The sequence below is a fragment of the Natrix helvetica genome (assembly GCF_964273705.1).
Source record: "Natrix helvetica genome assembly, chromosome: 5".
Taxonomy (NCBI): Eukaryota; Metazoa; Chordata; class Lepidosauria; order Squamata; family Natricidae; genus Natrix; species Natrix helvetica.
Window position 1 is genome coordinate 130,109,511 of NC_138551.1, and position 144,179 is coordinate 130,253,689.

The following is a 144,179-nucleotide window of genomic DNA, read 5'->3' on the forward strand; positions in this document are numbered from 1 at the left end:
GGGAATTATGTGAGTTGCAGTCCACAAGTCTTAAAGTTGCCAAGTTTGGGGACCCCTAAATTAAAGGAAAGACCCAAAATATTGGTGGCAATTTTGAGCTGACTCGGCTATAGTCTACCCTTAGAGCCACAATTCCCTAATTTCCCTATGTATATAATATGTATTTCTGGAGTACAAGATGCACTTTTCCCGCCCTAAAAGAGGGTGAAAATTTGGGTGCATCTTATACACCAAATGTAGCCCTGCCCACCTCCATGCAAAGGCCGAAAATGGGGTGTGAGGCAGCAGCAATAGGCTATGGCAATCCCTGAAGCCTGAAATAGCTGCTGTCCAGAGGCCCAACAATCAGCTACTTGTGCTAATCAGGCTATGCTTGAAAATGAAACTGAAATGGGCTGTTTGCTGCAAGGAGGCAAATTGCTGATTTTTTTTCTTGTGCTACTCAGGCTGTACTGAAACTGAAACAGATTGTTTGCTGTTTGCTGCAAGGGGGCAAGTCAATAACTATAAATGCCTATAGAATGTTCAAATAATTAGACTTATTTTTTAAAGACTGCTTTATTATTGTTCTAGACAACTTAACAAAATAAGAAGCTTTTAAAAATAAATCTTGACTTGAAGAGGCCCAGTGCTATTGTATCTTCTTTTAAATAGCAAAGAATAATGTATACTTCCAGAAAGCCACATCAATTTTAACAGCATCTGTACAAGTATAGTCTGAAATGTAACAGTATCCTGTTATATTATTAAGATAAGGTAGCTGAGTTAAACCCCGACTTAGTCATGTTTGGAGTAGATCTATTTAAATAATTGGGAGGAGTTAGGGTTATGGCATTCTGGCATTGATATAGTACATAATGTACATTTCTCCAATTCTTTGCTATTTCTATGGGTCAGGCACACATACACAGAAATACATTGCAAACAGTGTATATCGTCTGTATTGTTTGCTTTTTGCTGCAAGGAGGCAAATTGCTGGGAGGCAGAGGCAGATTTTTTTTCTTGTTTTCCTCCCCAAAAGTGTCTTCAGAGGTGGCTTGCTCCCGAACTGCTAATAGCGGCAGTGGGAGGCTCCGTCCACCCGTCTGCATGAGCAGAAGCATCACGCACACGCGCGAGAGCACATGAGAGTGCCCTGAACCGTTAGTAAAAAAAAATTGGCAACCCACCTCTGTGCATCTTATACTTCGGAGCTCTTATACTCCAAAAAATATGTTATATGTACATATACATATACCTATTAATCACAGATAAGAGTCTTATCAAACAGGAAAACGTTGACTTGGCCATGCCCACCCACCCAGTCACATCACCAACTTAGTAACACAGTTGTTAAGTGAATCTGGCTTCCCTCTTGATTTTGCTAGTCAGGAGTCTCAAAAGGAGATCAGGTGATCCTAAAACTCTCTAATCATAAGTGGATGCCAAGAATTCAGATTCTGATCCCCTAGAGACCCTGGAGATGTTGCCATGATCGTGGGAAAAACTATCCTGTCACTTTTTTCAGTGCCCTTGTAACTTTGAATGGTCACTAAATGAATCAACCTGAAGTTTCCAGGTGTCTATGAATAATCTTTTTTTCCTATGATTCATTATATTTGTCACCTGTTCTAGAATGTTCCCTATAACTTACCAATTGCAACAATTATATATTGTTACTATATATTTTGCCAATGTATGGTTGAGAAATCTTGCTGAACCTTTCTTTTTTAATTATGAAGATAGCAGCAACACCTGTTTTTCTAAATAAGCATATTTTGATATTAGACAAATGCAGAAGAAAGATTCAAATGTGTAAAGGCTAAAAGGACTTTTTTAAAAAGAGCTTTCAGATTTTAAAATTCCTGGATGTTCCTCTTCTAGTTCCATCCTTTCCTGCAGAAGAATGAGTTTTGCAATATTTCTGATAAGGATCTGTACTTGGATCAAAATGGAGACGTAGCAGCAGATCTGGGAATTGCCAGCTCTTTGATTCTCCCCCAGGAGGATCCCATTCGTCTGCGAATGGGGACTTTGGAAAGACAGAAAGTTACTATCTACCAAAGAGCTCTTTCACGGCTAAAGTCACTCAACAAGGTGGGATAAATTTTGGTGTCTTTCCTCTTTTTTACAAAGATTTAGGACCCATTTCATGTGGACTAAGCCCAGTTTCCAGGGTCCATGACCTTCACTGAGAATTGAACATGGGGGATAGAAACCTTATAGTCTTCTTTCTATAGACCACTTGGGAGGCTTCAGTACTGTTGACCAAGGTCTTCTTCGGATGCTGTAATTTTTTAGCGGATTCAGCCATGTCCAACCTGAGATGAGAAACTCTCAAGTGCTGGAGGTTGTGTTGTTAAGAGCCTCCAGTTCACTTATTCCTTGTCCTGAAATAGCAAAGCAAAAGGGAATTCGGTTGAACAGTCCCTGAATTGAGGTTTGGACTGAATGAGATGAAATTGGATCATGACTGGATGGAGCTCCTGGTGGTCCCATTGGGAGAGAAGCTTCCTCTTGTCCTGCTTAGGGAAAAGCCATTGGGAAATGGTTCCCTGAAAGGGCAGGTCCATAGTCTGTGATAGTTTTAAGTAGTCCAGATCGGGTCAAAGTTAGCCACATCTGTCTTTCACCCAACTGGAGGAACAATTGACATTCTGCCCCTAGGAAGGAGGTCCAAGACTTTCAGTTCCCATAAAATGACAGTGATCGGTGAGATAATCCCCAGAAACCTGAAACACAACTTTGATTCAAGGAAAAGCCCGGCCTGATATCAGAAGTAATGAGAGAGATTGTGCCAGGAAATGCTACTTAGATTTGGCTTTTGGCTCTTAAGATGGCTCTTCATTTGAAAATCCCTTGAATGGCCTTGTTTACCCTGAGTGTTAGCTACCTTCAGTCCCTCTAGGCAAAAAGGAGTCCCCCAATTTAACTAATATGAAATCTGGGCCTGTCTTTCCATGCCAGTTGGAGTCTCCTAATTGCTGGAGGCTGGCAAAACTGGATGGGCCTTAGAAATATCTCCTTCTGACACAGGACTCACATTCATCTCCCATCTGTAACAGCCAAAGATTTGCGCCTTAATCTTTTTCAGGGACACATTCTCATGATCTCCCCTCCATCTCACCACAGTTCTAGAAACTATGCAGAACTCTTTAGTCTTAATAAAGGAGAGTATTTGTAGCTCAGAGTACCCTTTGGTGCTGTCTGGGCTTGCTCATTTTCTGCAGACATTTCATTACCAAATAGGTAAAATTATTAGCTATAATTTATGAGAAATGTTTTCCTTTATCTCTTAACTGGGAGACTGTTTTGAACTAGTGTTAATGGGAAACAGCTTTGCAAGGCTTTCTGTAGTCTGGAAGAAACCTTTCCAGATCTTACTGGTTAGAACTTTCCTTTTCAATCACATTTTATTCTGCTTAAATAAATCTAATAACAATATCATACATCTTTGACAACAAATGTATTTTTAAATTTAAAACGAATAGTTCATTATAAACATGGATAGATGAAGAGTGGACAAACGCATTTTAATTCAGCCGTGAGGAGGAACCGATTGTTTGTCACTTAATACTTAAATCTTTTCTCAATTCCATCATTCCAGACTTTATTAAGTAGAAAAGTCTTGTCTTGCAATGTGTTATGTGAGAAGCAAAAGGAAGGAACTAAAGAAAGAACCTGCCAGGGTCACATCTCCTACACCTGTTTGGGAGGAGTCAGAGATTTCATATTTACCTTTGTGAAGCCCAGAATCTATTTGTTTAATGTCCATTTCTCCCCCCATTTTCCATTGATAGTGAGTTTTAACATATTTTCCTTGGCATTCCTTGTTTTTCTGCTCAGTCCCTGCCTCAGTCAAAATGTGTGGAAAGTTGTCATCCTGGATTTGTCACGAGGGCTCGAGAAGGAGAGCCAGTTTGCTGCTATGACTGTGTTCCTTGTCCGGAGGGGACCATCTCCACTCAGGAAGGTGGGTGACACCAGAGGAAAGGAAGGCTTTATGGAAATGGATTTATCCAGAGCATTTTGATAGAAAGTGGGAATTAAAACATACATTGAAGCTCATCCCTTTTTTTATTTCTTCAAAATGCACAAGAGATCCTCCAATTTCATCTTCGTAGTTATATAGATACTGGAAAATTAGAAAATTATGTTATTTTTTTTCCCTGTGAAATGATTAAGCAACACAAATTGGAAAATGTTCCTGGAGTCAGGCATTATCCAAAAAAGGTATTTCTTGAAATGTAAAAAAAAAAAAACCCAGAATAATAAAGAAATATTGCTTTTTGGCTTTCTCAGATACAAAAAAATGCACCAAGTGTCCAGATGATAAATATCCAAATGAGGTCAGAGTCCAATGTATCCCTAAAGTTATAACCTTCCTGTCTTATGAAGAACATCTGGGCATCATCCTGGTCTCTTTTGCCCTACTCTTGTTCCTAACTACAGGCCTTGTTTTAATCGTCTTCATTAAATACCGAGAAACTCCCATTGTCAAAGCCAACAACCGGGACCTCTCCTACATCCTCCTGGTCTCCCTCCTGCTTTGTTTCTTATCTCTTTTTCTCTTCATTGGTCAGCCAAAAAAAGCCACCTGCCTTCTCCGACAGGCAGTTTTCAGCATCATCTTCTCAGTTGCCATTTCTTCTCTCTTGGCCAAAACCATCACGGTGGTGCTGGCTTTCCTGGCAACAAAACCAGGAAATCGGGTGAAGAGATGGTTGGGGAAGAGCTTGGCCAACTCCATCATCCTTTCATCGTCTGCAGTCCAAATTATCATCTGCTCCATCTGGTTGGGAATTTCTCCTCCCTTCCCTGACTCTGACCTCCACTCTCAGCCTGGAGAGATCATCCTGCAATGCAACGAAGGGGCCGTTGTTATGTTCTACGTCACCCTCAGCTACATGGGCTTCCTGGCTGCCATCTGCTTCACGGTGGCTTTCCTGGCCAGGAATCTGCCCGGGGCCTTCAACGAAGCCAAGCTGATCACCTTCAGCATGCTGGTCTTCTGCAGTGTCTGGGTGACTTTTGTGCCCACCTACCTGAGCACCAAAGGGAAATACATGGTGGCTGTGCAGGTCTTCTCCATCCTGGCCTCCAGTGCTGGTCTGCTGGTCTGCATCTTCATCCCCAAGTGCTACATTATCCTTCTGAGGCCAGGCCTGAACACAAAGGAGCATCTCACAGCCAGAACAAATGTAAAAACATGAGACATAACACCATAATATTGAAAGAATTGTAAAATTTCCTTTTCTTTGAAAGAACACATTAATTATTTCCACTTAGATAGTATGCAGGAGTCAAAGAAAATCATATCAACAAGTTTGGAAATGGGAAATGGTTGAATGAGTGTAATTCTTGTAACTCCCTTCCCTTCCAGCTCAATAAATCTTGAAAGTCATTCAGAGGCATCTTCCTTCTCCAATGACTTCGCTTGTCAAAAGGTGAGAAAAGGTGATCACATGACCCAGGGACTCTGCAACCATCATAATTACATGCCAGTTGCCAAGCATCAAGATTTTTGATCATGTGACCATGGGGATGCTGCAATGGTCATAAGAGAAAAAAATGGTTATAAATCAATTTTCTCAGTGCCATTATAACTTCCAGTGGTCAATAGAGAAACGGTTGTAAGTTAAAGACTCCTTTTACCATTGCTAGGAGTTGGTCCTGGATGATTTGGGTGCAGGGATGCTTTAAACTCCTGAGCTGCCTCTGACTTCTCACCTAGGGATGGCTGCCTGGAGCTCCCAGCACCATAAGCCCAGGGGACTCCACTGCCCGCCCAGCCCCAGAGCCCCAGAGGTCAGGCAGGGAGTCTGGTGCAAGAACAACAGTCCTCACTGACCCCTCCTAGTGCCCAACAGAAGAGACAGCCTCTCTCATCTGGCCATCTGTGGGGCAACGGCCCTACATGTCCCCTAAGCATCCCCCCTCCCCTCCCCTCTCCTCCCCTGGAGTCTCAGCTGGTGCCAAACCCAGAAACTGTCCAGGCAGAGCTCAGTGAGCAGAATCGCTCCCTCCGGTCCCAGTGACCCACACCAGAGCAGCAGTTTCCTCCACCATGAAGTCCTGGATGAAGGGAGCTTTATTGCAGACTGGCCTGGCATTCCCCAACCTGCAGAACCTGCCATCCAGGACTTGGGTTTGAGTCCGAGAGGCTGGACGGAGTCACAGGAACGAGATCCCTGTGACTTGGTCCCCATGAGTGACCCATTTCACAACTCTCTCCGTGTTTTCCTCTCTCCCCATCACTATTGGGATCTTCTTTACTTTACTTTATTTGCACTTATAGACCGCCCCCTCTCCCAAAAGGGACTCGGGGCGGTGTACAGTCAATACATAAAAGATACATAACATAAATAATTAAATAGATAGTTATGGAGGAGGTTAAAAAAGAACTGTACATTAAAGTAAAGTATTTAAAATATAATTTAAAAAAACCCTAAAAAATACCCCATAAGTTAAATTTAAAAATGGATCCCCTAAAATACCAGTTAAAATATATCTGCCAGTGTACAGTCATATTAAAATAAATGAACAATGAATATACATGGTATAAATACAAAATAAATAAATTAAATATATTAAATATAGGACTGGAGGAGGTAATAATGATTCACTGTACAATTTAGTTAAGTTAGGTTAAAATTTTAAAAAATTGTAAAAACATTTACCCTAAAAACTATCCCAAATAAAATATCCGCCAGGAGGTAAGAGTAGAACTATAAGTGGGCCAGGCCGGCTAATCGGAACAGGTGAGTCTTCAGTTTTTGTCGGAAGGAGCGGAAGTCGGTGGTGGTTCTAATGTTGGGGGGGAGGTCATTCCAGAGGGTTGGGCCCATCACAGAGAAGGCCCTACTCCTAGGCGTCGCCTGTTGGCATTGCCTGGTGGACGGCACCAGGAGAAGTCCCTCCCTATGAGAGCGGATTGGTCGCAGGGATGTGTGTGGCAGGATGCGATCCCGCAGGTAGCTAGGTCCTGTGCCATGGAGCGCTTTGAAGATGGTAATCAAAACCTTGAAACGCACCCGAAAAAGCACAGGCAGCCAGTGCAGCTCGCGCAGGAGAGGTGTTACATGGGAGTACCTAGTACTCCCCATGACAGCCCGCGCGGCTGCGTTCTGGTCTAGCTGTAGTCTTCGGGCGCATCCCAAGGGAAGCCCCATGTAGAGAGCATTGCAGTAGTCCAGGCGAGACGTCACCAGCGCGTGAGTGACCGTGCGTAGGGCATCCCGGTCCAGTAGGGGGCGCAATTGGTGCACCAGGTGAACCTGGTGGAACGCCCCCCTTGCCACGGCTGCCACATGGTCGTCCATCGACAGCCGGGCATCTAGGAGGACGCCCAAATTGCGCGCCCGTTCCACAGGAGGCAATTGTTCGCCCCCTATGGCCAGTGATGGAGTCAAATGGCTGAACCGAGGTGCCGGTAACCACAGCCACTCAGTCTTGGAGGGGTTGAGTTTGAGTCTGTTGTCCCCCATCCAGACCCCTGCTCAAACTCTTTGGAGCCCTCTCCCCTTCCCAGTTCATGGCCATATGGATCCCGGTCTCTGGCTCTCAATTCCATCACTCAGTCGGGGGAAGGGGATATAAGGGGAGGAAGCCCTGGGGTTCTTCCATGTTAGCCTCAGTACCAGAAGGAGCTCCTACCCCCCATCTCTCCCACTCCAGAGGGGGTCTCTCCCACTGGCCAGTTGGGGGCAAGTGGGGAAGGCAGCCAGCATTCACACACATACATAAATACAAACACACACACACTGTCTCTGTCTCTGTCTCTGTTTCTGTGTCTGACCAGTGAGAGTTGTGTATTCTGGGGGATGGTGCATTGCTCTGGGGCCATGAGATGTGCCTGAATTGCACGGGGGGTTCAGCCTGATCCCTGCAGAAAGAAATGGCCCCTCCTTGAGGTTGGAGTCTACAGGTATCCAGAAAATGTTTTCCTGAATTAAAAACTCTGCTGTCCCCTTTAAAGGCTCTCTACCTCCCAGCCTTTGTCACATAAGCAAAGATCAAAGTTGTGTTCAAGAATTACAGTGGTGACATCCTCACATACATTTCCTCAAACATCTTTCTGCCAAAGGAAGGGGGGGCTGTAAGGGTCATAATCTTAATACTGAGGACTAGAAACATGGGAGAGCACTCATTCCCATGCCCTCTTTGCTATCACAATAGCAGAAGGCTGCATTTCCGAGACTACAGGCAATGTAAATAAAAACACTCAGAGGTAGCAACCACAAACAAGGTGTTTTGGGCATAAATAAATCCCGTGTTCTTTTCTTGACAGCCTGGTTGAGAAGGAGCCAAAACCTGAGATGTCGCTTCATTCTCAACCCAGATTGCAGAAGGTTTAGCTCTTGTCTTGTGAATGTCACCATGGACCCCAAACTCAAAAGCAGATCCTATAAAAAGTTTTCCATCCTGTGTGCAGACAGACTCCCTTGGCCAGCACATCACTGATTGGGGGTAAATCTAGGTGAGTTCACAGGACATGCTTAACCCAGGTTAATGGGAGGGAACTGCTGTGCCCAATGGGGCATGCCGTGCTTAGTGTGATGCTTCCCACGTTTACATAGTAAAGAGGAAAGTTCCACCAGATGGACAGAATGTGTCAAATGGGGTAAAAAGATATGAAAATCTCAGTCAATATTTTCAGAGGCTCTCTGGGTGACCCAGGATGAGACTCCTGCTTTTTAGAGGTTCCTTTTGGAATAGAAGGGAGAAAGATTGGTTCCTTCTAAAGCCCTTGCGCGCGCACACACACACACACACACACACTCAGGACCAATCATGGGCAGTGCCAGGCCGAGATGAGCCCAACTTGCTAAAACAGCCATCGAAATGCCTGAAAAAAGCTGGGTGCCCTTAACATCAGCTGTGAACTTGGCTCATTCAGTCTGTTGATGAAGCCATACAACCCGGGAAGAAGGGTTTCTTCCCAGAATAACAGTAATTCCAAGCTCAATTTCACACATAAGTGGAGGACTACCTGTATGTACTTTTCACAAGTGAATGGAAAGTAGCAGACTTTGCAAATTCAGACAAGGAGCCGAGGGATGGATCTGATTGTCTGAAAGGTCCGTTTCTCTTTTCCAGCCGATCAGCTTCTGAGTGTCAGAATCTTTTTTGAAAATATCAAATATGAAGATGCCCTTAAGATTCTACAGTGTTCTGAGCCACACAGAGGACGGCTTGTTCTTAAAAGAACTCTGGTTGGGAAAGATGAGCCGGAAGGAGGATATTTGGCAACACAGTCTAAAAAGGGGGAATTAAGTCAGGTAATGTATTGTTCTTGAATTATACTATGGATTAAGGTGGGCATCAGGAAAATCTACCTGTAAGTGAAGTAATTTTAGGACTTAAAAAAAAAGTTTCCCCATCCTACCCAAAGGGAAATAAAACTATGAGGACAGGTGGCTTGCTAAGGTCCTGGTTCTTCCCTAGGAAACATACAGTGAAAATACAGCGTCTTCCAAAGTCAGGCTGCATGGAAAAATTCTTATATAAATTGTTTGAATTGAATAAGAACAGCATACAAAAGTTAGAACATTTGGAAAAAGAGAAGGATGATAAAGCATTTTTAAAATTAATTAAAAGGTGAAAAAAACCATACTGATACTGATATCGCCATCCCGATTGCCTGTTGGCTTCCAGATGCAATTCAAGTTTCTGGTTGTCACCTTTCATGCTTCAGGGCCTGGATGATGTCACCTTTCATGGTTCAGGGCCCAGATGAGGTCACCTTCCATGGTTCAAGGCCTGGATGAGGTCACCTTTCATGGTTCAGGGCCTGGATGATGTCACCTTTCATGGTTCAGGGCCTGGATGATGTCACCTTCTGTGCTTCAGGGCCTGGATGATGTCACCTTTCATGGTTCAAGGCCTGGATGAGGTCACCTTTCATGGTTCAAGGCCTGGATGAGGTCACCTTTCATGGTTCAGGGCCTGGGTAATGTTACCTGCCCACCTGGGAACGTCTATCAGAGAGGTCTGGTATCCTCTTGAACAGGAATCACCACATACGGAGGCCACAGAAGCCTCCCTTAGCCGTCAGTCAGGGGCCTTTCTCTGGAACAGCATCCTACCAGGCATATGGATGGGCCTTTCCATTGGGATCTTCAGAAAGACAGGAGTTGGGAGTATCTCACCAACCTCAGATGAAAGATCTCTCTGGATAAGCAAATTTTTATATTGTGGTTTTTAAATATTTTATTCCTGATAATTCTTTGCACAAATGGTATTTATTTTAATTCAAATTACATATTTGAGGAGTTGATTATAATTGTCCTATAATCCTTGTAATTTTTAAAAAATGATTATAAATGGTACTCCATATGCATTATTTTTCATAAACAAACATTTTCCTTTTTAGAATTTTTCTCCCCAGGGAATGGATCCAATGGAAAGACCTGAAAAGAGAATCTCAGAGGAAGATAAAGCAAACTTAATTGTAAAACAGAGAATGGGAAGACAAAAGAAGAACCGGAAAAGAGACTGTAGCAGCCTCTGAAGTCTTCCTTTGCTGGGACTGTTCCTTGCCAAGGGGAAAAGGGCTACACGCTCAGTCTTCACGCCTTTAAAGGGAAACAGAAGTGTTCAAAGCAGCTGTTGATTGCAATGCTGATTTCATGTTATTAATCTCATAGTATATGTTTGTATGTATGTATGTATGTATGTATGTATGTATGTATGTATGAATATATATATTCATGCTGGATTCTAACATAGAAAATAATTCTAGATCATTAGAGAAATTGTAAGAAATGTAATAAATTTTTCAATCCTGAGTCTATTATTTATTCTTTTGCAACATTTTCTTCCTACAAAACGGAAAGCAAATTACATGAGTGTGTGTATGTGAGAGAGAGACCTTTATCTGTCTCACTCAGATGAAGGTCTCTCGTGCAGCCACACCAGCCTTCCTCTCAGCCTAGCATGCATTGTTGTCAGGGGCAGAAATGTGGGCAAAAGTGTGGAAATTTGTCAGAAACCTCTTTTTTCACTACCATTTATTAGGATACCATAAATCATTGTATTTGCAAAGAGTTTTTAAGTGGGGCCATTGCTAAATGAGGCCCGTATTTAGTATTTGTTTAGAATTCCAGTCTCACTTAGTAATACAGGAGCAATTACTCCTGTATTATTAGATTTCTCTTTGAAGAATCTGTTTTGTAGTAAGTCCCATGCCTGCACTGAGGGTGAAGTATTCCTCAGACCAGACTTTGAAGTGCCTAGAAATTATATAAAATAAAAGAGAACAACGTTGTAGTATGCATTTAAATACCCACCCCCAAAGGCAAAGTCCACAGCTTCTTTATATTAACAATTGTCCTTAAAAAAAAGTCTTTTCACAACTTTCTTTTTTAAAAAAATATTTTTTTATTTTTGAATAAACACAAACAGACAAAACACAACAAACACCACAAAAATATCTTCCATTACAAATTATAAAGAGTGTGTCAATTAGTTACAAAGAGCTTTCGTGCATCCCTTCCACAGTCATCACCTACAATTCATATCAAGTTCTATGTTTTAAATCAAATATATTTATATATATTACTATCATCATACCTCAATCTTCATATGAGTATGATTGTTTTTCCGTACCTTTATATAAAATATTCCAAAATTTAAAGCAAAACCACATGATGGCATTCTGTTATCTATTCTCAACATCATCCAGCAACATTACATCTTTATGATGCTTTCTAAATAAATAATAATAATAATGTTTAATAACAAAGTTTCTAGACCTCCTTTATTAATCACTGTTTACAATTTATATCCAATTTCTCTTTTATCATGTCAATACAAATATTACATTATTATCATTATCAATCATTTATTTAACAACATCCATCATCATTTCATTTTTATTTTTTATTTTTTGGTCTTAGTTTAACTAAATTTGACTCACTCTTTTTTTTAATATTATAAGCTTTTATACATAACAGTGTTTCTAAACTTCCTTTCATGATCACCATTTAGAATTTATACCAAATTTCCTCTTATCAAACCAATACATATGTGTACATGGTTATCATTATCAATTATTTATCTAACTATATCCATTATCACTTCATTTTTAACATAATGCTTTAATTTTAACTAAATTTGACTAGTATTTTGTTATTAGTTTTCATATCTCAACCTGTGTCTTTCCAGTAATAGTGCAGTGTTATGTCTTTTGCCATTTGTGGAATTGGTCTTCTGGTTATTTCTTGAATCAAATTTGTGTGGACTTCTCTTCGCAACTTGTTGCTTTTTGCATATCTTGTACAATCTCCAGACCCTCCATCCGCTTCTTTAATCAGCTTATCTTTCGTTATCAGTAGTGTTTTTGTCAAAGTTTCCCTCCTTGGATCCATCAATTATTCTCTTTTTTCTTCTTCTAAACCTTGGGGTCAAGCTCCTTTCCATCTATCTTCCCTTTCCATTTTCCACTCTTTCCATCTCCAACCACACTCAGTTCACTGTCAGTATACACAATTATCTTGCCTCTTTGTTCATTTTTCCCTTGGGCTTTTAGGACTGTAACCTCCAGTTTTTCTATTTGCTGGATATTTTCAATTTTTCCATCAAATTTTACTGCATTACAATCTATATTTTCCAATCTATTCTCAATTCTCTCTAATAATTTTCTAATAATTTTCTAATAATGTTTCTAATAATTTTTGAATTTCAAACATAATCTGTTGTAATGTTATGGTTTCTTTTTGTTATGCCATACTTCCAACTAGTAAACACTGCCACTCTAGTTTCAAAATAAGATTTTGTTTTCACTTCACTGCAGCAGCCAAAGAAGCATCCAAAGAGCACCTGTGTAAACAACCCATGCTCTTCTTCCTATCTCTTCTGTAAACAAGCTGAAGCCTTTGAAGTGCAAAGTCAAAATAATCAAAGAGAAAAAATGGAAAGCAATATTCCCAGGACTCAGCCTCCAACCTCCAAGTGGCAGTGTAACTACTTTTCCCTCTGATGTTACTACCCTCTTTATATTCCTTTTATATCTTCTTTATAATCCAGGCTTAAAAGAAACAAAATTCTTAAATGGAGCAAAAGAAAAAGAAAAAAACCCTCCAAACCAATATTATAAAAATAAAGGAAAAGATTTAATCCATAGGTAAAAAAAGAAATAGAAGAAGAAAAACCAATATTTTCACTTTAAAAAGTAGGGAATACTTGCAAAACTTCCATCCATAAAAAATAATTTTAAAAAAGGGATAACACACTGTCCAATATAGCTTAATTTTGCCGCTTATTTTTATTTTCTTTGTAAATTTAATTTAGCTTTGATTTGGGGGGGGGGCAGTCTCTTTTGTAACAATAAAATTTCCTCACCAGATGGACACACTTTCTCTTTCCGCTTTCCTCCCGTTGTGGAGCTGTCCCAACTTCAGCAGCTTTTGGCTGCGCTTCTGTTGCCAGCAAGAAGAGATTCTCTTGGATCAATCAGGGACTTTGCCATGTTCCTGAGATCAGCAAGATGTACTCTTCCCTATCACCGTCTCTTCAGGACGGTTTAGGTCCAAAAGGACCGTCCAGCGGCAAAGGTATCGACTGCGATCTCGGAGCTCTGAGATCACATGTCGTATCATTGCAACGTCAGCTTCTGTTCCCTTTTCACATCTTTCTGTTGGGAACTCAAAGAATATACAGGAATCTCCCACGTGGGTCTTCCATCATTTTATGGCCTCTGAGGGCTGTTGTGCTGAAAGAGAGGAACTGACCATACCGGTAGTTCCTTATTTTCCTCTATTTACTATGCAGAAAGGAAAGCTATAATGGAACATTATTTTAGAAGCAATATTTCATATTCCACAATCTCGGGAACCAATCTCAAAGCGGCTTCTTTCTCCCTCCCATCCCAAAGGAGCCTCTAAGGACCAATGGTCTCATCCTTGGTCGGCCATGAAGCCTCTGAAAATATTGACTGAGATTTTGAAATATGTTTACTCCGTTTCACACATTTGGGTGCCTGGGAACCTTCCCCCATCCTGTGTTAGTGTGTGAAGCAGGTCATCGGGCTAACCTGGCATCTGATTCATGCATTCTGGCATGGTACATTATGCCAACATAGCCATTCTCTTTGATGAACCTGGATTAAAGGTGTTGTATGAACTCCCCTAGATTTACCACCAACCAGCTATGTGATGATGGTCAATTCAGTCTGTTTGCACACAGGATAGGAAACTCTTTATAGGATCTTCTTTTGGCTTCAGAGTTTTCTGCAACCCACTGTAATACATTGTTTAGCACATTGTGTGAACCGATTCCAGGTTTGGCATTCAGGCAATAGAGCTGGGATAATGGGAGAGAGACAGAAATGAACCTTTGTGGATGGAGGGAGTCAGAGATTTCCCACAATGTCTGGACAAAGCTTGATAGAGACTTGCAAAGATCTTTCCATGTGTCTTCAGAGGATCAACTGGGGACTTTGATGCTCTTCTGCTTGGAGCCTCACAGATGTTTTTGGATGCTGGTTTCCAGAATTCCCAGTTAGGCCAGGCCTCAGGATACTGGGCTTGCTCACCACAGCAAAAAAGCTGGGTGTTTATGGAGCCAAATTTCAAAGGGGAATGTGGTTATTACCCTCACTGGGTTGGCTTCAGCTTTCTCTCCTGCCAAGCGTTGGGAGGAATAATGGATGCTGCTGCTTTCAAGAGTCTTTTTCCAAGTCCTGTTTATGGATCTCTGTCCTGCCTGAGCAGCCACAAGCTGCCTTCCCATGTGCACCTTCCAAATGTGTGGACTTCAACTCCCATCATCCTCAGCCACAGCTTTGCAGTTAGCAGAGACAATTAGAAAATGGCAAAGATGGAGCTTTAGAGAAGGTTGTTCTCGCCCATCCACCCTGATGTCATTTTTTACCCTATGCGCATGCGTGAAATGCTCTGCATATGTGTGGCAGTGCGCACTCACATTTGTGAACTGGTAGTGAAGGTAAGTGAATACCACCCCTGCAGGGGAACATGGAATATGGGCAGTGGTGGGATTCAAAATTTTTTACTACCGGTTATGTGGGTGTGGCTTGGTGGGTGTGGCAGAGGAAGGCTACTATAAAATCTCCATTCCCACCCCACTCCAGAGGAAGGATACTGCAAAATCCCCATTCCCTCCTGATCAGCTGGGATTCAAGAGAAGAGAATACATGGGGGCGGTCAGTCAGTCAGAGGTGGTATTTATCAGTTCTTCAAACTGCTCAGAATTTCCGCTACCAGTTCTCCAGAAATGGTCAGAACCTGCTGAATCCCACCTCTGGATATGGGCTTCTGCATTCCCAGGTCTCTGAAGATGGAAGTTGGATTTTGCAGATCAGCTTTCCATCTGCAGCAAGAGGATCCTGATCTCCCCTTCCCTCCTTCCCTCCCTCCCTTCCTCACATGGGGTGAGAGGCAGCCTTGGTTTCTCCATCTCTTTTCACTTGGTTTTTTTCTAACTTCTCTCTGTGTTTCTGTCTGTGTTGTTTTTTTTAAACTTTGCAAAGTTCTGGTAACTAGTTTTTCAGTAAAGTCGATTTCGTTCTTAGAAACTGGCTGCACTATTGCATCAGCCCTTTTGTGTGGTACCCTGAGCATTAACTTTCAAAATAAAGTACATTTTGTTTCCTATTGGTAATAGCTGGCAGCTATTTCAGATCTGTGATATGCTCAGGCATTAACTGCCCCCAGGAGTTTTGTCTTTAACCACAATGCCAATAAATGTCACATTTCTTTTTGTCTTCAGCCACAGGCGCCGTGTATTCCCTCTGGGGCCAGTTTCAAGCCTGGAGACCCCAAACTTCTCAATTCTAGATGATGGATTTAATTCCATCTCTGCCCCTGTTATTATGAATCACATGAGGATTATTTTGCTTTCATTTACCTCCAGAGAATTTCCCAACAACCTTTGAGCCCAAGAACTGGTTGAATTATTCAGGGATCCCTCCTGAGAGGGAGAATTATGATAAAAGTTTCAGCTCTGCTCTTTGGCCGAATCCTCTAAGGGAGACTTTGGGCAGAGAAATATGGAGTTTGGGGACAGGCAGGGTCTGTGCTCTTGAATGTCCGTCTCTCTCCTTTCCAGATGAAGCTGAGTGTTTCTGTGTTTCAATCAGGAAAGACACTGGATCATATTCCACCTAGTGAGAGTCCTTTGAATTCTTCTAATTATTCTTTAGAAACAGAAAAGGGATTCATTGATTCACCCCATGAATGATGGACCTCCTGCTTCTGCTTCTGATGCTACTGTTGTCCCATCCAGTCTCTGGGAAGCTGAGAATGAAATGCCCGCTGAGTTCAGAGAACCAGGATGGAAAAAGATCGCAGAGCTTTTACAGCCCAGGAGACCATCTCATTGGGATAGTCATCAGTGGAAAGGAAACATTGCATACAAATTTGCTTTTCAACGTGGCTCCTTCTCTTCAGTTGGTTTTCCATGATCCGTAAGTCATTCAGGGTGATGGAGTTGCACTCCCTCCATTCTGACACTCTTCTTCTTTTCTGTTTTTATTTTTCATTTATTCCTATATTGGGGATTATGTTTAATTTCCTCAGTGATTTTGATTTCCATGGCTTCTTTCTTTTGTCTGATTTTGTGAAAGAAACTCAAATCGAAAAATAGGCTTGAAAAAAAAGCTAAAAGGGCTGCAGATTATTTTCCTCTCTCAGTTCAATCCTTAATTTATCACTTGAATAATGAATTTTATTTAAAGTAGTGGTGGAACCAGTTGTAGTTGCTGTACCTCAGCCCATTTCCATATTTGTATAACTGATCATTGCTTTTGGATCAATGTTGGCTTAAGGTTCAGTAGGCATTGGAGGCTTATATATTTTTAAAAAGTATTTGTTGCTGCCCATTATAATAACATTTTTTTACAATAGGGGTGTTTATGGTTTTCCAATTGTCTTAATGTTCATTTTCAACATTGAAACGGTCAACAAGAATTCCCAGCTCCTGCACAATCTCACACTTGGCTACAACATCCATGACAACTATTGGAGCACTTTCCGCACTTCAAATGCCTTGCTGGACATTCTCTCCACTGGAGAAGCCAATGTCCCCAACTACAGCTGTGGAAGGAAGGAGAACCTTCTGGCACTTATTGATGGAGCTACAAGGGACATCTCCATCCAGATGTCAACATTAGGAGGCACCTACAAAGTCCCACAGGTTTGTGTGTGTTTTTCTCCATCTGGTAAAGTGAGGGGTGTGTGGTGGTGGGTGAGCAATAGATGCAATCATGTCTTCTCCATGGAATCCAAGAGCTGCTTTTCTCCATATTAGCAAAAATGTCAATATTTTACCCCTTTATGATCATGTTGAGATTAATCATAAAAGCCCTGAAATGCAAGCAATACATTCCCTGAAGAAGACATTCTACCAACTATTTAAATGATCAAAAAATATCCCTAGTTGTTGGGGCCTCTATTGGCATCTTCATTTCCACATATAAATAATATCCAGTTGGATTGAAGTTGGCAATAGTAGCATTTTATCTGTTTAAAAAGTGGAATAAAAAGGATCTAGCAATTATAGGCCAAATAGACTAGCAGATATTGTGGCTGAAATGTATGCCTGGAACCTCTTAGTTAAACTTGAGAAAAATGCATTCTCTGTAGAAAACCAGAAGGTTTTAGGGTCCCTTTGGGGAGAGGGGGGCGGTATAAAAATCTAAATAAAAGTAAAGTAAAAGTAAAGTGAATAGCTATATAGATTTTATAAGAAATATTGCATGTAAATAATCAAATATTGGTAACAAATTTGTCTTGAAATATCTCATCTATATCAGCAACGGTTTGCTGGCTTTCTAGATGTTAGTGCATTTATCATAATTAACAGAGAAATATTATATAGGAAATTGATTGCCCTCAAAATGGAGCTCCACCTGTTAGTCCTGATACAGGCTCTTTCTCCATGTCCTTGTTTGATAGGGAGGTTGGGGCTCAACGGAGCAATGAGAAGAAGGATTGATACTTACCAAGGAGGAAGGGAAGGATGCCTATTTGAACCCTTGTTATTCTCTCTTCATATTGACAATTTACTTCAACTAATGAAGGATCCAAAAACACATCATAAATAAATGTTATTCCTTTTTTTGACAAAAATTACTAAATTAGTGGACCAGTGAAATGCAGTGCATATAGTTTCCAGTACTTGGATTTTAGAAAGGCTTTGACAAAGTAAACCACCATCTACTTCTTGGTAAGCTAAAAATATGTGGGATAGACAGCATCACCCCCAGATGGACTCAGCCTGTGGTCCTCAGTGGAACTATATCTACATAAGGGAAACAAGCAGTGGGAGACCCCAAGGTTCCATTTTAGGCCCAGTCCTCTTCAACATCTTCATGAATGGTTTGGATGAGGGATAGATGGGGAACTCATCAAATTTACAGATGACACTAAACTGACCGGAATAGCCAACAGCCCAGAAGATAGGCTCAAGATCCAGATGGATTTAGATGGACTTGAACCCCAGGCCTATCTAACAAAAGGAAATTCAGTATAGACAAAAGTAAAGTAATACAAAGCAGAGTTGGAAGGGACCTTGGAGGTCTTCTAGTCCAACCCCCTGCCTAGGCAGGAAACCCTATACCATTTCAGACAAATGGCTATCCAACATCTTAAAGATTTCTACAACTTCTGGAGGCAAGCTGAGTTTTAAACAAATTATTCCGGGACACAACAAGCTGTTCCACTGATTAATTGTTCTAACTGTCAGGAAATTTCTCCTCAGTTCTGTTGCTTCTTTCCTTGATTAGTTTCCACCCATTGCTTCTTGTTCTACCCTCAGGTGCCTTGGAAAATAGTTTGACTCCCTCTTCTTTGTGGCAACCCCTGAGTCTTACACTGAGGCTAGAAAAACCAAATGTACAGGTACAGATTAGGTGAAACCTGGCTCAATAGCAGTAACTGTGAGAGAGATCTTGGAATCTTAGTGGACAATCTCTCAAATGTGAGCCAACAATGTGTGGCAGCAGCCAAAAAAAGCCACTGCAATCCTAGGCTGCATCAACAGAAAAATAGAATCCAAATCACGAGAAGTATTGGTACCATTTTATAATGCCTTGATAAAACCACCCTTGGAATAGGGCATGGATGGCGAACCCTTTTGGCACCAAGTGCTCTTGTCAGGGATGCAATCTGGAAGAGGAGTTGACCAGTGTGCATGTTGGTCCATACATGTGCACCAGGCAGCCCCTCTTCCAGTTCCTGGCACTGCCGCGCATGTAAAGACCAGCTGATCGTCATGCTCACATGCACACAAGAAACCCGAAAGAGCAACTGGCAAGGCCACGCGTGACAGTCGACATGGCTTTGCGTTCCAGAGGGCACCATTTCCCCTCCTGGGGCCTCTGTGCATCCCATTTTTGGCCTCCCCAGCCCCCAGAAGTACTGTGCTGGCCAAAAGCTTTGGTCTAACTTTGCAGCTTCAGTCCGTGGGGTTTGCGAAGGGAAGGCCTGCACTCAGCCGGTGGGTGGGGACTGGCAAGTGGGCGGGGTGATTTGGGCAGGGCAGCCTCATGGTCCCACATGGGCTGGATTAATGGCTTCAGTGGCCTGTATCCGGCCCATGGGACGTAGTTTGAGGACCCCTGGTATAGGGTCTCCTTCTTGAGCAGGGGGTTGGACTAGGAGACCTCAAAGGTCCTTTCCAAACCTTTTATTTTGTTATGGGTACATATGTTTAGCATGCTAAATACCTATTGGAACATACACTGTGATATTATCATACTTACACATTGGATTATATACCCTGTGAGGAAGACTTGGGTTCTTTTGTAATAATAATTATCTGATAATTAATAAATCAAGTTCAAAAGTTATGGTCTTTGGGAAAGGACATCCTAGCCATAGATGGTCAGCCAATAGAGCAAGTAAGACCTTTCATTACCTGGGGTTGTTTTCTCTGAGACTGAATCTCGGCTGCCTCATCATCAAAGGAGCTCAGTTAGATCAAAGACATGAGTGAAAGTAGTGCTTAAAAGAAAACCTCATAGTTCTCCAGCTTCCTCAGCCCCAATTATTGAAGTATATGAGGCCAAGGTTTCCCCCATGTTCTTACATCACTCTGATGTTTGGGGCTTCAGAGAGAAACCACCAGCAGAATCAACCCAATCACATCCTCCGAGGAGTATCTTGGGGTGGACAAAAGGACCCCAGCTTCTGCCCCTCAGAGCTAATTTGGGAATTTACACAATTTCTGCTTCGTCAAAAATCAGAAAATATGGGTATGGGCATAAAATTTAATCTAGGCTACGGATTATCAGCTTTTACTTCTGCAGAAAGCAAAAGACTGGATGACCTTTTTGTCTCCCACCTTAACAGAGCAGGCAGAGAGAGAAAAACAGGCATGTGCCAAAAACGTTTCCAAACATCTTTTAGCTTGCACAGAACGTCATTGCTATAGAAACGTAATTTGATATCACGCAAATTTCATGATTTTTGTCAGCGCTCTGAAAACCATAGACTGTAGAAGGGAAAAGAAATCCTTTTTTTGGAGTATAACTCAGAGCTTTGTTAGGGAATGCTGAACACACATTTTAAGGTACAAGCAAGGCTACTTGGCAGATTCCACATTTTACTTTTCACAAGACGTTACTTTGCTAGGCTAAGCTTGGCAATTTGCCTAGAAGTTTTATCTATGTAGTTGGCACCTTAGGTTACAATGGAGCTTCTCTCAACAGCAATTTAACAAAAGCTGAATTAGGTTACACTCTGTGTATGCTCTAATCCAATGATGGCAAACCTTTTAGAGACCAAATGCCCAAACTGCAACCCAAAACCCACTTATTTATCTCGGAGTGCCAAAATGGCAATTTAACCTGAATAATGAGGTTTTAGTTTAGAAAAACAACTCATATATGATTAATGTCTTTTCTCTGAAAAAACCCCCACAATAACAGCGCTTTCAATGATACAAACACCTTTTTATTGAAAGGTAAACATTTGCATTTGGCATGCTTTTGATTAATGTGATCTTTGCTGTTGAATGCAAGCTGATAATTTTTCTAACCTTGACTCATACGTTGTAAGTTTGAGAGCAACACATGCAGCACTCAAGTCATCTGTTAGTCCAGGAGTGTCAAATTCAATTTCAATGAGGGCCCCATTGTGGTTTACTTCAGAAGCCATGGTGGGCACGGCCAGCTCCCACTGCTGCTGTGCTCACTCTTCTTGGTTGCCCATGGTGTGTGCAGGAGGTCAAAGTATGTGGGTCAGAGGGAGGCCCACTCCCCTCTCCTTACGAGACCTAGCTTTGTAACCAAAGCATACTCAATGATAGGATGGGAGACCACCAGGAGAGGTCAGGAGGATGGGACAAGGAGATGGTAAAAGGCAACAGGGCTGTTGGTGATCAAGTGCTAAGGCAGGATTAACCTTACACCCTCACTCTCTCTCATTATAATCTCCTTCCTTCCCTTCTTTTTCCTCCCCTCCTCATTTTTTCTTCCCCTCTTTCCTTCTTTTTGCTTCCTTATTCTCTTCTACTCTTTCCGTCTTTTTCTTTGTCTTTCCTGTCCCTTCTTGGATGCTCCAGTGCAAAAGGGGAAACATTCCTTGCCTTGTGATCAAATGCCACTTTTGCTAGTAGTTTGTGGCCACTGAAAAGACTGAGAACAAACCAGGCTCAGTTTATTCGATGCTTGCATTTCATGGGGACAGACTGCAGGACAGCAAAACTGTCAAAATGATGGCTCTGGTAGTTGATCAGAGCTCCTCTGTTTTTTATGGGCAACAGCTTTAGCATTTAAGAGCAGAGCTAAGTTAGTTGCTTTTCTATGAATACATAATGATCCTTGAAAGATCTCTTCTGTAGGGCCCCTGCCATGGTCTAATTCAGACTGGAAATATAGCAAAGGAAACTATTTCCCCAATTGCTTTACCCTTTTTCCCCACTGGAAACAGCTGTTTGCAACCCACAAGGAGGGGATACTTTCCTAAGAGCTCAGAATTTAAGGATACCAATGTGCCCATGACCACCACCAGATGTATTCATAACTGGCTGACCAACCGCACTCAACGTGTAGTCCTCAAAGGAACTGCATGTACATGGAGGGAGGTATGCAGTGGAGTACCCCAAGGCTCTGTTGTGGGCCCGGTACTCTTCAACATCTTTATCAATGATTTGGATGAGGGAATAAATGGGGAACTCATCAAATTTGCAGATGACACCAAGCTGGCAGAATAGCCAACTCTCCAGAAGATAGGCTAAAGATACAGAAGGATCCTGACAAACTTGAACATTGGGCACTATCTAATAAAATGAAATTCAATGGTGAAAAGAGTAAGGTTCTACATTTAGGCAACAAAAACAAAATGCACAGGTGCAGTATAGGTGGTACCTTGCTCAACAGTAGTAACTGTGAAAGGGATCTTGGAGTCCTAGTGGACAACCATTTAAATATGAGCCAGCAGTGTGCAGCAGCTGCCAAAAAGGCCAACACAGTTTTAGGCTGCATCAACAGAGGGATAGAATCAAGATCACGTGAAGTGTTAATACCACTTTATAATGCCTTGGTAAGGCCACACTTGGAATATTGCATTCAGTTCTGGTCGCCATGATGTAAAAAAGATGTGGAGACTCTAGAAAGAGTGCAGAGAAGAGCAACAAAGATGATTAGGGGACTGGAGACTAAAACATATGAAGAACGGTTGCAGGAACTGGGTATGTCTAGTTTAATAGAAAGAAGGACTAGGGGAGACATGATAGCAGTGTTCCAATATCTCAGGGGTTGCTACAAAGAAGAGGGAGTCAAACTATTTTCCAAGGCATCTGAGGGTAAAACAAGAAGCAATGGGTGGAAACTAATCAAGGAGAGAAGCAACTTAGAACTGAGGAGAAACTTCCCCCCTGGGCAGGGGGTTGGACTAAAAGACCTCCAAGGTCCCTTCCAACTCTGCTATTATATTGCATCTCAGGGTGGGGAAGGCCATGGGGGTCCTAGTGATAGAAGAAACCCTCAAGGCCTCCCCAACCCACTAAGATACCTCCTGCTTCTCCCTTCCTTCCTGCAACAAGGACTCACTTACTTTCCAAACCTCTGTCTCCTCTCTTGTTTCTCGGCTTCTTTGCCTTTGAAGAAGGGAGAGGAGAGTTGGCTGGGAAATGCTTTTTGTGCCGAGAATGGACGCTCCTGGGTACTATAATATTGTGCAAATTCAAGCACCCATCTTCTTTTGCAGAGTCAGGGATCCAGAAACTTTCATTCTTGGGGGTGGGTGGGTGGGTGGGGAAATGGTTACCTGCAGGTCTCCTGCTCCCCCCCCCCAACTACTTCCCACTTAGCTACTTAATGGGGCTTCCTAGTCTCAAGGAGCAGCAAATGGGGCCAGACAGAGACAGGCAATCCAAGTGTGTTTGGCAGAGAAAGCATACTTCAGCCGACACCTGAGCAGGGAGGCAGGGTGTGTGTGTACTTTCATCCCCATTCAAGCAGAGCCTCTTATTTCCTCCCCAGCACAGTTGGGGCATGCAGGCTGCTGCCACCTAAGCACCATGATTGCCCCCTCCCCAGCCAGCCAGCCAGCCCCACCTGACCTGCTCCCTGCCGGCTCCTGCAAAGCCTCGCCATTCTCCTCCTCCTCCTCTTCTTCGTGTCATCCTCCGCCTCCGCCCAAGTGGCAGTGGGCTCCACAGGACAGGTTTTCATTTCTGCCCTGGGGCAGAAAACTCTGGTGGGCTGGAAGTGAGTGTGAATGGCCTGGCTGTCCAGTGCTTCCTGGGTCAGTTGGAGGCTTCCTTCAGCCTTCAAACAGTTGCAGGGCTTGTTTGGGGTTTTTTGCTTCCAGGTTGATGCAGGAGGCTTTCCAGGGCCAAAATGGAAAAAAACAACAACCCTGTGCTTTCTGCACCCCATTTTGGCCCTGGAAAGCCTCCTGCACCAACCTGGAAGTAAAAAATAAAAAATAAATCCCCTGCAACTGTTTGAAGACTGAAGGAAGCCTCCAACTGAGCGAGAAAGCACTGGAGGCCCAGACCATTCACTTCCAGCCCAGCGGAGTTTGCTGCACAATGTGAGCACGCGCACACACGCGCGCACACACACACACACACACACACTCTGCATACTCATACATCCCTCGCCCTGGCCCTTGGCAATTTTAAAACCCATCACTGTTAGCAACCCACAAGGAGGGGATTCTTTCCTAAGAGCTCACAATTCGGGAATAACGGGGGGGAATCTCATTTTGGCCCTGGAAAGCCTCCTGCACTAACCTGGAAGTAACCCCCCCAAACCCCCCAACTGTTTGAAGGCTGAAGGAAGCCTCCAACTGAGCGAGAAAGCACTGGAGGCCCAGACCATTCACTTCCAGCCCAGCGGAGTTTGCTGCACAATGTGAGCACGCGCACACACGCGCGCGCGCACACACACACACACACACACTCTGCATACTCATACATCCCTCGCCCTGGCCCTTGGCAATTTTAAAACCCATCACTGTTAGCAACCCACAAGGAGGGGATTCTTTCCTAAGAGCTCACAATTCGGGAATAACGGGGGGGAATCTCATTTTGGCCCTGGAAAGCCTCCTGCACTAACCTGGAAGTAACCCCCCCAAACCCCCCAACTGTTTGAAGGCTGAAGGAAGCCTCCTACTGAGCCAGGAAGCACTGGTTGGGGGAGGAGGCCATTCACACTCCCTTCCAGCCCACCAGAGTTTCCTGCGCAATGTGAGCGCCCCCCTCCCCCCACTGCATACACAAGCGTCCCCACCCCCCCGGTCCTCCACAAAGGCCCGAAAACCAGTTGGCCGGCAGGAGGTATGCCTGCATGTGGATGCTAGTGGAGTTGGGCTGGGGCGGCTGGAGTGCCAGGAGAGAAAGCTCTGCATGCCACGGGTTCCCCATCACGGCTCTAATCCTTTCAATTCCTTTTCCATAAGGTGACCAACTGTCCTCCTTTAGGGAAGACAGTCCTTCTTTTGTAAGTTCTGTCCTCCCTCGAAAAGTGTCCTCCTACATGTCCTCCTTTTTGATATTTGAAGACTAATCTGTTGCGCGTTATGTGACGTATTTGTATTTGACATGACAATTCGTCAAGGCTCGGTATAGTGCAGTATAAGATGCGATTATGAGACGCATGCGGTTCACACGGGAGACCTTGAGAGAGAGCGCCGCGTGCAAGTGGCTTTGTTTACTTCTTACCGAAACACGATACGGCACATACGCATGCAGTAGACTCACGGCACGTCGGCAATTGAATGACTCATGGTAATTATTTCTTTGTCAGTGAATATTCAATTATACAGAGGTAAGTACAATTCACATTTTATTAATTCATTATCTATTTAATAATTTCCAAATATGTATAATTTTATTTACAAGTTTATACAACCCTGTTGTCAACAGAAGTGTAAAATAATTTAAATTTAAATTTTAGTGGTTTTATTTTCTTATGTTATTAAAGTTTCAGTTGTAATAATTAATTTTATTTATTCATAATGTGCTTGCATCGTTCGTGCAGCTTTATATTTTATTTTTAATTTTAAATTTCATTTAGGGATGGAAAAATCAAAAAAGAGGAAATGCCATTTCAACGATCAATTGAAAAAGGAATTTCCATTCCTCATATCAAAGAAAGATGCCATTATTTTCTGCAATATTTGCAGAGGAGAATTTTGTATTGCAGTTGGGGGCAGAGCAGCTATAACGAAACATTTGTTTGCCAACAAACATAAGCAATCATTAGATGGATCAGCTTCCAGTCATAAAGTAACAGGTTTTTTTAAAACTTCAAATTATTTTGAAGATGAAAAACAGTTAGCTGCAATGGAGGGAACATTTGCATTTCATACCATAATTCACAAAAAGTTTTCGTAGTATGGATTGTACAACTAATTTATTTAAAAAGTTTCACAATGCTAAGTTTTCATGCGCCAGGACAAAATGCGAGGCTATTATTAAATCAGTATTTAAAAATTATTGTGACAAAATACTTACAGCAGACTTGAAAATTGCAGCATTTGTAACGGTTTTATCTGATGCATCAAATCATAATGAAACCAAATTGTATCCAATACTAGTAAGATATTTTAATGTTGCCAAGGGGATTCAAGTAAAAATTTTAAATTTAGAATCCATTGAGGGTGAAACTGCTGAAATTTTGTCAAACCATCTATACAGAGTAATAAATAAAAACAATTTGAAATCCAAAGTTGTTGCACTAACAGCTGATAATACAAACACAAATTTTGGTGGGCGAAGACGTAAAGGGGTGAATAATGTGTATGTAAAATTACAAGATTTACTCCAAAAGAAAATACTAGGAATAGGTTGTAATGCACATATTTTGTCAAATGCAATCAACATGGTGTCATGTGCCATGCCGATTGATGTAGAAGTAATTATAATTACAATTTATTTGTATTTTAGTCGTTTTACCATTCATGTGGCTACTTTAAAACAATTTTGTGAAGAAGCGAATGTAGAATACAAAAAACTTTTAGGATATTCAAAAGTTAGATGGCTTGCTCTAACACCTGCTGTAGAGTGTGTTCTACAATTATTTGAGCCTCTCCCTTCATATTTTTTAAGTTTAGACAAATGTCCTAAAATCCTGGAATTGTTTTTCAATAATGAAATATCTGAGATATTAATGTATTTTGTATATAATCAAGCATCTACTTTTCACAAAACGATTCAAAAGATTGAAGGTGAACACATTTCAGCTACAGAAGTTAGTCTTATTTTGAATGACTTTATCCTTCAATATAAATCTCAATTTGAAGATAAATTTCTTCCTTTAATTATAAAAAGAAAATTGTCAGACTTAGAGGAATCAAATCCGGGCATAACGAAAATGTTTATCAAAGAAGTGCAGAATTTTTACCAAACATGTTTTCAATATATCGAAGAATGGTCTGAAACAAACAGCACGGGAATTAATAGTTTTCAATTGTGTTTTTTGACTTCATCGCAAGTATATTGGACAGATATTGAATCTTGTGTTGAGTTTTTATCTAAAGAAATGCCAGACATTAAAATAGATGAGAATTGTCTCTTTGAAGAAATTAGAAGACTGAATGTATATTTAAATTCTGAAAAATTAATACAATGGGAAAATCAATACGTTGAAATTAATAAAAGATGGGTGGATATTTTCAGCCATTTCAAAAATGAACATATTCCATGTGAAAATTTATTTATACTTGTTCAATTTACGTTGTGCTGCCCTGGAACTAATGCAGCAGTTGAAAGAGTTTTTTCAATTGCCAATGATTTTTGGACAAGTGAGAAATCGAGATTGAATGTTGATACTCTAGCTGCAGCACTTGCCGTAAAATTCAGTATGAAGGATATTTCTTGTTCAGATATATCCAATATATTGTTAGATGATGATACATTGACAAAAAATATTAATTCAATGGAAAAGTACTCATTTAAATAATAATTAACAGGCATGTATAAGCATAATTACAATATAAAATGTTACAAGTGGTTTTGTTATGCATATATCATATTTTAGTGTATTATTGTTGCAATGAATAAAATATTTCTTTTATTTACGTTATTTTTTTTCCAATTTATTTGTCCTCCTTTTCATTGTAAAAAAGTTGGTCACCTTATTTTCCAGATCAATCAAGTAAGTGGTTCAGAGGCTCTGAGTGATAAAAGCAAATTCCCCTTTTTCCACCGGATGCTCCCCAAAGAAGGAATCCAGTACCCAGCAATTGTCCAGCTGCTCCTCCACTTCAGATGGACCCTGATTGGCCTCTTTGTTTCAGACACAGAAAAGGGAGAGAATTTCATGAGGATTTTCCCTCCTATGCTTGTCAGGAATGGAATTTGTGTGGTTATATCACAACTGTTCTCAACAACTGGATATACTGCATACCTCAGGGATTCCCTCTCTAAGTGGAGACAAGTCAACATCTTTGTTCACTTCATGGAATTTGATTCCATTTGGGACAGAATTCTTCCTTTCCATTTAACACTTATGCGTCTCCCAGGACCCATTGAGGGGAAAGTCTGGATCCTCACAAATTTTGTAATGTACAGAATAAACAAGCACAGACTTCTCAAATACATCCATAGTATTTGGGGCTTTGGTTATCTGGGAAAAGTAAGGCCAATGGATTCTGCCTTTAAACCCCTTTTCTTTTTGGAAGTAAAGTTTCAAGATCCTTATTTTCATTGTTCTCTTTCAAAGAATGTCTTTTCTGTCAAAGGCCGCAGAAGATGCACCCAGAAAGCCCCACTGGAGACCCAGTGGAAAGGGGACAGATTAAGGGCCCCAAATTCCTACCACCAGTACAGCCTCACAAAGACTCTGGCCCAGGCCCTGAATGCTGCCTATTCCTCCAGATCGAGGAAGGGAAGGAAGGAGGGAGAAAAGATCTTGGGGTCTCCAAGGCTGCAGCCATGGCAGGTATGGGGGTCTCGATATGGATCCATTAATCCAGGGCGAGGGATGTATGTGCAGCTGGACAGGCAGCTAAGCCCCCCTATTCTCCTCCAATGAAAGGGAGCCTGGCGTGGATCTGGATGCTTTATTGGGAGAAGAGGGCAGGTGAAACTGAGGAGATGCAAAGAGTGGAAATCAAATAGAAAGACGAGATAGGCAGCATTAACTAACAGCCAGCAAAGAAGCAGCTGGAACCTCTCCAGGGATGCTCTGTGTGAGGGACAGAGGCCGTCTCCGGATGACCAGGAGTCTCGGTCACAACGGCTGCTTCCGTCTTCTCCAAAGGCTGACAGAAGGTGGAGTCTGGCTTCAGACCTTATAGTTAGGCTTATCTGCCCCCGGCCACTAGGTGGGGCTAGAGCAGCAACAGCACAACAGTTACCGTATTTTTGGAATATAAGACCCACTTTTTTCCCCTCAAAAAAGAGGCTGAAAATCTGGGTGCGTCTTATACATTGAATACAGCATTTTTTGCCTCTGAAGCCCCGCCCCCTTCACCAAAATGGCCGTGCATACCCTTATGGAGGCTTTCAGATCGTTCCTGGGGGCTGGGGAGGGCAGTAATGAGCAAAAAATGGACCATTTATGCCCCCCCCAACCCCAAGCAGCACTTTATAAGCCTCCATAAGGCTATGCATGCATTTTTTTGACAAAAAACGGGCTTGTTTTTTCAAAAAAACAGGCCATTTGCTCATTTTTGCTCCCCCCGGGGGCACTCTGCAACCCCACCCCCCAAGGCTATTCATGACTTTTAAAAAGGGTGGGGCGTTTTTACAAAAACGGGCTGTTTTGGGAGGTTTGCAGAGTGTAAAAACTTTTTCCCCCCTCTTGGAAAGCTCCTTAACTGGTTGATGAGAATTACATTGATCAAGTGCTTTGCCAGCAGAAACAAAGTCTTAGGTGCTGCAGATTGTCAGCGATTTCCTTCTCCAGCACATGGATAAATACACCTGGAAACATCTACCTACTCTCTCTTTCTCCCTCTCTCCCTACTGTATTTCTTTCTATATCTCTTATTATTTCTCCCTCTCTATCCCTCTATCTACCTACCTTCTCTCTCTCTATCCCTACCTACCTACTGTATTTCTCTATCTCTCTATCTCTCTCTATTTTTCTCTCTCTCTCTATCCCTTTATCTACCTCCCTCCCTCCCTACTCTCTCTCTATCCCTACCTACCTACTGTATTTCTCTCTCTATCTCTCTCTATTTCTCTCTGTCTCTATCCCTTTATCTACCTCCCTCCCTAACTACTCTCTCCCTCCCTCCCTACTGCATTTCTCTCTCTCTCTCTCTGTTTCTCTCTCTCTATCCCTCTACCTACCTACCCCCTCTCTATCCCTACCTATCTACTGTATTTCTCTCTCTCTCTCTTTTTATTTCTCTCTCTATCCCTCTACCTACCTACTTTATTTCTCTATCTCTATCTCTCTCTCTAGTTCTCTCTCTCTATCCCTTTATCTACCTCCCTACCTCCCTAACTACTCTCTCTCTCCCTACCTACCTAGTGTACTTCTCTTTCTCTCCCTCTACCTACCTACCTACCTACTGTATTTCTCTATCTCTATATCTCTCTCCATTTCTCTCTCTCTTTATTCCTTTATCTACCTCCCTCCCTTCCTAACTACTCTCTCTCTCTCTCTCCCTCCCTACCTACTGCATTTCTCCCTCTCCCTCTCCCTCTACCTACCTACCTACTTTTTTTAAAAAAAAATTGCCTCTTCAAAACCTTGGTGCATCTTATACTCCGGTGCATCTTATACTCCGAAAAATACGGTACATGTTGTGGCATGACAACCTTTATAAGTTAGGAGGAGACCCTGAGACCATGTAGCCCAACCCCCTCCTCTCTGCAGGAATCCCAGTTCAAGCTTCTCTAACTGATGGCTGCTCAGTCTTTGCTCTCAGACGATCCATGAAGAGGAGACTGAACTTCTCTGCTTTACTGGCTCAGCTCTAAAACAGCTCATTCTTTTATCATATTTTTTCTCTCATTCAGTTAAAATCTCCTCTCTTGTAACTGAATTCATTTTTCTACGTCTGACAGTCTGGAACAAGAGTCAGCAGATCTTATACTCATGTGTAACAGAGTCAGTTATTGGAAGAGGGTTGTATCCAGTGGTGGGATTCAAATCTTTTTACTCCTGGTTCTGTGGGCATGGCTTGGTGGTCTTGTGACTGAGTGGGTGTGGCTTGGTCATGTGACTGGTCGGGTGTGGCTTGGTGGTCATGTGATTGGGTGGGCGTGGCTTGGTGGTCATGTGATTGGGTGGGTGTGGCTTGGTGGTCATGTGATTGGGTGAGTGTAGCCAACTTGACATCACTCATGACAAGGGGTACCTTGCCTGGCCTCTCCTGGCATCAACAAGATACAATTTCCCTGTCTATTTATTTACGACTAATGAACATCCAAAATACACACTTTAATCCTATGTATATATGCCATATGTGTACATACATATTACAAGGTATAGTGTGTGTATAGGCACACAAGATACATTATCTACTTTATACACTGTATGTGTATGTACACACACACACACACACACACACACACACAGCTCTTCTAAAACTCTACACATTCAGCCTCACTTATTGCGTTTGGAAAAACACCCCCAGAGTTCACTTTCTGCCACACATTTAACTTTAACTTCTGCACAATAGAACATTGCACAGGCCTTCAGATGTTCTTCTCTAGCCTGCACATGACTGTTAGAGCCAGGAGACGTCATGGATTGAGTAAAATGTGGCAAAATTCACTTAACAATGCTCTTGCTTAGCAACCAAAATGTTGGGCTCAATTGTCATAAGTCAAGGACTGTCTCTGCCTTCCTCTGCATGGCAGCCTTGTCCTAGTAAACTCCTTCCCTTTTCTGGCAATTTTCCTCTCTCTTAGAGGCACCAAAATAATCCAGAGGATATAAGGTCTCCTGCTGGAGCAGGGGGTTGGACTAGATGACCTCCGAGATCCCTTCCAATCCTAGATTGCTGTGCTGTTTCAAAGAGTCTTCTGGAGCCTTCCTTCCTCTCTTCTTTTTGCTCTTCCTCCCTCCCTCCATGTATATACAGTACATCCATCCACCCGTCTATATCTTATTCACTTTCTTTTCCCTCCCTCCTCCCTCCCTCCCCCTCTCTTTCTTTCTTTCTTTCTTTCTTTCTTTCTTTCTTTCTTTCTTTCTTTCTTTCTTTCTTTCTTTCCCTTTTCTTTCTTTTTTCTTTTCTTGTTTCTCCCTTCTTTTTCTTTCTCTCCCTTTCAACCTCTTTCTTTCTTTCTCTTTGTATCCCTTCCTTTCCTCCTTTCAAAGCTAGGAGATCCACCTGAAATAAAAACTCATTTGGATGAAACCGGCCATTACATACACTCTCTCTCTCTCCCTTCCTCCTTCCTTCCCTCCCTCCCTCCCTCTTCCAACCATCTCTGTGCCTCACCTCATTGTTTGCTTTTAGCGGCAGGCCGATCGCCAAAGTCCTTTCCAAGGGTGCTCTGAGGATCCCCCCCTCCAAAAAAACACCAGGTTGCTTCTGGAGGGGGAAGGCAGATGGGCAGCATTCCCCCCTCCCTGGGCACCTGCAGCCTTGGAGCCTGCAGCAACTCCCGGCCCCTGCACAGCAAAGGAAATGAACAACTTCTCACTCGACAGAAGATTTTCTTTAGTGTGGAAGGGCCCAGAGTTGCTCCAAGGCTACAGGCACCCAGGGAGGGGGGGAGGGGGGTATGCTGTCCGTCTTCCCTCTCCCAAAGCAACCTCGGAGGTTTTCAGCTCCTCTGCAGAGGCATTTTTTTAAAGAAACCTCCCCCAAAGCCACAAGATCCGGAGCTGCCAGTCTCCAGTAAGATGTGCATCTTGTGACCTGGCCCAGCCCATCCCCTGCCCCACCCGCCACCCCCAAATTGCACCTCATTGTGAGCGTCTCTCAGCCGTTGTGTGCAGGGAAAAACCTTGCACAGTAAAGAAAAACTTCCCAAGAGTTCAAGAAATTGTTAATTACCTCACACTCACGAGAAGGTTTTCTTTACTGTGCAAGGTTTTTCCCTGCACACAACGGCTGAGAGACGCCTGCAGTGGGGTGCAATTTGGGCCCACCCCTCACCCCAAGGCAAGGCCCATCAACACAATAAGACTCAATAAGCCAGGGGTTGCTCCCTCGACCGGCTCCACCGAAGATCCCCTTCATCCATTCTGAGTCGGTCTGCTTTGCCGCCCGGTGAACAACTGAGCCAAACCGCTCCTGCCAAGCGGCTTCCCCCAACTCCCCGTGCCCGACCATTAAGCCAACCGATGGTTATGCAACTGGAGCCAACTGGGCGCAAAGCTGGGTTGACAATGAGCCTCCGAGGTCTCCCTCCTGCCTGCTTGCCCAGCGCTTGCTCAGCTGCCCCCTCTGATCCCCCGGCTGGATGCAGCCACTCACCTGCGACTGGAAAGCGAAGTCATCCACCACCTTCTTGTCCAGCACTTGCTCAGAGACCTCCTACCCTACCGCTCACCTCCCCCCCAGCCTCCCCTCCAACATCCCCCATGCCTGGGCACAGACACTCATCGGTTCTTTCTTCTTCTGTTTCCAAACTAAGCCCCAGTTGGTTGGTTGGTTGGTTGGTTGGTTGGTTAGTTGGTTGGTTAAAGTGCACTTGGATCCGAAAGCTCCATCACTGGAGGCTTTTAAAAGGGAGAACATTTCGGCTGCCAGCTGGCAAAGAAAGCTCTCAGCCATGACCGGCGCTGCTGTGGCTTCCGCCGGCTGGGTGGACAAAGGAGCAGGTGGCGGCTATGGCCTCGGTCTGTCGCGAGCTCCGGGCCTGGTCTGGGGAGGTGGGGAGTGGCTCGCGAGGCAGCTACTGCAACAGCAGGGCTGGCCAGGTCCCATTCCATGTGTGGCACCCCCCCTCCCAGTTTTCTCCCATGCCTCCATGTCGTTTTGGGACATGCAACACGCGGGAGATCCTAGCTGCAGTTTACTCGTGAGCAACATTGGCCAGGAGAGGCAGGGAGAAAGGCCAATGGGGCTCACGAGTAAACTGAGGTTCCTAAGTTGGATCAAGCCAGGGTGGGTTCTGGCTACCGCTACTGCCGGTTGCTCTGCGCATGCACAGAAGCCAAAAACAATATGGCCGAGAGAACCGATTCAGGGGCGTGGCCAGCCTGGGTTGATGCTAGTTCCAGCAACCCAGGCCCCCAGGTTACTACAGTTTCAGCCAAACTGGTCCAAACAGGTAGGAACCCACCTCTTATCTGGAGGTGTTTTCCATCAGGATTACAAGGGAGAAGATTAACCTGACAGATTTCTTCTTGATCAACCCATGATTTCTGGGAATCAATCGGTTGTTTTCAAAGAGTTTATGAATAATCTTTTTTCTCTGTTCATTTTATTTGTTATCTGCTCTAAAATGTTCCCTATAATTGACCAACTGTGTCGATTATATTTTCTCTATAGTTTAATAAATTTTTCTCAAACACCTCCAGATCACTTATGAAGATTATGGCAGTATTTGTACCCTATTTAACCATATTTGGAGATTAGATAATTGTAGAAGAAAGATTCAATGTGGGATAAGAAACAAAGTTTTCTGTTTTTCAAATTCCTGGATGTTCCCATTCTAGTTTCATCCCTTTCTGGAGAAGAATGAATTTTGGAATATTTCTAACATACAACTGTACTTGGACCAAAACGGAGAGATAGCAGCAGATCTGAGCATTAACAGCTTCTTGGTTTCCCCCAAGGAGGATACCAGGAAAAAGACTCTGGCATATTTTGTAACACAGAGACTTTCTATCAATCAAGATGCTCTTTCAGGGCTAAAGTTGCTCAATAAGGTGGGAGAAATTTTGTTGCATTTTCTCTATTTTCCAAAGCCTGAGGTCCCATTTCAAGGGGGCAAAGCCTACAGTCTCCAGGGTGTTTGGCCTTCCATGCCAGTTGGTGTCATCTAATGGAAGTTCTTCAACAGATGGGACCTAAGTGAAGGGGCTTTGCCATGTTTTATGGAAACCTTTCAAGATCTTACTGGTCAGAGATTTCTTTCATCATCACAGTTTTATTCTACATTAAAAATTCTAATGGAATAAAAGTTTCCTAAAATTTTTACAGTAAACTTTATTCTCAGTTTTAATATGAATATATCATCATACTTACATCTTTTTTTTTCAATTCCATCCCTCTAGACTATTAAGTAGAAAAGCATTTTATTATAATGTTAAATTCCAAAATCGAAAGGAAGTAAATGAAGAATCTGCCAGTTGTTATCCCTCCTGCATCTGTTTAGAAGTAGTCAGAGGTTTCATATTTACCTCAGTGAAGACCAGAGGCTACTTGTCTCCATCCATTTCTCCCTCCATTTTCTTTCTTTTTTAAAAAAGTTTTTTTTTCATTTTCATAACAAATAGCCACATGTATACTGTTACATAACCAATATTATATTATATTGTTAAATGTTTACATCCATTCGTCTTACCATCACCCCCCCCAAAAAAATAAACGATTATTGGGCTGCAGATGGGCTGCAGGTTGTGGGCTGCAGATTGTACAACCATAGAGCGTACTTCCAGAGCGGCATCCATACTCCGTGCTTTGAAAAAAAAACCAAGCGGCGGACGGCGCCAGCAGCGCAGATGCCCTTTGCGCGAGCGGGGAGCGGAAAAGCCGCTGCACAACTCCCCTCTCCAGCCATGCAGAGCCCCATTCACTCACCTAGGGGCATTCCGAAGGCACCGAGCCACCGAAGGCGGAGGGCGGCGAACAGGCGCTCGCGTTGCTTGGTGCCTTCCAGGTACTGCTAGGTCGGTCAGCGGCGCTGTACCCGGCTGGAAAGGGGGGTTGCCGGGCGGCTGCTCATAAGCTTGGTCACCTCATGGCTGCTGCGTTGCTGCTGCGACAGCGCAACACAGCCATTCGACCCTGAGGCTGTGCCCGGCTCTTCGGGAACCCAGTCACAAGGGAGCAGCTGCCCGGCAACCCAAAAATAATAAGCCCTCCCCTTTAATAAGCCCCAGGCCATATTTCGTGGGTCAAAAAAATATAAGACCCTGTCGTATTTTCGGGGAAACACGGTAACAACTCAGTTTAATTATTATATAAAGGATTAAACTACATATCTCAACTTTATATTTCCCACATAACAATTTCTAATTATCTGATTTTTTCCTAGTAAGTCTTTTTTTCCCAATTCTCTATTCCTGTCTTCTCCCTTTTCTTTGTTTTGACATGTCCACCCTGTTCAATTTTCCCCAGGCCACTGTCAAACCCAGTGAAATCTTTTGTATTTCCCTTTGTTAGGGCATAACCCCCCTCTTCAGTTTTCCTATGCCACTGTCAAACTCAGTGAGATCTTTTGTCTGCTTTTTTATTTCCTTTTGTTGGGACACATCCCCCCTTTTAAATTTTCCCTATAGCACTGTCAAACCCAATGAAATTTTTGTCTGCTTTTTATTTTCCACCATTTCTACTTCATTATCCCCCCTCTTCTTCCTTCACTTCCTGCTTTTCCTCAATATCTAACTTCAAAATTCTATTTAGACTTGATTTTAATGGTTTATGCATATTTTTAATAATTTTATGTAATTCTTCAAATTTCCACCTTTATGTAGTATCCAGTTCCAAAATTACAGTTAGTTGTACAGTTCTTATTTCAGAGTTCTGGTCCACCTTAAATTTAGCTAATTCAGCTAATGTGGAGAGGAAGAGAAGAGGGAGACAACTTCATCCTTTGTTCTTCCCTCCAGCAAAAAACATGTATTTTCCCAGCTCTTGATTCTCCCCCCTTGCTACCTTCCACCTCTCGTTGGTTAGAGTTGCTTAAAATATATTAATTAGAATGAACTCAAACACAGCAAGTTTCCTTCGTATGTTTTTAACTTTTGTTTCTCTTCGCCTCCTGCTTTTCCAAATTCTGATTAATGACAATTGGTTAATTAAATCTTCCTGCTCAAGGTTTCACATTCCATTCGTTGCTGAGATAAGATTAGGTTATAAGTGAGAAAATAGTGCTTTTTCTTGATTTTTTTCCTTGTTACATTCCACCTCTCGTTAATTACAGTTGCTTAAGATATGTTAGTTAGAAAAAACTTGAATGAAGCAAATCTCCTTGGTATGTTTTTAACTTCCATTTCACCCTTCCTTCTTCCATTCCTTGGTAGAATTTAGAATTGTCAGTTAATCTCTTTTAAAGACACAACCTTTTCAAATCCAAATTCAAAATTTGTGTTTGTGTTCTCTGTCTTCTCCTCTCTCCAAGTTGTTTAAAGCAAGTAGTTCTTTTTGGGCTTGTGATTTAAACTTTCATTTTCCCTTTCTTCTTTCTTTCTTTCTTTCTTTCTTTCTTTCTTTCTTTCTTTCTTTCTCTTTCTTTCTTTCTTTCTGTCTGTCTGTCTGTCTGTCTGTCTGTCTGTCTGTCTTTCTGCCAAAATCCCAATCTGTCCATCGATATTATTTATACTCACAAGGTTCTTTGCCTTTTCCAAATTCTGACTTATGTCTGTTGGTCAATTAAGTCTTCTTACCAGGCTTTACATCCCATCTCCTACACGCTCCTGCTCAGATGCTTTGGCCAGAAGCCAGCAGCTTCTTGTGCAGCCATGTTGCCATGCTGCCTCCCCCAACGCAGATTCAGAGGGCAAATCTCCAACCTACAAGGGACCTGTTGCACTCCCTCTGGTCTGATGAGACGCTGCCCCTTCTTCACCCTCCCCACCCTCCCAGGGAGGTTCTGATCGAAAAGGATCTCAGAATTGGTTTGTCAGACAGAGTTCATGTGAGGCTCTTTAGAGCTCACACCTCCCCCATCTCTCTCGCTGAGGAACTTCTGGTTGAATCTTCTACCTCCATTTTCCATGGACGGAGAGTCCTAACACCTTTTCTTCCCCATTCCTTGTTTTTCTGCTCAGTCCCTGCCTCAGTCCAAATGTGTGGAAAGTTGTCATCCTGGATTTGTCAAGAGGGCTCGAGAAGGAGAGCCAGTTTGCTGCTATGACTGCGTTCCTTGTCCAGAGGGGACCTTCTCCACTCAGGAAGGTGGGTCACACTGAGGAAAATGGGAGGCTTTGTGGAACTGGATCCATCCAGAACATTTTCATGAAAGTGCAAGTTAAAAGATAGAAACTCACCTTGTTTGTTTGTTTTTTACCTGCACAATTCCTTATCTAAAAGGGAGTAAATCAAAAAGACTTTGAAGGAGGGGCTGGAAAGAATTGGGAGGAGGGGGTGGCAGACTGGGCAAGCTTTACTAACAGCAGAGGAAATAGCTCTCTTGCCTTTTAGTTTGGATATGTGCTGCTAAGTTTACCTTTCTGAGTTTTTTTAAACTTGATGACTTATTTGAGGTCCACCTTCTGAAAGACCTTGCTATTCATTGTATATTGGATCCTCCCCTTGAGAATCAGTGAGAAGTCCATTATGTGGTGCAGTTATAGTTATGAGGGGAACTCATTACACAAATATTCTGCCAGTTATGTAGATCAATCAATCAGAATAAAGCTTTAAGGCACCTTGGAGGTCTTCTAGTCCTACCCCCTGCTCAAGCAAGTTATTGCCCAGTCTCTTCTTAAAAACCTCCAATGTTGAAGAACCCACAACCTCTGAAGGCCAACTGTTCCACTAGTTAATTGTTCTCACTGTTAGGAAGTTTCTCCTTAATTCCAGGTTGCTCCCAGATGTTACAGGATTCTCTAGGTATCCTCCAAGTCCAGTATATTAACTGTCATGTGGCAGGATTCAAGATGCTTGTCTAAAAGATTATATGATTCATTATTAACCTCTAATAATGTAGGTTCCTATGAAGATTCTACACATTACATAGGAAATAATTAACATCCTAGGACTTCCTTCAAAAGGACAGAATATTAAAGAAAATTGCTTTTTGCTTTCTCAGATATGGAAAAATGTACCAAGTGTTCAAAACATAAATATCCAAATGTGGACAGAGTCCAATGTATCCCCAAAGTTGTAACCTTCCTGTCTTATGAGGAACATCTGAGCATCATCCTGGTCTCTTTTGCCCTGCTCTTGTTCCTAACCACAGGCCTTGTTTTAATCCTCTTCATTAAATACAGTGACACTCCCCTTGTCAAAGCCAACAATCGGGACCTCTCCTACATCCTCCTGGTCTCCCTCCTGCTTTGCTTCTTGTCTTCTCTTCTCTTCATTGGTCAACCCAGGAAAGCCACCTGCTTTCTCCGACAAACGGTTTTCAGCATCATCTTCTCAGTTGCTGTTTCTTCTCTCTTGGCCAAAACCATCATGGTGGTGCTGGCTTTCCTGGCCACAAAACCAGGAAACCGAGTGAAGAGATGGTTGGGGAAGAGCTTGGCCAACTCCATTATCCTTTCTTCTTCTGCAGTCCAAATTATCATCTGCTCCATCTGGCTGGGAGTTTCTCCCCCCTTCCCTGACTCTGACCTCCACTCCCAGCCTGGAGAGATCATCCTGCAATGCAACGAAGGGGCTGTTGTCATGTTCTACGTAACCCTCAGCTACATGGGCTTCCTGGCTGCCATCTGCTTCACGGTGGCTTTCCTGGCCAGGAATCTGCCTGGGGCCTTCAACGAAGCCAAGCTGATCACCTTCAGCATGCTGGTCTTCTGCAGTGTCTGGGTGACTTTTGTGCCCACCTACCTGAGCACCAAAGGGAAATACATGGTGGCTGTTCAGGTCTTCTCCATCCTGGCATCCAGTGTTGGTCTGCTGGGCTGCATCTTCATCCCCAAGTGCTACATTATCCTTCTGAGGCCAGACCTGAACATAAAGGAGCAGCTTACAAGCCGAAGAAATGTGGAAATGTGAAACAGAAGAATTTCAACTCCAAGCTATTCTCCATACATGAGTGGGGCAATGATTTTTATTCAAATAAATAAAGATTGTCTGGAAGATTGTGAGGAAACCAATTTCTTGGAGAAATGAGAATGTGTTAACAAGATAGAAATAAAGAGTTAATGAACATGCAACCTTCATAGCCTCATTTCTCAATAGATTTTATCCACGTTGCTGTGGCAATGCAACTGATATATTTCTTTTTATTTAAACAATATCTCTTTCTTGTGGATAGTAACAGTGGGTGGGCATGAAGGCACTGTGATGCATGCTAATTATGAATATTCATGGTTATATAATCTATTTGATATACATATTGAGGGTTATCATTTTGTCCTCCTTTCCAGAAATGTATAAATATAAGTGCGTCCTCTTATCTGTGGGAATCTGTCCTCCTTTGTTCTGGAGGGAAATTCCTCCAGTGGACACTGAATAAATAAATAATGGCAGTGAGCCTGGATTATAGGGTTTTTGGGTCCTGTGTTTGATTCCACAGAAACTGATGTCAGGAGTAGGATTCACAATATCTGATCTGCAACCAGGGACAGCAGATAGGGAACCCCTATAGGATGAGTGTTGTGAGATTGATCCCATATGACCCTTCTCACTGCCCCCTAAAGGCCCCATTTAGGAGTTTCTGTGAGGCCACAGTCTGTGTCTGAGAGTCAATTGTGGCTGGGAAGGCTTGAAGATGGTTTGTGGTCCCTTCCATCCCAATTCACAGCCACTCTGGCCCTGTTATGACTTCAGCTGAGTGATGGTGGGAGGTGTCCAGGAACCGAGGGGGAATTTGTGGTGTTGGAAGAAATGTCCTTCTGGATTCGGCTCCAAGTGGGGAAAAAGACACTGGAGACATGGAGGCTGCTTGGAAGGATGGTTTTAATGGTGGACAGGACCACATGGCTTGAGTCCTGAACAGAAAAGGTGATCACATGCTTCACTGTTGGGGAGAAGAAGAGAAGGAAGGGCTGAGATGCTAAGTCCCTGGTTTTATGCCCTCTCTGGCCTTTGATCTTGAGCTTGTCTTCTGATTGGTTGTCAGACACCCATGGGCCATGCAGGAGCAACTCTCTAGGCTGTGTTTTGAATCCAGGTTTGGTTGAGTTCTCAGATGCCATGTGGCGAGTTGGGTAAAAGGCAATATTATCCTGCCTTAATCCCATCCCCCTGGAGCTGAAGGGCACTGGCTCAGGCTTCAATGGCTCATGGACAAAGGTTGGGGAAGGAAGCTGCAGGGAGAGTTACCTTGTCTTTTTGAAACATGTTTCTTTTCACATCCAGAGAAATATTCTGCCTTTTCCATATTTCCTAGGATATTCCATTTTTCTGGGAGAGGGCTGGGTGATAACTTCCTACAGTGGAATGAGTGTGACCCTCGGTGGGAAACAACGGAGACTGACCCAGACACTCTGTCCAAACTCCCTTTTCCCTATTGTCTGAAGGGAGGAATTCAGCTGATCCTGGGCAGGGAGGGGAGTGGATGATGGGGCTCAGGCAGACTCTGCTTGGGGAAGGAATCTTTCCCAAAGAAACAGAGAGACCCGCTGTGTCCCAGGGCTGGGAGGGGGTCTGGGGTCCTCACTGGTGCCTCCAAAGGAAAGAAATGGAGGGGGTGAAATTGGAGGGGATGATAAAAAAAAACTCTTCCTCCTGGGTGGGAAGAGAAACAGCCCCAGATGTGAATCCAAGGACCACAATAATCAGTGCAGGGAAGGAAATGGGAGGCCAGCCAGGAAGACCCTCCAACTCCAGAGAGGGACGGAGATCAGACAGATCATGATCTGAAGGGGAAATGCCAGAATCTCTGGGAGAAAAGCAAGGGGGAGATTTCTCCACTCTGGGGGTCTCACAGGGGGCTCCACAGGGGCTCTTGATGGTTTTGGAAACACCGCTGGGGAACTCCGTGTTTGGCTGAATGTCTGAGGCAGTCGACAGAGTCAGACTCAACGGTCATCCTGTCCACAGAGAAAGGGACAAAGACACTGGACGTCTTTCAGGAGAGGAGAGGGGGTTGCAGGGTGGTTCCTATTGGCTTAGGATTGGTCAGTTTGGGTGCAAATAGAGACGTCCAATTTTTGGGGAGAAGAGGGTCACCAGGCTCTGGCCTTTTGGCCTCCAGAAGGGATCCAGAGGAGAATGGGGGGAGTGACGGACCCCCAATCGCTTCCAGCTTTAAAGGGGGAGGGGCGAAGACCCCGTTGGAGAAGAAGCTGCATTGAGCTCTGAGGGGGAAGGTCTGGGGCTGGAGAGGGAGTTGAGCATAGAGGAGGGGAAGCCTAAGGGTATTTAAGTAGTTTATTTTCATGTTGCTGAACTGCCCACCTCCCTCAAAGAGTTTCCAGCTTTGTAAGAAAATCCACAAGGCTGCAGAGAACAAAATCACAATCCTCCCCCAAAGAGTCAGGACATCTGAAAGTGGCCGACACCAGCACAGAAACAGCTGGATTGTCAGTGACTTTCAAGATCGTTCAGTGAGTCTATTCGTAGAAGAAGAAAAACTGGCAGAGATTTTAGGATAATTATGAAATATTGGCTGAAATAGAGATTTTTTTAATTGCAAAATAAAACTTGGATTTTTTTTGGGGGGGGGGAGGTGAAAAACATGCAATGAAAGAAATAAAACTGGGCTTCTGGCATTGTTGGGTGCAACGTTTGGGTGAGGTTTGTCCCTGCAGTGAAGCAGCCAATTTGTCTCCAGTCTGGAGATTTTTTTTGTAATTCGGCCAAGAAGCCCAACTGACCCTCTTATGAGTCCTGGAAGGGACCCCAGAGCTCTCTTGAAGCCCAGGAGGCCTCGGACGGTCAACCTGGAAAGAACCTTCAAGCTCAGGGATAAAATGAAGCTGAAGATTTTTAAAGCTACAGCAGTTTTCTTCTTGATAATTCTTTTGATCCTATACAATTTATATGCTTTATAGGATACACTGTATATACCATTAATGCCACATGCTAAACACGCTTTATACTGCTTTGGTAAGGCCACACTTGGGATCCTACATCCAGTTCTGGTCATCATGATAGAAAAAAGAGAGTCTGGAAAGTGTGCAGAAAAGAGCAAGAAAGATGAGGAGGGATCTGGAGGTTGAATTGCATGATGAACAATGGCAGGAACTGGGTCCATTCTAGGCTAATGAAGAAAAGGATTCGGGGTGTCCTGATAGCAGCCTTCCAACAGTTGAGAGGCTGTCACAGAGAAGAGGGGGGGCCACCTAGTCTCCAAAGCTCCTAAAGGCAGGACAAGAATTGACAGATCGAAACTGATGCAGCGGAGAATCGACCTAGAATTCAGGAGACATTTCCTGACAGTGAGAACAATGAATCCATGGAAAGGCCTCCCTCCAGAAGTTGTGGGTGCTTCATCCCTGGAGGCTTTGAAGAAGAGACTGGAGAGCCATTTGACTGGGACTGTAGAGCAAGGGTCCTCAAACTAATGCCTCACCCACCCGCTGGACGCTACCCTTCGGCTGAGTGCAGGACTTACCTTCGCGAGCCCGTCGGCTGGAACTGGAAGGTAAGGCCAACATTTTTGCCCTGTAGAAGGCTTCTGGAGAAATGAAAAATGGGAAACACAGATGTCCCAGGAGGCCAAAAAAAGGGGGGCCCATATTAGCCCGTTTTGGGCCTGGAGAATGCTTCTGGAGGCGGGGGAGGTGAAAAATGGGCCTGTTTTTCACCCACCCACCCTGCCTCGAGAAGATAGAGAGAGAAAGAGAGGGGGAGAGAGAGGGGGATGGAGAGAGAGAGGGAGGGAGAGAGAGAGAGAAAGAGACAGAGAGACAGAGTGATAGAGAGAGAGAAAGAGAGAGGGAGGGAGAGAGGATAGAGAGAGAGAGAAAGAGAGTGATAGAGAGAGAGGGAGAGAGAGGGGGGAGAGAGAGGGAGAGAGAAGAGAGAGAGAGAAAGAGAGAGAGAGAGTGAGAAAAAGTGAGAGGTAGAGAGAAAGAGAGGGAGAGAGGGAGAGAGAGAAAGAAAGAAAGAGAGAGTCGGGAGACAGAGAAAGAGAGAGAGGGGGAGAGAAAGAAAGAGAGGGGGAGGGAGAGGACGAGAAAGAAAGAGACAGAGAGAAAGAGGGGGGAGAGAAAGACATACAGAAAAAGAGAGAGAGTGAGGGAGAGGAGAGAGAGGAGAGAGAGAAAGAGAGAGCGGGGAGAGAGAGAAAAAGAAAGAGAGGGAGGGAGAGAGCGAAAGGAATAAAGAGATATACAGAGAGAGGGAGAGAGAGACAGAAAGAGAGAGGGGGGAGAGAGAAAGAAAGAGAGAAAGACATACAGAAAAAAGAGAGAGAGAGAGAGAAAGAAAGACAGAGAGAGAGACAGAGGGAGGCAGAGAGAGAAAGAAAGAGAGACAGAGCGAGAGAGAGAGAGAGATTTCTCCATCTCCTTGGGGCTGAGAAGAATTGCTGCCAAACGGACTTTCCTGAAGTGGACCATTAGACTCCTAAACAACTGAAAAAAACAATCTAATAAAAAGAAAAGGCAACCAAAAAAGCAACATGCAAACAAAAGCAAATAAAACGCCTCCAGGAGAAAAACAAATTAAAGTTTAATTGTTCTGTGGAAAGTTATCATCCAGCCCTCTCCCAGAAAAATGAAATATCCTAGGAAATATTGAAAGGGCAGAATATTATATTTTCCTGGATGTGAGAAGGAAGAAACATGTTTTATAAAGAGAGAATAGCTCCCTGTAGCTTCCTGCCTCCACCCACTTTGTCAATGGGCCATTAAGAAGGCCAAGCCAGTCCCTTTACATAATAAAGAGTTCTCCCCTTCAGCTCCAGGGGGATGGGATTAAGGCATGATAATATTGGCCTTATTACCCAACTCCCCACATGGCATCTGAGAACTCAACCAAACCTGGATTCAAAACGCAGCCTAGAGAGTTGCCCCTGCATGGCCCCATGGGACTCTGACAACCAATCAGAATACAAGCTCAAGATCAAAGGCCAGAGAGGGCATAAAACCAGGGACTCAGCATCTCAGTCTTGCCTTCTCTTCTTCTCCACCAACATTGAAGCATGTGATCACCTTTTCTGTTCAGGACTCAAGCCATGTGGTCCTGCCCACCATTAAACCATCTTTCCAAGCAGCCTCCATGTCTCTTTTTCCCCACTTGGAGCCGAATCCAGAAGGACATTTCTTTCAACAATTGGCACCCCAGAGATGGGACTCCAAGCTAGCCTAACCAATGGATATGGCCCAGGTAAGCCTCCCATGCCGGCACAGACCCCATTGAGTCTGTGGGTGGACTTTATCTTGGCCTTAGCCATTTGGATCTAGGTTTTAAAGGGGTTTTGAGTTTGAGCTCAAAGGCTGCCTGGAAAGAAGGTGAGTACCTCTAAATTTTAATTCTCTAAAATTTAAGTTTAAAGCATGGCAAAGTGTGGAAATGTGTGTGAAGGCATTGTGGAACTGGATCCATCCAGAACATTTTCATGAAAGTGCAAGTTAAAAGACAGAAGCTCACCTTGTTTGTTTGTTTTTTAACCTGCACAATTCCTTATCTAAAGGGAAGTAAATAAAAAGTCTTTGAAGGAGGGGCTGCGAAGAGATGGGAGGAGTGGGTGGCAGACTGGGCAAGCTTTACTAACAGCAGAGGAAACACCTCTCCTGCTCTTTAGTTTGTACATGTGCTGCTAATTTTACCTTCCTAGGAAGATCTGAGTTCTCTGAAGCTTGATGAATTGTTTTAGGTCCACCTTCTGAAAGACCTTGCAATTCACTGTATATTGGATCCTCCCCTTGAGGATCTCTGAGAAGGTGTCACTGGTCTATAATGTGGTGATGTGGATAGTTAGGGGAGGAACTCATTACACAAATAGTCTGCCAGTCATGTAGATCAATCAATCAATCAATCAATCAATCAGAAGAGAGCTTTAAGGGACCTTGGAGAACTTTTAGTCCACCCCCTGCTCAAGCAGGAGAACCTATACAATTTCAGACAAGTGACTGTCCAGTCTCTTCTTAAAAACCTCCAATGTTGAAGAACCCACAACCTCTGAAGGCCAACTGTTCCACTAGTTAATTGTTCTCACTGTTAGGAAGTTTCTCCTTAATTCCAGGTTGCTCCCAGATGTTACAGGATTCTCTAGGTATCCTCCAAGTCCAGTATATTAACTGTCATGTGGCAGGATTCAAGATGCTTGTCTAAAAGATTATATGATTCATTATTAACCTCTAATAATGTAGGTTCCTATGAAGATTCTACACATTACATAGGAAATAATTAACATCCTAGGACTTCCTTCAAAAGGACAGAATATTAAAGAAAATTGCTTTTTGCTTTCTCAGATATGGAAAAATGTACCAAGTGTTCAAAACATAAATATCCAAATGTGGACAGAGTCCAATGTATCCCCAAAGTTGTAACCTTCCTGTCTTATGAGGAACATCTGAGCATCATCCTGGTCTCTTTTGCCCTGCTCTTGTTCCTAACCACAGGCCTTGTTTTAATCCTCTTCATTAAATACCGTGACACTCCCCTTGTCAAAGCCAACAATCGGGACCTCTCCTACATCCTCCTGGTCTCCCTCCTGCTTTGCCTCTTGTTTTCTTCTCTCTTCATTGGTCAACCCAGGAAAGCCTTCTCTGACAAACAGTTTTCAGCATCATCTTCTCAGTTGCCATTTCTTCTCTCTTGGCCAAAACCATCACGGTGGTGCTGGCTTTCCTGGCCACTAAACCAGGAATCCAAGTGAAGAGATGGCTGGGGAAGAGCTTGGCCAACTCCATCATCCTTTCTTCTTCTGCTCTCCAAATTATCATCTGCTCCATCTGGCTGGGAGTTTCTCCCCCCTTCTCTGATTCTGACCTCCACTCCCAGCCTGGAGAGATCATCCTGCAATGCAACGGAGGGGCCGTTGTCATGTTTTACTTCACCCTCAGCTACATGGGCTTCCTGGCTGCCATCTGCTTCATGGTGGCTTTCCTGGCCAGGAATCTGCCTGGGGCCTTCAATGAAGCCAAGCTGATCACCTTCAGCATGCTGGTCTTCTGCAGTGTCTGGGTGACTTTTGTGCCCAACTACCTGAGCACCAAAGGGAAATACATGGTGGCTGTTCAGGTCTTCTCCATCCTGGCCTCCAGTGCTGGTCTGCTGGGCTGTATCTTCATCCCCAAGTGCTACATTATCCTTCTGAGGCCAGACCTGAACACAAAGGAGCATCTCACAGTCAGAACAAATGTAAAAACAAGAGATATAACAGCATTGTGATATTGGAGGAATTGTTAAAGTGTCTTTTATATGAAAAAAGATTTTATTTCCACTAGGAGAATGCAGGAATTAAAGAAAAATATATGTATATGTTTCTTGCAACTCCCTTTCATCTCAATAAATCTTCCTGAAGAGAACTGAGTAGGTCAATGAACCTGACACTGCATAAAAAAACCATTTGAACCATTGTTCCTACTGACAGAGGGCTAAAAGTCTAGATATGTGAGAGAAAGAGTGAGAGAAAAGAGCTAAGATGGAAGCTGTGGGAATCAACTACAAGTATGTTAATCTCCAGGAGAACCATTGGAATAACAGAATGAGCTGGAATGCCATGTTTGACTTTCTCTCAGCAGGGAAGCAAATCTTCATTTGCTGATTTCCTGATAAAAACCCTCTTTGCAGAAAGTGTTGACTACAAATGCTGTCTAGGGTTTCACTTTGGAGTTGTTTTTACTTAATTGTCTACCTCTAAGAACTCCGCACTCTAATTTTTTCTGTCTTTCCTCATCCAGAGAATTAAAACAGGAATATCCAATAATATTCAGACCGTTTAATTTCCCACTCTACAATTTCTACCTACAGCATTTTCTCTGCTCCTCTTCCAAGCTTGTCTTGTTTGTGAAGGGCTGGAGAAGATGCCCAGAGAAAGGGGACCTTGAGACTCTCCCCAGGCGGAGGCTGCAGGGATCCTGTCTAAAGGCAGCCACATCATTGACCAGGTGACAAACCTTCAATGCTGCATAAGATTCACCCAGGTCCAAGAAGGGGGAGAATAAGGGGGGGGGGCTTTGAGGTTTCTAGGAAGAGGCACCCATGGAAGCTGCTCTGCTCTCCAACCACAGAGATTTCTGATTAATTAGAAACCAATTTTTATGTTTCAGAATTGCTATTAATTGTGATTCGAATCCCTTTGCAAATTCCAATTTAAGGAGACAAGAAAAGCTCTGATGGATCAGACCAAGGTCAGTCTAAGATTCACAGTGACCACACAGAGGCCTCTGGTTCTCCCACAAGCAGAAGAAGGCAGAGACCTATGGCTTTGCTCAACATGGAACAGACATTTTTGCACAATTTCACTTTCTTCCATCACACACCACAATATTGGACACTCGGACATCTCACACTCTAGGAATCCCCAATTCTGGTATCCAATAGTAATCTGAGAAAACATTTTTTAAATGTTCACACCCCCAATCAATAAGTACTGAGGCAGGACTGGAACTCAGAGTCTCCTGGTGAGTGGCCCAAAGAAACCCAGCCAGCTTTCTTGCTTAAGATGAGACTAGAACTCACCATCCCCTGGTGATTATCTAAAGTCACCAATCATGTCTATTGCAGAACTAGAACTCGGAGCCTCCTGGACAGTGGCCCCAAAGTCTCCCAGTTGGCTTTTACACTTAAGGCAGGACCAGAACTCAGAATCCTCTGATGATTGGCCCCAGGGAAACCAAAATGGCTTTTATTTTGAAGGTGGGATTAAATCTTCAGTGTTTGGGGGAAAGTCCCTCAGCTGGCTTTGATCCCCGCACCCTCCTCAGGCACTCTTGCCCCCCCCCCCAACGCAAAAGGCTCCTTCTGCAGCTGCGCCTCCTGGCTCTCCCCTCGCCTCGCCCAGACAGCTGTCACTCAAGCCCCTGTCCTACCCGGCTCCCTCGCGCCCAGGTCGGGCAGGGCCACCCCCGGCAGGCGGTCTGCCTGAGCCCCCTGCCCTCCCGCCGCCTTGGCTTGCGGATGCCCTCCTGAGGCTGGTCGGAGCGCAGCGGGCGAGAGAGGAGCCAGAGCGCCTGGAGGGGCATCTTGTCAGACGGGCTGCGGGGATCGAGGCCACGGCCGGCTCTGCGCCGCTTCCCTCCCGAGCCGAGCCGGGGCTCCGTCTCCCAAAGACTGCGGGCGCCCCCGCCGAGGAGAGCCGCAGGGGAGCCCGGGAGGCGGGCAGGCGAGCTGGTTGTCCCGGGATCTGAGCGGGAGAAGCGCCTGGGCGGAGAGGCGGGCTGCCCCGGGGCTTAAGCTCAGCACCACCTCGCCGGACGCAGCCAGGCAGGGCGAAGTGGGGGGAGCGGATCGGCCCCACAGGGCTCCAGCTGCGGGCTCTGGGGAGCCTCCCGCGTTTCTCTCCCTTCCAGGTTGCGACCCGTCGGGGTGGGGAGAAACAGCGCCGGCTGCGCGCTTGGCTGCCGGCGCTTTGGGGAGGGGAGGAGCAGCGGCTGCGACAGGTTGCACCTCTCGGAAGGGGGGGGGAGGGAGGGGGAGTCAATGTTCTCTGGGGGGTGTCAAATCCCCCCCTTTTTGGCCTGCCTCCGCGGTGCTTTTAACACAGTTGCAGATTTGAACTCTCCCCCCTTCCCCTCCCCACGATCTCAAAGGATGCCTGGCTTCCCTTATCCTCCCCCCCATAAGTTGCTCCCCGCATCTTTCTCCGACCGGGCACCCCGAAGGCGGCGGTCCTTCTGCTTGGCAGCTGCCCGCTGAGAGCTCAGTGGGAGGGCAGCCAAAGGGCCCCGATCCCCTTTGGACACTTTGCCAATTGTTTGTGGGGCTGATGCCCAGGGACTTCAGGACCACCACCACCCCCAGCCCAATCTTCTGCTTATGTGGAAGTTGTAGGGGGGAGCTGTTGGAGGAGGCTCGGCCCTTCTTCTCTCACCCATCTGTCTTGGAGTCGGTATAAAAGACGAGCTCTCTCCAGACCCAGGTGGGCCGAAATCTTCCTTTTCTCCAGGTTCAGGTAGACCCGATTCCTCCCCTTCCAGACGTTCCCCGCCTCCAGTCCCTTTGGGGGCTCAGGAAAGCCTCGCCTGGCTGACCAGGGACCCTCGCGGCTCCTCCTCAGAACCAGCAGAGGATGGAACCGTCGGGTGAGTGAATTTAGGAGAAGAGGCTGCAGCACGGGATCACGTGGCCTTGGTTTTATGGTACCAGGGGGTCTCAAAAAGGAGCAGGAAAACCCCAATCTCTCATTCAACACACACACACACACACACACCCCTCCATTCCCACTTCTGGTGGGTCAGGCAAGGCCATTCAGGCGACCCCCCCTGCCCAGAGGCTGTGAGGGTCCGGAGGGAGAGGAAGCAGCCGCCGTCCCCCATCGCTTGGAATACCAGGAATAAGACGGGGCCAGGAGACTGGTGGGACTCCCCTCTCTATGAGGGTCCCTGCCCGTCTCCACAAAGAAGAGAGGATGGAAGCCTCCTGATCTTCTCCTTCCAAAATTGTCAAACGGGGAGACCAAGCTGCCCTTCCCCCCTCCTCCACAGCACTCACGCCTCTCCCTCCATTATTTACAGATCTTTCTGTTAGATCTGGGCAACGAGAGACAGACTGCGGACACGAAGTGACTTAACAGCTCTTTATTAGTAATAGTAGTGATCCAGCTTGCTCTGTGGTCGGAGGGTTCCCCTTTTATAGGGATCGGGTACGCCCCTCGACCAATCAGAACGATACCTGTTTCCCGCTGTAGCAGCGGACCAGAGGGGAGACTTACTCCGATATATGCTAATATCTAACACCCCTCCCCTCCTAGATGGAACGTTGTGGTAGGTAACATAGTCTTTTAGGTAGGTGGGTGTTTGTCTTGCTCGGGAGGAGCGTCGTAGTTCGGGTTGGTTAGAAGTGGTTGCAGGATCGGGTGCTTTTCCTGTTTCACGTTCGGGAGGTTTTGTGCCTTCATTGCTAGGGCATTCTGGAGTCTTCTCAGTTACGTTGTCTGGGGTTTTCTCTGCTTCGTGCGTTTTCTCTTGTTCCAAGCTTGGATCGCAGGTGTCGTAGTTTTCTATGATGGGGCTCTCGCGTGGCTGACTCTCTGTAGGCAGGAAAATCTCGTCTTCGTTTCGAAGGTCTGAGTGTGCTAGACGACCCCGAAGTTGATCGATGTGCCTTTTCCAGTTCCGCCCATCTTCTAATTCCAGCAGATATGATCGTGGACCCGTGATGCCAATGACCTTTGCCGGCATCCACAATGTTCCCCCTGCATAGTTGTGGGCGTATACTAAATCCCCTATGCTGAAAGACCGAATTTTGCTTGTGGAGTCTGGGGGAGTTGTGGCAGAGTAATTTGGGTGCAGACGGTCCAGGTGAGACCGTAGACGGCGGCCCATGAGTAGTTCAGCGGGACTCCTACCCGTCGTTGCGCTTGGGGTAATATGACGAATTAGGAGGTAATGGTCAATGCCTGTTTGCCAATCACCTGGACCCATCCTAGCGAGGGCCTCTTTTGCGAATCGCACCATTCTCTCCGCCTGTCCGTTTGATGCCGGATGGAATGGCGCGACGAGGGCATGCCGAATTCCCTGACCTGCTAAAAACGTTTCGAAATGCATGGCCGTGAATTGGGGCCCGTTATCGGAGACTAGGAGGTCGGGCAGGCCATGAGTGGCGAAAAGTCGCCGTAGAACCTTAATGACTGCCTCTGCCGTGGTTGAAGTCATTAGGACTACATCTAGCCATTTTGAGTATGCATCCACAACTATAAGGAAAGTCTGACCTTGGAATGGCCCTGCGAAGTCGATGTGTATTCGCGACCAGGGTGCTTTAGGTTTCTCCCATTCTGTGGCGGGCGCTTCCGGGGGTGCTGGTCTCGATTCCTGGCATGGGTCGCAAGTGGCCACCCACTCCTCTATTTCTTTGTCCATGTTTGGCCACCAAACGTAACTTCTTGCTAACGCCTTCATTCTAACAATCCCCGGATGACCCATATGTAAAGCATCTAATACATTCCTACGTAAAACATACAGAATAACAACTCGATCCCCCCACAATAAACAACCTTGTAACACTGAGAGTTCGTCCCGTTTTGCCCAAAACATTTTGAATTCCGGGCCCACGTTTCCCTTCGGCCACCCCCTCCAAACCCAAGTTTGAACTTGCTTTATTACATTGTCTTTAGAGGAGAACCTTGCAACGTCGTATGAAGAAACCGGTCCAGAGTCCAAACAGTCAATGAGCAATACCGGTACTTCTGGAGTGGGGTCTGGCAGAATGTCAGGTAATGGGCAACGGCTGAGTGCATCTGCGTGACCGAGAGTGGAGCCCGGTCGATGAATCAATTTGTATGAATATGCAGCCAGGAAAACAGTCCACCCGGTCATGCGTGGAGAAAGGGAGACCGGGGTGGGGCGGTTTCCCGCCAAAAGTCCCAACAACGGTTTGTGATCTGTAATTAGTTCAAAATCGCGGCCGTAGAGGTATTCGTGGAAACGCTTTACTCCAGCTACAGCAGCCAGCGCTTCCCTGTCCAATTGGCTGTAATTCCTTTCGGCCGATGAAAGAGTTCTGGAGTAGAAAGCGATGGGTGCTTCTTTTCCGTTGGGCATCCTGTGGCTGAGGACTGCTCCAACTCCGAAGGGTGATGCGTCGCAGGTCAATACCAGCGGCAGGGTCTGGCTGTATTGGACAAGCAGTGAGTCAGTGGTGAGCAGGCGCTTTACCCCGGCGAAAGCTGCAGCTTCGGATCGTCCCCATTTCCATGGTGCGTTCCTCTGGAGTAGACGGTGTAGTGGCTCAGCAACGGTCGCCTTCTGCCTCAGAAAAACGCTGTAGAAGTTAAGTAATCCGAGGAAGGCCTGCAACTCGGTCTGGTTTCGTGGTGTGGGGGCGTCCTGGATCGCCTTAATTTTCTTTGAAGTGGGGTGTATTCCCTGACCATCGATTCTATAACCCAGGAATTCTACGCTAGGCATGTTAATTTGGCATTTTTCCTTTTTAAGGCGGAGACCCTTTTCTCTGATTCTGGCCAAAACAGTTCTGACTCTTTTATTTAATTGCTCCTCGTTTGCAGCGGACACCAAGATGTCGTCAAAATAGGGGACGACTCCCGGTATCCCTTGCAAAAGTCGTTCCATGACGCTCTGGAACAATCCTGGGGCAATACTCACACCGAATTGTAGCCGGTTGCATTTGAATGCTCCTCTATGCGTCACTATAGTCTGGGCCTCCGCTGTGGCGCTATCAACTGGCAGTTGCTGGTAAGCTTGTGCCATGTCTAACTTAGCAAATACCTTTCCTGGCCCCAACGAGTGCAATAAGTGCTGTACTACAGGCACAGGATATGCGCTCTGTTGTAGCGCGACATTAATTGTGCATTTATAGTCCGCGCAGATGCGGACTGATCCGTCTGGTTTGACTGGGGTCACGATGGGTGTTTCCCAGCGCGCGTGATCTACCGGCTCAAGGATTCCTTGCTCCACTAACTTATCTATTTCCTTATCTATTTTTGGGCGGAGTGCAAAAGGCACTCGTCTCGGTTTAAGTCGGATTGGTGCCACTTTGGGGTCTAAATTGAATGATATTGGTTTACCCACATACTTACCAAGACCGGGGCTGAACACATCCTCGAACTCCTTAAAAATCTGTTCAGTGCTGCTGTTTCTCACGGCGTTGATTCCGGTGACTTCTAACCCCAGGGCTTCAAACCAATCAAGCCCCAGAAGGTTCTGCAATGGCGCGCTGGCGATGGTCACGGGCAGCTGGGCTTCGATGTCCTTGAAACGGATGTGGAATGTGCCTTGGCCCACGATGGGGACTTGGTTCCCCTGGTAGTCTCGTAGCAGGACGTCTGGAGCGCGTATTTGGCTCTTTCTGAGGCTAGGGATAGCCTGTTTCATGGATGCCCATGAAATAATCGTCAGGGTCGATCCTGTGTCAACTTCTAGCTCGCAGGGTGAGCTCTCCAAGAGGACTGTGACTCTCAGCCTTTTTGGCCGCTTAGGGCGGACCTGATGTATTGTGGTGAGATACGTTTGCAACTCCTCTCTCTGGGTCAACTCTATCTCATCGTCTATATCCTGAAAATACTCTCGTTGAGCGTCTTGATAGAACGCTCTTTCAGCTCTTTGTGTGTATTCTCTCTGGGGATACGCTCGCTCAGCTCCTTGTGAGTAATCTCTCTGGGGATACGCTCGTTCAGCTCTTTGGAAATTTTCTCTCTGGGTAAACACTTGTGGATTTCTCTCTGGGCGCCCTTTTTGATTTCGCCAAGCCCCTGGGTTGGGCTTCTGTTGGCGGTACATGGGTGGCTGCCGTGTGGCAGGGACTCCGCTCCGGCACACTCGTGCGATGTGCCCAAGTTTGTTGCAATGCGAACAAACAACGTTCCTGAACCTACAAGTAGACCTGGGGTGATTCCCTCCGCAGCTTGCGCAGGGCGGCAAACGGAATCCGGGTCTCCCCCCAGGCCTCAAGTGACTGCTCTGCATCAGGTGACTGTCCTCAAACTCGGGATTCTCGTAGTCGGGGCTTGTGTCCTCGTAGTGTACTCTGGTTTGTCTTGGTGTTGGCTGGTTTACGTTGGCCCCTCGTTGTATGGTCACCGATGATTTCTCCGCTGACTCTGACGCTCTTGCTTCGTTTAGCGCTATCTGTAGGGTTAAATTCGGGTTTGCCAACAGCTTCTTTTGTAGCGAAATGTCTCTTAACCCACAGATGAGCTGCGCTAAGATGTGCTCGTCCAGATCCCTGAACTCGCAGTGAGTTGCTGCTTTTCGTAGGGCTGCAACATATTGATTTATGGATTCTCCCGCCTTCTGATTCCTCGTGTTGAATTCCTTGCGGCAGACATGGCGGGAAGGTTTTGGCGCATAATGAGTTTGCAGAGCCTGTTGCAACGCCGTCCACGATACTGCCTGTATTGGAGTAGGCGCGGTGAGGTCTCTGGCCGTATTGAAGACTTCCTTTCCGCAGTAGCCGAGGAAGATGTTTTTCTTCCTCGCGTCGGTGATCCCCGTGTATTCGTTTGCTTCGAGGAAACACTCGAAACGAATCATGAAGGCTTCCCATTCGTCATTTGCTGGGTCGAAAGGAGCGGGGGGAGCATGCATCGCCATCTTCTCTGTTTGAATTTGCCGCGCTGCGGTGATCTGAGATGGCTGCCGGAATTTCTGCCGAATTCCTGGGCTGGATCAAATCCGGAGATTCTGGAGGTAGCGTTCTTCGTCCTATCTGCCTCTCGATCCCACCCTCGTCGCCAATGTTAGATCTGGGCAACGAGAGACAGACTGCGGACACGAAGTGACTTAACAGCTCTTTATTAGTAATAGTAGTGATCCAGCTTGCTCTGTGGTCGGAGGGTTCCCCTTTTATAGGGATCGGGTACACCCCTCGACCAATCAGAACGATACCTGTTTCCCGCTGTAGCAGCGGACCAGAGGGGAGACTTACTCCGATATATGCTAATATCTAACACTTTCTTCAGGCCCTTTGCGGTGTTTCTGGCAGTTTGGTGAGATTATTAAAAGAAAGAATGTTTTCCTACTCGCGAATTGGGGGAAATGGAGATAATGTGGGGGGGGGGAGGCGGCAGTTGACTGGGGGGCGGAGCATGGCGTGTCCTCCGTGATTGAGAGGTTGAAGAGGCGCCTGCAGGTGAAGGTGGCGTCCAATGGCTCCTCTCCAAATGGAGGCGAGAGGTTTTGGCAGTGCGGGGGCCATGATTGCAAGGCCGGCGGGGGTCGCATGCACTGTTCCCTCTAAACTGCCGGCCTGCGCGGCCGCGCACATAACAAGAAAACACCGCACAGAAGTTTGAAACTGCGCGCAGTTTTTTAACGTCTTAAAATATTACTGAAAATATCCCCCCTCCCCTCTCTCTGCACCGAACTCTCTCCTCCATCTGGTGATTGGTCAAATCAAGGAAGACTCTACCCGGAGACTGATGACGCTGCAGAAGGGAGAATTTTCATTGGTCCTCAGGGGCTTCATTGGTTCCTGGGAAAATGCGATTCCCTGGTTGTAGCCTGCGTTTCCCGGCACATCCGGGGTTTCTCAGGCATTGCGTCTGAAGCCCCGTTCTGGGCTAGGCAGCCTTTCTGAGATCCTTTCGCTTTGCAGAGAGAGGGAAGCAGCGCGGAATTGGACTGCCTGAGCCAAAGGGGTCCACAGGATCTTGAGACTTGGTTTTTGAGCAGTACCACTCCACTCTTTCCTTTTCCCTTTCTGTCCTTCTTCTATCTTCCTTTGCTTTTGCTTTTCCTTTCCTTTATCTTCTCCTTTCCTTTCTCTTTTGCTTTCCTTTCTCCTTTCCTTTCCTTTTTCCTTTCTTTCTTTTCCACTTCCCTTCCTTTCTCCATACCCAAGTATTTATGTATGTTCACTTTCTTGAGTTACCTATGAAGTAATAAAGGTGGGATAAAAATCTAATAAATAAACTCAAGTCCCATACCTTTCATCCTGTGATTTCTACTTCTCATGAATATGGGGCAAAAGTTTGAGGATGGATTGGTGCAGAGGCCAAATAAATGGTATCTTGTTTTTGATAATTGCAAATTGACAGCTCTCTTTAATGATGGAAGCAGAATCCTCATCTCTTTGGATTTTTTTTTCAGATGTTGCTAGCCTAAGTCAGCTAATGTTAGGGCTTTCTGCTAGCTTTTTTTTTAATGCAGGATAACTGAGGAAGTGCTAATGAATCACTACTGAGTGACTTGCACAGCAGATTGCTGCAAAAAAAACAGGACTTTTTTGTGTTTTTCTATAATGTCATGTTTTTCCTGTAGTTTTTGGAAGTGAACTAATCGGGTTAGTCTGCTCACTACATAGTGATTATTCTTTCTTCTGATTTCCTGAAGTAAAGCTCAAGAAAAGGTCTTCATATTGCTCAGATAAGACACTCACTTCTGAAAGCTGTTCTGCAATCTATCACCCTGCTTGATTTTTTTTTTTTGTTTCTTAAAGATAAATACAACTAGACAGAGATGCTACTGTTGGTGTTAATTTCACTATGTAATTAACTAATTAACTAATTTCACTTTTTCCTTTCCTTTCTCTTTTCCTTTCCTTTCTTCTTTCCAATTTCCTTTCCTTTTTCCTTTCCTTCTTTTCCATTTCCTTTCCTTTTTCCTTTCTTTTCTTTTCCTTTCTTTTTCTTCTTTCCCAATTCCTTTCCTTTCCCTCTCCCTCCCTTCCCTTCCCTCCTTCCTGGGGGTCTGAGGGAGAGGGAGGGGACCCTTAACCTCCTTGCCCCCACTCCCCAACATCTGCTCTGATGGCAATTATGGCTAAAAAAAATTCAGGTGCTCAGGCATGAAAATGTGCCGCTCAAACACTATACTTTTCCGCACACACTGAAAAAAAATTAGAGGGAACATTGCTCAACAGCTCGAGTCCTAACCAAGGACCGAGTAACTGTTAAGGTAATGTCGAAGGATATAAGCTGTTCCAAGTAGGGTGGTTTTTGTAGATATTATTATTGTTGTTGTTGTTGTTGTTGTTTCGCCGAATTTGGCATTGATTACTAGTCGGGCCCCACCTAGGGGCCTAGGACGTCATAATGTATTTTCGTAATATACGTGTGGATCCAAGCAGTGCAGCTTTTTGCATTTGACCAATGGTGATTTTGTCAAGTTTTAACTGTTTTAAATGTAATTCCAGTGCTTTTGGAATAGCACCCAACGTGCCGATTACCACTGGAATTACCACTGCTGGTTTGTGCCATAATCGTTGAATTTCAATTTTTAAGTCCTGGTATTTCGCAACTTTTTCATGTTCCTTCTCCTCGACCCTGCTATCACCTGGTATTGTGATGTCTATGATTGTAACCTTATTTTTCTCAATCAGTGTGATGTCTGGTGTGTTATGCGCTAGTATTTTGTCTGTTTGTATACGAAAATCCCACAGGATCTTGACCATCTGATTTTCGGTGACTTTTTCAGGCTTATGTTCCCACCAGTTTGTTGTTGTTTTAATATTATAATTTTTGCACAAATTCCAGTGGATCATTTGTGCTACTGAATTGTGCCGCAATTTATAATCAGTCTGCACGATTTTTTTACAGCAGCTGAGTATGTGGTCAACAGTTTCATCAACTTCTTTGCAGAGTCTGCATTTGGCATCATCAGAGAATTTTTCGATTTTGGCCTTAATGGCATTTGTTCGGATAGCTTGTTCTTGCGCTATTATTATTATTATTATTATTATTATTATTATTATTATTATTATTATTATTATTATTATTATTATTATTATTATTATTATTATCAGAAGTGTATCACAGCGGCCAGTTGTTTCGCCGGATTTGGCATTAATTACTAGTCGGGCCCCACCCAGGGGCCTAGGACGTCGTAACGTATTTTCGTAATATACGTGCAGATCCAAGCAGTGCAGCCTTTTGCATTTGACTGATGGTGATTTTGTCAATTTTTAACTGCTTTAAATGTAATTCCAGTGCTTTTGGAATAGCACCCAGTGTGCCGATTACCACTGGAATTACCACTGCTGGTTTGTGCCATAATCGTTGGATTTTGATTTTTAAGTCCTGGTATTTTGTGATTTTTTCATATTCCTTCTCGGCGACCCTGCTATCACCTGGTATTGCGATGTCTATGATTGTAACCTTATTTTTCTCAACCAGTGTGATGTCTGGTGTATTATGCGCCAGTATTTTATCCGTTTGTATGCGAAAATCCCACAAGATCTTGACCATCTGACTCTCGATGACTTTTTCAGGCTTATGTTCCCACCAGTTTGTTGCTGTTTTAATATTATAATTTTTGCACAAATTCCAGTGGATCATTTGTGCCACTGAATTGTGCCGCATTTTATAGTCAGTCTGCGTGATTTTTTTACAGCAGCTGAGTATGTGGTCAACAGTTTCATCAACTTCTTTGCAGAGTCTGCATTTGGCATCATCAGAGGATTTTTCGATTTTGGCCTTAATGGCATTTGTTCGGATAGCTTGTTCTTGCGCAGCCAGGATTAGTGACTCTGTTTCTTTCTTTAATGTACCTGTTGTTAACCATAACCAAGTTTTTTTACTGTCCACTTTATCTTTTATTTTTTCCAGAAATTGACCATGTAATGCTTTGTTCTGCCAACTCTCCATTCTTGATTTTATCACATCTTTTCTGTATTCTTGTTTCGTCTGTTGGGCCTTCAATAGAGTTTTGTTCTTTACTTCGATTAATAGATGTTCTTGACTTTCTTTTAAATAATCAGCCAGTGCATGTTTTTCTTCTTCAACTATTTGCTTCACTTGTAATAATCCTCTGCCACCTGATTTTCGGGGCAGGTATAGTCTATCAGTGTCACCACGTGGATGTAAACTGTAGTGCATTGTCATTAGTTTTCTGGTTTTTCGGTCCAAAATGTCCAAATCAGTTTGTGTCCAGTTAACTATACCAGCTGTGTATCTTATAACTGGTATTGCCCAGGTATTTATGGCCTTGATTGTATTTCCACCATTTAATTTGGATTTCAAAATTTTCCTAACTCTGTTGGTGTACTCTCTCCTGACAATAGTTTTTACTTCTCCATGTTTGATGTTATCCAACTGCAAAATGCCTAAGTATTTGTAGGCTTCATTTTCATTGCATTTAATTGGTTGGCCATTGGGCATTTCAATTCCCTCACATGTAGTGATTTTGCCCCTTTTTATGGATACAGTGGCGCATTTTTCCATGCCAAACTGCATTGAAATATCGGTGCTGAATACTCGGACTGTGTTTGTCAGTGATTGGATTTCTATTTCTGACTTTCCATAGAGTTTCAAATCATCCATATATAATAAATGTGAAATTTTTTCAGCTTCTTTGGCTGTTTGGTAGCCTAATTTCATTTTTTTTAAGATTACTGATAGTGGGATCATTGCGATGATGAAGAGAAGAGGTGAAAGTGAATCACCCTGGAAAATTCCTCGCTTGATATTGACCATTCCATAGTTCTCATTCCCTACTGCCAACTCAGTTCTCCATTGTTTCATCGCCTTTTCAGTGAAGGATGTAATATTTTTACTAATGCCAGTTGTTTCTAAGCATTTTATGATCCAACTATGTGGCAATGAGTCGAATGCTTTTTTATAATCAATCCAGACCATATTCAAGTTCGTTTTTCTTTTCTTACAATTTTCTAATATCATTTTATCAATTAGGAGCTGATCTTTTGTACCCCTACTCCTTCTTTTGTTGCCTTTTTGCTCTACTGGCAAGATGTTGTTTGTTTCCAAATAATCCATAATGTTATCTGCAATAATGCCTGTGAGTAATTTAAAGGTTGTTGGCAAGCATGTTATTGGTCTGTAGTTTTCAGGTATTGTTCCTTTAGTTGCATCTTTCTGAATCAAGTATGTTTTTCCAGTTGTCAACCATTCATCAATTTGACCATTTTGTAAAATTTCATTCAGTTGCCTGGCCAACATTGCATGTAAACTGGTCAGATATTTGAGCCAGAAACCATGTAATTGGTCCTTTCCAGGTGATGTCCAATTCTTTACTTTTTTTACTCGATTTTTGACCATCTCAGTTGTTATTTCTAATACTTGCATTTGTTTATTACCAATGCTTTCCTCAAAGTCATGTATCCACTTTGCTTCCTTATTGTAGTCTTTTGCATTTTCCCACAATTCTTTCCAGAATTCAACTGTGGCCTGCTTTTCTGGTTTTTGACTTTTGGTGCCACCATTCACATTAAGACTTTGATAAAAACGCCGTTGGTCTGATCGAAATTGCTGGTTTTGTTTATATTGGATGATTCGTGCCTCATATCTTTCAATTTTCCTAGCTGTTGCTGTTATCTGCTGTTTTACAATCTCTACAGCTTCATTGATGTTTCTTGTATCCAATCTATACCTTCTGATTAGCTGATCTATAATTTTGTTGTTTTTAAGCCGTTGCTCACGCATGTTCTTCAAGTTGCTAGCATCTGCCCTTAATTTTTTAACTTTTTGTCCTAATCGAATTTTCCACTTTGGCTTTGATGCTTTTTCCATTGTGTGATTAGGTACTTTGATTTTAATGCCTAGTTCTTTAGTGACTATTACAGCTGCACTGTACATTAACTGATTCGTTTCCAAGATGGATCCCGATTCTATTGTTGAAAGCACTGCATTAACCATTTTCATGATAGGACCCAAAATTTTCTTAGGGACAGTTTTTAATGATGGTAAACGTTGCCTTTCCTCCCTAGCCAGAAAATGCTCCATGATCTTGTCCTTCAGTTCATTTTGTTTTTGAGTTGGTTCATCAGTTGGTTCAATGGTAACTAGTTCTGGTGGTAGTGTTGTTATTTCCTCTCCGGCAGCTTCCTCTGGGAGTTCTCCTATGATTTCTTTAGTTGTGTCGTGAGTATCAGTTATTTCCTCTTGTGATGTTGTTGTTGTTGTTTTGCAATTTGCCTGAATTTCCTCAAGTTCAACTTCGCTAAACACTTTATTCCGTATAATAAATCGCCTTTGATCTGCTAGTCGTTGTCCACTAACATTTGAATCTGGATATTGTTGTTTCCATAAATCATACATTCGCTTTAAATAGCCTCTTTTTTTTTGGCTCTGAGTTGTAATAACAGGCCATTATGGCACGATTTTCATCTGCACTATATTTCTGTCGTTTTGTTGGCTGGTCCACTTGTAGCCCACTTGTCGACGGATGCCCAGGGACCTCAACATCCACCGCGGCCCTTGTTAACCCGTGCGACGACCGATGCGGTATAGAATTTTTATTCGTTTCTTTCACCATGTTGTATGGGTTGGCGAGTTTTTTTATGGGGTCAGGTTGCCAACCTGACCCCAACCCTCCTCCTTTCTCATCCGGGCTTGGGACCGGCAATGGCGGAGTTGTTGTTGTTGTTGTTATTATTATTATTATTATTATTATTATTATTATTATTATTTGCATTGCTGGTGTGTGACTGTAATAAAAATTGATTAAGGGACAAAAATATGTTGGATCCATTGCCATCTTGAGTTATTTGTAAATAAATAAATACATGTTCATGAAAATGATCTCAAAATCATACTTGACTGCAAACTGAGTCGTGAGTCTTGGGAGAAGACAAGGAGAAGATTATGAGAGCAGCTTCTCCAACTTACAAAATTTCTCACCTGGACAAGGGAAGATAAAACACTCTTCTAATAACTGAAAGAAATTAGACAGAAACTTAAGATCTGCTCACTGTAATTCCGGAGTGTCAGACAGGAGCAAAAGGTCCAAATCTGTTGACCTTTTGCAGCATAAGTAGGTTGAGATGGTTCCCCTCCTCTGGATTCCTTCTCCAAAAGAACTCAGATTAATGGATCCATATCGGGATCCCTTACCTGCCACGGCTGCAGCCTTGGAGACCCCAAGATCTTTTCTCCCTCCTTCCTTCCCCTCCTTGATCTGGAGGAATAGGCAGCATTCAAGACATGGGCCAGAGTCTTCATGATACTGTAAGCATGGAGGTAAATTGGGATCTGGATTCTCTTCCATTTCCATCGGGTCTCCAGTGGGGCTATTTGGGTGCATCTTTTGCGCCCTTTGACAGAAAAGATGAGCTTTGAAAGGGAACAATGAAAATACTGACCTTCAGATCCATTTTCCACAAAGAAATAGGGTTCAAAGGTATCATCCTTTGGCCTTTCTTTTGCCAGAAAACCAAAGTTCCAAATACTATGGATGTATTTGAGAAAACGATTCTTTTTTATATTATAGACTACAAAATTGGTGAGGATCCAGACTTTCCCTTCAATGGGTCCTGGCAAATCTTCAAATATTTTATGAAATGGAAGAATTACGTCGAAAGGGGAAACAATTTCTATGAAGTGAACAAAGACATTGACGTCTCCACTTAGAGAGGGAATCCCTGAGGGCTGCTGCAGGTCCAGTCTTTGAGAATCGTTGTGATATAACAACACAAATTCCATTCCTGACAAGCAAAGGAGGGAAAGTCCTCATGAAATTCTCTCCATTGTCTGTGTCTGAAGCAAAGAGGCCAATCAGGGTCCATCTGAAATGGAGGAGCAGTTGGACAATTTCTGGGTAGTGGAACCCTTGTTTGGGCTCCATCTGGTGGAAAAAGGGGAATTGACTTTTATCACTCAGGGCCTCTGAAGCAGCTACAACACTGATCTGAAAAGTATAGGAGAGTCCTGTGTTAGGGGGCGGGGGCGGCAGGGAGGAGAGAGATCAACTCCAAAGTGTTAGTTATTGACAAATCCAACTTCCTTATGATGAACATATTAGAATAGTTTGTTCCTTAGTCATCATTTAAAATATTGAAGACAAAATATTAACAATATTGACTATAAAAATGGAAAGCAAAAAGAAATTAAGTAAAAAACAATAAAAATGAAACACAAATTTCTGTATCATTCCTACAATTTAGTGCAATTAGATTCAAATTTGCAAATGTTAAATGAAGTGTTTTGATCCTGTAAGTTCTCAGAAGTTTCCTCGAGTCACAGAGATGCCAAAGAGAGTGAGACTTGAGATGAGGCTTGCAAAAAATAACAGCTTTTTATTTATGGCCAAAGCAAAAAGTCTGGGTGAATACCATATCCAAAACATACAGACGAAATGCACGTAAGGAATAGCCACACCCCAGCCAGAGTGGCTCGGAGTATCATATACACTTTACACCGATAGAAACAAAGTTTACCCAACCAGAGACAAAGGTTCCTTACCAACATGGTCTTTAAAGCGTTCTTTGTTCAGGCCTCTGTCTCTGTCCACCTTATCTATGGAGCATTTCAGCTGAAGGCTTTCATGATTCAGAATTTATGAGGCAGAAGAACTCCCTACTCTGGTTCCTTTATCTATGGGGCCTGATATTCCTGGGTAACAGTTTCTTCTATAGTTTCAAGGATGTGCCTAGCTTTGAGGCCAAGTTTAGAAGCGAGACACAGAAGCAAGATAACAAACATTGTACTAATGCCAACCAGTATTAAGGTTACCATTAACTAAGCTAGAATTAGTTCCTAAAAACTAATTTATGACGGTATACAATAATATAAGCAGAAGCCAATAATAAAGTTTAATTCCTAAAAAATGATTTCTAGCAGTATATCATATCAGAAGCAAAGAGCAAATATTGGTTTGATCACTATGCTCCTTCAATCCAATAAAGGGAAGTATTGTATGTTATTTTTGAAAATTGCACCATCTTTCTCTGCTCCTGTATCCCAGATGGAACAATGTTTTTAGCTTCTTCTCCACTTGTACAAGAGATAAGGAGACCACAATTCTTAATACAAATTGTCAGTTGTATAATCCAAGAAGTAACTTTAACTGAAAATTTCTCTGTTTTAACAGACATAATTTTGGGAGTCTGCCAGTTTTAATAGGTTTAATTTTAAATAAATAATTATATACCTCAAATTTATACAAAGAAGAAATTGTATAAATTCACAATTAATCTCTGAGGGCAGCAGCTAAAGTACTTTTACCAACCCCAAAGATTCTCCTCAGATGCTGTGATTGGGTTTTTCTGACAGTAGCATTTATTAAATGCCAAACAAGCTTATTCTTTAATAATTGGGGACAAGGAAATTGGAAAGCATGATTTTAAAAAAAAATAGCACTAGATTCACTCTCGTCTGTGCTATAAATGAGATCCTTTGGTGATCAGGGATCCAAGATTCAGTCTCAGGGAAAAATAACCCAGGTAAGGAAAGGTGTTACTGGCTCTACTGGATTACCATCAAATAGGCACCTATGGCTATGATGTTGTTTTCCAAAGACCACAAATTTTCAATTTGATTTATTAATAATCAGACAATTACTATGACAGTAAGCACCACTTTTTCTTAACAGTCTACACAATCCAAATTATGAATATGATAATAATATAATATTATCAGCGTTAGTCAGGGTGTTTCGATATTTCGATATGGTATTTATTACCATAGACACGTGTACTTCAGGATCCTTCATTAGTGCAGTTAAGTCATTAATCTCTAGACCGAATAACAAAGGCTCAAATGTGCCCCTTTGCTTTCACCTTTGGTATGTATCAATCCTTCTTCACAGGGCTCCATTGAGCCCAAAAACCTCCCTCTCAAACAAGGGCTTGGAGAAAGGGCTTGGATCAGGGCCAACGGGCTGAGCTCCATTTTGAGGGCAATCAATTTCCTCCATCATATTTCTCCATTTACTGTGCCAAAAGCTGCACTATCATCTATAAAGCCAACAAACCATGGTTCACCCAATTTACATATTTTGTGATATTTCAAGGCAAATCTTAATTTATGATCGAAAACCAATGATCAATTACACAAATATGGAAATGGGCCGGGGAGAGGCAAGTACAATTATTTCTATCACTACTTAAATGAAGTTCAGTATTCAAGTGATGAACTCAGGATTAAACTGAGAAAAGAAAGTAATCTGAATTTCCTTCAATTTTTTTATCAACCCTGTTTTTGAATTTCAATCTCTTCCACAAATAAGACAAAAGAGGGAAGCCATGGAAATCAAAATCATTCAGGAAATTAGACAGGTCCTACGGTATAAAATTAAGTGAAATAAGAAGAAAAGGAGAGTGTTAGAAATAGAAAATGGGAGGAAGGCAATTCCATCATCCTGAATGACTTACAAATCAGATTGAACAGGAGGAGCCATGTTGAAAGGCAATTTTATATGCAATATTTCTTTTGCAGTTGTGACTATACCAATGATATGGTCTCCTGGGCTGTAAAAGCTCCATAGTCTTTTTCTATCCTGATGCTTCAAACTCAGTGGACATTTCAGTCTCAGCTCCCCAGAGACTGGATGGGACACCAGCAGCATCAGCATCAGAAGCAGAAGGTCCATCATTCGTGCGGTGAATCAGTTCGCTTCCTGTTTCTAACGCAAACAACAGGAACAGTTGGAGGAATTCAAAGACTCCCAGAAGCGCCTGTGGCTTTCCTGATATAACAGAGAACCCCTCAGTTTCATCTAGAAAGGAGAGAAAGGTACAATCAAGAGCACAGATCCTGCCTGTCCCAAAACTTGTTCCCAGAGAGCTTGACCCAAGGAATTTATCCTTTTCTCATACAAGGTCCTTTGCATGTGGCTTCAATCTGAAGCCACATGCAAAGTCAAAAACAGGAGAAATAGCATGATGTGTCTCAGAGGTCCAGATAGTCATAATTACAGTGAGAAGCAACTTCTCCTCTTGGGATCTGAAACTTTTTCTGGCCTCCATATGCAGAGGAGAGGCTAACGAAAAGCTTGTTAGTGAAAAGTTAAAGATATAGATCCCTCTGGAGACCCTGTTCTGTTGTGGTTGTGGTCCTTCCTGTCAAGACATGTCCAGAAACCGAAGCTGGATTAATAATGGAACTGACTTCTGCTGTCCTTCAACATGGTCTCTTGTTCCAGGGATTGCTTGGAGACAGAGTTATGGGGTTTGGTGCCACTTTAACTTAACACCATTTAACTCTAGTATTGCCTGGCTTCTAATGAAAAGGAGGCCATCAATCCCCTTGAACTGCTTAATTTTAAGCAGTAGGGCCTGTTTGGAATTTTGTTTTACATCAGAATTCCATGGAAGTTTTCATTTTCTTTCTTTCTTGTCATTTCTGTGTTGTTATAGGCTAAAATTCTTTATATTTTGACATTTATTAGTTTATTAAATAAAGAATGGACTCTAAGGTCTGCAGGTGAGATCTATCTATAATCCATCCATCTATCCATCCAAGGGGTGGTATTCAACCAGTTCAGACCGGTTCGGGCAAACCGGTAAGGATGATTTGAAGTAGTTTGCCGAACCAGTAAAAATCAACCCTGGTTGGCCATGCCCACACCTGCCCGCTCACCACTTCCCGCCATTCGCTCGCTCCTTCTGGCCAATTGCCACTCGCCTCTTCTGGCTGCTCGCACCTTCCGGGCACTTCCCCCACCCACCCACCCCCACCCTATCTATATATGTTGCCTTCACCATGCAGCCCAGCTAATTGCCTTGCCAATCGCCTCACTTGCTCAGCTCACCAAAAGTAAGCAATGCATGCCACCCGCTTGCCCTTTGCCTTGGGTCGGGGTTTGGGGCCCAGGGCCCAGGGATGTGCCATTCCCTGAAGCAGCCACTAGCCTCGACCGGGTTGGGGAATGTGCCATTCCCTGGCCCCGACCTTGCCGGGGGGTTGCTGCTGCCTGCTCACTGCCCACCTGCCACCTGCCTCGACTGAATCAAGGAATGCACCATTCCCCAGCTTCAGACTTGCCCAGGAGTCTCTCTACCTGCTCACCGCCCGCTGCCCACTCTCCCTTTGCCACACGATGCGGTCTTACCTTCCTCCCGCGGCTGGCTGCCAGAGAAGGTAAGTCAGGGCTGAGCCATCAGCGCTGTGTTCCCCGCTAGCCCACATCTTGCCCCACTTGTCACAAGATGCCTGCAGCTGCCCTGATGATGTTGGGTGAATCTTCCCTACTTTTATTGCTGCCTAAGACTGCCTGGGCCTATTTTGTCCTCTGCAGCAGAGTTCTGGCTGACCTTTAAGTGCTTTGCCGCAAAATCAGAAGTACCACTGCTGAGCCAGGTACCCCCTGTTCTGTTCCTAGGCATTGGGTCTCCTAAGTGCAGATCCTGGCTTTTCTCACCAGTGAACTGCATCTTGTTAGGTAGCGTCCCATGTTTATGTCTTCTGGATATTGGGTTAATATTCTTGTAATTCCCACAAGCTTGGTGCCATCTGCAAACCTGATGAGTTCCCTTTCTGTCCCCTCACATAGATCACTTAGGAAGATATGGAAGATTCCGGGGCTCAAGGCAGAAACTTGAGGTCCCCCTCTGAATATTTCACCCCATGTAGATGTAGCTCCATGAAGGACTACTCACTGGGTGCAATTGGTCAGCCACTCTATGAATTCTGTGCCTATTTGGAATTGTATATCAATTCTATTTCTCTCGTCGTTCTTTTCATGTTTTTTTTTCTTTGTGCCTAAAAAGAAATTCAAAAAAGGAATGAAGCATTTCTGCATTCACAGGTTCTGACATTCACGTGTGGAATCTTTCTCAGTCTCTCCAGAAACTAGAAAAGATAAACAGAGTTGGAAGAGACCTTGTAGGTCATCTGGTACATCACCCCCCACCCAAGCAGGAGACCCTACATCATTTCTGACAAATGTTTTCCAGTCTTTTCTTGAAAGCTTCTAGGGATGAAGCTCCCACACCTTCTGAAGGCAACTTCTGTTCCATTGGTTGATTTGTCTCATTGTCAGGAAATTTCTCCTTAGTTCTAGGTTGAATCTCTCCTTGTTCAGTTTCCATCCATTATTCGTTGCCTAGCCTTCAAGTGCCTTGGAAAATAGCTCGTCCCCATCCTTTCTGTGACAGCTCCTCAAATATTGGAAGATTGCTCTCATGTCTCCCCTGATCCTTCTCTTCACTACACCAGCCATGCCCAGTTCCTGCAACTGTTCTTCATATGTTTTAGCCTCCAGTCCCCTAATAGCAATAGCACTTAGACTTATATATAGCTTCATAGCGCTTTTACAGCCCTCTCTAAGCGGTTTACAGAGTCAGCATATTGCCCCCAACAGTCTGGGACCTCATTTTACCCACCTCGGAAGGATGGAAGGCTGAGTCAACCTTCAGCCTGGTGGGATTTGAACTGCCCAACTGCAGCTAGCAGTCAGCTGAAGTAGCCTGCAGTTCTGCACTCTAACCCCTGTGCCACCTCGGCTTATAATCATCTTGGTTGTTCTTCTTTGCACTCTGTCTAGAGTCTCAACATCTTTTTTTAATAGTGTGGTGACCAAAATTGGATGCAGTACTCTAAGTGTGGTCTTACTAAGGCTTTACAGAGTTGTATTAGTACCTCACTTGATCTTGATTGGATCCCTCTGTTAATGAAACTTAGGATTGCATTGGCTTTTTTGGCTTCCGCCACACACTGCTAGCTCATATTTAATTGGTTCCCCATTAAGACTCCAGGATCAGATGAAATTAGAATTTGAGAGAATGTCCTATTATCTTAGATTTCAAAATGTTATAGAAGAAGATGGGGAAAATATAAGGGACATCATGACAAACATCCTGGCTGACTACACACACAAAGAAAAACAACAGATGGGGTGGGATATAGACCTGGTTTATAGAGTGAACTCTATAAGTTCCAGCTTACGCTAGAACACACAATGTACCCAGGGAGGTTCACATTAAATTCCTTAGAAAAAGCACAAGAGATGAAATTCTGGGTGTACAAAGGGGGCAAGCATTGACATATCATGATATGGAGATAACCATTCTGAAGCAGATCCCTAAGAAGATTAGAGAAAAAAGAAAAAATTATTCGCAATTAGCGAATAAATTATACCAGAAAGGGGTGTGGTTTAGATGGTTGATGCCTGAAGGTATGTTGATATTCTGGGAGGAGACAAGAATCAGAATTAATTCACCCATAGAGGCGCAGGCCTTTATGGAAAAAAATAAAATACTCCTAGAGAAACCACCAGACACCACAACGGACACGCAGGACACGGGAGGGGCCAGAGCTCTGCCAGTGGAGGGAGATGGGGCAATAGCAAGAAGACTCAGATCACAAAAATAAACAAGAAAATCATATTATTATAAATTGACCGAAAGTGAAAATGGAATTATATTTGGATTTTATATTGTAATGTTTAATTTGACTGAATTTAATAATAGAACTAATATGCTGATTGTAATCAATTATATACTAATGCATTATATTTAAATGTATACTATGGGTATGGAGGGAGGGGGGCCTCTCACATTTTGCAACTGCCAAAATTTGTATACCTGTCCATTTACCCTTTTCCCTATAAATCTTGAAAACCAATAAAATTTTATTACAAAAAAAAAAAGAAGAAGTTTTCCACCTGTCACCTTGGAAACAGCCTTGTGGATGGGAAATACAATGCAATGTTAAACTGCTCTCCTCAATGTAAATAATAACTGGCTTGGCCTAAGATATTGTGTGTCTCTGAAGTCCTTTCTGTTCTCATACTTCTTTCCCCCTTCAGACGTGTATTTCAAACAGTGATAAAACAATTCTGCACAATTCATTTCAGTCCATTTCCAGATAGACATTTTAAAAAATTGTTGTTTTAACCCATCTTGACCCAGACAGCCTCGTGGACACACTGAAAATACAAGGCCACAAAGGACCCTTTTGTCTTCATAATATTAGAAGTCCATCCCAAGTTGTAAGATACATTCCCTCTCTTCTTTCATCAAAGCCATTGATTAAAATGTTGGTATATTCAGTATCCAGAATGTGACCAAATTGAATGCTTTATGGTCATTTCCAGAAGAGTGGATGAGGAGCCTCCTTGGGAGGATTTCTCAGCCAGCTTAATAATATTAGTCTTCATCCCACACTAACCAATAAAGAGATTGGCATTCCTCCATTCAATCGTCATTACGTATAGAGCATCCCTCCATCTTAAGAAAGTTGCCTGATTGGAATATCTACTGGGATACTTGGTGGCTGTTCGAACACTGAGCTCTGCCCTTCTTGAGTAATCTGGCTTGACTCCAGTTTCCCAGGTTCCCCCAAGTTAAAAGATCCTTCAGCCTGTTTCCTTCAGGATATGAAGAGCTAAGCAAGCATGGAGGTTGTGGGTTCTCCCTACCTGGAGATTTCTAGGAAGGGGCTAGGCAGATGCTTTCCATAGACCGTCTGAATGGGCTTCCTGGATAATACAGGGGGCTCCTCTAGATGGTTTTTGCATTTCATTCCAAATCTACTGTTTTATTTTCTCTAGTATCCCTGACTATGTCTGTTTACTTAGTCATTTATTAGTAAGTCAGTTTACCTATTTTTCTATATACAAACATATTTTCTTTAAAGGTGAATGTTTTAACCAGTTGATCATCTGGCACATAACTCAAGAAAAGAATCATTTTTTTTGTATATTCGGTTTAGTTTCTGCCTCATTCAGAATGAACATGTTCATATGTCAATATAACAAACAAAATCCAAATGCAATGCAAATCAAGATTTTAAAAAGTAGATGGTGAATCCACCAACAGTGAATATAACAGAATAACAGAGTTGGAAGGGACCTTGGAGGTCTTCTAGTCCAACCCGCTGCTCAGGCAGGAAATCCTATACCATTCCAGAAAGATGACTGTCCATATCTCTTCTTGAAAACTCCAATATTGGAGCATCCACAATTTCTAAAGGCAAGCCATTCCACTGATTAATTGTTTTTATTGTAAAATTTTCTAGGTTTCTAGGTTTGTTTTCTCCTTGATTAGTTTCCATCCATTGCTTCTTGTTCTGCCTTCAGGTGCTTTGGAGAGTAGCTTGATTCCCTCTTCTTTGTGGCATCCCTGAGATATTGGAAGACTGACATCATGTCACCCCTCGTCCTTCTTTTCCTTAAGCTGGAAATACCCAATTCCTGCAACCGTTCTTCATTCCCCCTAAATATCTTTGTGGCTCTTCTTTGCATTCTTTCCAGAGTCTCAACATTTTTTTTTTAGGTCGTGGCAATTCAAACTGGATGCAGTATTCCAAGTGTGGCCTTACCACAGTGTTATAAAGTGGTACTGAGACCAAAAGAAATTGGAAGTCAATGTTTATTTGTTTCTCTTTTTTTCTTCACTGTATTCCTCTTTCCCCTATTTTCCATTGTCTTTATTTTCATTTGTATTTTATATTAATAAAAAAATCTTTTAAATAGACATCAACTAAGGAGGGGAGGTTGGAAAAAACAAATTATTACCCCAAATTAATTCTATCTTTATCCATTTCTGTTTATTTGTTAGGCCATGGGCCAGAAATCTTTAACAATACTCAACTTTCTTTATTTATTTTTCTGCCATTCACAGGGAGTTTAATCCTGCTGCATTCCTTCCTCTGGATCTGAAGAGCTGCAAAACCCACAGAAGCCGATGCCTCCCATTAAAATTTCAGAGGCAGAATAGGTGGCTCCGGACTCCAAGAGGCTAACATGGTTCTCCTCCACACAGTGAAAAACAAAGAGTGATTGGAATGAATACGAGAGATGCTACTCTCCTGTTTTTCAGATACAGATTCTGTCCCAGGTGTCCAGAAGATTAGCATCCCTACAAGAGAAGAGGTCAATGTGTACCCCAAAATCACAACCTTTCTGCCCTAGGAGGAACATCTGGGGAACATCCTGGTGTCAGGCCTGCAGCCATATTCCTTTTGGATCTTTGGCCTGCCACACTTTCTATTATTCTACTATGCCATTTCTATTAGGGGAAAATGGGAGGGGGATGGTATGGAGTTTAATGCTATGTAGCCAAAATAAAATTCCTTTTAGATTGCCAAGGTCATCCTTTGTCTCTACATCTCTGCACCTGACTAGAACTGGATGGGTGGAACTGCCAGCGTGGCAGTGGAAGATTGGACCATGGGATGGTTTTGTGGGTGTGGGGGCAAGATCATGAACTTTCAACTGGGTGGGGAAAACCGGGAAGCTTTCAGATTCAGGTTTTCCCAGATGTGCCAACATGGCTCTCTTAATACATTGGAACTTAGAGCAATACTTTGCCTTGGACTCTGATTTAATGTTGGATGCTATTTGGAATCCTGACATTAACCCGAATCTCCCTTAAAATACTTCACCAGCTACCCCAAAATTTGGGGTGCTGTTCAGGGTTCTGAGTCACAGCACTGACCCGAACTTGGGCAGTGCAAAAACTCAGTGAAGACGGAGGAGGAGGAGAAAGCCATGGGGAAAGCAGCAGATGATGGATCGCCTATCTATGTTGAGACCATCTACGTGCCTTCCAAAGCCATGGTAGAGGGCGCAGAGGCCGCAGAGAGGGAATGCCAGCTGGGAGCCAGGCACAAAGAGCCGACCCCTAGGCCTCCCTCGCAATCGGAACTAGCTCTGCAAGACGAAGCCTCAGGATTTATTGCCTCTAGGGAGCTTTTGAAGCCACAGGGAGGTGCGAGGGCAGCTTCGACACACGACTGGAGGAGACCAAAGCAAATGTCAAATGGCCACTGTGATGTCTCAGGATCCCAGCCACCCTCACGCAGGCAGCCTCTGACCGGCCTCCCAGACCAATCTGGACAGCTGAATGAGTGAAATCAACCCTTGCCTTAGCTCTGAACCACCCAAGTGGACCATGGCCCAGCCCATGTTCACCTTCCCTGGGAGAGACTCTGCAATGCACTGTAGTGGAGATTTATGCTCCTTCCATACAGTGACAAGTGGGTCAGGCCAACACTTTGCCCCTGGAGTAAGACCAGCTGCACCGCCCCTCCTCCCTGGGGAGAAGATAGGCCCTCAACCAGGATGGGGAAGTCAATCCAGCCAGCAGCAAGGGAGATGGGGGATTTCTCCCCCTAGCCAGCCACCGATGTCTGTGCTGCAGCCTGCAAATCAAGCACCACTGGGGTGGGCTTTCTTCCTGGGCCATGGATGTGGGCAATACCAATGGAAGCCTGCCCCTCCTCAGCAGATGGCACCATTTCAGATAACTGGCCCGGAGCAACCCCAGGGACTGAACCCTCAATCAGTTGCAATGCCCCAACTGGGAGCAACAGAAGACATAAGAACAGCAGCTGAAGATCTGGGAACAGAAGCTGAGCTGCCCTTTTCCTCACCCCCACCCATGCCGGCACAAAACCAGTGTCAGGGATGGGGGCTCTGCCCCCCTTCACAATGCAGCAGGGGGGAAAAGCTTGGGAAGCTCAAAGGGGAAAGGGCTCCCCCTTCCAAAGATGATTCCCTGCCAATAGCAAGACAGGGGAAAGTGCTGAAGGGACAGCTCCTCCAGGAACCTCAGCCGGCAGAGAGGCAAATGAAGCTGCCTGGGAAAAGAAAAGCCGCTAAATTTGCCACACAAGCCTCAACCACACAACCTTTTCCCCAGGGATCAATGGAGGCCCAGCCGAAAGGCCCTTGTCAAGCCCAGATGAAGGAAGCAGTGAGGATGACGACCCAATGATAAGCGCACCCATCTGCCCCTTTGCCATCAAAGCCAAGCTCATAGTGCCCGAGACGGGGGCAGAAGGGGAAGTTGAGGCAATTGTGGACAATGGCTGCACCCAATTCTTAATCAGCATGTCTGTTGTGGAGAAGCTAGGCATACACACAAGACCCCTAGCCCATCCCATTCGGTTTGAGCAGGTGGATGGGACACTAATTGGAGGGGCCCCGGCCAAACTAATTACCGATTTGGTGAAGCTGTAGATAGGGTGCCACTATGAACTCCTCAGATTCATCATAGCTCCAAAGATACATGAATCAATTATCTTGGGGCTTGCATGGCTGGACAAGTGGACATCTACCATAATGTGGGAGGACGGTGTGCGGAAATTGATCATAAGCTTTGGGCCGCTACCACCCATGAAGCCAGAGGGCCACCTGGGGACTATCAAGCCCAATAAAGCAGACCTCCCAGTGCCTGCAGCCCCCGCAGCAGACACAAGATCCCCAGGAATCCAGCAAGTGTCAAAAGAGTACTGGGACTTCGCAGGGGTTTTCAGTGAGGAAGATTGCATCTATCTCCCTTCTCATTGGCCCACCTATTGCGCAAAAGAATTCATACCTGGGGCTACCCTACCAAAGCTAAAAATGTACTCCATGACTCCCAAAGAGATGGTAGAATTAAGGAAGTACATTGACATCGATTTGAAGCGGGGCTTTATTGAACCAGCTAAGTCAGAAATAGCGACCCCAGTGCTCTCCAAAGAGAAGAAAAATGATGGAGTTCATCTCTGCATTGATCTGCAGGGGATAAAAGCCATATGCGTAAAAAACACCTACCCCATCCCCCTCATGAAGGATATGTTGAACCACTTGGCTAAAGGGAAGGTGTTCACCAAACTAGACTTGAGAGAGGTGTATTACCACATACGTATCAGGGAGGGAGATGAATGGAAGACCACATTTAACTGCCCACCTGGCAGTTTCCAATTCAAAGTTATGTCATTTGGGATACAAGAGGCCCCTGCAGTCTTCATGTAGTACATAAATGAGGTGCTACATGAGCAACTATAACAAGGAGTGCTTGTTTATCTTGATGACATATTAGTTTTTTCTGAGACCCTAGAAAAGCACACGAAGCAAAAAAAAACTCCTAGCTACCAAGCTATATGCAAAGTTGTCGAAGTGTGAGTTGTCAATCTTCTGCAGGCAATTCATCCCAGCTTTTGCAGAAACTGCCCTGCCATTGACTGAACTGTTAAAGACTGGGCCTTCCCTGACAAAGCCAGAGGCAAACCAATCCCTTGGGTGGACAATGGACTGTCGAAAAGCATTTGAGAAATTAAAACGGCTCTTTGACCAAGGGCCCATACTGCAACACCCCGACCCAGAACAGCAATTCATAATCCAGACAGATGCCAGTGATGTGGCTGTAGTGGCAGTGCTGTTGCAAAAGAATAAAGAAGGACACATCTTGCCATGTGCTTATGTCTCCAAAAAACCTCACCACTACTGAAGGGAGGTGGGCCATTTGGGAGAAAGAAGCGTATGCTGTCAGGTGGACCCTGCTCACCTGGAGACATTTCCTGGAAGGGGGGAATGTGCCATTCGAGGTCTGGACCAACCATGAAAACCACAAAGCCCTCAAAAGCCCTCGAAGACTGTCCCCAAAGCAAGTTTGCTGGCACAATATTTACGAAGGTTCATATTCGAACTGAAGCACATCCCTGCTGGGAAGAACTTGCTGGCGGATGCCTTATCAAGAAAACCGCAGTACGACACTAAGAAGGAAAAAGTGGCTCACCCCATCCTTTCTCCTTCCCACCAAAAGGTGGCCCAAGACATCACCTGAAGCCAGGATAAGCTGACTACAGTGATGAAATCAGCGCTTTCTGTGTGTGGGATAAATTTTCTTGTCGACCAAATGTATAAGATTAAGAATGCCTAGTAAGAAATTCAGCCCAAAGTTTCTAGGTCCATCCCGCATAGTGAAGATAATTAACCCAGTTACGGTTCAACTCAATCTACCCAGAATTCTAGGCAACATTTACACAGTCTTTCATTGCAGCTTACTGAAGCCAGTAATTGGGTCCAACATAAGACCATCCATCCACCCAACCTCCCCCTCCTCCTGTAGTGATAGAGGGAGAAACACACTATGAGGGGGAGATTTTTTTAGATTCCAGGTTGTATAGAGGTCGTTTACAATACTTAGTGCATTGGAAGGGGTACCCTTTGTCCGAAGCTACTTGGGTAAAAAGTTGGAATCTAAAAGCTGATAAGGTAGTAAAACAATTCCATGATAAGTTTCCTGATAAGCCAAAGGGCCCCCCTTGGGGGTGGGGAGAGAGGGGGTTAGTTCTGTTATGTTAACCCCTACTTTATTCTCTTTTCAGGAATTGATTTCCTTTTAAGGAGAGGCTGCCTGTCAGGCCTACAGTCATATTCCTTTTGGATCTTTGGTCTGCCACAGTTTCTATTAATATACTATGCTGTTTATATGGTGGGTAATTGGAGGACCTCACCCACAAGTCCATCACATGGTCCAATCTTCCATGTCATGCAGGCAGTTCCACCCATCCAGTTCCAGTCAGGTGCAGAGGTGCAGAGACAAAGGATGACCTTGGCAATCTAAAAGGAATTTTATTTTGGCTACGAGCATTTAACTCCGTACTATCCACTAGGACTCTAAGATCTTCTCACAATCAGTATGGAAAGACAACAAAGAAAGTGTCAGGGGAAAAAAATAAATAAAAGCTACCATCCACTCGATGACTTTCTCCCTATTTACCCAACCATACAATCCACAGCTTATCACATTCAAGCCTCTTAGTCAGTTCTCATCGAAAAGCTGATATTTTGCTAGAAAAGAAAGGAAATGAAATTTCACTTCAGGTAGAAGCAGTTTTAAAATCAGTTCCAATCTAGGATTGATATATAGAGATCTAACAGAAAAGAAAATTCTTTTCTACTTTAAGGTTGATTGAATAGTATTGACAGCTTCCTTGGCATTAGAAGACAGGCAGCAACAGAGTTAAGTGACCTCAACCTAGAGTAGCACCAAACTCCATGGCTCTGGGTGACCTTCCCCAGCAGACTCTGGAGACAAGATACCTTGTTGAGGGACAACATAATTTAATTTCCTGGTGTTGAGCTATCTTTCTTCAGCATCACTTTCTGGATATGTCCTGACAGGAAGGATCAACACCACTACAGAACAGGGTCCCCAGGAGTGTTCTTGTTTTTTTCTCACAGGATTTTCTCCTGAAGCCCCTCCTCACATGGAGTCCTGGAAGAACTTCAGAAGCCCCAGATGACAATTTGGCTTTCCCTGTGATTAACATCATCCCATTCTTTGACACCTCCTCTGCTACTCCTCCTGTGATTGCCTTGGAGGTAAACATCAGATTGAAGCAACATGGAAGAGATCTTTCATCAGAAAAGCTTCAGGTCACACTCTTTGTGATACAAGATTTGGGGCAGGCATGGTGTGTGCTCTTGAATGTACATTTCTCTCCTTTTCTTCTCTCTTCTTCCAGATGAAGCTCAGTTTGTCTCTCTTTGAATCAGGAAATTCGCTGGAAGGATATTCCATCTTGTGAGAGTACTTTGAATTCTAGTTTTTTCTTTAGGAACAGGAAGGGGATTAATAAAGCCCCATGAATGATGGATCTCCTGTTTCTGCTTCTGATGCTGCTTTTGTCCCAGCCGGTCTCTGGGAAACTGAGAATGAAATGCCCACTGAGTTTGGAGCACCAGTATAGAAAAACTCCAAGGAGCTATTATAGGTCAGGAGACCACCTCATTGGTATAGTCGTAACTGCAACAAAAATATTGCGTACAGAATTTTCTTTCAACTCAGCTCCTTATAGTCAGCTTGACTTGTAAGTCCTTCACTGTGATAGTGTGGCATTTCCTCTTTTTGGAGTTCTAACACTCTCCTTCTTTTCTTCGTATTTCACTAACTCTTATATTGCAGGATCTAGATAATTTTCTGAATCAGTAGGATTTCCATGGCTTCTCTCTTTTGACCTATTTTGTGGAAATAACTGAAATCCAAGGATAAGGCAGAATAAAACCTTTTAAAACTCTGGATTATTTTCCTTTCTCCATCCAAAACTTGAGTTCACCACTTGAATACAAACTTTTGTTTAAGGGAGTGATTGAAACATGTGTAATTGTCTGTGCCCAGCTCAGTTCCATATTTTTATAACAGCTCATTGATGTTCATTTCCTGATCATTTCAGAAATAAATGACCATTTTTAGAATTGCTAAGTTTTTGTCACTTGCTTAAAACCCTCTTTCTTTTATGATGCGCCTTCTCAACAGTCATTAAATCACAGTGATGGGTGACAATTGCTTGCCTCTGGTTTTGGGTCAGTATTGGGTTATCCCTCAGTTAGCATGTGGATGAAGAGGATGAAATTAGAAACAAAAGTGTTTTCTTCATTCTGTTCATGATGATAATAACAACGTGAACATTCTTTTACAGGAGAATGTCTAACGGTCTTTTGCAAATGCTGGGCTATATTTTTGCCATTCAACTGGTCAACAAGAATCCACAGCTCTTGCACAATCACACCTTGGGCTATAACATCAAGGACAACTATTTGTACACACTTGGCACGACAGATGCCTTGCTGGACATGCTCTCTACTGGAGAAGGCAATGTCCCCAACTATGGATGTGGAAAGATGGATGACTTTTTGGCTTTTATTGATGGGGCTGACAGGGACATCTCCATCCATATGTCAACATTAGGAGGCATCTACAAAGTCCCCCAGGTTTGTGAGTGTGTTTCTTTGTTTGGTAGACTGAGACGGGTGGTGATGGGTGAGCCATAGATCCAACCATATCTTCTTCATGGAATTCGAGAGCTGCTTTTCCCCATGGCCATTGTAGGAGTCATGGATGGAGATGGGGATCCACGTGAAGAGGGGGAAGGATCAAAACATATATGTGCTATCATGACCTCATATCCATTGCTTTGGGGGCTTCTGCTGCCCACGTGAATTGGTAGGATAAGAGTGAATAGATGAACCATTGTTATGACTTACCAGGACTAACGAAGGATCATGAAGTAAACGTGCTAAAGAGCTAAATCCCTTTTTATGGTGGTGATATAATATTATATTTTGAGTTGGATAGTTTGTTGGTTCCTACTGTTGTAATAATTCTCTGCTTATTAATAAATCAAAGTCAAAATTTAAAGTCTTTGGAAAATGACATCATTGCCATTGATATCTATTTGATGGTGGGTCAATAGAGCAAATCAACATCTTTCCTTATTAGGGGTAGTTTTCTCTGCAACTGGATGTTAGCTCCCTCTTCATCAATGAAGCTCATTTTGAGCAATGTCCTAAGTGAATTTGCTGCTTTTTAAAAAAACATAGCTATCCAAGCTTCCTTAGCCCTTAATATTAAAGTTTGTATTGCAAATGTTATCCCAAAGCTCTTATATGAAACTGAAGTTTGGTAGTTAAAATACATCACTATTAGAATAAGCCCAATCATAGTTTCCAAGAAGTATCTTGGAAATGGATAAAAGGACTTTAGCTTTTGTCCTCATAGCTGATTTTGGAATTTATACAATTGTTTTTCTCTAAAATCTGGTCTATGGAAACTGAAATTTGGTCTGTTAGAAGAAACAAAATTTCAGTTAAGGCCTTTTCTATTATAGATCTGACAAATGACATTAGGAGTTATGATCTATTGTATATTCAGGGAACAAGCTCAAAGAATCTGGAGTATACAAGAAGAGAAAGATACCACCATCTCGACTAAGGTTGGCACATTGGAATGGATAAGGTGCTATAAACATGCCTTCCAAATTTCAAAGAATTTCAGTGGAAATAGGCATAGACATCTTTGGGTGATATTTCATTGACCAAGATTTGAGCAGCTGGAAATAATGGTGGAATATGAAAGATTTAACTGAATTCCTTATAATTAACTTTTATTTATGGAGCCCCAGAGATAGAACACATCTATTATTTCAATAACATTTTTGTAAGAAAGCGAGAGATCAGTCTCTTGAACCACTCATTAGCCAAATGCTCTACTGAGATCTTTATATGCAAAAAACCCACAACATACTTTCTGTGTGGTCAGAATTCAAAACTAGGATATAATTTGCTCCCTTACTTGAACAAAACAGTTCAGTTGAAATCTGCATACGTGGCTCTTGTAAGGTGATATATTTGCATTCTTCAGTCTTATTTTTTTTCTTAATTGTTCTTGTATTTTGCCTTTATACATAGACTTATTTATATTCTGTGTTCTACATCTTCTGGCTAATCTAGAATAAATTATTATAATATATTTATGAAAATAAAGATAATCTAGAATAAATTATTATAATATGTTTATGAAAATAAAGATGTATTTATTAAATGCTCATATTTTGGACTTCATCTGACCTCCAATATAACACAGCATTCTTCATTGCTTCCTCAGACCGCTTGTAGAGGTTCTTCAGATGCTCTGAGTGATAAGAGTCAGTTCCCTTTTTTCCACCGGATGCTCCCCAAAGCAGGATTCCAGTACCCAGGAATTATCCGACTGCTGCTCCATTTCAGATGGACTTTCATTGGCCTCTTTGCTTCAGACACAGAAAATGGAGAGAATTTCATGAGGACATTCACTCCTATGCTTGTGAGGAAAGGAATTTGTGTTGTTATATCACAACGATTCTCAACAACTGGTCATATAGCACCCCTCAGGGAGGCCCTCTCTAAGTGGAGACAAGTCAACATCTTTGTTCACTTCATAAAAAATGTTCCCCTTGTGGACAGAATTCGTCCTTTCCATTTAATACTTACACATTTGCCAGGACCCATTGAAGGGAAAGTCTGGATCATGGCAATTTTGGCAATATTTGTAATGAAAAAGACTGAAGTTTTCAAATATGTCCATAGTGTTTGGAGTTTTCCTCCTCAGGTGAAAAAAAGGCCTAAAGATGATGCCTTTGAACCCATATTCCTTGTGGAATTCAGGTTTCAAGATAAGTATTTTCTCTGCTCTTTTTCCAAGCACATCAGTTCTGTCAAAGGCCGGAGAGTTTGTCTCCAGAAAGCGCCGCTGGTGACACACGGGATATATAACGGCTTTCGGATGAAGAATGATGAGACCATTTACACCGTCGTTAAGGCTCTGGCCAACATCCTGAATGCCGCATATTCCTCCCGATCCAGAAGGAAAAAGGAGGGTGAAGAGAGGTTGGGGGCTCCAAGGCTGCAGCCATGGCAGGTATGGGGTCCCGACACGGATCCATCAATCAAATTTCTTTGGAGAAGGAATCCAGGGAAAAAGGAGGGGAACCCTCTCAACCTTGTTGTGCTACAAAATGTGAACAGGTTTGGCCAATCTCAATTGCTCGGGACACAATGATACAAAGAAACTGCACCATGATGGGGAAAATTGAAAACTATGCATATATTTTATTATAAATTGGTGTAGGTAGAGGTTTGGAATTAGCATCATACATCTTTACATTTATAATTTTGAAGGAGACTGTGAGACCATATAGCCTAACTCCTCCTCTCTGCAGGAATCCCAGTGAAAGCTATTCTAATTGATGCCTGCTTGGTGTTCCCATTAACACTGTAAGGATTTGCAGGCTGAGCCCAAGAGCAGGGGGCTTAAGCGCATCAGTTCAGAATTGTTACATCCCCACAAAGAATCCAAGTCCAGCTCCTCATGGATTACATTGACTCTTATCTAGCACCAACTTGGCTTGATTGTTAGTAGGTCAAGCTAAGGGCGCAGTTTGTGTAGAGGTAGCATGATGTGATCAACCTTTAGTGCTTTGAACTCAACTCCTTTTACTGGTTACTTGCACCAGACAAAGACAAACAATGAAGGGGAGACTGAACTTCTCTGCTTTCCTGAATTTCCTCTCTTGCAACCAAGTTCATTTTTCCATGTCCGACACTCTGGAATACCAGTAAACGGATCTTCTGTGTAACATCTGTCAGTTATGGGCAGAGAGTTGTATCTTCCCTTCTCCAATGAGGAACTTTTCCTAGTATGTCTAGTCTGTAGAACAGAAGGATTTGGGGGGGGGGGCATGTTAGCCGTCTTCAGTACTTGAGGGTGTCATAAAGAAGAGGCTTCTTTATTCTGTCCAGCAACAGAGGGCAGAACAAGAAGTAATAGGTGGAAGCTTGTTAAAGAGAGGCCCAATCAAGAAGTAAGGAGAAATTGTCTGACAGTGAGAACAATTAAGAGTAGCTTGCCTCCTGGTGTGGTGGGTGCGGCATCAACAAAGGTTTTCAAAAAGAGACAGGACAACCTTTTGATTGGCTCCTTCCTTGAGCACAGGGTTGGACTAGAAGACCTGTGAGGTCCCTTCCAGCCCTAGGAGTCCATGAATGTAGTAGATGGTCCCAGAGTCCCTCTGATTTTCAGCTCCCATTGTTCAATGTGGCTCTTCTGATTTTTAATTCAAGTCTAAGAGCAGCAACTTGGTCCACACTTCCTTGCCCTTCCTGAGCCAGATCTTCTGTCTCTTCTCCAAGGGTAAGGCGACGTTGGGGTACTTGAGTTGGGGGTTCCCCAGACCAGAACATTCTCTCTGCTGATTCAGATTTGGTTTGCAATCAATGACTGAGTCCACTTTCAGAAAACTTCTCATCAAGTTTGGTATCCCTCATCCTTCTTCCCTGGCATCTCATTTGCCTTCTCCTAAGTGAAGGACTTTGCATTTGCCTCTCCCTTTTAAATTCCATTTGGGGGGTTTTCAGCCCATTTTGGTAAACCATCAAGATGTGTTTGAATTGTATATCTGGGTCTGAGATGTACATTAAGAAATAACGAGAGGAAAAAGTGCAAACGAAATCTTAAAGAAACATCTATAGCAGTGGTTCTCAACCTTTCCAATGCTGCGACCCTTTAATACAGTTCCTCATGTTGTGGTGACCCTCAACAATAAAATTGGTGTCTCGGTTCCTAAGACCATCGAAAATATGTGTTTTCCGATGGTCTTAAGCAACCCCTGTGAAAGGGTCGTTTGACCCACAAAGAGGTCCCGATCCACAGGTTGAGAACCACTGATCTATATTGTAATTGTTATCAGCTTAACTCCTAGTTGTTAAAAACTACATTTTTCCATTGGATTTTACATATCCACCTCTATTTATTGGGAAATAACCGATATTGTGCAGGAAGTTGGATATTTTTAAAATGATACCAAAACAGGTTTGTTTACAGTTGGTATAAATGTTGCATCACAACATCACATTTTATTAATTAACTGCATTAATGACAATAAACTTTTCTTATATTATAAATTTTTATAATGTTTACAAAATAATATAATTTTTATTTGTATAAAAATACATTAAATAAATATGTATTCATATATCACAGGATCTTTCTAATTTCCTGAATGGTTTTGATTTCCATGGCTTGCTTTTTTGTCTTATTCATATTAATGTATATAAAATACCAAATACAATTATAAATAAAAAAATAGAAATAGATTACAAGGACTAATTATTATTCATAGTTCCGCAAGTTTATGAGAGACATTGAAATTAATTGTCTTAATTTATCAGTTTAATCATCAGGAAGTAGTTTGTTAACACTTAGCTGAACTCAACGGCTGATATCACCAGCATTCCCACTCTCTAGTAAGGAAGTGTGATGATATCTGGAAACATGATATGGCACCAAGCTAGCAAGCAGGTCTTAAGTTCAAGTCCTGATTCACCTGAAAGCCAGCCATGTGACCTTAGATGGGTCTTTTCTCAGCCCAACCCACCTTATAAGGTGGTTGTTGTGAAGGGAAATGGGAGGAGGAAGGTGTGTTGGACACATTCACTGCCTTGAGTTATTTATAAAAATAATAAAGGCAGGATAGCAAATAAAAATAAATAAATAAATGGTGAACAGGGGGGAAGATGTTGCATAGGGAAGGATCAGATATGGTGGGGGAGCCCACAGCTGCATCACTGGGTGATAAGGACCCTCAGAATGGACCCTCCCTCACTTTTCAGGCTTTCAGAAGAGCTGGTGGGAGATTTGCACTTTCAGACTTGAAAGATTCTCTTGATACTGTACCTTTCCAATAAAGTAGAGTTAGCTCATCTCGACATGTTCCCCATCTGGCCTCCCAGGAAGAAGATTTAGAAGATTGATAAACATTCTGCTTCACAAGTCCAGGCTTTCTGGTAATTGCCCTGTTTTGTTTTGTTTTTTGAAGAATTTTATGCATACTCTCTTTTTGTTGTTGTTCAAATTAAATGTAATGTCTTCTAAAATGTTCCCTTTAATGGATAGATTTGGTCAATCATATTTTGTCAATACATTTTTTTAACATATGATTAACCAAGTTTGTCGAACCTTTTCCACTTTTGACATTTGTGGCATCCCTTGTTCTCCCAAGTGACGGGATTTGCAAGTTAGATAATGGTAGAAGAAAGATTCAAAGGTGAGAAGACCATATTGGATAAGAAATCAAAGTTTCTGTTTTAAAACTCATGGATGTTTTCATTCTAGTTCCTTCCCTTTCTGGAGAAGATTGATTTTTTCAATATCTCCCAGTTTAAACTCTATATGGACAAAAACGGAGACATAGCAGCAGATCTGAATATCACTGGCTGGGTGCTTCTTCCCAAGGAGGATCTCCTCGAAGATCAACTGGGCAGTTTTGAAAGAGGGAGACTTGTGATCAACCCAGATCGCCTTTCAGGGCTAAAGTTGCTGAACAAGGTGGGGAAAATATTGGCTTTTTTTCAATGTTCTCCAAAGTCCCAGGAACCATTTCATGTGGACTAAGCCCAGTCCCCAAGGTGGATGACCTTCCCTGAGAATCGAATGTGGGTAGTAGAACCCTTCCAGTCTCTGAGAGGGCTTGGGAGGCTTCAGTACTATTGACTGAGGTCTCCTTCATCTTCAGCTGATTCAACATGTCCAACATTTTGTTTTGTTTTGCTCTGTTTTACTTTTCTTTTCTTTATTTGTATTTATTGCATGAGGATTAAATGTGGAAGGTGCTGTAAAACACATAGATTCTTCTGAGACTGCTTGGATGGCTTCAATACTATTGAGCAATGTGGTTTGGAATACTTTTTAAAGCTGATTTAGACATGTCCAACTTTGGATGATCAGTGACAGGCATTGTAAGATTGTCGGTGTTGGACTGTGAGGGCACAGGATGGGACAAAGTGGTGGACACCGTCCTGGAGGTGGCAAGGATGACAAAGAATTCTGGTCATCACAATACCAAAGAAATAAAAATGCTGAGGCCCTAGATAGTGGGCAGAGAAGAGCAACAAATTTGACTAGGGGCCTGGAGGCTAAATCATACAATGAATGGCTAAGGGAACTCGGTATGGGTAGCCTGATGAAGCGAAGGCTCTGGGGAGACATGATAGCATCTTCCAATACTGGAAGGGCTGCCACATGGAAGAGAGCATTGATTTATTCTACACCATTTGTGAGGGCAGGACAAGATGCAATGGCTGGAAACTCATCAGAGGGAGACTCAACCTGGAAATAAGGAGAAAATTCCTGACAGTAAGAACGATTAAGCAATGGAACAGCCTGTTTCCCAGAGTTGTGGGTGCGCCATTGCTGGAGGTTTTCAATAAAAAATTAGACAACCATTTGTCTGGAATGATATACCTTGGGTGGCTGATTGGACTAGAAGACCTCCAAGGTCCCTTCCAGCCCTAAGATTCTATGATTTTAGGACACAGGTCGTGGCCATTTTGTGTATCCTTTGCAATCTGGTATCACCATAAAACTGTGGGGAGAGACACTCAATGCTGTGGATTATGGTGCTGATAGCCTCTTGTTCCTTGTCCTCGGGTAGCAAAGAAGAAGGTGATTCTATTAAACAGTTCCCAAGTTCAGGTTTGGACTGAATCCAATGAAACTGAATCAAGAGCAGATAGATGCCCTCTTGGTCCCAGTGGCAACTAAGCCTTAGTTGGGATTCAGTTTGCCGTTGCTGGGGACAGTGTCCCACGTTGAGTGATGTTTTTAAGCAGCCCAGACTCTGCAGGGTTATCCATGGGGTCTCTTTCGACCAACTGGGGCAGTGTAATCAGAAGCTCTGCTCAAAGGAAGGAGCTGCAAGGCTTTCAGTTCATATGACGTCAAAATGACAGGTCTGAGGTGATAGATAAGATAGATACCCAGGAAACTGAAGCACTGAAACATGACCTTGGCCCCAAGAAAACACCTTTCAGATATCAGAAGTAATGAGGACAATTAGAAAGAAAATATGGTACTTACTTTTGGCCTTTGGACTGTAAGAGGCCCCTTTATCTGAAAACCCCTTGAATCCCATTGTCTATCTTGATTCTTAGCTACCTCCAGAGGTAGAAAAGGAGACCCCAAATTAAACTAATAATGAAAGTGGAACTGCTTTTCCATGCCAATTGATGTCACCTAACTGTGGTTAGAAAGGATCTTGTCTTGGATACCAAGTTGGGCCTTAGAAATATCCCCTTCAGACATAGGACGCAGCAAAACAGAAGATGCCTCACAAACCCAGTTTGAGGGACATATTCTCATGCTCTCACCTCCATCTCATTTCACTCTTTCCTAGAAGTTAGATAGTTTTAATCTCATTTCTCCACCATGGCAGCCATATAGAATTGAAGAAAATATACAAAGAAAGAAAGAAGAGTGCCTTTAAGATGGCAGTCCTAATTTAAAGGAATTTTTCCTTTGTATCTTAACTGGGAAATCATTTTGGACTACTATCAATGGGAAGAACCTTAGGAATATTTTATGTAGCCCAGAAAAATATTTCAAGATCTCCTGGTCAGAGGTTTCTTTCTTCATCACAGTTTTATACTAGTTTACTAAATCTAATAGAATAAAAAATTCTTTTACAATAAATTTTCTTCTAAAATTTAACATGTATAGTTTATAATCTTTAAAAGTCATGGATATATAAAAATGGAGGAATGAATATCAAATCAGCCATTAGGAACAACCAACCAGTTGTTACTTAACACTTAAAGTTTTTCTCAATTCCATTCCTCCAGATTTTATTAAGTAGAAAAATACTTTAATGTAACTTGCCAGAAGCAAAAGAGAAGAATTAAGTGAAGAATCTCCTACAATCTCCTACAATCATTTGGAATGGGTCAGAGATTTCCTATTTATCTAAGTAAATTCCACAGGCTTCTTGGCTAGTGTCCATGTCTACCTCTATTTTCCATTAATGGTGAGCCCTAAAACATTTTTTTTTGGCATTCTTATTTTTTCCATTTAGTCTCTGCCTCAGTCCAAATGTGTGGAAAATTGTCATCCTGGATTTGTCAAGAGGGCTCGAGAAGGAGAGCCAGTTTGCTGCTACGACTGCATTCCTTGTCCAGAGGGGACCTTCTCCACTCAGGAAGGTGGGTCACACTGGAGGAAAGGCAAACTTTGTTAAAGTGAATTTATCCAGAGCATTTTGAGGAAAGTGCAAATTAAAAAATGCATTGAAACTCAACTCTTTTTTGTTTATTCAAAATGCTCTAGAAATCCTCCAATTTCATATACCTTAGCTATAAAACTACTAGAAAATTATATTATCGGGTTTTTTTTCCTGCGGAATGGTTAGGCAACACATCTTGGGAATGTTCCTGGAATCAGTGTTGTCCAAAGAAGTTATTTCTTTAAATGTAAAAAAACCAGAATATTAAAGAAATATTGCTTTTTTGTTCTCTCAGATACAGAAAAATGCACTAAATGTCCAGATGATAAGTATCCAAATGAGGCCAGAGTCCAATGTATCCCCAAAGTTGTAACCTTCCTGTCTTATGAAGAACATCTGGGCATCATCCTGGTCTCTTTTGCCCTGGTCTTGTTCCTAATTGCAGGCCTTGTTTTAATAATCTTCACTAAATACCGAGAAACTCCCATTGTCAAAGCCAACAACCGGGATCTCTCCTACATCCTCCTGGTCTCCCTCCTGCTTTGCTTCTTGTCTCCTTCTCTCTTCATTGGTCAACCAAGGAAAGCCACCTGCCTTCTCCGACAAACGGTTTTCAGCATCATCTTCTCAGTTGCCGTTTCTTCTCTCTTGGCCAAAACCATCACGGTGGTACTTGCTTTCCTGGCCACAAAACCAGGAAACCGAGTGAAGAGATGGCTGGGGAAGAGCTTGGCCAACTCCATCATCCTTTCTTCTTCTGCTGTCCAAATTACCATCTGCTCCATCTGGCTGGGGGTTTCTCCCCCATTCCCTGACTCTGACCTCCACTCCCAGCCTGGAGAGATCATCCTGCAATGCAACGAAGGGGCTGTTGTCATGTTCTACGTCACCCTCAGCTACATGGGCTTCCTGGCTGCCATCTGCTTCACGGTGGCTTTCCTGGCCAGGAATCTGCCTGGGGCCTTCAACGAAGCCAAGCTGATCACCTTCAGCATGCTGGTCTTCTGCAGCGTCTGGGTGACTTTTGTGCCCACCTACCTGAGCACCAAAGGGAAATACATGGTGGCTGTTCAGGTCTTCTCCATCCTCGCCTCCAGTGCTGGTCTGCTGGGCTGCATCTTCATCCCCAAATGCTACATTATCCTTCTGAGGCCAGACCTGAACACAAAGGAGCATCTCACAGCCAGAACAAATGTAAAAACATGAGACATAACACCATAATATTGAAAGAAATGTAAAATTTCCTTTTCTTTGAAAGAAGACATTAATTATTTCCACTTAGATAGTATGCAGGAGTCAAAGAAAATCATATCAACATGTTTGGAAATGGGAAATGGTTGAATGAGTGTAATTCTTGTAACTCCCTTCCCTTCCAGCTCAATAAATCTTGAAAGTCATTCAGAGGTTTCTTTCTTCTCCACTGACTTTGCTTGTCAAAAGGACACAGAAGGCGATCACATGACCCAGGGACTCTGCAACCATCATAAGTACATGCCAGTTGCCAAGCATCTGACTTTTTATCATGTGACCATGGGGATGCTGCAATGGTCATAAGAGAAAAAAATAGTCATAAATCACTTTTTTCAGTCCCATTATAACTTCCAGTGGTCAATAGAGAAATGGTTGCAAGTTAAAGACTCATTTTACCATTGCTAGGAGTTGGTCCTAGATGATTTGGGCCTAGGGCTGCTTTGGGGGCCATAAACTCCTGAGCTGCCTCTGACCTCCCACCTGGGGATGGCTGTCTGGAGCCCCCCAGCCCCATAAGCCCAGGGGACTCCACCGCCCACCCAGCCCCAGAGCCCCAGAGGTCAGGCAGGGAGTCTGGTGCAAGAACAGCAGCCCTCACTGACCCCTCCTGGTGCCCAACAGAAGAGACAGCCTCTCTCCTCTGGCTATCTGTGGGACAAGGGCCCTGCATGCCCCCCAAGCATCCTGTGTGCAGACAGACTGCCTTGGCCAGCACATCACTGATTGGGGGTAAATCTAGGTGAGTTCACAGAACATGCTTAACCCAGGTTAAGGAGAGGGAACTGCTGTGCCCAATGGGGCATGCCGTGCTTAGTGTCTCAGTCAATATTTTCAGAGGCTCTCTGGGTGACCGAGGATGAGACCCTGCTTGTTAGAGGTTTCTTTTGGAATAGAAGGGAGAAAGATTGGTTCCTTCTAAAGCCCTTGCCCACATGCACACACACACACACACACACACACACACACACAAATACTGAGGACCAATCATGAGCAGTGCCAGGCCGAGATGAGCCCAACTTGCTAAAACAGCCATCGAAATGCCTGAAAAAAGCTGGATGCCCTTAAGATCAGCTGTGAACTTGGCTCATTCAGTCTGTTGATGAAGCCATACAACCCGGGAAGAAGGGTTTCTTCCCAGAATAACAGAATTGGAAGGGACCTCAGAGGTCTTCTAGTCCAACCCCCTGCTCGAGCAGGAGATCTTATACTATTTTAGGTTCTGAAGAACAAGAGACCCCATATTTTCCTAAGTACCAGAACATCATCAGTAGAAGTCAAGAAGGATTCCAAAATAGGGGGCTATGACAGATTTGTTTAAGGCTAGCCCCACATGTTGATTACAAGGAGTTAACTGAAAAAAAAGGCAGTTAACTCTGTCAAGTCCTAGAAATATCTAACGCCTCTTCGTACGTTACCTGCTTTTGTGTGGTGGAGGGTCTTCTGCCAAGGCCCCCTCAGCCTGCTCAGGTGGGGCATCCATATTGGCAAATGGGGATCCTGGAAAAGCCACCCTTGGATCTGAGGAAGCTCAGGGCATCCCCATATGCGTCACAGCCCAATCACCCCCTTCTCCTTGGAGGCCGCTTCCGCCATCTGTGGCAAGATTTCACTCTCACCACCACCCCTTGCTCGGCTGATTTCTTCCAGGGCTCTTCTGCCATTTTGCCCAAACACCTTCAGTGGAACTCTACGACCATCTAAGACATCTGGATTTCTGAGGCATCTTCCCAGGACTGTTTCTTTGGTCCGTCCGCCCTTCACAGTCGATGACACACAACTAAGCGTTGAAGATTGCGTGTTTATTTCCAGCTTCTGCAGGACATGAAGAAGATACAAAGACGAGACTCCTCCTTCAAAATTAGGGATTCACAGGTGTTTTTGAATACCTATTAAACTTCAGGTGTGACTTTCAATATAGAAAAGAATTCTAGGCTAGAATTCTTGAAAATCCTGGGTCTCATTAGATGACAATTGACATTTTTACTTGCATTAAATAGGTACAGATGCTAAACAACGTGCAATTTTCACTCAGTCACTGAACTGAACTTCTGGAACTGAAATGTCACAACACTATTACACAATTACGCTAATATTCTGTCATTCCAACATAATTTTAAAATAAGCAAGTTGTATGAATTCTGCACCCACTAATAAACTCTGCTTTTTATGAATGCTTAGGCATGTAGCACTGAACACATTCATAGGAAACTATTGGCCCAATCGGCACTGATAGCAGATCAATGCAGCCCTTTTCAACTAATATATTTTATAACTTTATGAGATGCTGGAGACTGTAAATTGTTTTGTCATAAGATCCACAGAAATGAAGGTCAGTGTTCTGGGGTGTTTTTTTTTTAGGAACATCTGGCTTTTGAAAAATAATCATGCATGAGGATGGTATTAAGTGTAGACATTTTAGATGGAAGATTTTATCTGGTTAGATATTTTATCATTGCTGACTGTTTAATTCTTATTTAAAATAACTTGCCTCCCATTCCAAAAATACCAGAGAGATGTTTTTATTTTCTAAAAATCTTTATCTGCCTGTCGTGGAACATTAAGAAATATTCCTACTTGTCAAATCCTACATTCTGATCTTGTGATGGGCTTATCCACATTACTCTGCCAGCAAACTGATAGTAAATCTAATCCCTTGTTATCTGTTGTGTAATCTTGCTTGTCTTTTGGTGCTAGGAAATGTTTCTGGCTCTTTAAAGCAAATTTAATACTGGTATTTCTGGAAACACAGTACAGTCAAGGTTAGGATTATGTTAACGAGAGCGTGAGTGACGTTATGATGTAAATGAATGAAAGAGTGAACTAACTGAGAGATGAGATTTAATAGCTTCCCTTTTGGGACGACTAGGAACCCATGGAAGTGATGTTTCAAAGCGATGCGGAGTCTGGCGTGACGGGATTCAGCATAGCTGGTGGGGGAGCCGAAGGCCTATTTGTAAAGCAAGAGCTCCAGGGGTCCCCAGCACCAAACCCCTCTGGTCCAAGAGAAGGTACAGTGTTGCTCTTGGAGTATGTTGGTGCTTTCTCTTAAAACCATTAACTAAGAAAATGGTCATATCTTCAAAGCACGCATTTAAAAAATAATAACCATACGGTACTTTTTAAAAAGTATTGTACGATGAAGGTGCTGCAGGGCAGAGACAAAGTAGTACAAGCAGTCCTCGACTTACGACCAGATCAAAGTTATAATAGACCCCCCCCTCCAAGGCCCATATGACTTAGATTTGAAGGTGTGAGGGTCACACACACCCAGTTGTGTGTTTGCATCTTGAGCGCTCAGCAACTGGCCTGTATTTGTGGCCGTTTGCAACATCCTGCAGCCACATGACTTCCATTTACTGTGTTTTTGCCAATGGCAGTGTTCACTTTATGACTGCCATGTTCGCTTAATGACCACAACAGAAAAGACTGTAAAATTGTGCATGGCCACTTGATGACTTGCTTAATGACCGGTGTAATTTACAACCGTAATTCCAAGCTCAATTTCACACATAAGTGGAGGACTACCTGTATGTACTTTTCACAAGTGAATGGAAAGTAGCAGACTTTGCAAATTCAGACAAGGAGCCGAGGGATGGATCTGATTGTCTGAAAGGCCTGTTTCTCTTCTCCAACCGATCAGCTTCTGAGTGTCAGAATCTTTTTTGAAAATATCAAATATGAAGATGCCCTTAAGATCCTACAGTGTTCTGAGCCACACAGAGGACGGCTTGTTCTTAAAAGAACTCTGGTTGGGAAAGATGAGCCGGAAGGAAGATTGTTCTTGAATTATACTATGGATTAAGGTGGGCATCAGGAAAATCTACCTGTAAGCGAAGTAATTTTAGGACTTTAAAAAAAAGTTTCACCATCCTACCCAAAGGGAAATAAAATTATGAGGACAGGTGGCTTGCTTAGGTCCTGGTTCTTCCCTAGGAAACGTACAGTGAAAATACAGCATCTTCCAAAGTCAGCCTGCATGGAAAATTTCTTATATAAATTGTTTGAATTGTTTGAATTGAATAAGAACAGTATACAAAGGTTAGAACATTTGGAAAAAGAGAAGGATGATAAAGCATTTTTAAAATTAATTAAAAGGTGAAAAAAAACCATACTGATACTGATATCGCCATCCCGATTGCCTGTTGGCTTCCAGATGCAATTCAAGTTTCTGGTAGTCACCATTCATGGTTCAGAGCCTGGATGATATCACCTTTCATGGTTCAGGGCCTGGGTGATGTCACCTTCGGTCAGTGACGTGCGGGGAGGTTTATGGCTGGTGAGGCACTGATACAGTGGTGGGTTTCAAAAAATTTTAGACTTGTGGACTTCAACTCCCAGAATTCCACAGCCAGGCATGCTCCGTTCCGATTTAAAGTGACAGCATTTGTTTTTCTCCTTTGCAAAAGAAGTTTCCTTCTTTCTTTTTCTTTTTCTTCTCCCTTCCCCTCTTTCCTCCCTCTCTCCCTCCCTCCCCCCTCTCTCAAACACACACACACACACACACACAAGTTGGATTGGAATATCTCTCCTACCCCCTTCCCTCTCTCTCACTCACTCTCTCTCAAACACACACACACACACAAAGTTGGATTGGAGGGAAGATCACCAGCGAGGAAACCATAGGAGGAGGCAGGAAGCCAGTCAAAGAGCCATACTGGAGCACACATACTTTCCCCCAGCCCCGGAAGGATCCAGCCCAGCTTCACTGATTACAGGTTTGAAAAGGCAACGTGGCTCTGTCCCTCCAGCCTTTGCCCAAAGCCCTGCACAAGGAGGATGAAGTTTAAATTCCTCCCCCTCCCTCCGACCCACACGTAGCTTTTCCAGCTGTTTCAGAGAGGATTTCAACTCTGCTCTTGCCTCCGGTCATCTGAAGAAGCCCCGCCCAAACGAGCACCCTCTACTATGAGGCAGGAGAACTGCGTGCCTCACCTACGTCAGGAATTTTTAGGCTTTTAACCCTTGCTTAACTCTGCTCGAGTGATCATAAAACAAAGTCAGACTAGATGAGGCATGCAGTTCTCCTGCCTCATTGTTGGGATCTTTTGCAATGGTCAAATAACTTTGCTTCACATTAAATGAAAGTCAACCTGACAAGGTAGCCTAACGACATTGAAAACCACATCCTTTGCTATGCTTCAACACCTGCTGTTTATGCAAGAAATGCTAACCACAGAGCCTGTCCAGAGAACTCCGGACAGGAGAGAAAAAACCACATCCTATAGAAAGCTTTAACCAATTATATGGCTGTATGCTAACCTGCTTAGTTTTGCCCTGCCACAAGCAGGTAACCAATCATGTAATCACACGCTGTATAACGGAAACTTTTTTGAATGCCTTCTGACTTAATAAAAGCAGACTCCAGAACACATTCTGGGCGCAATCATCCTGAGTAAACCGTGTGGTCAGACTCATTTGTCATCCCATGATTGCGCCCACCCTAATGCGGCCCGGCGAATCCGCATTTTGGTGACCCCGACGTGATTTCTTTGCGAAGAAGCCGTTACATCGAACTGCCCATTCTCATCGCTGAGGAAAGCCGCGCGAATCGTCTGTCTGAAAGACGACAGGATCTCGTGAGTTATGGGTGGAAAGGTTTCCCAACCTCAGATAGGTCGTTTGAAGGAATTGGGAGAATTAATCGATGCTACTTCTAAAATCGCCTCTCAAAGTGGTAAAAGAATTACCACAACTAAAAAAACAAAAAACAAAAAACAAGGAAATTGTGAATTTGCTAACTTACATCTGGCAGAAGTGTCCATCGTACCCTGAAAGAGGGACTTTAAAAATTTCTACATGGACCAAATTGGGGGAATATTTTCATCAATTTCCTAGAGCACCTATTTAAATTTTGACTATGTGGCGCTTAATTATGGAATGTTTAGTTGTTCATCATAAATATGATCCTAATTCACCTTTTATGCCAGATGGTGCTGTACCTCCCTCGTACGATTCTGCAATGGCTTGTGCTTTATTACAAGACAGCAAACCTCAAGGAAAGTGTTATTTTAAAAGAGAGTGTAAAAATCCAAGGAGGGGCATGTCTGTAACATCTCGCCCTCTCTTTCATCAGGGATCAAAACCCTAGTACAAAATGATTTATGTGTCTACGGATTGTAAATTGTATCAGTTTTAAAATACAACTTTTGCTTCCCCTTTCCTGACTTCTGCTTTTGCAATCCTCCCCCACTGTGCATTCAATTTCCTTTGACTTACTGTTCTTTGCATCTATAATGATAGTGTGTAAAATTAATGTGATTTAATTAATTAATTGCTGGCCAGCAAAATGGATGTGCTTTCGCCTTGAGGCAGTCTGACACAGACAGTAGTCGTTAAGGGCCCTATTTCACTTTTGTGATTAAAACTACTGCCTGAGTTTTCACTGCTTTGGGGGTAAGCTAGTTCATTGAAATAAATTTAATGACTGATTTATTGCAAAAGAAATGTAACTATAGGTGTGAATGGGTGCGTATGTAGTCAGTATTGGATGCTTGAAATGTAAGGTTAAAAAGCAGAGTGTGTTGTTTTGCTAAAAGAGGTGTTTTAAATGAATAATGAGAAAATATTTTTCTCCTGTCTTCCCTGAAAAGGGAGCCTGTCGTTTTAAAAACAATTTTTTCCCTTCCTCTCACCCCCCTCTTTGCCCCTGGTGAGAAGGCAGGAGGAGGGGGGCTGTGTTCTTTTCACCATTTTTTTCCCCTCTCCCTGCCAGCCTCAGAAAGGCGGGGTTAAGGGTGATATCTGATGCCTGCATCTGAAGTTTTAATTCAACTTTGCTTTTTGGAAAATTTTAATATTGACTCAAATTATTTTATTTAGATTGTTTGTTTTATTTTTGAAGCTGTTTTTTTTCTCTTTTATGTTTTTATGTTTGCGTGCACTTTGCATACTTAACAGATGGCACGTTTGTTTGTTTATTTGTTTATTTGTTTATTGATCTGTTGATTGTTTGTTTGTTTGTCTGTCGGCAGCGCTAGTTGCTGCCCTATTAGGAATTCTTACAGAGATGACTTAGAAATTACAATATGTAGTCAGAGAGAGTGAATAACATTTTTGTTTGAATCCAGCTCAGTTTACAAGGAAATCTAGAAAGACAAATTGATAATGAGGAACTTTCTCTGAAATTGGCTTATGAAAATACTAATAGGGATTGTCAAAAGGTTCTTCAAATCGTCCCAGGGTTACTTTAGCTGATTTCCTTTAGGCTTGTTGCATCGTGGGTACAACTGACCACAAGATGGGGGCTCTTGCTGCTGCGTTGCAGCAACATGGCGCGTTTCCTGCTTCTTCTTCCTCTGCTTCTTCTTCATCTGCTTCTTCCCGCCCTACTGGAAATTGTTTTAATTGTGGGAAACCTGGTCATTTCAAGGCTTAGTGCCATGCCCTTGGGGGCGGTGCAAACAGGAACAATCTACAAAGAGGCTCCAAACCAAAAACTGTACCTTTTCAGTGGTCCTCCCCCTACTCACCTGTTCCCCTTGCTAATGCAGTCACTGTCTTTGCTGATAGAAGCAAGCAGTTTGGTGCATGCACTTGGCAACAGGATGGTGAATGGATAATTAAAACCACATCTGAACAAACTTCTGCTCAACGGTCTGAATTAGCTGCTTCCTTATTGGCCTTTCAACACTTTCAACATCAACCCTTTAATCTTATAGTAGATAGTTTGTATGTTTTCCAAGTTATTTCTTCCGTCTACATGTCTTATTTATCTCCCTCTATTGAATCTTCTTTGATGTCATTATTTTTAGCTTTACAATCTTTTATCAATACTAGATCAAATCCATTTCATGTTTCTCACATTAGAAGTCATCAACCTTTTCCTGGCATCATCCAGGAAGGCAATGATCGTGCTGATGCAGCTGCCACTGCTGCTTCTGCGTCTACAATTGTCTTTCCTCTTACCTCTCCCACTCCTTGGGAAAGTCATTCATACTTTCATCAAAACAAAAAGGCTCTCATTAGACAATTTGGCATCACTGCTGCCAAAGCCTCGGCAATTTTACAACAATGTCCTACTTGTAGTAAGCAGTCTCATTCCATTCCTATGGGTGTCAATCCCAGAGGAACTGAATGTTGTCAAATTTGGCAAATGGATGTTACCCAATATCCTTCCTTTTCCCCATGGAAGTATATTCACGTATCTATTGATACTTTTTCTGGGTTCATCATGGCTTCACCCCAAAGAGGTGAATCCACCAAGCATGTTATTAATCATTGTATTCGTACCTTTGCATCGCTGGGACGTCCAAATGAACTCAAAACTGACAATGGCCCTGCTTATACCAGCAGTGCCTTTGCTGACTTTTGTTCGAAATGGGGAATCACTCATAAGTTTGACATTCCCTATAACAGCCAAGGTCAAGCCTTGGTTGAAAGGGCTAACCAAACCTTAAAACATGCATTAGACAGACACATTGACAAAAAAGGGAAAAACCTCCCTAACCTCCCAACGGTGCAAAACATTTTGAACTTATGCTTATTTTCCTTGAATTTTTTAAACTTGACTGGCACTCCTGCCTCTTCTGCTGCCACAAGGCATTTTTCTTCCCCCTCCCTCTCTCTCCCCCGCCCTCAGGTTTGGTATCGCCAACTCCCAGATCCTGCCTGGAGAGGGCCCGCTGATCTCATCACCTGGGGAAGAGGCTACGCAGCAGTCCAACTGCCTGACAAAGTCTTGTGGGTTCCTGGTCGCTGTATCCGGCCTTACTTTGCACCGGCACCCCACCCATCTCCGCTGCCAGCCTCCCCGTCTCCTGAGTCTGCAACCATTGATGTGTGACTTTATACTCCCAGGCTACTCCTTGTGAATTCCGGATCGCCATGTTTACCAATTCCATCCCAAGTTACATCCACATGACTGTATTCCTAACAATACTTTGCCTAACATAACAATCTTTAACCTCCCTCTCAGAAGTGGTTTTGCAAAACAGAAGAGGACTCGATTTACTTTTTTTAAAAAAAGAAGGGGGGGTTATGTGTGGCCTTAAGGGAAGAATGTTGTTTTTACGCAGACCATTTTGGCATAGTGCAGGACTCTATGACAAAACTCAGAGAAGGCCTGAATAAACGAAAACAGGAGAGGGAAGATCAACAAGGATGGTTTGGAAACTGGTATAACCTTTCCCCTTGGCTCAACACTTTGCTAAGTGCTCTTATAGGACCATTAATTTTGCTTGTATTAGCGTGCACAATTGGCCCATGCTTATTTAATCGCTTTTCTACATTTATCACATCTAGAATAGATTCATTGCAGACCATGCTGTTGCAATCCCAGAACACCCTCTGGGACCTCGAAAGCAGAGGGACCTACCAACCCATACCTCAGGATGAGGTGTCAAATAATTTCATCATGAGTGAAGAGGATGAGTCAATCCTGTAATACATTGTTTAGCACATTGCGTGAACCGATTCCAGGTTTGCCATTCAGGCAATAGAGCTGGGATAATGGGAGACAGACAGAAATGAACCTTTGTGGATGGAGGAAGTCAGGGATTTCCCGCAATGTCTGGACAAAGCTTGATAGAGACTTGCAGAGATCTCTCCTTGTGTCTTCAGAGGATCAACTGGGGACTTTGAGGCTCTTTCTCCTGCTTGGAGCCTCACAGATGTTTTTGGATGCTGGTTTCCAGAATTCCCAGTTAGGCCAGGCCTCAGGATACTGGGGTTGCTCACCACAGCAAAAAAGCTGGGTGTTTATGGAGCCAAATTTCAAAGGGGAATGTGGTTATTACCCTCACTGGGTTGGCTTCAGCTCTCTCTCCTGCCAAGAGTTGGGAGAAATAATGGACGCTGCTGCTTTCAAGAGTCTTTTTCCAAGTCCTGTTTATGGATCTCTGTCCTGCCTGAACAGCCACAAGCTGCCTTCCCATGTGCACCTTCCAAATGTGTTGACTCCAGCTCCCATAATCCTCAGCCACAGCTTTGCAGTTAGCACAGACAATTAGCAAATGGCAAAGATGGAGCTTTAGAGAAGGTTGTTCTCGCCCATCCACCCTGATGTCATTTTTTACCCTATGCGCATGCATGAAATGCTCTGCATATGTGTGGCGGTGCACACTCACATTCGCAAACTGGTAGCGAAGGTAAGTGAATACCACCCCTCCAGGGGAACATGGGATATAGGCAGTGGTGGGATTCAAAACTTTTAACTACCGGTTATGTGGGTGTGGCTTGGTGGGTGTGGCAGGGGAAGGCTACTATAAAATCTCCATTCCCACCTCACTCCAGGGGAAGGATACTGCAAAATCCCCATTCCCTCCCAATCAGCTGGGACTCGAGAGGAAGAGAATACATGGGGGTGGGGCCAGTCAGAGATGGTATTTATTGGTTCTCCAAACTGCTCAAAATTTCCGCTACCAGTTCACCAGAAATGGTCAGAACTTGCTGAATTCCACCTCTGGATATGGGCTTCTGCATTCCCAGGTCTCTGAAGATGGAAGTTGGATTTTGCAGATCAGCTTTCCATCTGCAGCAAGAGGTTGCTGAGCTCCCCTTCCCTCCCTCCCTCCCTCCCTCCCTTCCTCACATGGGGTGAGAGGCAGCCTTGGTTTCTCCATCTCTTTTCACTTGGTTTTTTTCTAACTTCTTTCTGTGTTTCTGTCTGTGTTGTTTTTTTAAACTTTGCAAAGTTCTGGTAACTAGTTTTTCAGTAAAGTTGGTTTTGTTCTTAGAAACTCGCTGCACTATTGCATCAGTCCTTTTGTGTGGTACCTTGAGCATTAACTTTCAAAACAAAGTAAATTTTGTTTCCTATTGGTAATAGCTGGCAGCTATTTCACATCTGTGGCATGCTCAGGCATTAACTGCCCCCTGGAGTTTTGTCTTTAACCTCAATGTCAATAAATGTCACATTTCTTTTTGTCTTCAGCCACAGGTGCCGTGTATTCCCTCCGGGGCCAGTTTCAAGCATGGAGACCCCAAACCTCTCAATTCTAGATGATGGATTTAATTCCATCTCTGCCCCTCTGATTATGAATCACATGGGCATTATTTCCCTTTCATTTCCCTCCAAAGAATTTCCCAACAATCTTTGAGTCCACGAACTGGTTGAATTATCCAGGGATCCCTCCTGAGAGGGAGAATTATGATAAAAGTTTCAGCTCTGCTCTTTGGCCAAATCCTCCAGGGGAGACTTTGAGCAGAGAAATAGGGAGTTTGGGGACAGGCAGGGTCTGTGCTCTTGAATGTCCGTCTCTCTCCTTTCCAGATGAAGCTGAGTGTTTCTCTGAGTTTCAGTCAGGAAAGCAACTGGATCATATTCCACCTTGTGAGAGTCCTTTGAATTCTTCTAATTCTTCTTTAGAAACAGAAAAGGGATTCATTGATTCACCCCATGAATGATGGATCTCCTGCTTCTGCTTCTGATGCTGCTGGTGTCCCATCCAGTCTCTGGGAAGCTGAGAATGAAATGCCCGCAGAGTTTGGAGCACCAGGATGGAAAACAACCACAGAGCTTTTTCAGCCCAGGAGACCATCTCATCGGTATAGTCATCACTGGAAGGGAAATATTGCATACAAACTTGCTTTTCAACGTGGCTCCTTCTCTTCAGTTTGTTTTTCGTGATCCGTAAGTCATTCAGAGTGATAGAGTTACACTCCCTCCATTCTAACACTCTCCTTATTTTCTATTTTTATTTTTTATTTATTCCTATATTGGAGATTATGTCTAATTTCCTGAATGATTTTGATTTCCATGGCTTCTCTCTTTGTCTGATTTTGTGAAAGAAACTCAAATCGAAAAATAGGCCTGAAAAAAAAGCTGAAAGGGCTGCAGGTTATTTTCCTCTCTCAGTTCAATCCTTAATTTATCACTTGAATAATGAATTGTATTTAAAGTAGTGGTGGAACCAATTGTAGTTGCTGTACCTCAGCCCATTTCGATGTTTTTATAACTGAGCATTGCTTTTGGATCAATGTTGGCTTAAGGCTCAGTAGGCTTTTGGAGGCTTATATATTTTTAAAAAGTAGTTGTTGCTGCCCATTATAATAACATTTTTTTTTTACAATAGGGATGTTTATGGTTTTACAGATGCCTTAATATTCATTTTCAACATTCAAATGGTCAACAAGAATTCCCAGCTTCTGCACAATCTCACACTTGGCTACAATATCCATGACAACTATTTGAGCACTTTCCGCACTTCATATGCCTTGCTGGACATTCTCTCCACTGGAGAAGCTAATGTCCCCAACTACGGCTGTGGAAGGAAGGAGAACCTTCTGGCACTTATTGATGCAGCTGACAGGGAGATCTCCATCCAGATGTCAAGATTAGGAGGCACCTACAAAGTCCCACAGGTTTGTGTGTGTTTTTCTCTCTCTGGTAAAGTGAGGGGTGGGTGGTGGTGGGTGAGCAATAGATGCAATCATGTCTTTTCAATGGAATTCAAGAGCTGCTTTTCTCCATATTAGCAAAAAATTCAATATTTTACCCCATTATGTTCATGTTGAGATTAATCATAAAAGGCCTGAAATGCAAGCAATACATTCCCTGGAGAAGACATTCTACCAACTATTTAACTGATCAAAAAATATCCCAGGTTGTTGGGGCCTCTATTGGCATCTTCATTTCCACATATAAATAATATTCAGTCGGATTGATAGAAATAGTAGCATTTTATCTATCTAAAAAGTGGAATAAAAAGGACTCTAGCAATTATAGGCCAAATAGACTAGCAGATATTGTGGCTGAAATGTATGCCTGGATCCTCTTAGTTAAACTTGAGAAAAAGGCATTCCTTGCAGAAGAAACAGAAGGTTTTAGGTAGTGAATAGCTATATAGATTTTATAAGAAATATTGCATGTCAATAATCTAATATTGGTAACAAATTTGTCTTGAAATATCTAATCTATATCGGCGAAGTAAAACACGGGTTTGCTGGCTTTCTAGATGTTAGTGCATTTGTCATAATTAACAGAGAAATATTATATAGGAAACTGATTGCCCTCAAAATGGAGCTCAGCCTGTTGGCCCTGATCCAGGCTCTTTCTCCAGGTCCTTGTTTGAGAGGGAGGTTGGGGCTCAATGGAGCAATGAGAAGAAGGGTTGATACTTACCAAGGAGGAAGGGAAGGATGCATATTTGAACCCTTGTTATTCAGTCTAGATATTGACAATTTACTTCAACTAATAAAGGATCCAAAAACACATCATAAATAAATGTTATTTTTTTCTTTGCCAAAAATTACTAAATTAGTGGACCAGTGAAATGCAGTGCACATAGTATCCAGTACTTAGATTTTAGAAAGGCTTTGATAAAGTAAACTGTTAAATCTCGCACTGAGGAGACTGAGGCGGCTGTTAGTTCAACACGTTTATTGTTTATCAGGCTGACAGGAACGAACAGAACACAAGCTGTCTGACAGCTATTTATACTCGCAGCTGTCAGACAGCGAACCAATAGAATTCAACCAATTCTCCCGCCGGCTGGAGCGTGCGCCTGGACCAATCAGAGAGCTTCCCTGAACGCCCTCTGCTGGCCAGGCTCATCAATATATAACACCCCTTTCCCCCGGATCGCGCATGCGTAATCTTCGAGATAACCCTGGCGTCTGTGCACGTGTTGCGAACGCCTCGGCAAAGATGGCGCATCGTCCGAGGAGGAAGGAGTGTCGGCTCCGCCTTTATGATGAACAGTCAGTGGAGTGGCTCTGGCAGGCCCAACCCCCTGCAAGGAACCCAACGGAACAGGTAAGGTTGCCAGCGCACCGGGGATGGATTGCGCGGACTCGGAGACAGGGTTTTTTGCATGGTCGGGCCGGCAGGCGGCGTTGCTAGGGCCTGGTTGTTTCAGTCCGGTGTTCGTGCTCGCAGGTTCTTCTGTAGGTCGCCGCCGCAGCAGGTCTACATGCCGCCGCCAATATCTCCCATCGTGGAGGAGGACCCTGTAAGAACAGGGCCCTGTTACATCGGCAATTTGCCCCGGCACCCATTTCGGCTCCCCTGCAAAATTGCGAGCGAATACTCCCTCCCCCACCAGAAAGGCCCTTGGAGGTGCTGAAGGAGACAAGGGAGGGGGAGAATAGAGAGGGTGAAAGCGGTCTAAAGTAGACCTGAGGCGGCGGCCCATTAAAAGTTCTGAGGGAGCTTTGCCGGTGGATGGGCAAGGAGTAGAGTGTTGGGAACGGAGGTATGTGTGAATGCGAGCGGGCCAAGGGAGGGCAGACATACGGGCAAATGCGTCTTTGGCAGATCGTACGGCACGTTCTGCCAGGCCATTGCTGGCCGTGTGGTAGGGGGAGACGGGGGCGTGGCGCATACCTAGTGAAGCAAGGAAGGATTTGAACTCAGCAGAGGAGAATTGGGGCCCGTTATCAGAAACGATAACATCGGGCAGCCCGTGTGTTGTAAAAAGCGAATCAAGAATGCGGATAGTGGCCATGGAGGTGGAACTGGTCATTGGGAATAGTTCCACCCATTTGGACCATGTGTCCACAACGATGAGGAAAGAATGACCATCAAGAGGACCCATGAAGTCGATATGTAAACGACTCCATGGGGCCATTGGCCGTTCCCACTCCCGGGGTGGAGAGGTCGGAGGGGCCGCTTGCACGCGTTGGCAGGGGGCACATCGTTGAACGTAGGAAGTGATGTCTGCATCCATGGACGGCCCCCAGACATATCCACGGCCGAGACCCTTCATACGGACGATGCCTGGGTGGCCGTCATGGAGGCGAGACAGCACTGCGCTGCGCAGGGAGGTGGGAATGACTACCCGGGATCCCCATAGAAGGCAATTCTGAAGAACAGAGAGTTCTAAATGGCAGCGGAAGAATGGAAGCATAAGGAGATCGGTGGCACATGCTGACCAACCCCGGGTTACAGCGGCCATAGCGCGGGAGATTAAGGGGTCGGTGCGGGAAGCCTGCGTGATGTCCGAAACGGACATTGGAAGGCTAAGGTCAGTAAGGAGGCATATGGAGTGAGTAGGAGCCGGGTCAGTGATAGGAAGAGGAAGAGGGCAACGGCTTAAGGCGTCTGTGTGAGCGATGTGACCGCCGGGCTTGTAAGAAAGGGAGTAGGAGTAGGCGGATAGGAACTCTACCCAGCGGGACATGCGTGGGGACAAAATCGGAGGGGTAGGGCGGTCACCGGCAATGATGCCGAGAAGGGGCTTATGATCTGTCACTAAGGAGAAGGGGCGGCCGTAGAGATAGTGGTGAAACCGTTTTACTCCCGCAACGGCGACCAGCGCCTTCTTATCAAGCTGGCTGTAATTTCGCTCAGGCTTTGATAAGGTGCGGGAGTAAAAGGCGATGGGAAGTTCTGAGCCATCAGGGAAAGAGTGACTAAGGACAGCCCCAACCCCAAAGGGGGAAGCGTCACACACCAAGACAAGAGGAAGAGTCTCGTCGTATTGGGCGAGGACCGGAGGGGCAGTAAGTGAGCGTTTGACAGCCGCGAGTGCCTGCACCTCACGGCTTGTCCAATTCCAAGGTGTCGCAGAGTCGAGGAGGTGGTGGAGAGGTTCCTCCAGGGAGGCTTTGTGGGGAATAAAGGATGAATAAAAGTTTAAGAGACCTAAAAAGGCTTGCAGCTCCGTTTTGTTTGTAGGGGGGGGAGCAGATAGAATAGCCTCGAGTTTGTCGGGATCGGGGTGAACACCGTCAGAGTCAATGCGGTACCCCAGAAATGTGACAGCAGGGACACCTAATTTGCATTTGGAAGCTTTTAGGTGCAGTCCAGCAGCGCGGAAACGCTGAAGGACTGCGTGCAACGTTTTAACGAGTTCCAATGCATCTGGGGCAGCGATTAAAACGTCATCGAAATAGGGTGTGACCCTGGGAATGCCATGAAGCAAACGCTCCATTAAGCCTTGGAAAATTCCCGGGGCTACACTAATTCCGAACTGCAAGCGGCGGCATTTGAATGCGCCGCGGTGTGTCACTATAGTCTGCGCAAGCGCGGTGGGCTCGTCCACGGGCAGCTGCTGGTATGCCTGCGCAAGATCTAATTTTGCAAAAATTCGGCCTTTCCCAGTGAGTGCAATACACTCTGGAGCAGTCAAAACGCCCTTCTGAGCAAACTCGAAGTCCGTTCCCGAACTTCTGGTTTGCCCGTAGGGCCAGTTTTTTGCTCTCCGGAGGCTTCAGGGAAGCTCATGAAGCCTCCAGAGGGCCTCCGGGGGCGGGAAGGCTCTTTTTACCATCCCCAGGCTCCTATAAAGGCTCTGGAGCCTGGGAAGGGCGAAAAATGGCTTTTAAAAAGGGTGAACTCAGCTGGCCAGCGCTCACATGCGCGCTGGCCAGCTGACAGGGCAGCGCCTTGCGTGCCCTAACAAATGGCTCCTCGTGCCACCTGTGGAACGCGTGCCATAGGTTCGCCATCACTGCCCTATACCGTTTCAGACAAATGGCTATCCAACATCTTCTTAAAGATTTCCATAACTTTTGAAGGCAAGCTGTTCCACTGATTAATTGTTCTAACTGTCAGGAAATTTCTCCTCAGTTCTAAGTTGCTTCTTTCCTTGATTAGTTTCCACCCATTGCTTCTTGTTCTACCCTCAGGTGCCTTGAAAAATAGTTTGACTCCCTTTTCTTTGTGGCAAGCCCTGAGTCTTACACTGAGGCTAGAAAAACCAAATGTACAGGTACAGATTAGGTGAAACCTGGCTCAATAGCAGTAACTGTGAGAGGGATCTTGGAATCTTAGTGGACAATCTCTCAAATGTGAGCCAGCAATGTGTGGCAGCAGCCAAAAAAAGCCACTGGAATCCTAGGCTGCATCAACAGAAGGATAGAATCCAAATCACGAGAGGTATTGGTACCATTTTATAATGCCTTGATAAAACCACCCTTGGAATAGGGCATGGATGGCGAACCCTTTTGGCACCAAGTGCTCTTGTCAGGGATGCAATCTGGAAGAGGAATTGACCAGTGTGCATGCCGGTGTGCACATGTGCACCAGACAGCTCCTCTTCCAGTTCCTGGCACTGCCATGTGCACAACGGCCAGCTGATCGTTGTGCTCACATGCACACAAGAAACCTGGAAGAGCAACGGGCAAGGCCACGCGTGCCAGTCAACTTGGCTTTGCATTCCACTTAGCCCAAGCTAAGAATATGAAGCAGAGGGCACCATTTCCCCTCCTGGGGCCTCCGTGTATCCCATTTTTGGCCTCCCCAGCCCCCAGAAGTACTGTGCCAGCCAAAAGCTTTGGTCTTACTTTGCAGTTTCAGTCCATGGGGCTTGCGAAGGTAAGGCCTGCACTCAGCCGGTGGGTGGGGACTGGCAAGTGGGCAGGGTGATTTGGGTGGGGCAGCCTCATGGTCCCACGTGAGTGGGATTAATTGCTTCAGTGGGCTATATCCAGCCCGTTTGAGGACCCCTGGTATAGGGTTTCCTTCTTGAGCAGGGGGTTGGACTAGAAGACCGCAAAGATCCTTTCCAACCCTTTTATTTTGTTATAAGTTCTGTTATGGGTACATTTGTTTAGCATGCTAAATACCTATTGGAACATGCTGATTTACACTGTGATATTATCACACTTACACATTGGATTATATACCCTGTGAGGAAGACTTGGGTTCTTTTGTCATAATAATTATCTGATAATTAATACCGGTAAATCAAGTTCAAAAGTTATGGTCTTTGGGAAATGACATCCTAGCCATAGATGGTCAGCCAATAGAGCAAATAAGACCTTTCCTTGCCTGGGGTAGTTTTCTCTGAGACTGAATCTTGGCTCCCTCATCATCAAAGGAGCTCAGTTAGATCAAAGACATGAGTGAAAGTGGTGCTTAAAAGAAAACCTCATAGCTCTCCAGCTTCCTCAGCCCCAATTATTGAAGTATCTGAGGCCAAGTTTTCCCCCATGTTCTTACATCAATTTGATGTTTGGGGCTTCAGAGAGAAACCACGAGCAGAACCAACCCAATCACAGCCTCAGAGGAGGATCTTGGGGTGGACAAAAGGACTCCAGCTGCTACCCCTCAGATCTGATTTGGGAATTTACACAATTTCTACATTGTCTAAAATCAGAAAATATGGGTATTGGCATAAAATTTAATCTAGGCTACGGATTATCAGCTTTTATTTCTACAGAAAGCAAAAGACTGTATGACCTTTTTGTCTCCCTCCTTAACAGAGCAGGCAGAGAGAGAAAAGCAGGCATGTGCCCAAAACTTTTCCAAACATCTTATAGCTTGCACAGAACGTCATTGCTATAGAAACATAATTTGATATCACGCAAATTTCATGATTTTTGTCAGCGTTCTGAAAACCATAGACTGTAGAAGGGAAAAGAAATCCATTTTTTGGAGTATAACTCATAGCTTTGTTAGGGAATGCTGAACATACATTTTAAGGTACAAGCAAGGCTACTTGGCAGATTCCACATTTTACTTTTCACAAGATGTTACTTTGCTAGGTAAGCTTTGCAATTCACCTAGAAGTTTTATCTATGTAGTTGGCACGTTAGGTTACAATGGAGCTTCTATCAACAGCAATTTAACAAAAGCTGAATTAGGTTACACTCTGTGTATGCTCTAATGCAGTGATGGCAAATCTTTTAGAGACCGAATGCCCAAACTGCAACCCAAAACCCACGTATTTATCTTGGTGTGCCAACACGGCAATTTAACCTGAATAATGAGGTTTTAGTTTAGAAAAACAACTCATACATGATTAACGTCTTTTCTCTGAAACCCCCCCCCCCCACAAAAACAGCGCTTTCAATGATACAAACACCTTTTTATTGAAAGGTAAACATTTGCCTTTGCAGGCTTTTGATTACTGTGACTTTTGCTGTTGAATGCAAGCTGATAATTTTTCTAACCTTGACTCATACGTTGTAAGTTTGAGAACAACACGTGCAGCACTCAGGTCATCTGTTAGTCCAGGGGTGTCAAACTCAATTTCAATGTGGGTCCCATTGTGTTTGACTTCGGAGGCCATTCTGGGCACGGCCAGCTCCCACTGCTGATGTGCTCACTCTCCTTCGTTGCCCATGGTGAGTGCAGGAGGTCAAAGTATTGGATCAGAGGGAGGCCCACTCCCTCTCCTTACGAGACCTAGCTTTGTAACCAAAGCATCCTCAATGATAGGATAGGAGACCGCCAGGAGAGGTCAGGAGGATGGGACAAGGAGATGGTAAAAGGAAACAGGGCTGTTGGTGATCAAGTGCTAAGGCAGGATTTACTCACACCCTCACCCTCTCTCATTATAATCTCCTTCCTTCCCTTCTTTTTCCTTCCCTCTTCATTCTTTCCTCCCCTCTTTCCTTCTTTTTGCTTCCTTGCTCTCTTCTCCACTTTCCGTCTTTTACTTGGTCTTTCCTGTCCCTTCTTGGATGTTCCAATGCAAAAGGGGAAACATTCCTTGCCTTGTGATCAAATGCCACTTTTGCTAGTAGTTTGTGGCCACTCAAAAGACTGAGGACAAACCAGGCTCAGTTTATTCCATGCTTGCATTTCATGGGGACAGACTACAGGACAGCAAAACTGTCAAAATGATGGCTCTGGTAGTTGATCAGAGCTCCTCTGTTTTTTATGTGCAACAGCTTTAGCATTTAAGAGCAGAGCTAAGTTAGTTGCTTTTCTATGAATACATAATGATCCTTGAATGATCTCTTCTGTAGGGCCACTGCCATGGTCTAATTCAGACTGGAAATATAGCAAAGGAAACTATTTCCCCAATTGCTTTGTCCTTCCCCCCCCCCCCAACTGAAAACAGCTGTTTGCAACCCACAAGGAGGGGATACTTTCCTAAGAGCTCAGAATTCAAGGATACCAATGTGCCCATGACCACCACCAGATGGATTCGTAACTGGCTGACCAACCGCACTCAACGTGTAGTCCTCAATGGAACTGCATCTACATGGAGGGAGGTATGCAGTGGAGTACCCCAAGGGTCTGTTTTGGGCCCAATACACTTCAATATCTTCATCAATGATTTGGATGAGGGAATAAATGGGGAACTCATCAAATTTGCAGATGACACCAAGCTGGCAGGAATAGCCAACACTCCAGAAGATAAGCTAAAGATACAGAAGGATCTTGACAAACTTGAACATTGGGCACTATCTAACAAAATGAAATTCAATGGTGAAAAGAGTAAGGTTCTTCATTTAGGCAACAAAAATGAAATGCTCAACAGTAGTAACTGTGAAAGCGATCTTGGAGTCCTAGTGGACAACCATTTAAATATGAGCCAGCAGTGTGCAGCAGCTGCCAAAAAAGCCAACACAGTTCTAGGCTGCAAAAACAGAGGGATAGAATCAAGATCACGTGAAGTGTTAATACCACTTTATAATGCCTTGGTAAGGCCACACTTGGAATACTGCATTCAGATTTGGTCGCCACGATGTAAAAAAGATGTGGAGACTCTAGAAAGAGTGCAGAGAAGAGCAACAAAGATGATTAGGGGACTGGAGACTAAAACATAGGAAGAACGGTTGCAGGAACTGGGTATGTCTAGTTTAATAGAAAGAAGGACTAGGGGAGACATGATAGCACTGTTCCAATATCTCAGGGGTTGCCACAAAGAAAAGGGATTCTAACTATTTTCCAAGGCACCTGAGGGTAGAACAAGAAGCAATGGGTGGAAACTAATCAAGGAGAGAAGCAACTTAGAACTGAGGAGAAACTTCCTGACAGTTAGAACAATTAATCAGCGGAACAACTTGCCTCCAGAAGTTGTGAATGCCCCAACACTGGAAGTCTTTAAGAAGATGTTGGATAGCCATTTGTCTGAAACGGTATAGGGTTTGCTGCCTGGGCAGAGGGTTGGACTAGAAGACCTCCAAGATCCCTTCCAACTCTGCTATTGTATTGTATCTCAGGGAGGGTAAGGCCATGGGGTCCTAGTGATAGAAGAGACCCTCAAGGCCTCCCCAACCGAACTAAGATACCTCCTGCTTCTCCCTCTCTTCCTGCAACAAGGACTCACTTACTTTCCAAACCTCTATCTCCTCTCTTGTTTCTCGGCTTCTTTGCCTTTGAAGAAGGGAGAGGAGGGTTGGCTGGGAAATGCTTTTTGTGCCAAGAATGGACGCTCCTGGGTGCTATAATATTGTGCAGATTCAGGCACCCATCTTCTTTTGCAGAGTCAGGGATCCAGAAACTTTCATTCTCGGGGGTGGGTGGGTGGGTGGGGAAAGTGTTTAATTGCAGGTCTTCTGCTCCTTCCCTCCCCCCAACTACTTTCCACTTAGCTACTTAATGAGGCTTCTTTGTCTCAAGGAGCAGCAAATGGGGCCAGACAGAGACAGGCAATCCAAGTGTGTTTGGCAGAGAAAGCATACTTCAGCCAAGGCACCCAAACTGCTGCCAATGGTGTGGGTGACAGCTGAGCATGCAAATGGGGCCAGACAGAGACAGGCAGGGTAAGAGAGTAGTGTGTGTGTGTGTGTGTGTGTGCATGTGTGTGTGTGTGCGTGTGTGTGTGTGTCAGAGAAAGCGTGCTTCAAGCCATGGCACCCAAACTGGTGTGGCCGACACCTTTGCAGGGAGGCAGGGTGTGTGTCTGTACTTTCATCCCCATTCAAGCAGGGCCTCTTATTTCCCCCCCAGCACAGTTGGGGCATGCAGGCTGCTGCCACCTAAGCACCATGATTGCCCCCTCCCCAGCCAGCCAGCCAGCCCCACCTGACCTGCTCCCTGCCGGCTCCTGCAAAGCCTCGACATTCTCCTCCTCCTCTTCTTCTTTGTGTGGTCGTCCTCCTCCGCCCAAGTGGCAGTGGGCTCCACAGGACAGGTTTTCATTTCTGCCCTGGGGCAGAAATCTCTGGTGGGCTGGAAGTGAGTGTGAATGGCCTGGCTCTCCAGTGCTTCCTGGGTCAGTTGGAGGCTTCCTTCAGCCTTCAAACAGTTGCAGGGCTTGTTTGGGGTTTTTTGCTTCCAGGTTGGTGCAGGAGGCTTTCCAGGGCCAAAATGAAAAAAAAAAACCCTGGCTTTCTGCACCCCACGTTGGCCCTGGAAAGCCTCCTGCACCAACCTGGAAGCAAAAAATAAAAAAATAAAACCCCTGCAACTGTTTGAAGGCTGAAGGAAGCCTCCAACTGAGCTTGAAAGCACTGGAGGCCCAGTCTGTTAGATATTAGCATATATCGCTGTAAGTCTCCACTCAGGTCCGCCGCTAGGGCGGGAACTTGGGATCATTCTGATTGGTCGAGAGGCGTACCCGATCCCTATAAAAGGGGAACCCTCAGACCACACTCCAAGCTGGATCACTACTACTATGAATAAAGAGCTGTTAAGTCACTACTTGTCCGGAGTCTGTTCTCTCGTTGCCCGAATCTAACACTGGCGACGAAGGTGGGATTGAGAGACAGATAGGACGAAGAAGTCACCTCCAGAATCCAAGGATTCGATCCAGCCTAGGAATTCGTCGGAAATTCCGGCAGCCATCTCAGCGCGGCAAATTTAAACGCAGTCAAGATGGCGATGCATACTCCTCCAGCTCCTTTCGACCCAATCGCCGATCATTGGGAATCCTACATGCTCAGGTTCGAGTGCTTTCTCGAAGCAAACGAGTACACAGGAATACCGGACTCTGAAAAGAAGAATATCTTCCTGAGCTACTGCGGCCGAGAGGTTTTAGAAACGTCCAGGGACCTCTCTGAGCCAACCCCCATCCAGGCAGTAACATGGACGGCGCTGCAACAGACGCTGCAAACGCATTACGCGCCAAAACCTTCCCGCCACGTTTGCCGCCAAGGATTCAACACGAGGAACCAGAAGGCGGGAGAATCTATCAACCAGTACATTGCAGCTCTACGGAAAGCAGCCGCGCATTGTGGATTCAGGGATTTGGACGAGCAAATCCTGGATCGCCTCATTTGCGGGTTGAGAGACATTTCCCTACAGAAACGGTTGTTGGCGAAGCCCAACTTAAGCCTACAGATTGCACTCGATGAGGCGCGAGCATCCGAATCAGCGGACAGATCATCCGAGACCATACAACGTGGATACAGCGCGGTCCAGACCGGAACCAGACACGCCAGAGTACACTACGAGGACACCGAACAAGAGGTCGAGGACACCGAGATCAAAGACAGCCATCGTATGAGGAGCAGTCACACGAGACCGGTGGGTAAACCAGAATTCCGTTTGCCAACATGTGCAAGTTGCGGAGGGAACCACCCCCGGTCTACCTGTCGGTTCAGAAACGTTGTTTGCTCGCATTGCGACAAACTGGGGCACATCGCAAGAGTGTGCCGGAGCGAAGTCCCTGCCTCACAAAGGCAGCCTCCTATGTACCGCCAACAGAAGCCCAACCCAGGGGCTTGGCGAAAAACAAAGGGCGCCCAGAAAGAAACCCAAGGGAGTTTGCCGAGAGAGATTACACACAAAGAGATGAAAGGGCGTATTACCAGAGAGCCGAGAGAGAGTATCCTCAGGATGCCGATGCCGAGAGAGAGTTGACCCAGAGAGAACCATTATGAACCTATCTCACAACGATAGGTCAAGTCCGCACCAAGCGGCCTAAAAAGCTGAAAATCACTGTCCTCCTGGAGGACTCCCCTTGCGAGCTTGAAGTTGACACGGGATCGTCCCTGACGATCATTTCATGGTCCGCCATGAAAAAGGCAATCCCTAGCCTTAAAAAGCGCCAACTGTGTACACCAGACATCCTGCTACGAGACTACCAGGGGAACAGGGTCCCCATCGTGGGTCAGGGCACGTTTCGGGTACAATTCAAGGACATCGTAGCCCAGCTGCCCATGACCGTCGCCAGCGCGCCCTTACAGAGCCTCCTGGGACTGGATTGGTTTGAAGCCCTGGGGTTAGAAGTCACAGGAATCAACGCCGTGGAGAACAGCAGCGCTGAGCAGATGTTTAAGGAGTTCGAGGATGTGTTCAGCCCGGGGCTTGGTAAGTATGTGGGTAAACCAATATCCTTCAATTTAGACCCAAACGTGGCGCCAATCCGACTCAAACCTAGAAGAGTGCCTTTCGCACTCCGTCCCAAAATTGATAAAGAGATAGATAAACTCGTTGAACAGGGGATCCTTGAACCGGTGGATCACGCGTGCTGGGAAACGCCCATTGTGACCCCAGTTAAACCAGATGGGTCAGTCCGCATCTGCGCGGACTATAAATGTACAATTAATGTCGCCCTACAGCAAAGCGCGTATCCTGTGCCAGTAGTCCAACACCTATTGCACTCGTTGGGGCCAGGAAAAATATTTGCTAAATTAGATATGGCACAAGCGTATCAGCAGCTGCCAGTGGATAGCGCCACGGCGGAGGCCCAGACTATAGTGATGCACAGGGGTGCTTTCAAGTGCAACCGGTTACAATTCGGCATAAGCATAGCTCCCGGTCTGTTCCAGAGCGTCATGGAACGGCTTTTGCAAGGAATACCAGGGGTCGTCCCGTATTTTGACGACATCTTGGTATCAGCTGCAAACGAGGAGCAACTATTAAAAAGGGTCAGAACCGTTCTTGACAGAATTAGAGAAAAGGGTCTCCGCATAAAAAAGGAAAAATGCCAAATTAACGTGCCTAGCGTAGAGTTCCTGGGTTATAGAATCGATGGTTTGGGCATACATCCAACATCGAAGAAAATTAAGGCGATCCAGGACGCCCCCACACCACGAAATCAAACCGAGTTGCAGGCATTCCTTGGACTACTTAACTTCTACAGCATTTTTCTGAGACAGAAAGCTACCGTTGCTGAACCACTACACCGGCTCCTCACAAAGAACGAGAAATGGACATGGGGACGCTCCGAGGCAGCAGCTTTCGCCGCAGTCAAGCGCCTGCTCACAACAGACTCGCTACTCGTCCAATACAGCCAAACGCTACCACTAGTATTGACCTGCGATGCATCACCTTTCGGCGTCGGCGCAGTTCTCAGCCACAGAATGCCAAACAGGAACGAAGCGCCCATAGCATTCTACTCAAGGACTTTATCATCGGCCGAAAGAAACTACAGCCAGATGGACAGGGAAGCGTTAGCCGCTGTGGCAGGAGTCAAACGTTTCCACGAGTATCTCCACGGCCGCGATTTCGAACTCATTACGGACCACAAACCACTGCTGGGTCTTTTGGCGGGAAACCGCCCCACACCAGTCTCACTCTCCCCGCGCATGACCAGGTGGACTGTTTTCCTGGCCGCGTACTCCTACAAACTTATACATCGGCCGGGCTCCACACTAGGGCACGCAGACGCACTCAGCCGTTGTCCACTTCCAGAACTATTAACAGACCCCACGCCCGAGGTACCAGTTTTACTAATTGACTGTTTGGACTCAGGACCTGTTTCTTCTTTGGACGTTGCTAGATTTTCTACAAAGGACAATGTAATCAGACAAGTACAAACTTGGGTATGGAGGGGGTGGCCCAAGGGAAATGTGGGACCCGAATTCAAACCGTTTTGGTCAAAACGCGAGGAATTGTCGGTGTTACAAGGTTGTTTGTTATGGGGGGATCAAGTTATTGTTCCATACGCATTGCGGAGAAATGTATTGGAAGCGTTACATGTTGGGCATCCGGGGATCGTAAGGATGAAAGCGTTAGCAAGGAGTTACGTTTGGTGGCCAAACATGGACAAAGAGATAGAGGAATGGGTAGCCACTTGCAATCTGTGCCAAGAGTCTAGACCAGCACCCCCTGAAGCGCCCGCCACAGAATGGGACAAACCGAAAGCACCCTGGTCGCGAATACACATTGATTTCGCAGGGCCAATCCAGGGACAAACGTTTCTCATAGTTGTGGATGCATACTCCAAATGGTTGGAAGTAGTCCTAATGACTTCAATTACGGCAGAGGCAGTCATTAAGGTACTACGGCGACTTTTCGCCACTCATGGCCTGCCCGACCTCCTGGTCTCCAATAACAGGCCCCAGTTCACGGCCATACAATTCGAAACATATCTAGCAGGACAGGGAATTCGGCATGCCCTTGTCGCGCCATTCCATCCGGCCTCGAACGGACAGGCGGAGAGAATGGTGCGATCTGCAAAAGAGGCCCTCGCTAGGATGGGCCCAGGTGATTGGCAAACACGTATTGATCATTACCTTCTAATCCAGCATATTACCCCCAGCGCCACGACGGGTAGGAGCCCCGCTGAACTCCTCATGGGCCGCCATCTACGGTCTCACCTGGACCGACTTCACCCAAATTACTCTGCCACGTCACCCCCAGACTCTACAAGTAAAATTCGGAATTTTAGCATAGGGGATTCAGTATACGCCCACAACTATGCAGGGGGAACACTGTGGATGCCGGCAAGGGTAATTGGTATCACGGGTCCAAAATCATACTTGCTGGAATTAGAAGATGGTAGGAACTGGAAAAGGCACATAGACCAACTCCGGGGTCGCCTAGCACACTCAAATTTGCGATCCGCTAATGAGGACTATATTCCGCCGGAAAGTCAGCAACCCGAGAGCCCAAATACAGAGGATTACAGTACCCCGGAGCCCGGAGTGGAACTGGAAATCAACGATGGAATGGGACAGCATCCGAGCGAGGAAAGCCTTCCAACCCCCAACTGCGAAACAGAACAAGCAGAACAAGCCGATCTCACACCCACTCCAACTCAACCCGAACTCCGACGATCCACCCGTGTGAGACAGAAACCGACATACTTAAAGGACTTTATCACTAACAGGAACACTCCGTCTAAGAGGGGAGGGGTGTTAGATATTAGCATATATCGCTGTATGTCTCCACTCAGGTCCGCCGCTAGGGCAGGAACTTGGGATCGTTCTGATTGGTCGAGAGGCGTACCCGATCCCTATAAAAGGGGAACCCTCAGACCACACTCCAAGCTGGATCACTACTACTATGAATAAAGAGCTGTTAAGTCACTACTTGTCCGGAGTCTGTTCTCTCGTTGCCCGAATCTAACACAGTCCATTCACTTCCAGCCCAGCGGAGTTTCCTGCACAATGTGAGCGCGCGCGTGCGCACACACACACACACATACACACACTGCATACTCATGCATCCCTCAACCTGGCCCTTGGCATTTTTAAAACCCACCACTGTTAGCAACCCACAAGGAGGGGATACTTTCTTAAGAGCTCACAATTCGGGAATAACAGGGGGGGGAACCCTGCGCTTTCCACACCCCATTTTGGCCCTGGAAAGCCTCCTGCACCAACCTGGAAGCAACCCCCTCCCCGCCCAAAACCCTGCAACTGTTTGAAGGCTGAAGGAAGCCTCCAACTGACCCAGGAAGCACTGGGGTAGGGGGCAGGCCATTTACACTCACTCCCAGCCCGTCGGAGTTACTTGTGCAATGTGAGCCCCCCCCCATTTCATACTCAAGCTTCCGCACCCCCCTGGCCCTCCACAAAGGCCCAAAAACCAGCTGGCCGGCAGGAGGTGTGCCTGCATGTGGATGCTAATGCAGCTGGGCTGGGGCAGCTGGCGTGCCGGGAGAGGACGCTCTGCATGCCACAGGTTCTACATCACGGGTCTAATCCTTTCAATTCCTTTTTCAGATCAATCCTGAAACTGTGTCAGAAGCTCTGAGTGATAAAAGTCGATTCCCCTTTTTCCACCAGATGGTCCCCAAAGAAGGATTCCAGTACCCAGCAATTGTCCAGCTGCTCCTCCACTTCAGATGGACCCTGATTGGCCTCTTTGCTTCAGACACAGGAAAGGGAGAGAATTTCATGAGGATTTTCCCTCCTGTGCTTGTCAGGAATGGAATTTGTGTGGTTATATCACAACTGTTCTCAACAACTGGACATACAGCAGCCCTCAGGGATTCCCTCTCTAAGTGGAGACAAGTCAACGTCTTTGTTCACTTCATGGAATTTGATTTCATTTGGGACAGAATTCTTCCTTTCCATTTAACACTTATGTGTCTCCCAGGACCCATTGAGGGGAAAGTCTGGATCCTCACAAGTTTTAAAGCATATCAAATAAACAAGCGCAGACTTCTCAAATACATCCATAGTATTTGGAACTTTGGTTACCTGGAAAAAGAAAGGCCAATAGATTCTGCCTTTAAACCCCAATTCTTTGTGGAAGTAAAGTTTCAAGATCATTATTTTCATTGTTCTCTTTCAAAGAATGTCTTTTCTGTCAAAGGCCGCAGAAGATGCACCCAGAAAGCCCCACTGGAGACCCAGTGGAAAAGGGACAGAGGAAGGACCCCAAATCAATACCACTATTACAGTCTCACAAAGACTCTGGCCCAGGCCCTGAATGCTGCATATTCCTCCAGATCGAGGAGGGGAAGGAAGGAGGGAGAAAAGATCTTGGGGTCTTCAAGGCTGCAGCCATGGCAGGTATGGGGGTCCTGATGTGGATCCATTAATCTTAGGTCTTTTGGAGGAGGAATCCAGAGGAGAGAGAGGGGAACCATCTCAACAGATCTGGCCAATTTAATTACTCAGGGAATTAATGCTTCCAAAGAGTAGATACCATGGCATTTTTATATTTAGCACTGCTAATTGGAAAATGCTGTATTCTTTTAAAAATTAATTCCTGTATTTGTGGGTTTGTGATTAGCCTGGTGGAATTCCACTTTTCTTCCGTCCACATTGCACGTGGGGCTGTGAGCAGCTGGACAGGCAGCTAAGCCTCCCTATTCTCCTCCCATGAAAGGGAGCCTCGCGTGGATCTGGATGCTTTATTGGGAGAAGAGGGCAGGTGAAACTGAGGAGAGGCAAAGAGTGGAAATCAAATAGAAAGACGAGATAGGCAGCATTAACTACCAGCCAGCAAAGAAGCAGCTGAAACCTCCCCAGCGATGCTCCGTGTGAGGGACAGAGGCCGTCTCCGGATGACCAGGGGTCTCGGTCACAATGGCTGCTTCCATCTTCTTCAAAGGCTGACAGAAAACGGAGTCTGGCTTCAGACCTTATAGTGAGGCTTATCTGCCCCCGGCCACTAGGTGGGGCTAGAGCAACAACAGCACAATAGTTACCGTATTTTTCAGAATATAAGACGCACCTTTTTCCCCTCAAAAAAGAGGCTGAAAATCTGGGTGCGTCTTATACATCGAATACAGCCATGGGGGGGGGGGGGCTAGAGGAACAACACAACAACAGTTACATGTTGTGGCATGACAACCTTTATAAATTTGGAGGGGACCCTGAGACCATCTAACCCAGCCCCTCTTCTCTGCAGGAATCCCAGTTAAAGCTTCTCTGACTGATGGCTGCTCAATCTTTGCATTCAGATAATCCATGAAGGGGAGACCGAATTTCCCTGCTTTACTGGCTCAGCTCTAAAACAGCTCATCCTTTTATGATTTTTTTTCTCTCATTCAGCTAAAATCTCCTCTCTTGTAACTGAATTCATTTTCAATCCATGTCTGACACTCTGGAATAAGAGTGAGCGGATCTTACACTCGTGTGTAACAGGAGTCAGTTATTGGAAGATGGCTCTATCCAGTGGTGGAATTCAATTTATTTGACTACCTGTTCTGTGGGCGTGGCTTGGTGGTCATGTGACTGGGTGGGTGTAGCTGGGTGGTCATGTGACTGGGTGGGTGTGGCTTGGTGGCCTTGTGACTGGGTGGGCATGACTTGGTTCTATGTCTGAGTGGTCATGTGATTGGGTGGGCGTGGCTTGGTCATGTGATTGTGTGGGTGTGGCCAACTTGACATCACTCCCTTCAAGGGGTGTCTTGCCTGGCCTCTCCTCACATCAACGAGATACAATTTCCCTGTCTATTTATTTACTACTACTGAACATCCAAAATACACAATTTAATCCTATGTATATATGCCATATGTGTACATACATATTACATAGTATAGTGTGTGTATAGGCACACAAAAAGATACATTATCTACTATACTGTATGTATATGTACACACACACACACACACACACACACACACACACAGCTCTTCTAAAATTATATGTGAAGTTCCCAGAATATGACACTATACACAGTCAACCTCACTTACTACTTTGGAAAAACACACCCAGAGTCCACTTTCTGCCACTCATTTAACTTAACTTGAATATTTTACATAAAAAGGATGTAATAATAGCTATAGTCAAATCAATGTTTAATAATCATAATAATTATATGCATATATATTAGATTAATGATATGAGACTTTATGTAAATTGTAAGTGAAGACTATTGTGAGGAAGCACAAAAGCTTTGTAACCAATCAACACACTGTAGGAAATTGGAGGGTGGTTTTTATACTCTGTGTGTGTTTATGTCTGTTTGTTTTCTGTTTGTTTAAAATTAAAAACTTTAAAAAAAAATTTAACTTCTGCACATTAGAACATTACACAGGCCTTCAGATGTTCTTCCCTAGCCTGCACATGACTGTTAGAGGCAGGAGATGTCATGGATTGAGTAAAATGTGGCAAAACTCACTTAACAACTCTCTTGCTTAGCAATCAAAATGTTGGGCTCAATTGTCATAAGTCAAGGACTATCTCTGCCTTCCTCTGCATGGCAGCCTTGTCCTAGTTAACTCCTTCCCTTTTCTGGCAATTTCCCCCTCTGTTAGAGGCACCAAAATAATCCAGTGGATATAAGGTCTCCTGCTGGAGCAGGGGGTTGGACTAGAAAGAAAGAAGTTGTTCAACATTGTGGGCTGCCTGGGAGGAGGCAATAGAGACCCTTTCCCCGTTTCCTCTGGATCTCCCTTCTTCCCCCCAGTTTTCCTTTCCTCCAATTCATCCATTCCCCCCCCCCCCCCCAGAGTGAGGCAGTGCTGTTTTGCCTGGGAGTGTTCTGGGTTCTGGAAGGGGTAGTGTGGAGGGGAGATTGCGGTGGGGGTTGGCTGGGCTCCCCAGAACTTCTTTGGGAGAAGCGCCACGTCAGGTTTCCAAATAGCATCCAAAATTAAATCAGAGTCCAAGGCAAAGTATTGCTCAAAGTTCCAATTTACTAAGAGAGCCATGTTGGCACATCTGGGAAAACCCAAATCTGAGCTTCCTGGGTTTTCCCCACCCAGTTGAAAGTTTAAGATCTTGCCTCCACACCCACAGGTCCATCACATGATCCAATCTTCCACTGCCACATGCTGGCAGTTGCACCCATCCAGTTGCAGTCAGGTGCAGAGGTGTAGAGACATAGGATGGCCTTGGATTCTAGAAAGGAATTTTATTTGGCTACATAGCATTTTACTCCGTAGCATCCCCACTCCCAATTCCCCACACTAGAACCAACATAGTAAAATAATAGAAAGTGTGGCAGGGCAAAGATCCAAAAAGAAATATGGCTGCAGGCCTCAAATTTCTTCCAGTCCATCATTAATGTTCTTATACAGTACAAGGCTCCATTGCTAGTCAAATCCTAGTAGCTAAAAATCAGATATTTTTCTACTGCTTTTTACTTATGCACCCTTCTCTGTGTGCTAATCATAAATATTGTTTCTGGAAACAATATTCCTCTTACTATATTTTATTTTATTCAAAAATGTAAATTATGAGTTTTGGAAAATATAACTATTACAAAGACAAAAAAACTAGATAAACATTTTTTAAAATTGTGCATTAAAAACAGACCAAGTCATGCATATTGTCTCCCCAATTGAATATAATACAGCAATAATAGTTTCTCCCACTTGCAAAATTGGCCCACAATTATAAACTACACATGTATTTGAAACTACTTGACTTGCCATCTATTTGCTGTATATAAAAAACATAGTTAACAGGCAATCCAACAATAAAGTTAAATTTCAAAACTTCAAAATTGTCTGATATCTGCTATTGTATTTAACTCACAGAAAATGTACAGGGGCTTCTTATCTACCAAAGACCAACACAATCATTACCTCTGATCCATCCAGAATCTGTCAAGAGCTAAACATCTTTTTTTGATTCTTAATGATAATACATTTCCTTAAAATTTTAATTAGGATCCTTCCCAACAACTGCTTTCCATTCCCCAAAGTCTTAGGACCTCCTGTAAATGGGAAAACAACGGCTCTTAAGACTTGTTTTCCAGTTAAATATGACAAGTTCATTTCTCAATCTCCCTCAATCTTCTTGAAAGAATCCATTTCATCAGTCATCCGTTCTGTCCACTTTGAGTCTTCAGGGTCCATGGCCTCTCCAGCCATCTCCAAGCAGCCTGCCTTCAAACCAGAGTCCACCTTCAGGGATGCCAGCAGCAAATTAAATTCCAGTCCATCCATCCAATCCATCCGATTCAACAATTGTTGCTTGCTTCTGATTATTGCCTTTAAGTTGATTTAAAACCATTGATATTTCATCAAACTTTTAAAATGAAGTTTCAAATAAGGCTTGTAAGTGGAAAGACTTTATATTCTTTAAATCAAATTAGCTTACTCTAAGATCCTATTAATTACCGTATTAATGACAACATAGAATAATTAATGATCAATGGCAAATTGATATCCATCACCTTTAGGTTTCAAAGTAAAGATTAAAAAGGGTTAAAAATTATTTGAGTATCATTTTGAAGACAGTTTTTATCCATTTAGTTATCATGCCATCCACCCCTCAGGTTTCTAATCACATCACCAAATTCTTTGTGGGTCCTTTACTGAAATCCAGTTCTATCACCAGAGTTCCCATAATCCATTTAGAAAGGGTAATGATATGTGAGAATGACTTTTGGGATGAGGAGAAGAGAGGCTGCCTAGGGAAGGATCAGATAAGAGGGGAGAATCCTGCAGCTGCATAATGGGAGAGAAAGAAACGCAGAAAGGATCCTCCCTAACTTTTCAGGCTGAGAAAAGTGTTGGTGGGGGATTTGTTCTTTCAGATTTTAAATTTTTTGTTAAAGTCACATTACAAAATAGCAGAATTAGCATATCTGGAGGTGTTTTCCATCAGGATTACAAGAGAGAAGATTAGCCTGAAAGATTTCTTCTTGATCAACCCATGCTTTCAGGGAATCAACCTGTTGTTTTCAAAGAGTTTATGGATCATCTTCTTTTTTCTCTGTTCATTTTATTTGTTTTCCGCTCTAGAATGTTCCCTATAATTGACCAACTGTGTCAATTATATTTTCTCTATATTTTGTCAGTATATGATTGCCAATTTTTTCTCAAACCTTTTCATTCACTTATGAAGATAATGGCAGTATTTGTATCCTATTTAACCATATTTGGAGATCAGACAATTGTAGAAGAAAGATTCAATCTGGGATAAGAAATAAAGTTTTCTGCTTTTCAAATTCCTGGATGTTCCCATTCTAGTTTCATCCCTTTCTGGAGAAGAATGAATTTTGGAATATTTCTGATAGAAAATTGTACTTGGGCCAAAATGGAGAGATAAAAGCAGATCTGGCCATTGGCAGCTACTTGGTTCTCCCCAAGGAGGATCCCTGGAGAGAGACTCTGGCGTATTTTCAAAAAGAGAGACTATCTATCAAAGAAGATGTTCTTTCACGGCTAAAGTTGCTCAATAAGGTGAGATAAATTATCTTTTCTCTGTTTTCCAACGCCTGAGGTCCCATTTCAAGTGGGCAAAGCCTGTAGTCTCCAAGGTGGTTGACTATAACTCCTGCATTTTCTTAGAAGTAGTCAGAGATTTCATATTTACTTACACGAAGACCAGACGCTATTTGGCTAATGTCCGTGTCTATCTCTATTTTCCATGAATGTTGACTACTAACACATTTTCTTCTGCTTAGTCCCTGCCTCAGTCCAACTGTGCGGAAAATTGTCATCCTGGATTTGTCAAGAGGGCTCGAGAAGGAGAGCCAGTTTGCTGCTATGACTGCATTCCTTGTCCTGAGGGGACCTTCTCCACTCAGGAAGGTGAGTCACAATGAAGAAAATGGGAGGCTTTGTGGAACTGGATCCATACAGAGCATTTTCGTGAAAGTGCAAGTTAAAAGACAGATTGAAGGTCAATTGTTTTTTTTAATTTTTAACATGCACAATTTCTTATCTAAAAGGATGTAAATCAAAAAGTCTTTGAAGGAGGGGCTGAGAGGAGATGGGAGGAGGGGGTGGCAGACTGGGCAAGCTTTACTAACAGCAGAGGAAGCATCTCTCCTGCTCTTTACTTTGTACATGTGCTGCTAAGTTCACCTTTCTAGGAACATCTGAGTTCTTTGAAACTTGATGGATTGTTTTAGGTCCACCTTCTGAAAGACCTTGCAATTCACTGTTTATTGGATCCTCCCCTTGAGGATCACTGAGAAGGTGTCACTGGTCCATAATGTGGTGCTGTGGATAGTTATGGGGAGAACTCATTACACATTCTGCCAGCAATATAGATCCATCAATCAATCAATCGGAGTAGAGCTGGAAGGGACCTTGGAGGTTTTCAAATGCTACCCCCTGCTCAAGCAGGAGACCCTATACCATTTCAGACAAGTGACTGTCCAGTCTCTTCCTAAAAACCTCCAATGTTGAAGAACCCAAAACCCCTGGAGGCCAGCTGTTCCACTGGTTAATGGTTCTCAATGTTAGTAAGTTTCTTCTTAATTCCAGGTTGCTTCCATATGTTACAGGATACTGTAGGTATCCTCCAAGTCCAGTATATTAATTGCCATGTGGCAGGAATCAGGGTTTTTGCCTAAAAAGATTATATGATTCATTATTAACCTCTAATAAAGTAGGTTCCTATGAAGATTCTACATATCACAAAGGAAATAATTAACATCCTAGAACTTTCCTCAACTTCATATACCTAGTTTCATTTTTTTTAAAAAAAATATCCTTTTTATGCTCTTCTTAATGAAATGGTAGCAGCTATCACCCAAATAAGGTATTTCTTGTAAGATGAAAGGACAGAATGTTAAAGAAAGTTACTTTTTGGTTTCTCAGATACAAAAAAATGTACCAAGTGTCCGGATGATAAATATCCAAATGAGGACAGAGTCCAGTGTATCCCCAAAATTATAACCTTCCTGTCTTATGAAGAACATCTGGGCATCCTCCTGGTCTCTTTTGCCCTACTGTTGTTCCTAACTACAGTCCTTGTTTTAATTATCTTCATTAAATACGGAGAAACTCCCATTGTCAAAGCCAACAACCGGGACCTCTCCTACATCCTCCTGGTCTCCCTCCTGCTTTGCTTCTTGTCTCCTTCTCTCTTCATTGGTCAACCAAGCAAAGCCACCTGCCTTCTCCGACAAACGGTTTTCAGCATCATCTTCTCAGTTGCCGTTTCTTCTCTCTTGGCCAAAACCATCACGGTGGTGCTGGCTTTCCTGGCCACAAAACCAGGAAACCGAGTGAAGAGATGGTTGGGGAAGAGCTTGGCCAACTCCATCATCCTTTCTTCTTCTGCTGTCCAAATTATCATCTGCTCCATCTGGCTGGGAGCTTCTCCCCCCTTCCCTGACTCTGACCTCCACTCCCAGCCTGGAGAGATCATCCTACAATGCAATGAAGGGGCCGTTGTCATGTTCTACGTCACCCTCAGCTACATGGGCTTCCTGGCTGCCACCTGCTTCACTGTGGCTTTTCTGGCCAGGAATCTGCCTGGGGCCTTCAACGAAGCCAAGCTGATCACCTTCAGCATGCTGGTCTTCTGCAGTGTCTGGGTGACTTTTGTGCCCACCTACCTGAGCACCAAAGGGAAATACATGGTGGCTGTTCAGGTCTTCTCCATCCTGGCCTCCAGTGCTGGTCTGCTGGTCTGCATCTTCATCCCCAAGTGCTACATTATCCTTCTGAGGCCAGACCTGAACACAAAGGAGCATCTCACAGCCAGAACAAATATAAAAGCATGAGACATAATATCATGTTATTTAAACAATGCATCTTTTATGTAATTGCTTTCATTGTTGAGGTAGACTGGCTGGCTGCATTTTATCCTTTTATTTGAAAGAAGGTATAATTTACTACCACTTAGATAGCATGGGGGAATCAAAGAAAATCATATATGGGAAATGTTTTTAAATGAGAAATGGTTGAATGGCTGCAATTCTTGTATTTTTTAAAAAACTTATTGTAATTTGTCAAACAGAAACAAAAACAGGAATAATATAAAGACACAATGACAGGGACGATAGCCATGTTAGTGCACTTATGCACCCCCCTCTAGGGACCTCTTAAGTATAATGTGAGGTCCATGGAAGTCAATTTGGGTCTAAAACTGTGAACATTTGTAGTTGAGACAACTGAATCAGGTAGAGCAGTCCAGACTTTGACAACTCTATTACAGAAATCATATTTTTTACAGTCAAGTTTAGAACGATATACACTGAGTTTAATGTGGTTATTCATGCTTATTGCAATTAAAACAGTCATTTACAGGTAAAGCATAACTGCGTAGAATTTTGTGTGCAATACCTAAGTCTGACTGCAACATTCTTTCCCGTGGGAGTCAAGGACGTCTTGCCAGAACCTGGGGAAGCGTGCCTGAAAGTTAGCTGAAGACCGAACGGTGACCAGATTGGACCATTCAGACGCAGAGTCCAGATCACTTTGCAAAACAACAGAATTATCTGTAGTATTAAATAATTTACATCATCGGCAAAAATTGATTTTAAATTGATCACATAAATTGTGGATATAGAGCAAGAAAAGTGTGGGGCCTAATACGCTGCTAAGACACCCCTGTTAACTGATGCAGGATTAGACAGCGAGTTCCCCATTTTGGCTTTCTGCACTCTGTTAGACAAAAAAAAGCAGCAATCCATTTGTGCAAAGGTCCAGAAATGCCACAATAATTTAATTCCAACAGCTCTTTATCATATGCTGCTGCATCAAAAGACTTACAAAAATCTATGTAAATTGCATCTACAGCTTTACCTTGATCAAGGCATGCAGCTCAGATATTTTTACAGTGCAAAAGTTGTAAATTACAGGATGAGTTTTTCCTAAAGCCAAACTGTTTGTTGGATAGTAAGTTATTTGTCTCTGAGTGTTGAACAATGGATTGGTTTACGATTGATTCCATAACTTTGCATGTAACGCAACACAACGAAATTGGTCTATAATTTTCAACTGAATGAGGGTCACCCTTTTTAATTTCCCTATTCATCCCAATAAATTTAGCTAAAGAAAACTCTGTGAAAGTCATTCAATTTAATGTTCAGCAACCACCAATGAACCAGACACCGAATGAAACATAATTTCAGCAATTATTGCTTCTGACAGTGGCTGAAACTATATATCTGTGTGAGGAAGAGAGAGTAGGGAAAGAGATGAGATGGAAGCTGGAAGGACCATGCTCCAACCCTGTTGATTGATCATCTCCATGAGAAGCCTTGCCCTTCACACCAAGCCAGGTGGGGGGATGAAGGCTGAAGGCTCCCTTGCTTAGATGTTGCCATCCCAAGAGACCCAGTCGGCACAATTTCCCCCAGCTGCCCCTGCCCTGTGAAGGAGGGTTTTCTTTCTATGGGATCTTGAACCCTCCCCCTCCCCTAATTGGGTGATCAGGACTCCCAAACAGCCAGTAATTCTCCCTGATACAAGGAGCAGGTTGAGACTGGAGTCCAGAAGCTTTGAGGAATTGATGGTTTTGGGGCCCCCACATGGGCTCCTTTTAATGATTACTATCGTTTTGTTGGGTTTTATGTGTTATTCTTATGCCCCCACCTGCCCAGGGATGTTGCACATGAGGTGGGCGTCCACATCAGTCTCTGGAAAAAATAAAGAGAAGATGTCGCTTCTGCGGGATCTCCTGTCGGGGACAAAATCCAGGTGATCTTCCCAATGAAGGAGGGATCTGCATTCACTCTTCGTCCCCTGCCTTGAACCTGGAGGGGAAAATATCCCCTCCCCTTTCCTTCTCTTTGGGTTGTTTTGTAGCTACAAATAACTGAATACACATCAGCCTGACATACTCAGATCTTCAGAGAACCCTCAGAACTCTGCCTTCTTCACAAGGGACCCCACAATGTTGTTTGCTCGCATTGCGACAAACTAGGGCACATCGCAAGAGTGTGCCGGAGCAAAGTCCCTGCCACACAATGGCAGCCTCTGAGGGTTCGCTGGCAGAAGCCCAACCCAGGGGCTTGGCGAAAAAACATAGGGCGCCCAGAGAGAGAACCGAGGGAGTCAGCCGAGAGAGAGTATCCCCAAAGAGCTGAAAGGGCGTATTCACAGAGAGCCGAGAGAGAGCATTCCCAGGAAACCGAGAGAGAGTATCCCCAGAGAGAACCCATGAGAACCTATCTCACAACGATAGGTCAGGTCCGCACAAAGCGGCCTAAAAAGCTGAAACTCACTGTCCTCCTGGAGGACTCCCCTTGCGAGCTTGAAGTCGACACGGGATCGTCCCTGACGATAATCTCGTGGTCAGCCATGAAAAAGGCAATTCCGAGCCTTAAGAAGCGCCAACTGCGAACACCAGACATCCTGCTATGAGACTACCAGGGGAACAGGGTCCCCATCGTGGGTCAAGGCACGTTTCGGGTCCAGTTCAAAGACATCATAGCCCAGCTGCCCGTGACCGTTGCCAGCGCGCCATTACAGAGCCTCCTGGGACTGGATTGGTTCGAAGCCCTGGGGCTAGAAGTCACCAGAATCAACACGATGGAGAACAACAGCACTGAGGAAATTTTTAAGGAGTTCGAGGATGTGTTCAGCCCCGGCCTTGGTAAGTATGTGGGAAAGCCAATATCATTCAATTTAGATCCAAAAGTGGCGCCAATCCGACTCAAACCTAGAAGAGTGCCTTTTGCACTCTGTCCCAAGATTGACAAAGAAATTGCTAAGCTCGTAGAGCAAGGGATCCTTGAACTGGTGGATCACGTGTGCTGGGAAACCCCCATCGTGACCCCAGTTAAGCCAGACGGGTCAGTCCGCATCTGCGCGGACTATAAATGCACAATTAATGTCGCCCTACAACAGAGCGCGTATCCTGTGCCCGTAGTCCAACACCTATTGCACTCGTTGGGGCCAGGAAAAATATTTGCGAAGTTAGACATGGCACAAGCGTATCAGCAGCTGCCTGTGGATAGCGCCACGGCGGAGGCCCAAACTATAGTGACGCACAGGGGTGCTTTCAAATGCAACCGGTTACAATTCGGCGTAAGCATCGCTCTAGGTCTGTTCCAAAGCATCATGGAACGGCTTTTGCAGGGCATACCAGGAGTCGTCCCATATTTTGACAACATCTTGGTGTCGGCTGCAATCAAGGAGCAACTATTAAAACGTGTTAGAACTGTTTTGGCCAGGATCAGAGAAAAGGGTCTCCGCCTAAAAAAGGAAAAATGCCAAATTAACGTGCCGAGGGTAGAATTCCTGGGGTATAGAATCAATGGACTGGGTATAGACCCAACTTTGAAGAAAATTAAGGCGATCCAGGATGCCTCCACACCACGGAATCAGACCGAGTTGCAGGCATTCCTCAGACTTCTTAACTTCTACAGCGTTTTTCTAAGACAGAAAGCTACCGTCGCTGAGCCGCTACACCGACTCCTAGCCAAGAACGCGAAATGGACCTGGGGACGTTCCAAGGCAGCCGCCTTCGCCGCAGTCAAGCGTCTGCTCACGACCGACTCTCTACTCATCCAGTACAGCCAAACCCTACCACTGGTATTGACCTGCGATGCATCACCTTTCGGCGTCGGCGCATTACTCAGCCACAGAATGCCAAACGGGAACGAAGCCCCCATCGCATTCTACTCAAGAACTTTGTCTTCGGCGGAACGCAACTACAGCCAAATGGACAGGGAAGCGTTAGCCGCTGTGGCTGGAGTCAAGCGTTTTCACGAATATCTCTATGGCCGCGATTTCGAACTGATAACAGACCACAAACCATTGCTGGGTCTTCTGGTGGGAAACCGCCCCACTCCGGTCTCACTATCCCCGCGCATGACCAGGTGGACTGTTTTCCTGGCTGCGTATTCCTACAAACTGATACATCGACCGGGTTCCACATTAGGGCATGCAGACGCACTCAGCTGTTGCCCGCTACCGGAACTGTTAACAGACCCCACTCCAGAGATACCGGTCCTTTTGATTGACTGTTTGGACTCAGGGCCAGTTTCTTCTGTGGACGTTGCTAGGTTTTCTGCTAAGGACAACGTAATCAGACAAGTACAAACTTGGGTATGGAGGGGGTGGCCCAAAGGGAATGTGGGACCCGAATTCAAACTGTTTTGGTCGAAGCGCGATGAACTGTCGGTTTTACAAGGTTGTTTATTGTGGGGGGATCGAGTTGTGGTACCGTACGCACTGCGGAGAAATGTATTAGAGGCTTTACATGTAAGGCATCCAGGGATCGTAAGGATGAAAGCGTTAGCGAGGAGTTACGTTTGGTGGCCAAACATGGACAAGGAGATAGAGGAATGGGTAGCCACTTGTGATCCGTGCCAAGAGTCCAGACCAGCCCCCCCGAAGCGCCCGCTACGGAGTGGGACAAACCGAAAGCACCCTGGTCACGAATACACATTGATTTCGCAGGGCCGGTCCAAGGGCACACGTTTCTAATACTTGTGGATGCATACTCCAAATGGTTGGAAGTAGTCCTGATGACTTCAATCATGGCAGAGGCAGTCATTAAGGTACTACGGCGGCTTTTTGCCACTCACGGCCTGCCCGACCTCCTGGTTTCCGATAACGGGCCTCAATTCACGGCCATGCAATTCGAAACATACTTAGCGAGTCAGGGAATTCGGCATGCCCTCGTCGCACCATTCCATCCAGCATCGAACGGACAGGCGGAGAGAATGGTGCGATCTGCAAAAGAGGCCCTCAATAGGATGGGCCCAGGTGATTGGCAAACACGAATCGACCATTACTAACTAATCCAACATATTACCCCTAGTGCCACGACAGGAAGGAGCCCCGCTGAACTCCTCATGGGCCGCCGTTTACGGTCTCACCTGGACTGGCTTCACCTAAATTACTCTGCCACATCGCCCCCAGACTCCACAAGCAAAATTCGGAACTTTAGCATAGGGGATTCAGTATACGCCCACAACTATGCAGGGGGAACGCTGTGGATTCCGGCAAAGGTAATTGGTACCACGGGTCCTCGATCATACTTGTTGGAACTAGAGGACGGTAGAAACTGGAAAAGGCACATAGACCAACTCCGAGGTCGCCTAACGCACTCCAACCTACGCTCAGCAAATGAAGACTTCATCCCGTCGGAAAATCAGCCAATGCAACAAACCGAATATCCGAGTACAGAGGACTACGGCACCACGGTGCCTGGGGTGGAACCTGAGACCAACGATAGAGCGGAACAGGCTCCGAGCGAGGGGAACCTACCATCCCCTGCCAGCGAAACGGAACAAGAGGAACACGCCGATATTATGCCCGCTCCAACTCAACCCGAACTTCGAAGGTCCACCAGAGTAAGACAGAAACCGGCATACTTACAGGACTTTGTCACTAACCGGAACACTCCTTCTAAGAGGGGAGGGGTGTTAGATATTAGCATAAACCGATGTAAGTCTCCACTCAGGTCCGCCACTAGGGCGGGAACAAGGGGTTGTTCTGATTGGACGGAAGGTTTACCAGATCCCTATAAAAGGGGAGCTCCTCGACCCCATAGCAAGCTGGATCACTACTACTACTAAATAAAGAGCTGTTGTTGTCACTATCGTCTGAAGTCTGTTCTCTCGTTGCCCGAATGTAACACACCTCTTACACAGTTGAGCAAAACCCACCCAGCCAGGCTCCCTCAACAACCAGCCCGAAATACCCAGGCGCTGTCAATCATCCCCAGCCAGATCCAGTCCCTGCCACGTCGAAGAGGAAGGGATCCAGCGGGAGGGCGGGGTCTCCTGGGACTCTTTGAATGGCCCTCAGGAAGGGCTCATCTGAAGGTTGCCAGCTTCCTTCGGGCCCTTCAGCTCCTCTTGGCTGTCTCCGCAAATGGTGTGGCTGAAGTCCAAAGGGCGGGGGGGGGAGGTTGGGACTCAAGCGAGCGTCTAGGGGGCTGCGGAGTCCTTTGGCAGAGATGGCAAAGGCTGCGGGGCGGGGGCGGGGGCGGGCACAGAGGGTGGGGCTGAATGCTTAGAGTAGACGAATGGGAAGGAAGAGCGCCCCCTGTGGGAAGGATAAGGCAGCTGCCTAGGAAACTGGGGGAGACTGGGCTCTCCCCCCCCCTTCCTGTCTATTTTCCTGTATTTCCTCTTTCTTTGCACTGACTTGGTGGCGTCCTTGACGGCCTCCTCCTCTTCCCTCACCCCGCCCCCTGCCTCGCCCTTGGAGGCTGCTCGGAGCCCCTCCAGGAAAGCCGCAGAAGGAAGAGGAGCCCCGCTGAGGCGCCTGGAGGGTTTCCTCCCAGCCGGGCGGCAGTCCTCGAGTGGGTGGCCAGTTCGATGCCGCTTCCTCCCGGGGCCACGTCGGGGCTCCATCTCGAGGGCCTGCGGGGGGCGCCGAGGGGAGGAAAGCTTCACGGGGAACTGCAGCGGTGGGACCGAAGTGTGGCGCCCCCCAGATGGGGAGGGGAGAAGCACTCCAGGGGAGGGGCTGCAGGGGGAGGGGGGGCTCTAATGGCTGGAGCTTCTCTCGGCGCCCCTCCCAGGACTGAGCCGGGCTGATGGGCGAGAGAAGCCCGCGGGGCCATGGAGGAAGAGGCTGGCGGGGAAGCTGCGCTCCGGAGTGGCAGATTGGCTACTGCCGGCCTCCAGCGTCGCCCTCTGGGAAGCCTCGGAGGTTTCTCTCACTTTGAGGCTCCGTTTGCCGAGATTGCACAGTGGGCAGGGGAGAGGCGGCGTTCGGGGAGAGGAGCAGCAGCGGCAGCGCTAGTGCAAAAATGCAAGGCCAGGGAAGAGGGGGTGACTCCTCTCTTCTCTCTCTCTTTGTGTGTGTCTGTGTGTGTGGCCCCCTCCTCTTCCCTGCGTCCAGCAAAGGTTACAAGAGAGCTGGAATCGCCCAGAGGTTTGCCCGGAGGAGCAGATTGGAGCCCTCAGAAACACCCCCCCCAGGTGACCTTCTTTCCATTGGGGGTGCCGCGAGGAACCCCGGTCAGCTGGGCGAGGCCAGTCCTTGCCTTCCGCTTCGCCTGGACACTGGGAAGGTCTGGGTGGGGAGGAACCGGCTCTACCTCAACCCCGCAAAAGGGAGCTTTTGGCCCACCTCCATCCCGAGTGGGCTCAGTTTTTCCATCAGAGGAAACTTCTTCTCCAGATGTTGCTGTCCATAAATGGGGAAGTGAAGAAGAGCCATGCTGGGTCAATCATTCTGCCCCCCCCCAGCACAACTTCCAAATAAACGGTGGGTGGGTGGGGTCCGGGAGCTGAGGGGCCTTGGATTTTCAGTGTGGGGGGGGGTGCCCTTCTGCTACCCTTCCACGGGCTTCTCAGCAAGCAGCTCAAGGACCGGCGCCCTGGGTGGGACGAAGGTCGGGGAAGGAAGTATGGAGGGAGGGCAAGAAAGTCGGGGCGTCCTTTCCGATCATTGGAGGGGGAGGGGAAGAATTGAGAGCTGAAATCTGCAGCTGATGAAAAGCTCCAGGCGACCTCGCGGCTCTTGTAACCTTCCCTGGACGCAGGCAGGAAAATTGGCTGACACCCCCCATCCCACCCCGCAGAGAAGAGTCGCCTCCCCCCCTTCCAAGGAGCCTCCAACTTTGCACCACAGCCACAGCTGCTCCTTGCCTCTCCTGCCCCGGGAGTGGAGTCGGGCGCCCTTTCCCTCCCGCCCGACGGCTGGAACCTCGGAGAGAAACTCTCCCTGGAGGCCAGCGGTGACCGATCTGCTCCTCCCCGCTGCCCTTTCCACGGCGCCCCTCCCCCTTTGCAGAATGTGTGGGGCTCCCAAAACAGGCTCCTCCTTGCAGCTGCCTTGGGGTCCCCCGGGGGTTCTGACCTCCCAGAGGCTTCCTCCCCTCCCCGGGGCTTCTCCCGCTCTCAGATCCTGGGCCAGCTCGCCCCTCCCGTGGGTCCTCTGGCCATTCTCCTCTGCGGGGCCGCCGCAACTTCTGCAGACGGAGCATGAGTGGCAGCTGTCTGTTGGGGCGAGGCGAGGGGGGAGGGAGGAGGCGCAGCTGCAGGTGGAGCCTTTTGTGTTAGGGGAGGGGTGCCAGGTGAAGGTGCGGAAATCAAAGGCAGCTGAGGGACTTTGTGCCAATCACTGGAAGTTCAAAGCTAAAGGAGGAACTTGGAGCCAATCATCAGGGCCCTGTGGGGTCTGGTCCTGCCTTAGGCATGAAAGCCTGCTGGAGGAGAACTCCTGCAGTGGGAGAACCAGAGGCCTCTGTGTGGTCCCTGTGAATCTTAGACAGACCTTGGTCTGATCCCTCAGAGCTTTTCTTATCTCCTTAAAATAGAATTTTAAGAGGGATTCCATTCACAATTAGGAGCCATTCTCATACCTAACCATTGATTCCCAATTGATCAGCAATTTCTATGGTTGGAGAGCAGAATATCTCAAAGCCTCCACCCCACCCCCACCCCCTTGTTCTCCCCCTTCTTGGACCTGGATGGATATTATGCAGCATTGAAGGTTTGTGACCTGGTCAATGATGCGGCTGCCTTGAGACAGGATCCCTCCAATCTCCTCCTGGGGAGTGTCTCAAGGTCCCCTTTCTCTGGGCATCTTCTCCAGCCCTTCACAGACAAGACAAGCTTTCTCTGCTTGATGAAAGAAAAAAAATACAGTGGAAATTTCTTTACACACTTTATTTTGTATTTACTTTTTAATTATTATTTTGCTGTGAAGTACATACCAAAATAAAAACAACCCCAAACTGAACTAAAAAAAGAATTATATGAGGGACGAAGATTTTCCTCCCCAGCTGAGAGCCAGTCAAACATGGCATTTCACATCATTCCGGCATTCTCAGAGAGGTCATCAGGCAACCAGGCTGGTTCTTGGTTCCCACAGCTTCCTCCTGAACCCCCCCCCCCAACTTTGGAGACGCTGCTGCTGGCCTCTCCTGCCCCGGGAGTGGAACCGGGTGCCGTTTCTCCCCGCCCACCCCCTGCAACCGGCGGTGCCCAATCCGCTCCTCCCACGCCGCCCCCTCCGCAGCGACCGCCCGCTGCCTTGCACAGTCTGCGGTGGGGAGGTACCGAAAGAGGCTCTCCCTGTAGCCTCCTGGGGTCCCATGTGGGCTCAGACCCCCCTGGGCTTCTCCGGCTCTCAGGTCCGGGGGCCACCCCCGATCCCCGCAGATCCTCCAGCCGCTCTCCTGGGTGGGGGCGCAGGAGCCTCTGGAGCCAGAGCTCCGACGTGGCCTGGGAGGGAAGAGGCGCAGGGACCTCTGCCAGCCATCCCCGCATCCCCCCTGGGAGGAAGGCTGTCCGATCCCTCGACCACCCTCGGTGCTCTGACCGGCTCCCTGGCAAGGCTCCCGGCCAGCCCTGAGGAGGCTTTTGTGGGGACGAGGCGGCAGGAGGGCAGGGGACTCAGGTAGACTGCCAGCAAGGGGTGGCACTGCCCTACCAGGGCGCGAGGATGTGGCACTGCCCTACCAGGGCACGAGGATGCGGGGCAGGGCAGGCAAAAAGAGACTTTTGTGTTGTGGGGGGCAAGGAGTGCCTGCTGGGTGGGGATCAAAGCCAGCTGAGGGACTTTCTGCCAATTGCAGGAGTTTTAATTCCACCTTCAAAATAAAAGCCAAATGGCTGACTTTGGGCCGATCATCAGGAGACACTTGAGTTCCAGTCCTCCAGTACTTTTTGATGGGGGGGAGGGCGGGGGGTGGGGGGTGGGGGAGAGCTTGAAACCTGGAAATATTTTCTCAGATTAGTGTTGGATAACAGAATTGGGGATTCCTAGAGTGTGAGATGTCCATTATTGTTTGTTGGGATGGAGGAAAATGAAATTGTGGGGAAATGCCGGTTCCACGTTGAGCAAAGCTATAAGTCTCTGCATTCTTCTGCTTGTGGGAGAACCAGAAGCCTCTGTGGGGTCACTGAATCTGAGACTGATCTTGGTCTGATCCATCAGAGCTTCTCTTATCTCTTTAAAATAGAATTTTCAGAGGGATTCTATTCCCAATTAGGAGCCATTCAGAAACCTAAACATTGATTCCCAATTGATCTGCAATCTCTGTGGTTGGAGAGCAGAAGAGCTTCCATGGGTGCCTCTTCCTAGAAACCTCAAAGTCCTCCCTCTCTTATTCACCCCCTTCTTGGACCTGGATGAATCTTATGCAGCATTGAAGGTTTGTGACCTGGTCAATGATGCGGTTGCCTTTAGACAGGATCCCTCCAACCTCCTCCTGGGGAGAGTCTCAAGGTCCCCTTTCTCTGGGCATCTTCTCCAGCCCTTCACAAACAAGACAAGCTTGGAAGAGGAGCAGAGAAAATGCTTTAGGTTGAAATTGTAGAGTGGGAAATTAAAGGGTCTGAAAACTGCTATTTTATTTCTCTGGTTAAGCAAAGAAAAATATACAGTGAAAATTTCTTTACACATTTTATTTTTTATTGAATTTATTATCATTTTGCTGTGAAATACATATAAAAAACCTCAAATCCCAAACAGCTCTTCTGCTGAACACTTTCTGTAAAGGAGGTTTTATCAGGAAATCAAGAAAGAATTCTATAAGAGGGATGAAGATTTCCTTCCTCAGCTGAGAGCCTGTCAAACATGGCATTTCACATCATTCCGGCATTCTCAGGGAGAGGATCAGGCAACCAGGCTAGTTTTGGTTCCCACAGCTTCCTCCTGGACCCTTTTCCTGAACACTCACCTCTCTCCCTCTACAATCTGCAGCCCACAACCATAGAGCGTACTTCCAGAGCGGCATCCATCCCCCGTGCTTTGAAAAAAAAATCCAAGCGGCGGACGGCGCCAGCAGCGCAGATGCCCTTCGCGCGAGCGGGGAGAGGAAAAGCCACTGCGAACTCCCCTCCAGCCATGCAGAGCCCCATTCACTCATCTAGGGGCATTCCGAAGGCACCGAGCCGCGGGAGGCGGAGGGTGGCGAACAGGCGCTCGCGTTACTTGGTGGCTTCCAGGTACTGCTAGGTCGGTCAGCGGCACTATACACGGCTGGAAAGGGGGGTTGCCGGGCGGCTGCTCATAAGCTTCGTCACCTCATGGCTGCTGCGTTGCTGCTGCGACAGCGCAACACAGCCATTCGACCCTGAGGCTGTGCCCGGCTCTTCGGGAACCCAGTCACAAGGGAGCAGCCACCCGGCAACCCAAAAATAATAAGCCCTCCCCTTTAATAAGCCCAAGGCCATATTTCGTGGGTCAAAAAATTATAAGCCCCTGGCGTATTTTCGGGGAAACACGGTATTATTCTCTTTGACTCCTGCATACCATCAAAATGGAAAGAATATCTCCTTTCAAATAAAATAAACTTTAACAATCTTTCCAATATCACAATGGTGTTATAGCTCATGTTTTTATATTTATTCTGGCTGTAAGCTGCTTCTTTGTGTTCAGGTCTGACCTCAGAAGGATAACGTAGCACTTGGGGATGAAGATGCAGACCAGTGCTGGAGGCCAGGATGGAGAAGACCTGCACAGCCACCATGTATTTCCCTTTGGTGCTCAGGTAGGTGGGCACAAAAATCACCCAGACACTGCAGAAGACCAGCATGCTGAAGGTAATCAGCTTGGCTTCGTTGAAGGCCCCAGGCAGATTCCTGGCCAGGAAAGCCACCATGAAGCAGATGGCAGCCAGGAAGCCCATGTAGCTGAGGGTGATGTAGAACATGAGAACAGCCCCTTCGTTGCATTGCAGAATGATCTCTCCAGGCTGGGAGTGGAGGTCAGAGTCAGGGAAGGGGGGAGAAACCCCCAGCCAGATGGAGCAGATGACAATTTGGAGAGCAGAAGAAGAGAGGATGATGGAGTTGGCCAAGCTCTTCCCCAACCATCTCTTCACTTGGTTTCCTGGTTTTGTGGCCAGGAAAGCCAGCACCACCGTGATGGTTTTGGCCAAGAGAGAAGAAACGGCAACTGAGAAGATGATGCTGAAGACTATTTGTCGGAGAAGGCAGGTGGCTTTCCTTGGTTGACCAATGAAGAGAGGAGGAGACAAGAAGCAAAGCAAGAAAGAGACCAGGAGGATGTAGGAGAGGTCCCGGTTGTTGGCTTTGACAATGGGAGTTTCTCCGTATTTAATGAAGATAATTAAAACAAGGACTGTAGTTAGGAACAATAGTAGGGCAAAAGAGACCAGGATGATGCCCAGATGTTCTTCATAAGACAGGAAGACTATAACTTTGGGGATACATTGGACTCTGGCCTCATTTGGATATTTGTCATCTGGACACTTGGTGCATTTTTCTGCATCTGAGAAGCCAAAAATCAAATTTCTTTAATATTTCGTTCCTTTTATTTTTCGTTAAAAATAGCATAAGAAGGATGTAATTTTTTTAAAGTAGCTAGGTATATGAAGTTGAGGAAAGTCTTAGGGTCTTAATTATTTCTGGTGTAATGTGTAATGTAATTCATAGGAAGCTACATTATTACAGGTTAATAATGAATCATATAACCTTTTTATACAAATATTTAGAGTCTGCCACATGGCAATTAATATACTGGACTTATACCTACAGTATCTTGTAACATCTGGAAGCTAAATGGAATTCAGGAGAAATTTTCTAACAGTGACAACAATTAACCAGTGGAACAGCTGGCCTCCAGAAGTTGTGGGTGCTTCAACATTGGATGTTTTTAAGAAGAGACTGGACAGTCACTTGTCTGAAATGGTATCAGTTCTCCTGCTTGAGCAGGGGGTAGCACTAGAACACCTCTAAGGTCCTTTCCAGCACTACTCTGATTGATTGATTGATTGATTGATTGATTGATTGATTGATCTACATGACTGGCAGCATATTTGTGCAATGAGTTGCCCCCATAACTCTCCACAGCACCATATTATGGACCAGTGACACCTTTTCAGTGATCCTCAAGGAGAGGATCCAATATACAGTGAATTGCAAGGTCTTTCAGAAGGTGGACCTAAAACAATTCATCAAGTTTCAAAGAACTCAGATCTTCGTAGAAAGGTGAACTTAGCAGCACATATCCAGTCTAGAAAGCAGGAGAGATGTTTCCTCTGCTATTAGTAAAGCTTGCTCAGTCTGCCACCCCCTTCTCCCATCTCCTCCCAGTCCCTCCTTCAAAGACTTTTTGATTTACTTCCTTTTAGATAAAAAATTGTGCATGTTAGAAATTAAAAAAGGTGAGCTTGTGTCTTTTAACTTGCACTTCCATGAAAATGTTCTGGATGGATCCAGTTCCACAACGCCTCCATTTTCCTCAGTGTGACCCACCTTCATGAGTGGTGAAGGTCCCCTCCAGACAAGGAACACAGTCATAGCAGCAAACTGGCTCTCCTTCTCGAGCCCTCTTGACAAAACCAGGATGACAATTTTCCGCACAGCTGGACTGAGGCAGTGACTGAGCAGAAAAATGAGGAATGCCAAAGAAAATGTGTTAATAGTCAACATTCATGGAAAATAGAGATAAACATTGACATTAGCCAAATAGCCTCTGGTCTTCATGTAAATAAATATGAAATACCTGACTACTACTAAGAAGATGCAGGAGGTATAACTAACTACTGGCAGATTCTTCATTCAGTTCCTCCCTTTTGCTTTTGGCATTTAACATTACAATAAAGTACTTTTCTACTTAATAAAGTCAGCAGAGATGGAATTGAAAAAAGATTTACATATGATGATATATTCATATTAAAACTGAGAATAACATTTATTGTAAAATATTTCAGAAATTTCTATTCCATTAGATTTTTCAATAAAGAATAAAACTGTGATGAAGAAACCTCTGACCAGTAAGATCTTGAAAGATTTCCATAAAACATGTCAAAGCCCCTCCACTTACGTCCCGTCTGAGGAAGAACTTCCATTATATGACACCAACTGGCATGGAAGGTCAACCACCCTGGAGACTATACGCTTTGCCCACTTGAAGTGGGACCTCAGACTTTGGAAAACAGAAAGACACCAAAATTTATCCCACCTTATTGAGCAACTTTAGCTGTGAAAGAGCATCTTCTTTGATATAAAGTCTCTGTCTTTCAAAATACGCCAGAATCTCTTCCACAACATCCTTCTTGGGGAGAATCAAGAAGCCCAAAATGCGTAGATCGGCTCTTATCTCTCCATTTTGGTCAAAGTATAGTTCAAACTGGGAAATATTCCAAAATTCATTCTTCTCCAGAAAGGGATGAAACTAGAATGGGAACATCCAGGAATTTGAAAAGCAGAAAACTTTGTTTCTTATCCCACATTGAATCTTTCTTCTACAATTGTCTAATCTCCAAATATGGCTAAATAGGATACAAATACTGCCAATATCTTCATAAGTGAATGAAAAAGTTTGAGAAAAAATTGTCAATCATATACTGACAAAATATAAAGAAAATATAATCGACACAATTGGTCAATTATAGGGAACATTCTAGAGCAAATGGCAAATAAAATGAACAGAGAAAAAAAAAAGATGATCCATAAACTCTTTGAAAACAACAGGTTTCCCAGAAAGCATGGGTTGATCAAGAAGAAAGTTGTCAGGCTAATCTTCTCCCTGGTCATCCTGATGGAAAACATCTCTAAATGTCCTAATTCTACTTGATTGTAATATGACATTAAAAAATTTTTTTGCAGATCTGAAAGAACAAATCTCCCACCAGCTCTTTTCTCAGTCTGAAAAGTTAGGGAGGATCCTGAGTTTCTTTCTCTCCCATTATGCAGCTGCAGGATTCTCCCCTCTTATCTGATCCTTCCCTAGGCAGCCTCTCTTCCCCTCATCCCAAAAGTCATTCTCACACATCATTACACTTCCTAAATAGATTATGGGAACTCTGGTGATAGAACTGGATTTCAATAAAGGACTCAGAAATGATTTTGGATTGGATTAGAAACCTGAGGGGTAGATGGTATGATAACTAAGTGGATAAAAACTGTCCTCAAAATGATACTCAAATAATTTTAACCCTTTTTGATCTTTCTTATGAAACCTAAAAGTGATGGAAACAAATTTGCCTTTGGTCATCAATTATTCTATGTTATTATTAATACTGTAATAAATTAATAGGATCTTAGAGTAAGCTAATTTGATGTGATTTAAAGAATATAAAGTCTTTCAACTTACAAGCCTTATTTGAAACTTCATTTTAAAAGTTTGATAAAGTAACAATGGTTTTAAATCAACTTAAAGGTGATAATGAGAAGCAAGCAACAATTGTTGATCCACCATGCTGATTGGTGGTGTTTATTACTTAAAGCCAAAAGCACACGCAAGTATGCAAACTCCAAAAAGGGAAAGCACAGGCCCAGAGAGAGTTTGTTGAGAGAGAGATCCTGTTGCTACTCCAAAGGCTCCTAAAGCCAACAAACAGAGAAAACAGAAGCAGGTTGCTCAGAGCAAGCCTGAGGTTCCTCATGAAACTGTTAATGTTGAAAATTCACTAACTGGTAAACCTTTGCATTCCAGGTGTATCCACAAGTGGCATAGAAGATTGGGGCACACCAGTTTCCGTGTTCTTAGGAAAATGCCGGAGTTCGCAAATGGTTTGAATCTAAAGGGGTGTAAGGTGTTTTTGGATTGTGCAGTTTGCAGCAAAGCTAAATCCAAGGCAGCTGCAATTCCCAAACACGCTACACGCCTGTCAACATGCATTTTTGATTTGGTACACACTGACATAGTAGGTCCTTTTCCACCAACAATTGGTGGTAAAAAGTATTTTCTAACAATTGTTGATAATTACTCTAGATATGGATTAGTATATCCTATGAGACAAAAATCTGAGACCTTTCAGATCTTTAAAGACATTTGCAGCATTTGTTTCTACCCAACACCAAGTTTGCATCGTCAGAATCCAGAGTGACCGTGGTGTCGAATTCATGTCTCAGCGTTTCCAGGATTGGATGCGTAAGAATGGAATTCTTCATCAGACATCCGCTCCATACACACCAGCTCATAACGGAGTCGCAGAATGAAGACAAGGGGTTCTACAAACCATGATGCGTTGTCTTCTAGAAGACACCAATCTCAGTGACATATACTGGGGTGAAGTTATCAAATATGCAAATTACATTGTCAACCGTACATGGAGCAGTGTAATAAATCCAACTCCTTTCTTCATGATGTATGGCTACAAGCCTGATCTCAAGAACCTCCATATTTTTGGTTCATATGCTATGATAAACGTTCCCTTAGCTCAAAGAAGAAAAGGAGGTCCAGCAGCAAAGAGACTGAGATTTATGGGTATTGATGATAATTCAAAATGGAGCAAATTTATTGAACCTAAACATGTCATTGTAATTTCACAATCTGCTAATTTTGAGGAAGATATTGACTGGTCCAGGATTCATTCTAATGATCCTGGAGTTTATTTTCCTAGAGATGATGTTGCAGATGCCACACAGCCTGATGACCAAGATTCACAGGCAGATATTCCTTCTATCAGTTCTTCACAACCTGATGTTCCGTCTTTGCAAGCCACAGATGCTGATGCTAGCGATGAATGTGAGGACGAGGACGAAGAAGCAGAAGAAGAATGGACTGTTGTTCCGAGATGTTCCAAGAGGGTCACAAAAGGAATTCCTCCACAACGATATCCGTGGCAACTGACAAAAACACCTTTGCCTTTGATTTGCAATGTTACACTTCCTCCTGATACATTCACACAAATCAAGCAGCTTCCTGATTCAGAGCAAGACAAATGGTATGAAGCAATGCAGGATGAAATGGACAGTTTAAAGAAACTTAATGTATTTACACCTGCAAAACCTCCAGCAAACAAAAAAGTCATTGGCACTCGATGGGTCTACAGAATCAAGGAGAAACCGAATGGTGAGTCTTTATACAAAGCCAGACTTTTAGCTCAGGGTTCGCTCAACGTTATCCTGAGGACTACACAAACACTTACTCACCAACAGTCAGAACTGAAAGTGCAAAAATTGCTTTAACCACTGCAACTATTCTTGGTTTAGAAGTTTTCCAGTTTTATGTGGACACGGCTTATCTACATGCTGACCTAGATGAAGAGATCTACGTGAGAGGACCTCCAGGATTCCGACAGCAAGAAGGGGATACCTGGTTCCTAAACAAAAGTCTTTATGGTCTGAAACAGTCGGGTTTAATGTGGCACTTATGTCTTACTGACAAACTACATTCAATGGGCTTTATTAAGTCCGAAAATGATGAAAGCGTGTTCACAAAAAGATCTAACAACGCATATGAGATCATTCTTGTTTATGTTGATGATATTGTTTATATTGGTCCAAATAAGAAAATGAGTGAGATTTTTGCTAAAAGTTTGCAGAGATACTTCACATTGAAATCTTTATGACACATTAACACTTATTTAGGTGTTCAGATTGACAAAACACAGAAAAGGTTTAGTCTTTCACAAGAGGAGAAAGTTGACCACATTCTGCATCATTGCAACATGAAAGATGCAAACACAACAAAGACACCCATGCAAACAGATTTTCACAACTTAACACATGAACCAAGTCCCGAGTTCGAAGATCAAACACTTTATCGTTCAGTCATTGGGTCACTGTTGTACATTAGTAGTTGGACCAGACCCGACATTGCACTTAATGTTAATATCTTCTCACGACACATAGGTAAGGCAACACAATTTCATTGGACATGTGTTAAGAAGTTATTGAAACACACTAAACACATGAAGTTATTGCTAGAACCAACACATACTGATTGTGCAGAATTATGTTGTTATGCAGATTCTGATTGGGCAAGTGATAATCACGCAAAAGTACTTCAGGTTACATGATGTTCCTGAATGGATGTCCTGTTTACTGGCAAGTGAGAAAACAGAATTTTGTTTCTTGTTCATCTACTGAAGCTGAATATGCTTGTGTTTCCGATGCATGTAATTCTCTAACATGGTTTGATGCTTTGATCCAGATATCTGGACATGTCCGATTCGACCAATCACCGTGATGGAAGATAATGAATCGGTGGTTTATATTTCTGTGTCACATTTCACAGGTTCTAGGTCCAGACACATTGACATTCATTATCAACACAAAGCAATTAGTTAAACAAGGTTTTGTTAAATTGCAATATGTATCTACACATGATCAAATTGCTGACATGCTCAACAAACCTCTTCCAGCAACTCAACACAAGTATCCGCGAAAGAAGATGTGCCTTATTTGATGATTTGATGACTTCAGCCCAACTAGCAAAAGAAGGGGTGTCACTGCATTAATTGGTTTGTTAGCTGTGCTGAAATTTATTGCGCAGGTCACAGTTATTACCTGCAAGTGATTTAGTAGGCATGCTCCTTCACATTCCTCTTTAACTTTCTCTTCTGATCTTCTGTTCGCTTGCCAGGAGGCAGGCACATAGCTCTTGCCAAATTGTAGTTAATTGAGTTAGTGCTTTTGTATTTTTATTTTCTTTTATATTAAAAATTGCTTTGGGTTTATTTTCGCTTATTCAAAAGTATGCTACAAGGGATGCCAAGATCCACACCTCCTTAATTCAGGGTGGAATTCACACCCTAACACACGTGGCCACGCAGTCCAGCCTGCTTACCTGTCTTTGCTGTGGCCTCCTGCTCTTCTTGGCCTGCTCCCGAATGCCCACCTCAGGCTGCTCCCGACCACTCCAGCAGCGGCCATTCTTCACCTTTTCCCTTTTTCCTTTCCTTTCTCTTTTCCTTTTTCCTTCCCTTCCCATTCCCTCCGTTTTTCATCCTTTCCTTTCCCTCCCCCTCCCTCTCCCCCTCCCCTCCCTCCCTTCCTTCCTTCCTGGGGGTCTGAGGGAGAGTCAGGGGACCCCTTTCCTCCTTGACCCCCTCCCAACATCTGCTGTGATGGCAATTATGGCTGAAAGGCCTTTGGAAGCTGGGGCTTCCCCCTCCCCCTCCCCATTGCAGAAACTCCTCTTGCTGCAGAATTGGGATCTTTCAGATCTTCTTCTCCTGCCCCCCCTCCTCCCCCCTGCACAGTCTCAGCTGCTGCTTGGAGGGGGGGAGATTTCTAGTTTTACAGGGCTGAGAGGAAAAGGGGAAGGGTGAACAGGCCCTCCAAGGCTGCCCACCCCTTTGCGTTTATGCAGCCAAATTCTACCCCCAAACAGAGGGTCCCTCCCCCCCGAATACTGCAGGGAAGGTCAGGCTGGGCCCATAACTGGGCAGCATGTTAGGGGAGAGGCTGCAGCAGCTCCATGGTGACTGGAGGGAGAGAGGAAAGTTCGGCCAGGTCCAATTGGGAGGGGGGGGGGATTGACCAGCTCAGCCAAAAGATTTCAATCATCCCTCCTGGCTCACCTGAGCCACTCCAGTTTCCCCCCTGTCCAGAGGCGCTTCTGGCTAAAAGCCCCTCAGTGGACACCCTACGCACATGCCCCCCAACGCGGAGTTCAGAATGATGCTTCTCCCAAAGAAGTTCTGGGGAACCCAACCCTCCTCCCCTTCTGCCCCTTCCAGAGCCCAGAAAACTCCCAGGCAAAGCAGCGCCCCTCGCTCTCAGGAGTGGGGGAGAGAATGGATGGAAGGAAAGAAAAACTCGAGGAAGAGGGAGGGAGATTCAGAGGAAATGGGGAGAGGCCCTAACCCCATTTCCGCCTCCTCACAGGCGGCCCAGAAGGTTGAAAAGCTTCTGATTCCTCACTCTCACTCTATTTTTCTTTTTTCTTTTCCCCCTCTCTTTCGCTCTTACTCTCTCTATCTCTCTCTCACACACACACACACGCGCACACGCACACACACACGCACACACACACACACACACACACTTATCCCTGCAAGTCCCCCTTCTCTGCCTGCTCCAGAGAGAGAAGCTTGCCTGCGCAGAAGAGGCACCGATCGAAGCACGTCCCAGTAAGTTAATCAGCTGGGCTTTCCTGGGATGCAAGCGATGCTGCCGGGCACTTGGAAAGAACTTCGCTCACCGGCCCACCAGTAAAATCAAACAATGAGGCGAGGCGCAGAGCTGGTTGGAAGAGTGTGCGTGTGTGTGTGTGTGTGTGTGTGTGTGTGTGAAATGGGCGGTTTCATCCAAAGGAGTTATTGTTTCAGGTGGATCTCCTAACTTTGGAAGGAGGAAAGGAAGGGGTAGAAAGAGAGAGAAAGAGAGAGATGAAAGAAAAGGAAAAAGAGTGAAAAGGAAAAGAAAGGAAAGGAGAGAAAGAAAGAAAGAAAGAAAGAAAGAAAGAAAGAAAGAAAGAAAGAAGAAAGAGTTATGGAAGGAAGGGAAAGAAAGAAAGAGAGGGAGGGAGGAGGAAGTGAATGAGATATAGTTGGATGGATGGGTCAATAGATACATGGAGGGAGGGAGGGAGGGAGGGAGGGAAAGAGAGAAAATGAGAGGAAGGAAGGACACAAACCATGACTTCAGAAGACTCTTTTAACTGAATGAGAGAAAAAATATGATAAAAGGATGAGCTGTTTTAGAGCTGAGCCAGTAAAGCAGAGAAGTTCAGTCTCCTCTTCATGGATCATCTGAGTGCAAAGACTGAGCAGCCATCAGTCAGAGAAGCTTGAACTGGGATTCCCACAGAGAGGAGGAGTTGGGCTAGATGGTCTCAGGGTCTCCTAATTTATAAAGGTTGTCATGCCACAACATGTACTGTATTTTTCGGAGTATAAGATGCACCAAGTATAAGACGCAGCAAGGTTTTGAAAAGGCAATTTTTTTAAAAAAAGTAGGTAGGTAGGTAGAGAGAGAGTAGTTAGGTAGAGTGGTGGGAGGTAGATAAAGGGATAAAGAGAGAGAGAAATAAAAAGAGATAGAGAGAGAAATACAGTAGGGAGGGAGGGAGAGAGAGAGAGTAGGTAGGTAGGTAGATGTTTCCAGGTGTATTTATCCATATGCTGGAGAAGGAAATCGCTGACAATCTGCAGCACCTAAGACTTTGTTTCTGCTGGCAAAGCACTTGATCAATTTAATTCTCATCAACCAGTTAAAGAGCTTTCCAAGAGGGGGGGGGAGTTTTTACACTCTGCAAACCTCCCCAAAACAGCCAGTTTTTGT